Raw genomic sequence first — 129,052 nt, forward strand, 5'->3', positions numbered from 1 at the left:
AAGTATAGTATTTTCCTTAAGGAAAACTTACAACATATTAGAGCAATTGACAGAGGGAAGTCAAAAGTAAACGGAAAAGTAAAAAATGAAAAGTAAAAGTAATAGAAAAAAAATATGAAAAAGTAAAAAAAAAAAAAAAAAAAAGGAACGTGCATACCTAAACATAAGGAAAAATTTGGCCAATTGAAATTTTAGATTTTACCACTTTATTACAATCTATTTATCACTCATATACATTTCAAATTTTTTTTATTTTTATTTCATTTTTTTAAGTATTTTTTAACATCCTTAATCATTAAGAAAAAATTAAAAAAAAATTAAATACAAAAAGAGTTGTAGATAAGTTGTAGTTAATTAGTAATAATATCATTTTCCTTATTTCCTTCTTTTGTCAGCTATCACACGTGTGGAGTTTTAACTGTACATTTTTAATACATTTTCTTTAAGTGCAAAAAGCATTTCTTTAAAAAAATAATGAGAGCTTCATTACTCACTATTATTTTATTATTATTATTATTATTATTATTTTATTATTTATTTATTTATTTAATAGTTAAAGAAATGATTATTAATAGGGATGTAAAAATAAACTGAAAAATTAAAAATCCGGCCTAGATTGGATCGGACCAATTGGTTCGGTTCAGAATTGATTCCTTCACTTTAAAAACCGGTCAAACTCAATCGGAATCGATTTTACATTTTTCAACATTGGACCGGACTGGTTCACATTATATATATTATTAATTTTAATATTATATATAATATATATAATTTTGTATAAAATAATATATTATAATTTATAACATAACATTTTAATTTTAAACATAAATATTTATTTGATCATATGTTTTAAATATAAAATATATATATTAAATACATTTTCTTACTTAATAAATTATCAACATATTTCTATTGATAAATACATTAATAATACTAATATATTTAATATATTAAAATCAAAAAATTAGACCAAACCGGACCAGAATGGGTAAAACTGGAAGTACCTATTTAAAGAGATAGTCAGTACGTAATCAGTTTTAAAAAATACAAAACCGGTATTATCAGTTCTATCTTAGATTTTGTCTAAAACCGGATCAAACCAAACCCGTTACACCCGTAATTATTAATGAAATTGTATATATATATTTTATTTTTTTAGTGATTAAGAGTGTTTAAAAAATACTTAAAAGAAAATAATTAAAAAAATAAAAATTTTAAATACACTAAAATAATAAAAATGTAGTAAGAAGGTAGTAAGTATATTATCATCTCCATAATAAAAGAGGGCAAGGAAAGATTTAAGATTGTATTTGGTAAGCAACTTCATTATTAATTATAAATTTTTTAGTTTTATTTATTTATTTTATTACTATTCACATTTTAAATTATTTCCATACCTAATCTAAAATTTCATATTATTTGCATCGTAATAATATTTTTTATTTTTTAAAAAATCATATTCTGTGCATCATAGAAGCATTTTTTTTTTTAAAAAAAAAGAGAAACGATAGTTACAGTCGTGAGTGTATAAATATTGTACAATTAATTTAAAAAAAAAGAATAAATAATAGATTCACATAAAAAAATTAATTTTTTAATAATAGATCTCACTCATTTACAAAACGATTACACAATATTTACGCATTTTATAACTGTATATAACATTATTTTTGTTATTTTGTAATTGGGAATTAGATCGATAATGTTGAATAGACCAAAACCAGAAAATAAAAAAATAAAAAAAAAATCCAAACAACAAATTCGAAAACATCTAAAAACATGAGAAACAACGTAAAGTTCACATCTTACATACTCAACAATGTCGTCCCCATGAATTTGTGGGTTAAAAAAAAATAATCTTAATGCTTGAGGAAACTATAATATTGGCATGAGACAAATAGACAATATAGTTTTGGAGTGTTTCTAAAGACAAGATAACGCCAAGTATTCCTGTTTTTATGCATGCAGCGAAATCCTTTTACTTTCACATCTTTTATCAAAATAATTTCAAGTTTTCTAATGCTCTCAACTCTAGTTTCTTTTATGGTTTCTGGGTATGCCTAAAATAAACTATCTTTGCAGGGGAAAGATTAGACTTTCCGGGGCTAGGTGAAGTGGATCCTGAAGAGCTTGAGTTAGAAATTGAGAAAAAAAGGGGACAATACAAAATTAATCTCCAGCCATATTACAGAGAGTGCCTAAAGAACGAGGTTGGTGCTTTCCTACATTATCAATAATAGGAAGAGGCAAAAATCTTGAGGAAGATGAACATCTTCCTGTAGATATACACGATTACGGGATTTTCCTCCTTGAGCTCATAACTGGAAAGAGTGCCCGTTGTTTCCAAGCCCGAGGCAATGGCCAGAAGTTCGGGGACTGGGTAAGACTTCTAGGCAACCTTCATGTGGTGGTTTCATCAAAGCACTTGAAACAAAACTCTTCAAATTGAAAATACATAATATTTTAGTTTTTCATGTAGGCTATTTTATAGGAGAAGTGCTACAGATAAAAAGAGATTATATAAAATTAAATCTACAAAATAACATGGCCTCATGTGATCTATTAGATCTACTTTATGATAAAAATAACTCTATAATTTAGCATACCATATAAAGTTACATCATTTTGTGGGTTACTTTTGTGTAATCTCTTTATAGATAAAGCAAAACATTTATCTTTTAGAGAAATCACCAATAAGGAATTGAATCACTTTGAAAAAACTTTCTAAATAAGTATTTTTTTTCTTTACACTACTCTGCCTGCTAGGATTCCAAATAAACACACTGGTTTTTCTCTTTAAAAAACAGGCAATTCCACTTCTCCAAAAGGGTTCGATTAGCTAAGTGATGGATCACAGACTAACAGATACTAGTGATAAAAAAGTGGTTCAGCATATGGCCAATGCTGCACTCTGCTGTCTGAAAAATGCTAAGAATTGGAGACATTCTATGAGTGAGGTAAGAATCAGATAGAATATTTATGAAGGTTCCTGATAATCCCATCATCCCTTTCCTGTTTTTATCCATGACTTTCTTCTCTATATACAGTAGTCCAATATTGCTTAGTAGGTGGGGGGGTAACTTTTGCAGGTCCTAGCTGTGGTTCGAGGTGATGAGTTTGCAGAATCCAAGTATGGAGTTTTACTAAATTAGTCTGTAGATGATTCTGTTGGGAATTTAGACCTCCCAAATTCACCCTTTAAGATCTACTATTTGTAAGAATAACAAGAAAAATAAAGAAATAATAACAATACAATAAATTTACATGAAAACTCTAAAACAGGAGAAAAACTACCAGATCTAGAAAAGAAAATTCACTATGTGAAAAATTATTACAACTACACAATTTCTCTCCTTATCCCAAACACACCCACAAAGCTATCCCAAACACACCCACAAAGCTTTCCCCACTAGTAAAACTTTAACTAACACCTTTTTCCATTTTACAAAAATAGGCAACAGAAAAATTTAACTAGAGTCAAAAGTTATTAGTTAAGCATTTGACTGGTGCACTTAAACTAAAAGGCTAAACCTCTTATTTATAGCCTTAAGATTTGCCCCTCATTTACTTACCCACTGGTGTGGGACTAAAAAAGAGCACAATTGTCAACAATCTCCACCTTGCGACTTTGACCGGTCCCACAGCCAAGCTCCACCTCAATGAAGATCTTCATAGATTCTGCTATCATGCTTCACTATAAAAGCATACCCATTCAGAATAAACCAATTCCAAACATTTCACTTCGGCCCATGTCGAAAAACAACATTGCTAAAAAATTATGGTGTAATTTCCACATTTGGCTCTCCTAGAAGTTCATTAGCCATCGACATGAATTTCTACTACACATCCTGCATCAATGCCAAACCAATGCCTATGTGCAAACTTGTGGACCCGCTAACATTAACACATCCTCTATCATGGTAACTTTAGGAATTAACGACATGCCATGAGGATGTACATGTCTCTTTTTTCATGGAGAAAGACACAACATTAACATCAATACCAATATCTCCATTTACTAACTTGGAGCCACTTACCGAATCTGCTCATTGTACTAGCCGTTTCACCAGTCGCTAGTTTCACTTCTGACTTCAGGTGTTGGTTTGCCCTTTAAAGCCTTGTGCAATCTTGATTGAATCAAGACATTCTTGACTTATACTTGCCACAAGCTAAAATTGATTCTCCCATCAAATTTCTCCACCTCAAATCTGACAAGATTTGAAACCTTACTTCCTGACATTGCTTTGATGAATTTATTGTAAAAATGAATAGTATATCACTAAGTCAATTCCCAAGAAAGATTAGAGGGTCACAATGGATACACTTAAAATTTTTAATCTCCTAAACAGAACCTCCTTAGACTGTACATATCCACACTACTACACCAAAACTCCATCCCACAAAAAGAACCTAGTGGCTCTGATACCAATTGTTAGAAATTTAGACCTCTCAAATTCACCCCCTAGGATCTACCATTTACAGGAATAACAAGAAAAATAGAGAAATAATACAATACAAGAAATTTACGTGGAAATTCTAAAACAGGAGAAAAATTACCAGACTCAGAGAAGAAAATTCACTATGTGAAAAATTGTTACAATCACACAATTTCTCTCCTCACCCCAAATACACCTACAAAGCTTTCCCCATTAGCAAAACTTTAACTCACATTTTTTTCCATTTTATAAAAATAGATAATAGAGAAATTTAACTAAAATCAAAAGTTATTAACTAAGTATTTGACTGATACACTTAAACTAAGAGGCTAAACCTTTTATTTATAACCTTAAGATTTGCCTCTCATTTACATATCTACCGGTGTGAGACTAAAAAGGAGCACAATTGTTAACATATTCTTGTTACGTGAATGTAAGATATCCATAAAGTGATCAGTATAGTTTGTCATTGTTGCACATCAAGAAAACCATGAGCGGAGGAAGTAAAGAAATCCTTTTAATCTGCAGCAAATATTGGAGTTCAGTAATATTTGTACTGAAAAATTCATCCCCAAGGGGATTGTTTTTTTATTTTTATTTTTATTTTTTAATTTTATTTTTTTAAGGAACCTAAGGTGTCCAATTGTGATCCATCTCAATTTTATTAAAAAGTCATCATTTTTAATAGAAAAAAACCGTAATTATAACCAGAGACCTGAAATTACAATTATTAAAATAAGACCAAAACCGGACATAAAAAAAACCAAAGAAACTCAGCAACGAGACAAAAACCGTAAAGAAAACCAAGACCGAAACACAGCAGCAACCTGCAAGAAAAAGACCGTCACAAACATATAGTGAATACCAACTTAAAAAAAGGGCTAGGAGTACGAACCTGGAGAGAAGCCCCCTAGCGGCCTCGACGAATTTTCTGAATATAAGGAAAACCCCCTGTGTCAAGCATAATGTTACCTCTAATGAAAGTAGGTAACTCAGATAACGAAGAGATTTGCTTTTTAAACTTGTATTTGTCATTATTAAGAGATTCATTGAATTCAATTATAAAAACAACCCTCTGGAAAGCATTCATGCATGCCAAAAACCTTTAGAGCATTTTCGTTCATGAAATCAAAACGCCATCATGGCTTAAAAAAAAGCAGATGCATTTTTGAAAGAGTTCTTCTATATGCAAGCAGGCTGCGGACGAAAATGCGGACTATTAATGACGTGGTAAGTTAAAAAAAAAAAAAAGCAAAACAGTAAAGAGAGGGAAAGCACGAAACATGCTTCAAAAGAGAGCCTGGTCCTGCCATTTTTGTTTTGAGATTTCTCTTCCATCCGTGGCAACCACCTCCTTTGCGACCACTTCCACAGATCTCTTTCGCCATTTTCATCTCTGCTTGCCCATTCATCTCTCACCTTCTCTATCTGCAGCTACTTGTTCGGATTGATCTCTTCCTAGAACACTACAGAGCTCTCTCTGATCAGCTTCAAAATTTACATTTGCCATTCACAGTAGTCTCAGCAGGAAAATCGCACCCACTTCCATGGAAAGTCACAGTATTTTCTTCATTTTCATCTTCACTGCAAATTGGCGGATCTCCTTCGCGACCACCTCCACGGATCTCCTCCGTCATTTTCGTCTCTACTTGCCAACTCCTCTATCACTTTCTCTATCTCACTTTCTCGCACCCAACATATATGTAAAAGGAAAAGTCTTGCCGAAAAGGTATGTGCTTCCACTTTTTTAGTCTATTGGCTCAATGTTGCTTATTTTAAAGATTTTATTACAACAAAAGTGAATTTTACCCTCCCTAATCCTCTTGTAACATGATGTTTAAGCCGTCGCCTTTGAGTATTTTCTCATTGTTTAAAAAAAATTGAGGCTTTTACTTATATTTCGTCCATTAAAAACCTGGAAAATAAATTATAACTTGCATCTCAAATTATACGACAAATTGACAATTTTTGGTTGTGAACTTGCAAGCTGTTGGGAATGTGAAGTGAAGTGTATTTTGTTTTGTTTTCTTTCATTTACCTGCGTGATTATGTGCTTGGTTTTCTTTTCAACTCTGCCAATAGAACACTTGAGCTATTGGAGATGATTTTGTCGATACAAAAGGGAAAATACAAACACCTTTACCATAATTTGTTTTTTTTTTTGTTTGATAAATAAACCCCTTTACCAGAACTAATAAATGAAAATCTCATTATTATAGCAAATATGCCTCTTATAGAAAAGATTGATCACGATACAAGTGCCAGATCAGTAATTTTTGTTTGTGGATTAACAGGAGAATGATGGGCATATAACTATTTTTACAATAATTTATAACAATTATGTTATAGTTTTTACAATAATTTATTGTTATGCTGCCTTTGCTCTAGAAATTTCTGTAACTTCTTTTATGCATTTGATTTTGTTGGACTTGTTTCTTTTCATCTATTAAACTTCTTTTACGTGAACTCCAAATTATAGTTTCACTTAATCTTCTTGCCCAGGTGGATTTGTGTTAGAATTAAAGAAGTACTTTTAAGGGGGTCTTAAGTGAACTTCCAAGTACGTTGAAGTTGGTTCTGGAATTTGGTTATGGGTTATGGTTGCATATGTGTCATTTGTTGACATTGTGAATATCTGACAAATCTATAACTGAATGAACTAATGTGCTTGTCTTGAATGAATGTGCTTGTATAATATCTTGCTTTTTCACAGTTCATTCAATATGCTTATCTTGAATGAATGCTTAAAAGTAGGTGAATGAACAGATTTTGCTTGTCTTAAATGAATGTGCTTGTCTAATGTATCAAATATTCACATTTTTCATTCAATATGTTTGTCCTAATGATGCTTGAAAGTAGGTGAATGCTTACATTGTGCTTGTCTTGAATGAATGTGCTTGTCTAATCTCTTAAATATTCACCCTTGAGGGTAGATCAACAATGCTTATGTAATCTGTAGCACGAGAAGCATTCATTCATCCTTAGACAAGCATATTGAATGAAAAGTAGTGAATGAACAGATTAGACAAACATATTCAAAGAAACAGTAAGTTATTTGTCTGCTACCCTTCACTTGCCTGCTACCTTGTCTTAAAACATGGCTAAGGTAATTAAAAATATACTAGATAGGCACTATTATAGATAGTTTCCACGTGCAAATGTTCAGTGAGATCCTCCAGCTACTAGTTTCAGTGTAATGATATTAGAAAGAACTATTTTTTGTTGTGCAAAATGTTGCAGAAATAGCAAACACTATATCTAGATATAACCTACACTACTAATGGCCCATCACAGAGTGGATAGCTACGTATTCACGAGTGCACTTGCATACTCATTTGTCAAATCTTCTTGCTAATTGCCCAAAATGCGAAGCAAAAATATCCCATAATCCTCCGCCTATGCAAGTTAGGAAACACTAGTTTTTCTTTATAAGTCCAATGTTCTGCTTGTGAGTTTTGATTTGATTCTACTCTGTAATAAAATATATCGGTTAAAAGTGCTAGTTCCTTGGTGTTTTTTATTTCTGGAAAGTAAAAAGCGAAGTTTAATGATTTATATTTTGGGCATGCAATGCCGTTCTTGCTTCGATTCATTGAAACATCATTTGTGTGCATCATATTTCGTTATATTGACTATAGCTGTAGTAAAGTATATGATTACAAAGCTACATGATTACGTTTGAGTAATTGGTGTGCTCTGATTTCAGTTCAACAATGGATAGATTCATGCACGTTTGTACAAAAATAGGAAGAGTAAGGGGAAGAACGATGGAGAGTCAAGCAGCTCGGCATCTAGTGGAATTGGGTGATGATGTATTGGCCAGATTAGTGGAGCGAGATGAGCAAAATCTAATTTTAGATGTTGTAATTACTTTTTGATGGGTAACATAAGCTGTTGTAGTTGTAATTATTTTTTGATGAAAAACTTGAACTGTTGTATGTTCTCAAGTATTACAGAGATGAACTAGAAGTTGTAAAGGATACATAAACTAGCGCATTTAATTATCGCCAATGATATTTCTATTCCTTGTTTTTCTTTTTAATTTATACTACTTCTTCTTTAACCTGAATGTTGGTGCTTTTGTATTTAGCTTTCATTTTTCTAGGCGTGGGTAGATTTGATAGATTAAGCTGTCATTTTTCTTGGCTCCAGGAAAATTTAATTGATTCCAAAAGCATGAAAACTCAAGCCAAATGATACATTCTTTAGAAGTTCTTGCTACTGCATGAGCGATGCTTGACTGCCAGAATTGGGTGATAGTCACATTAACATCGTTGAGTATTTTAATGTTAATAATGGATGATTTGGGTCTTGTTAATTTATAATTTGTTTATTTTATTATGCTTATATTCATCTTTTATTTGCTCAAAGTTGCCAATGAGTACATGAGTGCACTAAAGTGCGAATAATGGTTTCATATTACATTTCTTTACCCATTTTGGTGGTTAACTAGTACACATGATCATGCTTATTTACTCATTCGTTTAGTCATGCTTGATAATTGGTGGTTAACTAGTACCACATAACTAGCACACGTGATCATGGGATTGAAAAGAAATTAAATATCTGATTGTGCTTTACTTGTTCCACATAAGTGGATAAAAAGAGATCTCTGCACATAGATGTAATGAAATTGCCACAAAGGTGATAATAGACTATCTTCACAAGCACAACTCTCATAGCTTCCCAAACACTTTGAATTAGCTAACTGCCGCATTCAGCTATACAGATTGCCTACTTTTTCAAAAGTAGCGTACCATGTGATCCAAAATACTCAACATATATTTCTAACAATATTGTAGGCATTTCCAGAACTACTAGTCTAAAGTGCAAATTTGCAAGTGTTAAGATTTATACACTAAGTTTGCAATCACAGTGGGTATTAACTGTGATCGTATCAAGTACAAAGGAATTAATATAAAAATTGCCCAATAGATACGAAGATGTGTGCGTTCACGCCGGATGCCTGCTTGTTGCTTTTGAATATCGAGTTGGTCGTTGTGGACTCTCAACTCTCTCTTGAGATGTTCAGCAAACATGTTTCCAATCTACGATGAAGTATAATGTTTAATATGAGAATCCAGCTGATCAACTTATATTATAATATGAGTGGTGGAAGTTTAAGGTTGGAAGCCAAACAGGACATAAAAACCAAAACTCTTACGGGTCTCAAGATTAAAAACTAGCCATAACTCAATTAATTAATTTTCTCACAGAAAGGGAAAAAAAAGAAAAAAAAGAAAAAAAAAAAGGGAAGTAAATGGGTCAACTTGCTTTCAACTATTCAACTCCATAAGCCATATGTGCCACAGTACGTAAGTATTTGAAGTGGGTTCCTAGAAGCTATGGTGCTGATCATTATATGTTTTGGCAGCAAAAATTATTAGTGCCCACCCCTCCACACATTCAACATGGCTCGAAATTGATTTTTTAATCCTACAATATTTTTCCTCATCTGCAAAGATGCACGACAAATCAGATCGCAAACAACCAGGTAAAAAAAAAATGCAAGGTTCTTTATCGTCTGAGAAAATTTTGATCAAGTGTTGACTGATCTAGTAAAACAGGAGAAATAGTCAAGAAGTGGTGGGGTGGGGGGCTCCTTGGGTTTTGAAAACTATAATCAGCACTACTCGCAAACAATGAAATCACTAAGAGAGTGTTGTGTTTACTGTTTAGTTACACCATTACTAGAACTTATGATTCAAAGCACTACTCCTTTGTGCAAAAAAACTTGCTACGAATGGGTCTTACATCATATGAAGGCTCGCAACTTAACTTACCGAAGGAAAAAAGATGGAGTAATCAACTAGAAATCGAAACCTCATTGTTCGATGAAATACTAAATGGTGATTTCTTTATCTCTAGAGAGCAGAAAAAATCAGACATTATATAGTTTCAACTACTGAAAAAACCAATATTGCCAAACGAAAACCCACAACAAACGCAAAATGGAACCACATTGCAGAAAAGGTGAAGTCGGAAAGAGCAAATGCAATATATACTACCAGATCTCAGAAATGACGAAGAGCAACCCAGAAATTACGGGTACCCACAAATGAGGGGTGGAAACTAATTGCAAATCTTATCTGAACTTTGGGAGATAAATTTGGAACGAATAGACAAGAATATAGGTGGTGGGTAGAGTAGAAGTGAAACATACCATCTTCTATTACGATTGCAGTAGCCAAACGAGCAAAGAGAAGCATGAAAAGCGAGACCCATTTGCTTTTTGAGGAGCTCGAAGGATTTAGGGTTTTCAAAACTCTTCGGATCTACGCCGAAGAGTCGAGGAAGAGGAACAACAACGAACAAAAAACTTTGGGCGAGGAGTCTTCGAACATCTCAATCTTCAGCAAGAGTGAGTGTGTGGGGAGATTGATGGGGGAGGAGTTATCGTTCAGATGGGGAGGAGCCTTCGTTCAGATGGAGGAAAAACTTTCAAAAATGCACCGTAGAGAGATGAACCCAGAAAACGAAATCTCCATTTCATGAAACGCTGCGTTTCATTTTTTCCATGTCAGCATTGGTGCGCGAAACGGTCCGCTCGTGCTTGCAAGAAGACTTTTCCTTTTTGAAAAGACACAGCTACATACACACAGGATTTCTACCGAAATTCTCTACACATAAGTTCCAAAGGAAAAAAAAAGTTTTTTTTCACTATTTTTTAAAACTACTTAGAATTTTTTTATTTAAAAAAAAAATACACATTCATTAAAAAACAACAACTTAATCATTAAGTAGAAAAAATTTTTAAAAAAAAATTAAAAACAACTTTCGGCAGAGGATTTTGGTAAAACTCCTCCGTAAAAATAGTATTTTTCTTTTTGAAATCAGTCTATTATCAATGGTTTGCAGAGAGACCCTTTCAATAAACAATAATAAAAAAAGGTCGGCCCGTTCCGATCGATCTGACACGCACCACCAACAACCCAACAGCCAAAAACAAGACAAAACAAAGCAGTAGGAAATAGGAATAGATGGCACATCAAAAGCCGTTGACCAAGTCTGTTTCTTGCCTTTTTAGTCTTTTATTTTGATTAAAAAAAGGTTGTAGCACCCAGACCCAACCAAACTTTAAATTATATAAAAAGAAAAAGAATACAAAAAAAACTCCACCAGAAGATTGAAAAACCGTTGAGCGCTGATCACCAGAGCCTTTCTGCTTGATCATTGTTTCAACTCTTGGGATGGCGTCGTCGTGGTCTTGAAAAAATTCATACAAGAGGCGGCTGTTTTAAACACTCTCAATCTACCTTATCTCATAATTATAATATTTTTAAATTTTTATACCAAATATAATAAATAATTTAATTTTTTAAAATCTTTATTCAATAATAATATTTTATTTTAAATTTCAACTTTTTATCTTTAACTCATCTCATATCAATTCTTTATCTAAAAAACACTTAAAGATTAGTTGGTTTTTCGTTGAAACCTACACAATTATGGTCTATAGATTAGTTAAGACTTTGTTACTGATACCCGAATCCCACATTATGAGGAGAAGTTTAGTTTCAAATCGTATTCTACTAAAAAACATACATCATGTTAATGTCATGTCTCGGATGATACACATTTCAGGATGAATGAGCACACTTTAGGCTTGCTGGAGTGGCTTCCTACGTTTGCTACAATGCTGTCTTTTTTGCAACGTCTGCGTCAAATTCAATTTACAGCTTCCAACCTATGACTATACGAAATTTACTTTACTTTGTGGTATGGAATTAGACATGAGTTGGGTTATGAGAAACTCATTATCAAATAACTTTTGTTACCAATAACCGTTACCAATATTAACTAAAATGAAGAAAGAAGAAAAGGACTGTTCCTAAACCTTGAAAATCAAAGCCAACAGGCAGACTTTTAAAGACTTTTAAGACGGGTAGGTTTGATAATCTAAAAATTTTAACTCAAACTCAAAATTCTCATATTATTATTACAATTTTTTCAAATTCTCACACACAATATAATAAATAATTCAATTTTTTCAAATCTCAATACAAATTTTTCAAATTTTAAAATAATAATAATACTAAAAACTAATCTTTTAAACTTTCATCTCAACTTAAAATTCTATCTCTACTCCCAAACCTCCCCACATTTAAGTATTTGGTTGATCTGAAATGATATGTTTATGTGTAAATAATAATGAATTAACATGTTTATGTGAGTTTTGTAAGTCTAGGATGTATTTACATGTATAAAATGAGTTAACTATTTTTATAAAGAAATTAAAAAAATAATATATTCGATCGTTAATCAGTTCCATCCTAAAGGCTGCACAAGAAAACGAACCAACTTTAAACATGAGAATTTCTATGCATGTTCATGTTTCGTGAAGCTCAACATTACCAAAAATTTCTCGGTGTGGTTTTGGTAGGAGAGAAGCGACAAGTTTTACCGACGCCAGCAGAACAAAAAAATATATATATATATATCTTTTTTCATGAACGGCATCCCCTTCCTTTACCCCCCTGCGGGGTGGCCGGGGAGATTGAAATATTGGGTACACGAGAGTAGAGACACTACAGAGAGCCCAGAGCCCGGCTATGGGTCCCATAAGCCACAGCTTCCATCTTTCTCTCTCTTTAATCTAATGCCAAGTGTCATTCCATTCAAATATCTTTTGTAATGGTTTGCCCGGTGGCACTGCCCAGTACACCTTTATACCTTTCGTGGCGGATGGTTCAGATCCCACCTAAATCGGGTACAGCTCGAGTACGTCAGTTTTGTTTGCTCCGCCACGTGGGTCCCAAATATCCCTCCTTGCTCGGATACTGTTTGACGCCTGCCCAGGTTCCCCCACTGTACATTTATGTGCTGTATTGGACTTTTTTCTTCCCCTCATACGTATGTAAATGCCACAACCAAAGAATCCTCAACAGGCACGAGCATCATCTAGACATTACGCAACAGTTTAAACTACGTAACTGTAGACAGAGAGATAGGGAGGAGAAGTGTCCGTTCAAGCAGAGAGGATCTGACGCGACATGGTCGGCCTTGATTCCTTTTTTAATTTGTTTCTTGGTTAAAAACAAAAAACTGAGGAGTGGGCCAGTGGTGGGCTTGAGGTTTTGGAAAAGACAATAGATTTTTAAGGATTTGGTGGCTCTTTCAGTATGAGTTTGTACGTGGGTTGTTCTTTTCATTTTGCTTAGAGTCTACTTCACCAGAGATTCCTTTCTCTCGTTTGGACTGATGTTCTAAGCTAACTCAGGCGAGTTTATGTTCTCTCATCTAAAATCCTTTTATGCGTTCTTGAATTGAAAATTCATTTTTTTATTCGTTTACTCTTTTGTGAACTTGATTATCATCATCAAGTACAACCTTGAATCCATTATTCTATTTGGTATCACTTTTTTCATTCGGTATAATATTGTTTATTTATTTGAAGCGAAGAAATGAGAACGAACATTAAGATTTATTCTAATTAGATCCCCGTGATGTTATTTTGATTTGAAGAGCTTGATTATTATTCTTTTATATATTGCGAGGCTTGGGTGTTAATTTGAGCTTAAACATATGTTTGTTTGTGATTTTGAGAGTTTGAGATTGTGGATATTTTTTTGGGGGGTGGTGGCTTTTGATATGGCCTGTGCGAGAAGTAGGCAGTAGAATGAATTGAGTATAAAACTTGGTTGAATCAATAAATTAAATTATGGCTCCAATTGGATGGAGTGTTGTGTTCCATCTTCACCCGTTTTCAACCAGAAATGTTTGTTCGTAACTATTTCAAAAACTTGGCCTGAAATAATTTGAAGCTGCGTGTATGGACGAATGATGTTAATCATAGGAGTTTCCTTGCCAAAAGAAATATTAATAGAGATATGGTCACAGGGAAAAATTGGAATTGTGAATCATTCATGTCAATACAGTGGCAGCTTTGTCTTTTTTGTGTATGCTTTGGAAATTGACCTGTTGAAGGAATAGCACAGTTGAGGGAAAAAGAACTATTTGTAGCTACTCTTCTTTTTTGTGGTGATGCATGTACCTGGCAATCAATATTATAATGATGAAAAGATTCGAACATGATTGCCAGCTATTATGACAAAATGTATAACTGGATCGAGCAATTTAGATTTGGATGCCTTTGAAGCACCCTGGCTTTTGAAATAAAAAGAAATTGAAAATAATAGATTTGCAAAGCAGTGGATTTTTCTGTTTGGCAACACATATAAAAGATGGATGCTTTAACGTTTTAAATGCCATGTTGTTCTCCGATGTGCCTCTCTTTACTAATACTACACCAGATCAGTCTTGTTTGTTCAGCGTCCCCGACTGGACATGATGATGTTAAATTGGTAGTGAAGCTGAAAGAAGAATTTCCTTACCAGTGTTCAAACGACTTGTTCAGAGTCGATCAGAAAGGTATCTGAGACAAGACTTTTAAAAGGCACGTAGATCAGCTAGATCACTTATCGCATACTGGTAATGGCTGACACTCAAAGGTAAAGATAACTTGGTAAATCTCGTTCTCTCCTTCTACATATATCTACCATTACCAAAGTCAGAGTATCTTGCTGTTCATACATGAATCATTCTTCTTATCCAAACTCTTTATTAGGGGTGACAGAATTTTGGTTGATATATTTGTATTTTTTTCAGACTTGGTGACAAGGTCTTTCCGAATGGAGATATCTATACTGGTAATTTTGAGGGAGTACAGCCCAATGGCAAAGGTAAATATACATGGTCAGACGGAACGATTTATGAAGGGGATTGGGATGGAGGAAAAATATCAGGAAAGGGGAAAATCATTTGGTCATCGGGGGCAAAATATGAGGGTGATTTCTCTGGGGGCTATCTTCATGGTATTGGCACCTTTACTAGAACTGATGGGTCTGTTTACCATGGGGCCTGGAGGATGAACGTTCAGCATGGGATTGGCAGAAAGCAGTATTCTACTTCTGATACATATGAAGGTTCATGGAAGGAAGGAGTACATGAAGGCTGTGGCAGCTATTGTTGGAAAGATGGAAACACATATATCGGGAATTGGAAAGGTGGGAAAATGTGTGGTAGAGGGGTTATGAAATGGGTAAATGGTGATGTTTTTGATGGCTCTTGGTTAAATGGGTTTAGACATGGGTCTGGAATATACAGGTTTGCCAATGGGGGATATTACTTTGGAAAGTGGAATAGGGACCTAAAAGATGGAAATGGTACTTTCTATCCTACTGGATGCAAACATCCATCTTTGAAGAAGTGTCATTACTCTCTCGAATGTGATGACAGAAATTTTCTTCCGTCTCACAGTTCATCATTGAACTCAGAGGAAGACAGTGTTAAGCGCAGTCTTTCTGAGAAGATTTTTAGTGATAGAGCTTTACAAAGTACAGGTCAAATATCACAAAGGAGTTCATTGTTTAATGAAAATTCGAGACTCTTTTGTCCTGCTAGGGACCTAAGATGTCATGAATCTTCAGGCACGTCTTCCCATACCTCTTATGAAGGTCAGGATGAGGCACAAGATAACAGTACTTCATTTTATGAAAGGGAATATGTGCAAGGAGTTTTAATCAAAGAGAGAATTAGGACATATGCCGAGTTATCAGACAAAACAAAACAGCATAAAAAATTTAATGTGAAAGAAGCAACAAGGATCTCTTGTTTGGATGTTGTCAATGGCAATTGGAGCTATTATTTAATGCTTAATTTGCAACTTGGTATAAGGTAAATCAATTCAATTTTCTCACGTAGAAAGCCAAGTTCTATGGTGTACTTGTAGTGATTTCACTTCAAATTCTTTTCTTTTTTTGAAGTGTCCCTATTGTGAAATGTGTACATTACAACAGTTCATTTGAATTATAATCTTTAAATTAGATTTATTGTCAATGATTCTTAAATCTCAAGGTTTATGGCTGATTATGCCATATTATGCTTCCTTCTTACCAAGCCTTTTCTTTTCTTTTCATTCTTTTTTTCTTTTTTCTTTTTTCTTTTTTTGGGGGGGGGGGGGGGGTGGGGGTTCTGAGTGGGCTGATGTAGATCTATCTTGGTTTTTCCTTCGTAGATTCTTGCTGTCATATGCTGGATTTTTGTTTTGGTACAAATTGATTATTGTGTTCTTCGCCCTTGACAATTGTTAACTATTTAAAGTTAACAGGTACACCGTTGGCAAGATTACACCAGTCCCTATGCGTGAAGTGCGGTCATCTGATTTCAGTGATCAAGCTAGAATATGGATGTATTTTCCAAGAAAAGGTTCCCAATCTACTCCTCCACATTATTCTATTGATTTCTATTGGAAAGACTATTGCCCAATGGTCTTCAGGTACCTACCAATCTTTTGTGTAATTGTTGTTTTACTTGTGAAAGAGTAAACTAATGAGAGCCATGCAATTTAATACTCTGTTTGAGGGCTACATGATTAAAGGTCTGTTTGTTTAGATTTTAAAGAGGGTGCAATCTATTCGAATTATGATCTCTTTTTTTTTTGAATAGTGTGTTGACGACCTACTAACTCAACATCTACAAGTACTAATCATGCGTCTATAGTTACTTTTTCTTTTTCTTTTTGGTAAGCAAGACAATTTTATCAAAGAGTGAAAAGGTGCCATGCAAGTTCACTGGGAGTATACAGAAGATACACATATCAAGAAAAGAAAAAAGAAAATTTCAAAAAAATCGTGAGAACTAAAACTGGAAATACATAATTGTGCCACCATTTAATGATAAAGGGATCTAAAGAGTAAATCCGTAAGCTCTTCCCTATTCTTTTCACGAATCTTGAAACTTTGATCATTCTGCCCCTCCAAACATGCCACTTAAGGCAGTTTGGGATAATTTTCAATAAATTTGCACGATGTTGGCAGCCAAACCAACCTTTCCATGGGAAGGGGTGACTTTGGAGGGTATTGTTGAGAATTCCATCTATTGGCGCGACTTGGAATTTATATGATAGAATGCCATTCAAATGAGCTGACAAAACACCATTGATCACCTTTGGGTAGATGACTGGAACGCTAATCACAAGTTGGTGAAATGTACAGAAAGAAAGAGATAAGGGAGGAAGAGTTCTCTACTGTCTTCAAATGTGACTTTCCACTTCCATATACCTTTATTGTCTACTTTCATTCCTTTTTATTTTATGATCACTTAGAATACTCCTGACCACTACTCATCCAATATTAAAAAACAAAAATAGAGAATGCTTCTGAACACCGATGAATAATTTGTTATAGGAAGTGATCTCGTGAATAATTTAGTTAATATGAGTTCGTAGATAGCATGAGGATTTCATCATTAAGATTGAAAACAAAAATATTCATGACTTTTCTCAAAGCACCAAGTAGTTTCTCTATGGTCTGTCGCTTTTCAGATCATAACTGGATTACGCTTTAAGGCATTATTCTTTTTTGAATGATTTCTCAAACAGTATCGTCAGTTGCAAGTGCATTAAAAATGGCCAAACACCCTGTTTGAAGAATAAAACTACGTTTACAGGAATTTGAGGGCAATGTTCAAGTTAGATGCGGCTGAGTACATGATGTCCATGTGTGGTGATGATGGTCTGAGGGAGCTTGCTTCTGCGGGTAAAAGTGGCAGTCTCTTCTATCTTTCTCACGATGACAGATTTGTGATCAAGACATTAAAAATATCAGAACTGAAGGTTTGAACACTGAAAAACTTCCAAATTATTTTTTATGTTATCTGTTCTTGGTGTTTCAAATCCCTAGCATGTCAACCAATCAACTTACCTGTTTGCCGATTTCTGTGAAGATCTTCCATTTCACTGCACAACCTTAGAGGCAGAACCCATTGTATTTTCTTCTGATTATGGAGGATCTGGTTTCAGTTTACTCATGCTTCTTTATATTTTCCCCTCTCAAAGAATTGAAATATTTTTATCGCTTCCTAGTTGAGGTTTTAGTTTAAATTTATAAGTTCAGACCAATGGGAAATGGAGCTGTTAAAGAGAGTTTCTTTGATTCTGTATAGCCTTTCTGGTACAAATGCATGATCATACTCCACTGTAATTAGGGTTACCTTCTTGTATACATCTTGTGTGTACTTGGGCATTTGCCTAGTTCTATCAAGAAAATTTTTACTTCCATAAAAATAAAAATAAAAAGAAGAAGAAGAAAAATTAGTGGTACCTGTACTGCTTTCAATTGGAGAACCTTGACCCAGCAGCTGTAGCATACAAGAAAATTACTCCATAGGGTTAGAATTCGGGAATATGGCATGAAAAAGTATAAGTATTTGGATTTTATTTCTTGTTCTCTCTGTCAAGAAATGATTTTCGAATCATATGGTCATGATAAAAATTTTGTTGGTGAGGAATACTAGCTGCTCATACCCTGCTAATGCTAGTGCCTAACGCCTGTCTTTCTCATAACTTTGTTGTGAATACCATTAAGTATTTCAAAATTTTAGATGCCTTTGATGCGTATTGGTGGGGGGATAAGCCATTGGGTTAATAGGAAACGTGATCTGAGTTATTGACATTGGTGGTGTTGCATACATTAAGTGAGTTTTTCCCTTTTATCTCCTGTTGTTGTCGATGGTTATAATAATGACATTGTTTGAATTGCTATAGAGTTTATGTGATGTGTCTATTTCATAATTTAGTTTTGTTCTCTGTGTAGTACATGTTTTTGAATAGAAATGTAACTTAACAAATTATTCAACTTTATTTGATTGTGGCTCTTGTTCAGCAATGACGTTAACCATGACTATAATGTTTTCTCTCTTTTTTGTAGGCTCTACTCAAGATGCTTCGTTCCTATTATTATCATGTAGGAGAATATGAGAACACTCTGATAACAAAATATTTTGGGCTCTACAGGATAACATTAAGAGGTGGAAAAAAGGTATCTCTTATCATGTCATATGGCTCGTGTTTCCTTTTGGTTATGTAGGTCACTTATTTTTAATATGGATATTTGATCATTTTGCTGTTAGGTACGCTTTGTGGTCATGGGGAATATGTTTTGCACAGAACTACAAATTCACCGTCGTTATGATTTGAAAGGATCATATGAAGGAAGAATTACAGATAAAGATAAAATTGGTGAGACTACCACATTGAAAGATCGTGATTTGTCATATGAATTTCATATGGACAAATTATTGCGGGAATCCCTTTTTAAGTAAGTTCCTTTGTTTTGAAATTGTGATGTAAACTTTGATTTTATAACCTACTAGTGATCCAATTGGTTACAAGTAATAAATATGATAGCAAGACTTAGGAGAACATTGAAAGGTATATACTCTGCGCTCTGGTTTGCTGATGTTGCCTGTTGTTTCTAGGTCAGTACTTTAGCGTTAGCTCAAATCTTTTACTCTCTCCCTCTCTCTCTCTCTGGTTTTCCAAGGCTTATTGAATGGCTTAAAATGGCCTTATAGTAGCCAATTAGCTTTATAAAAAAAACTTTCTTACTGAAAATGCCTAAGAAAACCACTGGAGTAATAAGCTTGATCTTTGAGCAAACAAACTTGCTCAGAGTTCCGATATAATCATGTTTTAAAAATGGTCTTGCTTCTATAAAACTCCAAGGCTGTTTGTTATGGTTAATTCAGTTGAAGCCCACATTGCTCTGGCTCAAAACCGTAAGACTTGTACAGATTAGACATTCAACTTTATTATATGAGAATGGGAATCATCTTCCCTCAGCCCCCTATGTTTGTTTCTCTTTTCAAGATTTTTTTTCATAGTACCTCTGCTTTTCAGTATAATTATCTTTTCCTTTTCTGCAGACAAATTTCTATGGACTGTAAGTTCTTAGAATCACAGCAGATTATTGATTATAGCCTTCTGTTGGGATTACACTTCAGAGCTCCTGATCACCTGAAGCCTCTCACAGAAAATACCAGTGCAATTCCCCATCATGAGAGTTTCCCTCCTGGTGATGGTAGATATTTCTTTCTCATGAACATTTTTTCGTCTAAACTTGGATTTGTTTAACTTGTGCCCTTGATTGCATTTTTGTTAACATCCTTTGGCTTTCTCAATTTCATTTAAATCTCTAGTTGTCCTGCAGAGATATTCATTGCAGTTATATGGCAGAAAATGTTTAAAAAGTTATTTGCTCGTTTTTGGTATAGTATATGGGGGTGATGGGTGAGATCACGGCTTGAAGCCCCAAGGGGTACTTCAAGTTACTTCTTTTTCATTCCGAGAAATAAGGACATTATGTAAGTCATCTCACTTATGGGAGAGGAATATTGTGGTTACGAGTGCGGGTTACTTGCCAGTCTAAAATTGCCATGAAAACTGCATCATTAATTGCCTATGTTCTTATATTTAAATTATGAAATTTGATCCCCCGAGAGGATTTTACAATTGGGAACAACTGCTAGAAAATTGTACTTGTGTATGTTTTGCACACATCATACATTGGTTTTATTCTCCTGCAGTGCACTCAAACAACTTTGGGTTTCAGGACTCAATTTGTTAATTTAAAGAACGAATTGGTTTATGATTTGGAGTAATCCAGTACTGAAAATCCAAGGAAGGGATTAAGAGAAGAAAACATAATGCACGGTAGACAGGACTAGTTCCTTTAGTACTCTTGCAAATAATGAGAGGTGTGTGTGGACTTGAGTGCATGTCTGAAAGACGCTACATTTTTTTAATTTTCTTTGGTATTATCTGGCTTCAGTTTCTGCTTTAGAACTTTTAGGTATTATTAATTAGCTCTTGACTTTCAAGCTTATGTTGCATGTCCAACAGGAGAAACTTCACGAGGAGAACCCCCGATTCATTCAAAGAGTCTGCAACTAGTAAACCATGAACCCAGCTCTGTCAGCACAGCACCAGGTCCTCACATCAGAGGAAGTACGTTGAAAGCATATTCTTTAGGTGACAAGGAAGTTGATCTTTTACTGCCCGGTACCGGGAGGTAACTCCCATCATTCTCAATACTTGCTACTACACACTGCAACTTTCTCTTTCAGTAACAAGACACGCTGCTAAACAGTTGCAGCTTTGGCTCATCATATCCATGCAGCCATACATGTATTTGTTTCTCATATCTTGCTGCGCGTATCCATGCAACCTAGAGCGCACGCAGCAGTCTATATTATATATATAATTAACAGATATAATTACATTTTTACTCAGGTTACGTGTGCAGTTAGGAGTTAACATGCCAGCAGAGGCTCATCGCAAGCTTCGGCAGGATGAGGTCGATTCCGAAGCTGAACTTTTTGAGGTTTATGATGTTGTTCTCTATTTGGGCATAATCGATCTACTGCAGGAATACAATGTGAAAAAGAAGGTGGAGCATAGATATAAATCGTTGAAATTTGACCCCCTCAAAATCTCAGCTGTTGAACCCAAACTGTATGCTGCCCGTTTTATCAATTTCTTGAACTCGGTTTTCCCAGACGTGCCTGCATGATCGAGAAAGGATGATCTTCATGACCTCTTTTTTCTTGCCTGCTCACCATAATCTCATAGGAAATTAATATAAAGCTGTGTCCCCTTGCATGCTAACATACAATTCTTTCCCATCCATTCATTGTAGAAGTGTAACAAATTGCTCATGATCATGTAATATCATATATCCACCTAGGTAGATTATTATATACATACAGCCGATCAATCGAGTAGTACTTTTAACTCGATAATTTTTATTCTATTCAGTAGTTCTATATACTTACTGATATGGATATTCTTTTAGATGTGGGCTTACTAAGGTACTGTTTGTTCACATGAAATTCTTATCTCAAACATAAAATTCGCATCTCATCATTATAATTTTTTTAAATATCTATACAAAATATAATAAACAATTTAACTTTTTTAAATTTTAATATAATAATAATATTAAAATATAATATTTGAATATTTAATAATAAAACTTAAAATTTTCATATAAAAAATCTCAATAATCAAGCAAAGTCAAGTAACACATCTCTATTTGACCGTTAGTTGCTTTTCGTTCATCCATTTTTTAATTTTTTTTGTTATATTTTTTTAATATATTTAAATATATAAAAAAATAAATACATTAATATATTTAAAATCATTTTTTTTAATTATTAAGTAAAAAATTTTGCAGAACGGTCAAATGGAACAATCAATGTGGGGGTGGTATGGCAGGCATTTTTTTGTTTTTTTTAATGTAAGATTGCTGAATAAAACTTTTATTTTTATTTTAACAGAACTTTTGTTTGAAATCATACCAAGATCATTAATATATCGTAGGTAGGTAGCTATGTGATAATAAAAACGTGATTTATGTGAGACAATGAGACAGATTATAATAAAGTAGTCATGTAATGCAATTAAATAGGGTAGTGTCATTGTTTCGGCGGGTAATTATTTGAGTCACCATGTGAAATTGAGCTGGTGGATATAGCACGTACGGACGTACTACTTAGGTCATGCTGTCAGCGTTTATCGGCTTGGCGTATTTATCGTTAATTGAATTTTTTTTTAATATATATATATATATATTTTACATTTTTTATTTTTTAAATAGCCATTAAAATAAATACACATTGTTATTAATAATTACTTTTTAATTATTAGATAAAAAAATAAAAATAAAAATACATAAACAGTGAGATTGAGGCAACAATCTCATGGATTCATTTAGCATTTTCCTTATAAATAAAAATAAAAAAAATGCTAGTTACCCCATTTCTAATTGGTTACTACTGAAAATCTAAAGGTTTTGACTTTTTTAAACAATTTTTATAAAAGAATAATTTTACTTATCATTCTCATAAACCACATATTACATTTATTTTATTTTATTTTTTAATTTTTTTATAATAAATACGTTATATATGGATGATAAGTAAAACAATTCAATTAGTTTAACAAGATTATAATTAATAAAAAAAATATTAAAATATATAAAATGTGTAGTATGGGATGATGAGTACATAACATTCTTCTTTATAAAAATATATTTATTAGTTTTTACTTATCTACGAATCATTTTATTTGATAAGTAACAAATTAAGTTTAGATATGATGAAACAATGATACTCATCACTTTGCATGATGATCATAATAGTGTGATAATTGGCAAGACATGATTTGTAAGATATTTAAATTTTAAATTAACTTCTCTTGCAAATAAAATATTGTCATGTCAACGATATAGAATGTGTGTTTTACGCACCAACTTACATAATGAATCAAGATTTTGTAGATGAGGATCATTATTATTATTATTATATTTTTGTTGTTGTTATTCTTATTTTGAGTAAAGGCTTGTGGTCATGTATGTAATTATGCAGAATGCTATTTGTGCTTACAGTTTTTACTTATACGTATTGATGTGTCAGTTATTATTATGCTAAAAATTCTAAATTAAAATTTAAAAATAAAACTGATAAAATGAGTATAATACATAAAATTGTAAGCGAAATTATAAGCACATAAGTTACTACCCTTTAATTATTTATATACAAATAAGAAAGGCTTTATCTTATCTGATAGTCTGATGACCTATGATCCGATTTTTCAAATAAAAAATCTGGATCTAAAAACTCCCATCCTCTTTATAATTTTTTATTTTTTAAAAAAATTGAGTTTCAATTTAATGTTTACCAAACCCATCAATAATTATACAGATCATACTATTTAAGTCATTCAGAAAATATAAAGCCAAAAAGATCACATGCGCCGTCCTTTTCTGGCCGCTCGGGCATGCAGAATTGCAAAAGTTGAAGTGCAGCTTGGTGCTAATTATTCTTATCTCATGGAATGCCTTTAACTTTTCACCGTGCTTTCTACTCAATTCATTCATTACCGGCCAGTAGAAACTTCCTTCATAATGGAATTAATTAATTATTTCATTTTAATTAATAATATTCCTTTTTTTCATATATTTATAATGATCAGAAATCTCGAAAACCATGCAAATTAATAAAACGCGTTTTCAATCTAGTAATTTAAATCATCATGCACGTAAATCATCTGATCTCTCCCAAAGAAAAAACAAAAGTGGATAAAAAAAAATATAAATAAGAACCAAAAAAAAAAAAAAAAACAATTGTATCTTTTCCATCTTTTCCAAATATTCCCTCCACAAGTCTGATCATCGTGATGATCTTCATGAGTGCCTTCATGGATGCTACCATGATCTTCCCTTTCATGATCTTTGATCTGTTTATCAAGTACTCAGCTAGCCTTCATAATATATACAAAGAATTCTATATACGGCCTGCATGAGGAAGAGAGAACTAAGACAGAGAGAGACAGTACTACAATCTGTCTACCTGGATGGAGTCGAACTTTAAATAATTATTGGATTAATTACCGGCTGCAACTGCAAAAAAAAAAAAATAATAAATAAATAAATAAAGACAGACAAAAAACAGTAGCTAGCTGGGACGTAGCTAGGTTAAAAACCAAAAGATGACTGAAAACCCGATCGAATGATCATACACAGAATTTAAGTTTATTGGGTTCCACAATATCTGCCTCTGTACCCTTCTATCTTAATCATTAATAACCATTTTGCGGCCTTTTAGACAAAGCAATCCTTTCCTCTGATCATTTGGAACTAGATCGAACATTAAGCTATCCGGCCACTTTTTTTCGTTTTGGATAGCAAAAATCATTTCACCAAATCTCCTGTTTCTTTTGTGTTTATTAGAGAGAGAGAGAGAGAGTTAGGCGTAGCCGTGGTCAACACAAAATAAGGTGAAACGATTACGAAGTCAGGAAAAGGTGAAACAATTACGAAGTCAAATGGCATCGTCTGAACTTATTTGTAAGGATTTTTGACAAGTGGTTGAAATATATTCCATGCAAAGTCCAAGTTCAGAGAGAGAGAGAGAGAGAGAGATTTCCACAGTACCCTTGATTACCTTCATGATCATCAGCTGCATCATCACGTTGAAAGATGGAGAGAAAGAGATCTGAGGATAGTAATCGGTTCACGGGAATGAAGCCTGGTCCGAGATCACATAGGCTTATAAATCTTGAAGATATTTAATTTTTGTTTTTCCGGAGACTCGAAAGTCCCAAAAAACTTCAAAGACTTAACATCACCAACATGCCCTCGAGCCAAACAACATTCCCATAAACCTTGACCCCTCGATGTTCACCGTACATATATTTTAGACAATACCGATCCATCGGCAAATTATATATATGGTCGGGAACGACGCCTAGCTAACTCGCTAGTCCAACAAACACACACACACACACACATATATATACACTGCTTCCCACCCTAGATTCAATCTCTGTGAACCTTTCCCTTTGACATAACTCAGAAAAAACCTAACCTCAGAGAGAGAGAGAGAGAGAGAGTTTGAAAATAAGCAATAACTCCAATATTGCTTATCACCAAGACCATATTCTCATCGATCTTAAAAAAAAACCCTAGACCACATGGCCTTTTATAGGAAAAGAGAGAAACAAAGAGACACCTCATTCAATGACCCTTTACCTAAGCAGGTATATATATATATTTATGTGTATATATATATATATATTTATGTATATTTATAAGGCAAAGCTCACTTTAATGTTCTGCGTCTGTTACTTAAGGAGTGCGTAGCACTATTGTTTAATTTCCCAAACCTTCTTAATTTATTATAAGGCTTTTTTTTCTTTTTCATTTTTCATTATTAATGATCTAATAAACAATATTATAATAAAAGTAATACTACATACAGTCATAAAATATATAAGTGTCTTGCAGTCATTTTGAAAAAGAATACGATCTATTATTAAAAAATTAATTTCTTTTTATTTCGATCCCTTATTTATTTTTTTTTTAAAATGATTATACGAGACTTATACACTCACAACTGCAAGTATGATTTATCATATAATAAACTAGGGATTGAATTATAATTGAATAATCTCCTTCTTAAGTGGAAAAGTATCACCGTATATATGTATGATATAAAAAATATAATTAATGACGTCACTAGTTTTGAAAACCTATATATTCTTAACTTAAAAAATATTTTGACGATTCCGTAAAAATAAACCCATAGATGATTTATAGATAGTTAGAAAACGAACAATATACCATTTTGAATATTAATTTGAGCCATAAATGAATGAGATAAAAATTGATCATGATTAGAAAGAAAACTAAAGAAAAATGTGTACAAATATATATATAATATACATATACACATATATACATATATGATTGTAGAGAGAGAGAGAGAGTATTAAATGTGGTGGTTCAAAATATTAATTTCCTGAGTACTTTTAAAGTCAGAATAAATAAAGGAAAATCTTATATACCATACTATCATCCTATTTGCATCTCACTAAATAAGATATTGTACATTTATTATCATTAAATAATTATTTATTGCATGTTTCTTTATTATCAAATTATGATAAATGCGCCACGTCATATATAGTAAGATGCAAGTGAGATGGTAGTGTGGTATATAATAATACTCATAAATATATATACACACAGGGAACTTAGTGATCATATATATATTTGAATATTCGATTCTCCAATAATCTAAAGTAAGGGACTCTCAACTCATATTATCTAATCACTATAATTTTTCTAAATTCTAATACAAAATATAATAAAATAATTCAATTTTTTAAATATTAAAATAATAAGAATATTAAAAAATAATATTATAATAATATTTTATTTAACTTTTAATTTTTATTTTAACTCAACACAACCCAACTCAACGTTCGACTTAGAATCAAACTGCAGCAGATCAAAGGTTGTGAAAATAGATATATATATATATATATTTCCATCCATGGAATTATATATATAATCCTATTCATGCTTTTGCTTGCAATCTAATAGAACCCATACATTTTTAAAAAAAAAAGAGAGAACCGATACATGAATGCAATATAATCCTTCACTAATAAGGAGGAAACCGGGTTAGCTAGATCGCCGATGTTGACGGTTCCAAGTCCCTCTTCATTTTCGCTGGCCGGGTTAATTTTTCGATCCACGGTCATGGGTACGTCGAACTTCACGTTATAAATGTCATCTCTCTCTGCAACCGGAGATCGGTGAGGTTCATTCATTCCCGCGCAAAGAGCGTGGATTCGATTTCCAACCTGATGATCTGTTCATTTCATTCATTGTATTTGATATTTGTCTCACGTTATAAATGGCGTCTGTCTATCTAACGATATTTGACAGCCACCACACACACAGAGCAAACCCAACCCAGACCTGAAACACGAGTCGAAACACACCCCGGTCATTTAATGGCATCGAGATTCACGGGAAAGAGATCATCGGACGGCTGTGTATACCCCCAGATCCTACATTTTTCCGTCCACCACGTGGTCCAATTAAATACGAACAGTACGTGCTCCATAAAAGGAAGAAAGAAAAAATAATTAAAAACAATAATATGGAGGGTTGTACGCCAGTAGTAGGGCTGAGCTCAGATTTGGAGGGGACAAGACCACGTCGGTGGCTGAGGTGTTGGTAACAGTGGAACAGTGCGGTTGGTGAAGCAACCCAGAAGAGCCCTGCAGAGGAGGCTAATTATGCGTTAATGATGAAAGGTGTGGGACAGGGAGACTGGCGGGTTCCCCGGGACGGCGAAAGCGTCTTCTCACTCTGTCCACCTGCATGCATGTTCTCATGAGTTGACCGAAGAAGGCAAGTGTTGTGACAGTGTTTCACAGGTCAGTGACTCACTTAGGTCAGGTGAGGGTTTGCTTTGGTGGTAGGTATTATCTTCTTGTATTTAAATCAGTTAATACAGTTTGGATTTAAATTATTATTATTATTATTTTTAAATCTTAAAATACCAACAAATCTTGTGAATCTGATTTCTGTTTTATATACTGTATTAATTATAGTAATTTTTTTTTTTAATGTGTCTTCTTTAAAAAATATAAATATTTGTTCAAAATGGAGACCCAATAGATCTTGCATCTTATATGTATTTCCCTTATTTTTACTTCAGATCCAAATTTTTCATAATTTATCAAAATATATGGGGATATGAAATTTTATTGGCAGTTAAGAGGAAATATTTGAAATGAATAGAAAATTTTAATATTATTTAAATAATATAAAAAAATAGTTAAGTTAATATATGGCAGTATGTAAAAATCATTAGGTAAAGAAAATATGAGTTTTGGTGATATATTATAAAAAATTAAAATAAATACAAATTCATTGAGAGTGCTCCTAGTGCCATTTTTATAGAATATATCCCCTCAATGGTATTCTTGGATATTATTCTTTCTTCAATGAAGCTGAATTAACCACAAAAAAAAAAAGACTGATTGGATCTACACATATATTGAAACGCATCCCTTCATGATTTTTTTTTTTTTTGTCTTTATTATAAGAAAAAGGCATGGAACTATATCGTCTCGGACCTAAGCAACAAGATCTTGATCGAGAGAGAAACAGACTCAACCTTCTCGCAGGCCTGTTTTGGAATAGATTGGAGCCCAACTCGACCCAAAAAATGCTCAAAAAGTCAGCCGGGACGTGTATGTGAGAGGCCAGATCAGAGATAAGAGGAGTAGGAGCATTAGTAGTTATCTTAATAAATTTTAGTTAAAATTTAACTAAAAAATTTATTTTTATCAATTTTAGTTAGTTATTTTTTATAACACCAAATAATAAAGTCAAAAATTTTTTTATTATTTTATTAAAATATTGATTTTGAACATTTTTTTATTTGTAAAAACGTAAGAATCGCAGCTCAACATTTCATGAATCGCCGCTCAAAAAAATAATATATTCCAAAAACTTAGAAACTGCGAGATTTTCTTTCATTTCCTACGCTTTCTTACCAAGAAACCAAACAAAGAAGAGGTAAAAGAACATCACAGCCCATGAATCAAGTAAATTACAGCCCACGGAATCAAGAAAATCACAGCCCACAAAATCAAGAAAATTGCACCGAAATAGAGCTAGAAAATCGCATCCAGAAATCAAAAAATGAAGAACCTAGAAAATCGCTTCACCCAAGCAAAGAAGAATCAAACAGAAAAGAAAATCGCATCAAGAAAAAAAACTAGAAGAATCCACAAATCAAAAAACAATCCAGCTAAAGCCTATAATCTCCGCCCCCCAAAAAAAAAGAAAAAAAAAAAAAGAAAAAAAGAAGAAGAAGAAGAAGAGAGAAAAATAGAGTTCAGCGTGGCTTACGGTGGCAACTATGGGAGTCGATGGCATTGGCATTCGGTGCAATGGTGGGAGTTGATGGCGTTGGCATTCGGTGCGTGGGTTTTGTTCAAGTAAGGGGTAGGAAAGGCAGGCAGCTTTTTGTGAGTTTTTCTTTGGTTATTTCTTCTTGCGCAGAAGAGAAGTAGATAGTGAGAAGATCATTTTTTAATCCAAACAATAATACTTGACCAAACCCTTCTACTCAACAAATTTGACCAGCCATATAATCTGAAGTTAAAATTACTGTTAATTTGTTTAGCCTATTATTGCACTTTATTTTGTACTTTAGTTATTCTTCGACTAAAATTTAATTTTATTGAACCTACTACTGATGCGATAAATGCATCATATGTTATATCATGAGAGGACAGCGTGGTATATAAAATTTTTCAAAACACAAGACAAGTCAACAAAGCAAATGAAAAAAAGCCCGGAAAACACACATTAATCACACGAAAGACTTCATTAAAAAGCACGAATATATCACGAATTACAAATGTGAACATGCTATTTAAGTCCAGCACGTATGCTTGGAAACCCATTAATATACCAATTCCTAGTGTTCACTTTGAGCCAAGCGCAAACGACACTTTCGGGCGGGATTTGTTCTTGCCCAGCAATTTCACCTGGTTTAACCGTTCTTCGTCTTCTTGCAGTTTCTTTCTCCGCATAGCCTCTTCTTTTTGTCTTTGCATCTCTTCTAACTCCTGGTACCGCTCCTCCTCTCGCTGCTGCTGCTCTAGAGCTTCCCTTCTCTGAGCTTCTTGTACCCTCCTCCGGTTCTCCTCCAACATCCTTTCCAGCTCTTCTCTCTCTTTTTGAGCCTTTTCCTGTCAACCAAATAAATCAAGCGGCTATTATGTTTGTCAATTCAATTGAGGGGGGGGGGGGGGGGGGGGGGGGGGGGGGGGGGGGGGTGGGGTGTGGAATTGGGACGTAGAAACTATGCATCGGTTAAACTAAACCTGAGCTTTTTTATACAAGTAAGCCAACAAAAAATGTTTTTCAAGAAAAGAGCAAGGTTCACTAGTACAATGTCAGAAAACAAGAGGCCAATCAAAACCAAGTACAGTAATTTTACCCATATTTTCTTCCAAGTTTTTGAAAATCCCAATCCCAAATGTCATGCTACTGGATTTCAAGACTGATATTTCTTCTTATTATATATATATATATATTTTTTTTTTAATATCGGGAAACCTCTCCAAGGCAGGGCCCTTTAGACCCACCCCTGCAGAATAAACCCCAGTCCCGTGCACCGCACCCTCGGAAGTTTCCCCACACGGAACTAGTTAAATCGCTGGCTTTTCACCAGGGGGTGTGGCCCCAAAGGATTGTTTGCACCCATGAGGTGTTGAACCTTGGACCTTGAAGGGAATGAGACCCCAAGACCAAGGCCTTCACCACTTAGGCCAACCCCTTGGGGTTAAACAGAACATTGTACCATATCTGACTGATGACTCTGCTTCAGTCGGCCTTTCTTTTCAAAAAAAAAAAAAACCAACGTTGAAAAGGATTGCCAATGCTGGCAATAGCGCGCTTTTTCTACCAGTGAGAGAGGGAAGAAAAGGGTGCATGATTTAAAGAAGATACCTCTCTTTGTCCAGCCTCAACTACAGCAGCTTCCTTTTCTTTCTCAAGTTGAGCTGCTACTTCATTGTAAACTTTCTTCCGCCCCTCCTCCAACCGCCTCTGTATTTCCAGTTTAATTTCCACAGAGTTTACGCTCTCTTCCACTTTCCTCTGAATTTCTTCTTCCACTCTTCTTTTAGTCTCTTCTTCTATTAGTTTCAACTCTGCTTCCTGCTGTCGCCTGAGAATAAAGAGAAGTTAGGAGGAAATGACCACTCACGCAAGGGGGAATGCCTCACTTAATGATTCCAAACGCTGCATCTATGATTCCAAATGTTTTTAAATCGAGACAACCATAAAACTAAAAGATCAATTATGACATATCTGCTTCTTTCCTTTTCTTTTCTTTTCTTTTTTCTCCTCCTCTCTACTCAGTACTTAACTATAACATACGGCAGACTAACCTTCATGACAGCAAAGGCACTAAATATATGCTTATGCTTTTAAGGCATACCTCTAACCGAATCCTGATCCAAACAAATGAGTTTCAAAACTGGTGAACAGTAGATAAACGAAGCACCCAATTTGATCATCAAATATAACAAGTTGAACTATAGCAGTATCTTCCTTCAGAAACGCCTGTGGAGAAGAAAATCAAGTAATCCGCTGCAGCTTTAAAACTAATCACTGACAAGATTCAATTCTTGCATTGAACATTTTTTCTAAGATAAATATTTATATTTTTTAAATCATATCTATCTAAGGGTTTGTAATAATTTAGTGCCAAAAGCACCAAAGAATGTCACAAGCTAAAAATGGGGCTATTCAGAAAGCAATCAAGGAACAAGAATTAGAGCTCAACACAGTGTCTCAAGGCTGCAATACAAGCAATTTGGTTTAAGTCCAACTGAAGTGCAGTTGTTGGGGGACGGGTAATCTGCCTAAAGGTAAACCCAAATAGCTAAGAAAATGACCCTAACTTGATAAACCTGTATGCGAGTTTTAGCTGAGAAAATTCAAGTTTGCAGCTTAGGCCCAATTATATGATAATTAGTTATATGAGATACAAATCTCCTCTGTCAATCAAATCTCACAACATGATGTAAACCAGACTTAGAACCAGTTGTAATGAGTACGATGGGAAAAAACAGAACAAGTAATCAAGATTATGTTTCAACCAGATGATGTGGGGGCAATTTGAATAGTTAAAACATGAGAAGTTTCTCAAGTTCACAAATCCAAGAGATACAAGGAAGAAAGCATGTCTCAATCTCTTAGGTATGTGTCCACCGAAAACCTAGCTCAACAAATTAAAACCTCAAACCAGCATGAAGAAACAAGAAATTGCAGAAGGGCAACCATTCTGAAGGAAAGTGTTAATGTCATGCTCTAGAAAGACATTTTTCAATTTATACAAGTTGCATTAAAAGGTATGCTTTTTTTTTTGGCATATCCTAAAAGAATTTTGTTACGTAAAAGCAAAATCGCGAACTAATCTGCATACCAATACTAATTATTTCATATTCAAAATTTAAATTAGCACTTTTTAATAAAATATACTTTTTGACCAGTCACATTAAATTGGTGCACATATTAGTGTGCAGTTGTGCTTGCAACTAGGTTTTTCCATCCTAAAATGCAGCATCTACCCAAAAGCAATGTGTTCCAAAAGCTCAGTACTTTTGCACCGGCCCTTTTTTTTATAAGCACTTACGCACAGGCCCTTAATACCCTTACCATGCATCAATACATACTCAAGAAATTTCTGATTACGGGCAGGTTTGGAAGACACATCTCAACTCAAAATTCTCATCTCATCATTACAACTTTCCCAAATTCTCATACAAAATATAATAAACAATTTAAATTTTTCAAATTCCAATATAACTTTTTCAAATCCCAAAACAATAATAATACTCAAAAATAATATTTTAAACTTGCATCTCAACTCAAAATTCTCATCTTACTTACCAAACCTTTCAGATTTTTGGGATATGATGACATAATAGAATTCTAGATTTAATTTTTGAGTAAAAAAGAAAAATTATTAAAGGTAGATTTATGCTTGTAGCAAACTAGAGGTGAGAAATAGTAATAGCACTCCCAAATATTAGATGTTGGTACACAACTTATTCATCAAATGAAAACGAGCTTTTTTTTTTTGGCAATTGAACAAGGCAACTATCATCCAGCTGGACGGAACATTTTAGTATCACAAAAGGTATACCCCAAATAGAAGCATACATCCAAACTTCATTCATGTATCTCCCAAGATCATAAAGAGTTATTCCAGAGAGTTCACAAATCTAAGAAGTGCTCCAAGAAACAATATTGAACAACTTCGCTACACTAAAATCCCCTCAATTAGATTGTGAACTCTTTTTATCCATAATTGTTTGATAAGTGTAATCTGAGTGAGAATTAGCAGGTTATAGTGATTATGGCCAGGGTAGCTTTGCTGGATTTTCCTATAATTGGCAAAGCAAACAGTATGAACATAATTGTTTTTACTAGCTGCTATTTAGAAAAGTTCTAGTGGCCTTTGCCCTTTGTGTCGATTATTCCAATACTGCTGATATTGGCTAAACATTCAATACTACAATTGCACAAGGAAACTCTGTCTCACTCTACATGAATGCTAAGAAACACATTACTTAATTTGAGCCATTTTTTTTTATAGCTAATCAAGAATTTTATTCCTAAGAAAAGGAGGCATAGCCCAAGTACACAAGAAGTATAGTACCTAACTGGGGTTTACAACCAAAAGTAGAAAATCATAATTTGAACCACTTTTGACATGTGAGAATAGATGGATGCGGGTCTACAACTATGATTTTTCTGCATTCTTTTGAAAATGCGGTGAAAATCCTTCGCAGGATATTACATTCCTGAGGTTAATAAGAAGCAAAAATGATCAAAATGATCATCTTTGACCTGTGGGGAACCAGAGTCCAGACTACGCATAATGATGAATTTTTCATTTTTCAACATTATAATCAGACAAACACCATATGGGACTAATGTAAAACACCAGACAGGAATTCCCACCCATAATCCAATTTACCATAATACATGGGTAGCAATAAGACAAGCACCGAGTACACAAAGTAGGGGAAGAAAAGAAACACAATTGATTCAAAAATAATATGAGATTTATTTGATATACCTTTTCTTCTCTTCTTCTAATCTCAATTTTTCACTTGCATTTTTCCGCTCAATGGACCCAAGACTTGAACTTGAAGATTTATGAATAGGAGACAAGGAGGAACTTCTACTCCTTTTCCTCTTAGAATGTCTCGGAGTTGGTGAACGACTTTTATGACGTCTAGAATGTGAATGATTTCTGCGGTGTTTTGGGGAAATAGAACGACTTTTTCTTCTGTATAACAACATTAAATATATTGAGGAACTAACAAAAACAAACAAACAAGGAATTTGAATACCTTTAGACATATAAAAATAAGAATGAAGTCAGTCCAACATTAAGTACAGTAAATACAGAAGCGTGTACAGTTACCTCATACACTGTTAAGAATAACCTCTGTGAGCTGCATCTTTCATCACATGAAGAAGGAAATGTCACAATCGAGCAACAAAAGGACAACCAATTGCACCCATCACCTGCTCACTTCCCAAACAGTGGGAAGAAAGTTCTTTTCTTTTAATTTTACCATGAAGAGCATGCATTTTATTCAATCCTCAAACCACTCTTAATATTTTGCTCCAATTATTTATTTCACTTCTTTTGTAGGATGTTCACACACAAGGTAACTTCCCAAAAGGTAATGCTCTCAACAAGTGCTTACAAACCCAGCAACATAATAACAAGTTGTTTAACCATAATCGAGCAACATGCTTCAAAAATAGCATGGCCATCATCGATATATGTGTACAGATCATGAAGGGCTCATGAAAACAGAATATTCTCCAAACAGCAAGAAGTTATGAAATACCAAGATAGACAATATCAATATCCATATGCTTCTACTACCACATGTAAATAAAAACAAAAGAAGGAATTACAGAATAAAAATCTGGCGGGCAAAACTAGAAAATACTCATGTTCCATTAGTAGCCCACATAAAGTCGCGGACTCCAATTTTTTAATCCTTTTGTCACAAATTTTGATAGATTTCCACATTCTCTGACAGAAACAATCAGATTCCAACATTTCTATTAGTCCAAACAAAGTCAAAACAAGGGGAGGGAATGCTTTCTTTTTTTTATGAGAAGTGTTACAACCACAAAGAAATCCCACAAAAATAAATCAACATTCTGACATAACTTCATATGATACGTTAGATCTACCCTACAATAAAAATAGTTTTACAATCTATCATATTACATCAAGCTACGCCAATTTGTAGAATTACTTTTGTGGGATCTCTTTATGGCTAAAGCATTTCTATTTTTTTTATATACATTTCCATATTTCGGTATTTTGGGTTGTTTTTCACGGGCTTTTTTGGGTCATTAGGGGCTCATTAATATGGGTTAGGTGTTTTCTTGTATACGTTCAATGTACTTGGTTACTCTTTTTGATATATATAATATTTTTACTAAAAAAATATATATTCCATATTTCTCTCACTAGGTGACCCTGAACAACACAAATTCATTGCATTCACGTTCATATTATGGCACGTTTGTCTAAAGTATTATAGCTCAACTAGCAATTCAACTCTTCTTTGTATAGTCGGTCACATTTGACTAATTAAAAAATTCGACTCTTTCAACTATTCTTTATTTCCCTATTTGTGAATGCACAAGCACCTCAAATTACGCGTGTACGAAATCAAACCACCATTTTTAAGTTTTTTTCTGATAAAAAAAATATATTCAAAAAATAAGGATTTTCCTTTCTATCCAAACGAAATAGGCTTGATATTATAGAGATAAAGAAACACTCAAAATTCAACATGGAAGGAAAAAATGGGTACAGATCAACACATTTTGTAAATCCAAAGTGCATTGACGATAAGACTCCCCAAAATTCTTACAAAGTTCTTGCAAACAATCTAAAAATCACTACAAGAAAGTGGGACTATAAGCGGGATCACCTGCTATGAGAATAGGATGAATATGGAGACCGGCTTCTATCTCTTCGACTTCTCCTGTTATACCTCTGTGTCGCATAAGATGGTGAATACCTTCGCTTATATGAAGGAGATCTTGACCGTGACAAATCACGAGGCATCTCCTATGACCTCAGCTTTAGGCTAATGATATCAATATGGAACACCAGAAACAATGATTTTCCTATAGAAACATCATCGGTCATACAAAATTCAATCAACAAAGTTTCGATTCAAAACACTGAACTCTTAGATATCTGAATATAATAAAATTTAAGTTAACAAAAAAAAAAAAAAAAGGAAAATCAGTTGATAAAGATGATTATGGATCACCCTGAAGATTTTTCCAATCTCGCGAGTCACCAATAACATCGAACACTGGAAACAATCTTTTCCCAATAAAAAATAAATAAATTAAATCAGTCATCATAGGTCTTATTCACCGCTAAAAATAGACAAAATAAAGATAATCAGTCGGCATAGATATGAAACACTGCAAAAAAGTAAACACGGCAAAGGTATATTTCACATAAGTAACACGATAAAGCTAATCGAAATCTTTCAAACTTCGATTTTCCAATTATCCACTAACTTAGTGGAATAATGGCAATAACGCAGCTTGACGATGTACCCATAACTAACTTCGACCGTGGTTGTTGAGGAAATAGCACAAACAACAATTACTTGACATTTTCTTCTTTCATTCAAATCAACCAGTTGAGCAGCAATAACATCAACAACGTGTTTCACTTCGGGGAAACAATAATCGCAGAAATTGGCAATCGTACCTTCTTTACCCCTTTTTCCTTTCTTTTCAAAGGATTAAATGAATATTCCGTTCGGAAGCTAAGAAAATGGAGCAGACCTACAATCGTCCCAAAACTGGAGCAGTTTTCATTAAGCTTCATATGACTAATGCTTTCGGCAGAGCTGAGAGTAAATAATCGTTTTGTTTGAAACCCTAGACAACCAAAAATGTATTGTTCGCAATTCCAGTTTCCCTCGATTTTCGCGGGAACCAAACGGGGGGGCATACAAAATCAGAGAAAACTTAATTTATCAGTGATCGAAAAGGAAAAACGCTAGGCACCAGATTTACGGATTTACCTGTCGAACCAATCTGAAAGATCTTGAAGTTCGGAAATTTGCATCGATTCCTAGATAAACCCTAACAGACAGCGTGTCTGTGTCTTACAGATTTCCTTTAGAAAGAGAATACATGGCCTTAATTTAAGGATGCTGGATACAGTCCACTCCTAGTCCCGGTGTTCAAGCTCGTTGCGTTGCCTTCTTCTCCTCCTTTGTTTTTTTTCATTTTAAAGTGAGATTTAGATTGGGTTTGGTCTTAAGAAGTGTGTGGGAGGATATTATGAATGGTAATAAAATGAATAAACGAAAAGTAATAATAAAATATTAAATAATAGTAAAAAATAATAAATAATAATAATAAATAATAAAATAATAAATAGTAATTGAGTATGTTGATAAGTATTAAGATACTAACATCTAAACACACATTTGGAGTGAGAAGTGATCTCATTTTATTATTATAATTTTTTAAAATTTTCATACAAAATAGAATAAATAATTCAATTTTTTAAAATTCTAAAATAATAATAATAAATATTTTATTTAACTTTTATCTTTTATCTAAAATCATCACATCTTATCTCTAATCAAACAAGGCCTTATTATTATTAAAAGTAAACTTTTTGTTTATATTTTAAATTTATTTAATTCTTTAAAAAAATTACACAAAATTAAAATTTGTATACATTATTTATAAGTATTGAAAAAGGCAATAATGATGCCACTTCAAGCTCAAAGCTAAGGGATTGTTCGAATAATAAAATTATATGAGATGGTTCGATATAAAAGTTAAAAATTAAAAAAAAATTTATTAATATATTATTTTTTTAATATTATTATTGTTTTAAAATTTTAAAAAATTAAATTATTTATTATATTTTGTGTATAAATTTTTAAAAGTAATAATGATGATATAAGATGAAACGTTATTTAAATCCAAATAAAACCTAAATTAGATTGTTCCACCTCCCTCCCTTCGTAAAAAAAAAAAAAATTAGTTAAAATTATATTCAAACAATTAAAATTGGTACTTGATTTTTAACTTAAAATATTTATTTATAAATTATATATTCTTTTAAATTTTAACTCAACCTACATCATTTATTAGAAAATGTTAAAAAGTGAATAATTAAATAATAATCTTAATAGTTTTTATTGACACCGGATGTCTAGGAACAACATCCCAATTAATCTCGGGAGTGCATAGGCCCTCGCAATAAGTTTTTCGCAAGTACATATCAAATAAGTCAGGAAAAAATTTCATCAATTCGATAACCTGTAGAAATTATTTACACCTAATGAAATTTTAATTTTAGACCTGGGATGAGCATACTCACAAAGCCTCAAGTTCAATGTCTTTACCACTTGAACCAACTCAAAGGGAATAAATAATAATTTTAATAGTTTTGCTCTCAAATTACAAAATGAGCTAAAATGTGGATTTATCTAGAAGTTCAAACTCCAATTAAGAAATAATAAGATCTATGAAATAATCTTGCTTTGGAACTATTTTCTTCTCATACCCGAATATTTTATTTTATTTTATAGTTTATTGGATGATAAAATACTTTAATATTATAAAACAAAAGATGATCTCTCATTGTAATTGTGCACACAAAGGTTGAGTTCTCTCCACTCGGCTCATGACTGCCAAGCGGTTGCAAGGGAAAGACTAGGGATGACGTAAGTAAAAGACACAGACAAGTAACGATACACAACAACCTTTAGACTGCATTCCCTTAGTTTTTTTTTTCCGAGAAATGATATTTGCAGTTGTGGTTGTGCAAGTGGCGTGCAGTTATTTAAAAAAAAAAATTAATATGGGACCCACATAAAAAAAAACTAACTTTTTAATTGTGGACTCCACTCTTTTTCAAAACGATTACACGGCGTTTATAATTCCACGACTATATGTAACATTGCTATTTTTTTCCCAAGACCCCATCCACGTCTATCTCTCCTTGAAATCTGATATCCACTATCCACACTCTGCATCTCTTCCTCTCTCTTTCTCTCCTTCCTTTAGCTCTCTCTTTCACCGAACGATCTCTCTCTCTCACATCCCTTTCTCTCCAAGTTTTGGGTTGGCTTGATCTTCACTTTGTTTTTTTATCAAATATTCTACAAGCAAAGGCACAAAAACATGTGAATCAAGAGAGAATCTGTGGACGTTTTGAGTGTTTTTAGCTTTAATTCATGAACCCAGTTTCCACGTCAGGTGTATGGTGTAGGATATGGGTTGACAAAAATTAATATTTATAGTTATAAAATATGCAAGCATTACACATTTTTTTAAAAAGAATATGTAAATATAAATACAATTATAAATTATTGAAACGCTGCGTATTCTTTTTAAAGAATAGTGAGATTTATTATTAAAAATTTATTTTTTATATAAATATTATATTTACTCATTTTTAAAAACGATTGTATATTTAATAATTGTAAATATAATTTATTTTTATAAAATAACAAATAAAAAAGACATGCTGTAATAAAAAGTATATTTTTTACCATAAACACTACTTTCAAAGAATCTTATTGGCCCATAAAAGCGGGGAGTTAGTTACTAGTTTTTCGCCATTCTAGAGCTCGAGGCCGATGGCGTATTCCCGGATCCATGAATGGAAAGGGCCTGGTCTGAGTTAGACCCATGAAAGAGAGATGGGCCAAGGCCACCGCATCTGGCTAGGTTAGGGTATGCATTTTATTTTTCCTCTTGCCCTCTTAAAATATGTTGGTACGTCTTAAAAATCTCGCATCATTTTATTTCTATTTTCATAAATCCGATGCATGCCTTTTAATGTTAACAATTAGATTGAAAACATATCAAATGCTATCGTGAATATGTTTGAATGATGATAATTTTACGGACGATATCAACACCCATGCCATCGTCGTGTGCGATTTAAGAGTATTGTTGAACTTCGGCCATCCAGTAAATTATATCAAACTAATTAATGAATATGATTATATGGGGAGGAATTAAATTAGTTGTATAGTTTGTATAGAAACCATAAACAGACTTCAAATAATTTGTCAACTTTTAAAAAAGTTTTTCCCGTTAAAATTGGCTCGTTTAGATTCAGAAAATATTATATCTTATCTCTTCTCATTATTATAATTTTTTTAAATTCTTACATAAAGTATAATAAATAATTCAAATTTTTCAATCTCAATTCAAACTTTTCAAATCTAAAAATAATAATAATATTAAAAAATAATATTTTATATAACTTTTAACTTTTATCTAACTCTTCTCTTATCTTTAGAATCCAAACAGTTGTAATTGAGGGAACATTGTCAGAGGAATAGGAAAATCTTGAAATAAATACTTAACTCCACTGTACTCCCCGTTTATCAGAAAAACTCGTTGATAAAGCATATAGATGGATGCAAAAAGGAGTAGATGAACTGTAATTATCAGTACTCATTTATCATAGGTTATACTTGATGCAAATACATCTTTCCCCCCTGCTTAAGACATGGATAGCCAAATTATTGTCACACCCTAGCCAGATTCCAAGAAGAGAGGAGTGAAAGGTAAGCCCAGGAATATATACCTTTCTTTTCTTTATATGTATATCAATGTTGTAATGTAAAAGATAAGATTCTGATGGATACTGTTTTCAAATTGCAATTCTCAGTCAAATTACACTTATCAAAGGGTTACTATTCAGTGAGACTTTTTGTGGGTATAGTTTCTGAAAATGGAGACTGCATCTGTATCAGCATGTGTTGCTTTTCATTGTTTTCCTCTAGATTCCTGGATATATGGGTCCTTAGGGTGTTAAGCATCTCACAATTTCGATGAAATTTGAATCATATAAGGTTGTGCCCTTTTTTCACAAATTATGTTCATTTCTCCTACTTCGGATTACTGATTTGGTTGCTTGCCTGTTTACCGCAGAAGAGAAGGGAAAAAAAAATGATGACAACAAAAAACAAAAACCATCAGACAGATATTGAAAGAGAGAAAGGAAGCTGTTTGGATTCATCTCCTCGTCACAACTTTTTTAAACTTTTACATTAATTCAATTTTTTTAAATATAATAATATTTTATTAACTCCTTTCTTTATCTTTAACCCTCTCATCTATCAATCCAAACAGAACATAATGGCGAAACTTAATTTGTTTGGCAGAAATTTCGAAACTTGCATTCAACATGGTATGATTTTTGAAGTAGCCTTAATTGTCAGTATCCCAAATTTTCAGAATCCATGTTCATGGCATTAGTTTTTCCCATGTCACTAAATATTATAGCTCAAAACAGAACAAGGAAATAGAAAGACAAATATCCCATTTTGATCTTATCTTTATGATGACGAGGTTGAAGACAAATTTTTCCCTTTTTAAGAAGGATGAACCTTTTTGGATGAAAGTCCCTTCCAAGCTGATTTCATGGAAGCAGTTGCAGAATTCAGTGCGGCCTCCATATACCTTTTGGAAGCAACAGTTGCAGACTTTTCCATCAAGTTCCCCATCTTTCTCGCCTTCTCGCCAGTTTCCACCAAGCTTTTCAGCTCAGCCTTTGACCTGCTTTCGAGTTCCGCCTCGAAGCGTCTAAACTCGTCCATGGCGCTCTCCAAAACCGAGTCAAGGTAGTCCTCGGCTTGTTGCAACTCGGTCTCGGCCTCTTCAACTTCCTTCTGCTGTTCTTGTTCCATGGCTGCCCATGACTTGTATGCTTCGATCTCGAAGAGTTTCATGAGATCTTCAATGGTGGATGGATCAAAGGTCTTGTCTTGCAAGGCTTGATCTGAGAGGAGGGTGAAATGGTAGATGAGAGCTTCCATCTTTCTTGTGGGTGTGAATTGTGCAGATCTAGCTTCAGTGATGAGAAAGGCTAAAAGCTGGATGGTAGGCGAATCATATAAAGCATGGGTATTTTTGGTCCTTTAAAAAGTATGCCAGCCACACTAAGAAAAAAAAAAAAAAAACTTTTAGAAAAATATATAAATCACCTGAAATTAAAATGAAAAATAGTATGCTTTATATTAAGTATATAAATATTATATATTTTTTAAAAAAATAAATCAATTTTTAATAATAAATTCTGTTATTTTATTTTAAAAACTACATTGACATTACTCGATCTATAACTGTATCCATGTGGAGGACAGCTTATTTTCCTTAAGTTATCATCACGTTCAATGTGGGGTCCATTGTCAACTGTTGTCCTTTTGAAATTTGAAGAGAGAGAGAGAGAAACCTTTTGAGAGAGGTCATACCATTTTTCCTCTTCATAAACAGTGGGCACCCACAAAAAGACGTGTCAAATCGTATTAACATAAATATGTATAACATATTATATAGATTAATTTTAATTTAATTCGTTAATTTTATTATATTAAAATTTTAAATCTTAACATGACTTATTAATATAATAGATTATATCATGTCAATTTGTTCTTACTTATTAGTAAATATTACGAAATAAATTAATACGACACAATTCAACCTGTTTCAAATTATTTATATAAATGGATTGAATAGATTCGAAATTAATCAGTTTGACATGATTAAATTTAAGATAATTTTATATAAATATTAAAATCGTAATATCTATAAAAAATGATAAAACTAATTACAAGTCTAAAATTACAATCCAAATAAAAAAAATATCGAAATTAAAATTCTAACAATTTTACTTTTAAGTATAAGGGTATAATTGTAATTTTAACTTTCTTAACATATCATAACAGGTCAAAACAATTTGACCTGTTATCAACCCGTTAAGCAATTATGTCTTGACAGGTCAACTCATTTTTATCTGAACCCTTTAAGAGTAAACTATAACCCGTTATTATCGTGTCGTGTTTGTGTTAGATTAACAGATCGTATAACATATTGCACCTTTACCCATAATTTGGATTCATATACCAAAATGTGATTTTCCATAATGAGCTCCTTTTTATAGCTATTTTTTTATTTAAAATCTTTTTATAAAATTGTAATTATATATAACATATAACATTACTAAAAATGGAGTGGCTAGAGACACAAAATATCTCATAAATGAATCTTGCATATTAATGTGACACATTATCAGTGTATCACGTGTCTGTTTTCCCTAGCTCCCCGCAACAGTGTGCCCCCTCCCCTCACCCGACTCTCTCTCCTAGCCACAATAGCATTGCCGCAAGTCATAGCCAACCACCACCAGAAATTGTTTCCCATCATCGGTGACCTCTGATCGGACTTAGCACCCCCACAATGCAACCCCTCTCCTTCCTCTCAGCCACATTGTGCCACCGCACCGAGCTTTGGTGGTTGGACGACAACGTCAATCACAATGACTTCCTCTGCGTGATGAAGTTTTGCTGGATGGAGTGGCATTGTGGGTCCCACTTGCAATTCACTCACCTAGGCATGCTTTCGAACTTGTGCTCCACGTGCAATGGTCTCACTTGGATTGCCGATGTCTTCTGCCCACCATGGCCAGCACAGAGAGAGTGCACAGGTGGTAGCACTGGGGAGGAGAAAAAAAAAAAAAAAAAAAAGACATCGAGGAGAAGAGAGAAGAAGAGAAAAGAAAAAAAATACTTGACACATACTATATTAGTATGTGAGATCTCTTTATATCTATTGTGTTTTCCTACTAAAAATGATAAATAATTCATATATAAGGATATCATGTTTTTAATCTTATCGAGGTAATTACGAAGAGTTAAAGACCATGCCCATTTGTCCTTTTGACTTTTTATCATATACATATATATATAAAACGAGAAGAGCTACAGAAATAAATATATTTCATAAAAGAAATATAAATTAATGAATAAATATATTTCATAAAAAAATTTATAAATTAATGTACATTTATGTGATAGAGTATATTTATTTTATAATAAAAATAATTTTATAATATAACATATTATATGAATTTACGTCAATTTATAAATTTATTTTTATAAAATTAGTTTAAAACATATATTGATTAAATAAAATACATTTTGATTACTTTAGGTTATTTTTATCAAGATTTATCTGTCAATACTGTAGATCCAAAGAAAACACATTCTTTATTTTTTTATTTTTATTTTTATTTTTTAATTAAGATAAATTTACATTTATGACAAACATATTTTGAATAAGGAAAAAGCTGCTGTACTGCCAAATTTGTACCGCTGGTATTTTTTTTACTTAATAATTAAAGAAATAATTTTAAATATATTGATCTATCTTTTTACTTAATAATTAAAAAAATATTAAAAAATAATAATAATAAGAGAAGGATGGTACGCCGTTATATTTCACCCGGCATGGTAGCCGCTTCATTTGAATAATAAGTACGATGCAAGGGAAGTGCAACCCAAGAGTTGTTCATTTCTTTCTCCTGAGCCCAAACTTACCAGATCAAAAAAGATACAAGCCCAAAAATTTGAAATACGGGGAAAAATATTTCTTCCAGAAAACACTGCGACCTGAGAAAAACGAAATTCTGAAATTTCCATACGTCAGAGAGAATTTTAGGAAAAGGGAAGCATTTTAGAAAGGGAGAGTTTGCGAAGATGCGCGGGGAGGTGGTGTTGTCGTTTTTAGTCCTATGTTTCCTCGCAAGCGACGTCGTACGGAAGGGCCAGGCGATTTGGCTGACCGTACCGACCGCCACTACCAAGTGCGTTTCCGAGGAAATCCAGAACAATGTCGTCGTTTTGGGCGACTACGTTGTCATCTCCAACGATCCCTCCCATCCCATCCCCACCATCTCCGCCAAGGTCAGATTTCACTCCTGCCTTCATTTTTCCTCGGTTCAATCATGATCGAGTACGGATCAATTAGGGTTACGGTTAGTTCGTTTCGTGCATGCCATTCCTTCGTTTGGCTGCAAATAAAAGTGAGGAAAACAATTTTAGAATCTCCAAAGTCTGATATCTTATAGTTATTTTGATCCTAAGAAAGGAAATTTTTTAATTTTGTGTATGTAAATTTAACGGAAACATATTGGAGTCTTGACTCTTATATTTTGGTTAATTTTCCGCTAATTTTTCAGCAATCAGTTAGACCTTGGTTGTAGTTTGTTTAATTATCGTTTCACATCAGCATGTAATTTAGGCATGTCGATTTTTTCTTCATTAAAATGTTTCGTTTCGTGAACGATCACGTCTCCGGAGTGGTCACCTAAATTCTTCCGCGTCTCTAATTTAACTTGTTAGGACTTATCCATCAAAGAATAGGACTTGCATATGATAAATTCGATCAATGTTATGCTACTACCTGCGATTTTTAGCATTCTATGATGGCTTTCCATAAAATGATGGCTTTATACAATGATGGCGCAAGATTCACAATCATGGAAACTTCTTCTTCTTCTTCTTCTTCTTCCATAAAATGATGGCTTTCTATACAATGATGGAGGCGCAAGATTCACAATCATGGAAACTTCTTCTTCATTGGCGCAAGATTCACAATCTTGGAAACTTCTTCTTCTTCAGGAAATCAGTTTACAGTGTCACATATTGTTTATAACACGACTTAGTATAGGTTTAATGACATCAAATGTAAAATTTATTTTTGCTCAAAAGTTATTATGATTAGTTACATTTTCAATTAAGTTCACAATATAAGTTCATTTTCGAGGATTGCCAATGGACAATAAATGACTTGAAGTACCTATCTTTTTTAAAACCTCATTCTTATTGGTGGGGGTGGGGGGTCTTTGATTTTAATTTCTACTTTCAGTTTAAACTCGAGTTAGGTACTTTTCATGTATACATTCTATGTACTGGGGCTATACATAGGTAAAAGTTAAAACTCATCTAGACATAACTTGTCCGAGAATCATTTTCAAGTGTCTCTCTTGGTTGCTCTTATGCCAAGGTCAGTATTTGTACACCTTCCTTCTAAAACTAGAAGAATTTGAGAATTGGTTATCTGGTCAGAAAACTTAAATGTAAGGATACATGCAAGAGTTGGGATTCTGTCTCTTTTCCAACTTACAACCCAACGCATGTTGGAATTCAGTTAGTTCTATTGCTACTTGAGCCTGCATGCCTGGTGATCTGAGATTAGAATAGGTGATCTGAGATTGGAATGGCCTTAGGAGGATGTTGAGCACCTTTAATTCGCAAGTGGCAGAATAGGCAGAATTGATCGATGAGACAATCTGCCCTCTCTTTGGGGGACTTATGATACAAAAAGCTCTCTGAGACAGATTGTCTCTTGGAACCTTCTGACTGTTTATGGTCTTGTTGATACTTTTCCTCGGATGAGTGAAATATTCTTTGGCAAAAGGGGCATCACTAAAATAATCTGGGAATTAGCTAGCATTATTACATGGAGTTTTGAGGAGGGATTTATTGAGCAAACTTCTGTTGTATCTGAGCTATAAATTTCTCTCTTATGGGATTCTCTTTTTTAATCTAGACAAAAAAGGTATTGCAACTAAGTCTTGTTCTTATTTTTGTCAATTGGTTGCAACTTAATGATATTTAATGGCACCTTAGGTGACATCTCCATATGGAAATAATCTTCATCATAAGGAGAATGCGACACATGGACAGTTTGCTTTCACAACTCATGAGGCTGGCAACTATCTGGTGTGTTTTTGGGCAGATGTTTCTAAACCAGGAGGTGAAGACGTTAGCGTAAACCTTGACTGGAGAACTGGAATAGCGGCAAAAGATTGGGAATCAGTTGCAAAAAAGGAGAAGATTGAGGTGAGCACTTTCTTAGTAGTTTCTTTCAGGTTCTCATTTTACTTAACAAAAAAAAAAAAGAAGAAAAGGTTTCTTTAAGGTTGTCTTTGCTGACCTCAAATAGTGGTTTAAGTGCCTTTTTTTTTTTTTTTTTTCCTGAAGTTTATTGTAACTCTGTGTCTGAAACCGTAGTCATAATTGAAAGTGCCTTAAAAGCTGCAGAAGATAGTTGATTACCTGTGAGTTTGAATGCAACCTTTTTTGTACTTAGTTTTAATAGTATTTGCTGAGGGCCGAATCTAATGGAAATAAATTGGACTTTGATTTATAAGCTTATAGAATCTCTACTTTCAACTACTCAAGACTTTCAACACGTTAGAAAAAGAATGAGAGAATTTATTATAATATTAATCTTTTCTTTTCAAACCACAATAATTTTTTTAAGAGTAACTTTATTGAAGAGGATGAAATAGGGCACAAGTACATTGGGAGTATACAAAAGAAAATACATAATTACAGACCCAATGCTTCAACATTACTTTGTGTGTTTTGGGAACTTCTGAAATGTGCTAAAGATTTTCCTATATGAGATTGGAATATGTAACTTCTTATTTGATATACAGACAAGATGGGAATGTAGTAATAACAATTACAATGAGTGAATTTACTTATAAAAAAAAAAATTACAATGAGTGAATGGGAAAAAAATATTTGGGCCTATGGAGGAGGTGATATTTGCATAGGTTTGAGGTTCAACTCTTTCCCGATCAAAAAAGAAAAAGGAAAAAATAAAGAAATAGTGAAAAGCAGAGAGGTTGTAACGTTTAGTATGAAAAGAAGGATATAAACTTGGAAGAGGATCTTATCTTAGAATCCAAAAAGTTTCTCATACTTTCCTGCGTATAATGTTCTTTTTCACTTGTCCTGATTCCTGTTTTTTATCTCCCTGCATTGCTCATTTATAGGGTGTTGAGCTTGAGCTGAGGAAACTCGAGGGAGCAGTGGAGGCAATTCATGAAAATTTAATCTATCTCAAGGGCAGGTAATTTTTACATTCATAGTTTGGGATGCCTTGAAATTTTAAGCGTGTCAAAAGTTATTCTAATTTGCATATCTCTTCTTTTCCGGGATCAACTTCATAGAGAGGCGGAGATGAGGACTGTGAGTGAAAAAACAAATGCCAGGGTGGCGTGGTTTAGTACCATGTCGTTGGGTGTCTGCATTGCAGTTTCGGCTCTGCAGTTATGGCACTTGAAGCGGTTCTTTCATAAGAAGAAGCTCATCTAGATTTTGTTAATTTAATTCTGTTTCTGGATGAAAGGAGAATTTTGATATCATCACACAACTGCAGTCCAGCTTTTGATATCCATGAGAGTTGTATCCTTCATCCTCTAATTTGTTAACAAAGCCCTCAAACTCCATGAAGAGCTCGCAGTTAATATTTACCCGATCTAAGCAGTGACGGTTCTTGCTGATTGCCAAATTGGAACCCGCCGCACTTAAGAAATTATATGGATAATAAAATGAAATGAAATGAAATAATTTTAAATAAAAGTTAAATAAAATATTTTTAAATAATTTCATTTGGATTAAAAAACTATCTTATCTTATTTTATTATTACAATTTTTTTAAATTTTTATATAAAATATTATAAACAATTTAATTTTTTCAGATTTTAAAATAATAATAATATTAAAAAAATAATATTTTATTTAATTTTTATTTATAACTAGCTCATTTCATCTTACTATCTAAACAACTCCTAAATCTTAGAATTCATGAGGGGAGCATTATGGCTCATTTTATGAAGTGCCAGCAGGAACATGCCCATAAAAATGAAATTGGGGAAAGAGAGATGATTCATAAAAAGAATCCAGTCTTCGTTGAATGCATTGCCCAAAATTAAGCCAAAAGTTGGTGCTGTTCTAATTCAGAAGATGAGAAATAGCAAAGCCATAACCCAAAAGCAGGAAGCTAAGTAAACAACCAACGCTATGAATTAAATTGTTAAAGAATGATCAAAGTTCTAATTAGATCAGAAGTCAAGAAGTAATCAGAGAGCAAGTTCTTGTCATCTGAGTTAAAATGCGGAAATTAGAGAAGAATGGACCCCAACAAATTTTATTGTATTCGAACTATCTTGCGGTTCATGTATGTAAACCTGCAGATCTCATCAAAGAAATCATCTGCACTGCTATGACTGCTCTTCATCTGCAGAATTTTTAGTACCAGCGTCTTCAAATTCTTCCCATACTTCAAGAAGGATTCAAGAGTACTCATTTTCTGCTCAGCATTTAGTGGTGATCGCACCGTGACCACCACCTCCTCCAGACATGGAATTACAAATCCTGAATCAGCCTGTAAAATGTAAATACCAATTAAATTATGAAGTCTTGAAACCTCAACCTGACCATAAAAATAACAGCTGTTTGATATTATCAACTCACATATTTCAGGCTGTTCTTCTGGCAAAGAGCAGCAAACATGGCACCGTGGACGTCAAACTTCTGCAGTTTGGGGTGACCGTTAAAAAATTCGACGAAGTCAATCTCTGGAAAGGGCTGAAGGGCCTCAAAATCCCCAGTGAATTCGATCTTCATGTAGAGATGCTTCACCTCGCTTGCCCATTTAAGCATATTGACTATGGCATCCCAACACCACTGGACTCCCCTGATGGACAAGAACTCAAGAGCCTCAAGTTTTCCGAAGTCCACCATGTAGACTCTCCCTATAGGTATTTTCCAGAACAAAAAGGTCAGTAACAGTCATGACCCAACTCACCAAGCTTTAATTCTGGGCTAAAATTTAAATGAAAAAACTCAGTAGTCCGTATTAGAGATGTCTGCAAAATAGTTACCCGCATTATTTGCAATTGAAAGATTCTTCAAGTGGTTTGTCTCACGAACCCTGATCCAACTACAACCTTGAACCTCAAGAACTTCAATTTTGGGGGATGTGAGAGAAAGCGAGCAGTTACCCACGCCATAAAAATCCAGCTTACACTGCCGCAAATGTGGCAGGTCAATCGAGACTGACCTAACCCCTTCGCAGCCAAGCAGCAACAAGTTGGTCAGATTGGGACATGCATGAATTGCATCAGTTAATGCAGGATCCTCCATTCTTGCACCAACAATTTCAAGGTTCCAAAGGTTTTGGTAGACATCCCACTTGGGAGAATGGGTCATTAACACTCCCCAAAGTTTTAGTGATTCCAAATTCTTTGCAGCGCCAATGCAACTCAGTTTTGAGGGGCTCTCATTACAGGTAGGATTTTCAACAAGGTTATCCATTCGAAGCTCAAGATGCCGGAGGGATGGACCTACAAGTGAAAGCCACGAAGCAAGGCCAGCACCAGAAAATGGGCTATACACGACAAGCTCCTCTAGTTGAACAATTGATGATATCATCTTCCACACAATGTTGTCAGGCTTGTCCGTGCCAGTATGATTGTCAAACGAGTTCCGCGGGAAGTAAAGGCTGCGAATATAAGGCATTGAGTCTTTCCACCGCTTAGATACAGAGTTGCAAGCTACCACATCCCTGGCATTGTTGATGTGCGATAAGATTTGTTGAACAATGGCATCCGGGAGAGAATCCATTCACTGAGAATTCAAATCAAACAGGTTAGTGTCAATTACCTAAATCGTTGAAAAGAACGAGCTAATATAGACATGGCCACAAAGACAATGATTGAAATCAAATCCAAACTAAACTTGGATTTGAGGGCAGTTTCTAATTGGGTTGTTTGTTCTGGGAATCCTGAGATAAGAGGAAAGGAAAACTAAAATGTATTCTCTAGACTTCTCAACGTTGGGGACCAATGTAACTAAAACTTCACTTGAACGATCCCTATATGCGCTAGTTTAGATAGAAATTCAATCCTGCGAAGGCCAGATTTTTTTAGACAATTTAAGGCTCCAAGCCACATTTTCATTTCATTTTTTCTTCAAGATTCTAGGCGAGGAAACGGATTTTCTTTGACAAAATGTAACAAACATGTTTTAAACTAATAGAACAAATCAAATGTTATACATATCTTATAAATATAATGAAAAAGGAAAACCAGGAAATTAGCTGAACTAAATTTGAGAAACCCAGATGAGAAAGATGAGCATTTTAGCAAAAACCCATAGAGGAAATTAGTTTTGCTCGAATCCTTTCAGCCTGAACCTAGATGGAATATACCGTACGTAACCAAATTGAAATGTTAAAAAGAAAGATGCACTAAATTTAAGAAGATGACACACAACACACAAGAAAAAACGAAAATTGAAACTCTGGTGCCATAAGAAGAGGAAAAAATATCGAAAAGAGGGACAAAATGGCTTACAGTTGCAAAATTGAATGTGGGCTTGGAGGAATAACCTGGCTTTGAAAGAACAGAGGCTGGAGAGAGAGAGAGAGAGAGAGAGAGTATTTAAAGATCTGAGCTTAAGCGCGCTTATGGAGGGTTTGGGGGTTTATTTCAAAATTTAAAAGAAGTGGGAAGAAGGCTCAGGGTGACTGACTTCTATATGGCTGGCTGGCCAGTGGCCAAACAACCCTCCCATGCAAAACTGGCCCGCTTCATTTTTCAAAACTTTTTGAAATTTCTGACCGTTCAAACAGATCCCCCCCTCCCTCACGCCCTAAAATATTTATATCGGTAAAAATAAAATTATTAGATGTATCATTGTATTCCCTTAATAGATTACATGGATTAAGGTTTGGTTTAATCATTAAAAATTCTCATATTAAATTTAAAATTTTTATTTTATCATTATAACTTTTTCAAATCTCCATATAAAATATAATAAATAATTTAACTTTTTTAAATTTTAAAATAATAACTTAATATTTAATTTAACTTAAAATTTAAAATTCTAATCTCAAAATTCTCAGTTGCCAAACTAAACCTTATTTTTAGTTTTTTAGGACACATCCAATTATTTCTTATCTTCAAATTTTATGCTCCAATCTAGAAAAAATAACTTAATATTTAATTTTTAAAAAGAATGAGACTCGTGATAAAAATGAAATTATATTTACTCGTATTTATCTTCATAGTAGTTCTCCTTGTAGATTCTAGTAATGTGTAATTTCAATACAATAAAGCTATAAATTGGATTATTTATTGTTTGTGAAGTTAAATAATAAAAATTCAAATTCAAGTATTTAGAATGGTAGACAATTACTAGGATTTCTCTTACTTCTTTTTTTTTTTTTTGAATTATGAATAGGAATTTATAGGTGATTTAGGCTTTGTTTGATTGTTGGACTGCATTGAGATCAACTCAGTTTAGTTTAATTTTAAACTAAGTAGTCTAATATCCAAATGCATAATTTCCAAATCACTAAACTTATCTTAATTTAAAACATCTTTACATATGAGACTTACAATCTTTTTTTAACTCAATACCTATTTACATCAGGTACTCACAATTTTTTTCAATTTCTTATAAATATATATAAACTCATCTTAAGATCTAAACTTATCTTATGTGAGCTCTACAAAACTTACTCCATCATCTCAACTCAATACTATTCATAAAAACTTTAACCCATCTCAATATCCAAACGTGACCTTATTCGATGTAGTAAGGATCATTGGTATCTTGCATCTTGAAGGAAAATGATAAAAGATGCAACAACCTTTTATAATTATTTTACACCTTTATTTAAGTAGAGGTCATTTTAGTAAAACGAAGATGTAAATGTATCATTCCTTTAATAAGAAAAATCATTTGTAAAAACAAATGTGTTTCAATCGCTATTTGTCTTTAAATAGCACATTTGTGATTTTGAAAGTACAACCATATTTTTGTGTGGTCCTCTATCTATCCCACAAGTCTGGAACTTCAAGCATCTTACATCGCACGCCAAATTGTTATGATTGCATCTTTATATAATTTAAGAGGCTATTAAAATCTCTTAAAATAATTATACACTTTAAAATCAATAATTTAAGATAATTGATTTAAGAAAAAAAAAATCTAGTTATAAGTACACTTGTGCATTAATATATATATTAAATTATTGTGATTGGTCAAAAAGTAGATTTTATTGAAAACAATATTAATTAAATTTTTTAATATGAAAGAATCAGTATTGATACGTAAATTAATACGTAACTTTATTTGTATATAACAAAATTTTTTAATAAATTGTTAAGAGGGAATAGTGATATTTTTTGTACGTTCGCTATTTTTCACAACAAATAGCATGGAAGTTAGTTAGAAGCCTCCAATTCCATGATTGTTTTATTGATTATTACCAATAAGGCCATGTTTGAAACTTTCAAGGTCAGGGAAACCAAAGTCCACCTTGTGACTTGGCGCGACCCACTTGCCAATTAAGTTGAAATTGCTACAAACTTGTCTCAACAATGAATGGAATTTGTTGTAGCCGTAACAAGTCTTTATCAATGAAATTCTAAGTTATTGCAAGGAAGGAAACATTGAACAAAAGAAAAATAAATACAGAAGGGAGGTTTGTCCCATAAGATGTCACCCACGTTTAGACCCCCTTGTAGACGTTACTTCCCCCCATTTCTTTAATGTTTCCTATTTGGTCAACTTCATTGCTTTCTCGACAGCCTCGCCTATGATCTTTCTTTAATAAACGAGCATATAGTTTTTCAAATTCATCGATCTCTGTACAAAGTTATCTCAATATTAGTTTAAATCAAAATTTTATGTGTAGTTATTTTTGTGCATTCTTGTGATACTATTGGTTGGATATTAAAAAAAAATTAATCCAACCAATCATATCAGTGGAGTGCGCAGAGAGTACGCAAAAGTGACTGTATGTAGCATTATTCTTAGTTAAATAGTACTACATGTATTTACACTTTCAGTTATATTCTTGCTTACAAAATTCGTTTTGTTAATTTTATTTTGAAATTTAAATTACATAAATTTCAACATATTAATAATTGATATATTGAGAAGAAGTTCTTCTTAAGTCTGTATAGAATTTTTCATATTAATTTATTTGTCATTCCCTTCTATCATTATCACCATATGCTGTATATGCTAAGATAAAAAATAAATGATAAAATATATTTATTTATATCACATAATATACTGAATTTAAATCATAACTCTACTCTTTATCACATGTAATTAAATATTTCACATATCACAATATAAAATAATTAGAAAATAAGTCAAAAATAATAAATAAATTTTCAATAATTTTAATAGTACATTAGTGAATAATGTGAGAATATAGTTAAGAGGAATTATACATATAGTCTTAAAATATGTAAGTTTGACATATTCATTTAAAAAAAAAAATAGGATTCATTATTAAAAAATAATTTTTTTATATAAATTTTAATTTTTTTTTAAAAATATACGAAACTTAAATACTTTAAAATTATATCTATCATTTTTCTTTATCATTTTTTTTTATCAAATTAAAGTGGAGTGTTGCCAGCTAGATCAATTAACAATCTGATGACGTGGAGGGTTTACGTGGCTTCGCCACGTCGCGTGGGTGGATTGCCAGTGGGAGAGTGCATCACATGGTAGCACAGCTTTGCGAAGCACTGTTTTATAGCTGTGAGTGGCAACGCAGAAATGCTCACCATTCACACTTGTCTCTCACCTTCTTCGTCTCCAACCTGCGAAGCAGACGAAAGAGGGGGTTCCAGATGCCCTGCAGATGGGGAAAAGCGAACTGCAAAACCTGCATCGGCAGCAGAATCATGAGGCTGACAGTAATCAAGTTTCTTCGGGCTTTTTCCGTGACGGATGTTCGGTGGCTCTCAATAGAGTTGGAAGGGAGTTTAGTTTCAAGTGCCTCTTCGTTTTGATTCTGACCCTATCGGTTTTGGTTTCTGGGATCTTCTGGGTCCTTCCTTTTCATTCAACCAAGTGCGGGTTCGATGCAAAAGATGCAATTAAACTCGGCGGTATCTCTCTTATCCTTTTTTCTTCATCTGTTGTTTATGTTTTCGAGCGAGTGCTTGCATGTTGCTGGTTTTCTTGTGTGTAATTAGGGTTTTGGGATGCTTTAAGAAAATAGAGATTGGCTATTTTTAGATTATTGTTCGGTGCTTAGGGTTATCTTTTGATTAGAGCAAATGGGTATTTGGTATTTACGAAGTCGTTTTATACTTTCCTCTTATCCGATTTTTGAAAATTTGGTAGTTGCTTGTATTGTTTATAATTTATTAATTTTGTTTGTCTTTTCCAGCTACAGTTCAGGCATACTTCAGACTAGACAAGCCAGTTACAAAGCTTGTTCTCCACGTTGGAAGATTAGAATATGATATCTACGGGGAAATTGATGTTCCTGGTATAAAGGTATAGCTTCAATCTTCAGATATCAGTTCACCACTCGTAATGAAACTCGAAAAATTAACTTGATCTAATTCCTCTCAACAGGTGGCTATCACATCCATGCACCAATCTGGTGCATCTAACTGGACTGATGTGGTGTTTGGTGTTCTTTCTGATCCAATAAATGTTCCTATAAGTCCAGTGTCCCTAAGTTTGCTGAGATCATCTTTAATTGAACTGTTCCTTCAGCAATCCAATCTGACCTTGACATCATCTATTTTTGGGAAGACAACTAAGTTTCAGATTCTGAAGTTTCCACCGGGGTTGACTGTAATCCCAGTGCAATTTTCTTCAATTTGGCAGATCCCCCAGATTCTATTTAATTTTACTCTAAATAATTCGATATCTGAAATACTGGAAGATTTCATCGAGTTCAAGGATCAGTTGAAGATAGGATTGTATCTGAGGTCTTACGAGGTATAACACTCACTCAAGTATCTTTTTGCACATTAAACTCTGGGCATTGATGATGGGCGCTTTGGATAGGCTCCACCAATTTCAACGTCAAACCCTCAATATAGTTGTTTCACGTTTTCTTAGAAAATTTGTGCTTCCTAACTGAGGTCCTTTTACAATTCAGTAAAACTAATGGCAGAACCCTTAAAACTTGATTAAGCAAACAGCCTCTGGGTAGTTGTCATTGAGAAAAAAAATGCGAGTAACTCTTAATTCTTGGAAATAAGGAAGTATTTAACAGTTTATATGCTTTTAGGTACATCATTATAGTGGTCCTAAATCCCTCCATTGTTCCAGGTGTGGACTGACTACTAAAAAAATCATATACACTCAAATCCATCACTGCACGCATAGGGCAACGGACATTAAAATTTGGTTTCAATTTGGCTGGGTAATCTGGCATGCCAGGAACCCTTATTCAAGATTCAGTTATGATAATGGATATTTGGCTTTATTGTTTCTTTCCGTGCAGAGTGTGTATGTCCAGATAACAAATGATGTTGGCTCCACAATAGCTCCGCCGGTTACAGTTCAGGCTTCTGTCATGTCTGGTCTTGGGAGTCTTCTGCCGCAGAGATTGAAGCAATTGGCTGAAACTATCACAGGCTCTCCTGCACAAAATCTTGGCCTTGATAACACAGTTTTTGGTAAGGTTAAAAGCATCAGTTTATCTTCCTATCTAAGGGGTACTATTAATGCTACCCCTCCTAGTCCTTCTCCATCTCCATCCTCAGAACCAAGTAATTATCCATCAATTTCGTCATATCCTGCTCTTTCTCCGCCTACCTCTCCAATGTCCTCGCCTAACATTAAGCACCGCTCACCTGCACCTTCTATGGTAATTGCGCATCCTCCTTGCCCTTTCCCATATCAGGGTTTCAGAAATTCTCCAAGCCTCTCACCTTCTCACTATAACCCAACAGTTCCTTCTGCCTTTTCACCTTTGGTGTCAACTCCTAATGCCCCTCCTACGGGTCCCACTTCCCAGTTGTCTCCAGATCTGTCACCTATACCTGAAGTATCATATGCTTCCAGTCCACACCAGGACAAGGGAAGTGCCGAAGGCTTGTTGTCTACATCCCTTGCACCATCACCATCATGTAAGTCATGAGATAGTTTTTTTTCCTATTTTCACCCAGGATGGTTCTTGAATTAATATGTGCATATTGCTACCTTATTTACATCTTTTTTTTTTTTTTTAACTGACCCCAAGTTTAGATATTAGAAATTTTATGAGACAGTAGGCTTAGAGCTGAATTAATAGAAAGTCGTCTTTGTTATCTATAAAACTGCTTTCAGTATCTCTTCTCTCAATATAGCTAATACAAAACGGTGCATCACTTGTTCAAGTACTTCATGTTGTCAGTTATTGAGATGCTGTATGGAATAATATGCTCCAGGGAAAGATCTCCTTACTCACAAATCTTGAACTTGAAGCCATGTTATTTGTAGCAGTGTTTCTGTTGATTATGCTACTAATAGTATAGTCATATTGTTGGTGCAGAAGAGAAAGTGGGAAAGGAAAAGGAGGGGCTGGGGCTGGGGACTCTTACTTAAAAGCAATTTACCAGAAACCCATAGCTAGATTACTGCTGACCCTCTCCTGATCTACAATCAACCAGACTCTTGGATAAAGTAATTGCTACAAGCTGAGTTAGTAAAAGTTAACTTATGTGGTTAACCCATTTTAGGTTATGTACATGGATAATTTTATTTATTTTTGATAAGTAAGAGATAAATTATATTAATGAGAATGAAATAGGCAAAGCCTATGTACACGGGAAGCATACAGAAGAAAGCCTAAATACATTCTATAGGCGCTAAATTAAAGAAAAGAAGTCATGGACATTTGTTCCATTAAGCACAATAGCTGAAAACCATAGCAATAACGTGTATAAAAAGAAATTCTGAAACTTCATTGTAGTGCACTCCCTATTTGTTAAGAGACTTGGAGCTGGATTACGATTTGTGTAAACAAACAGGAGGGAATTAAAATAGGTACATATAAAAAGATCAAACTCACACGGACACGGTATTTACTGTCAATATAATGGAACTTACATGCAGGTACCATATCTACCGTATGTAAATAGAGGTGTAACCTGAATTTGCACTATTAATGATTGCTACATCTATTTGATAATCTGGGCAAGTTAGATACATGCGTTCTTTATGTGGTGTTGTTGTGGTGATATAGGATTTCAATTACAGTTATAGTGTTGCCTTTGTTGATCTAATTTTTTGAAAAATTATTATTGTACCCCGTGCGTTTTCTTATTTTTAAAGGGTCATGTATTGGAAGTTATATTCACATGATTTGTATTCATGCAGCCTTGGTAGCAGTTACTTCATACCAGCAGATCTGGTTATTGGGGTTTTCTGGACTCTGGATCTTTTCTCTCTTTTGTTGGTTGGCTTGATATTTAATTTTCTTGACACAACCTAAAGATAGTTTCCACGGCATACAGACGCAACAGCTAATAGTGACGTCCTTACACCCAGTTTTGTTCTCGCAAGGGGAGTAGATGCTCCTCTGAAAAGTTTGACAGATTTCCATCCAAGAAACATAAATGTAAAAAGAAGATACATTGCAGGTCAAAGCCAGCAAAGGTGGCAGGCCTTTCATTTATTTTCTAGGTTTCCGATGTTGCAAGAAACAATGGTAATGTTCTTCACAGGAAAAAGCTCCCAACGATAGCATGGCTAGTCGAGAAGAAAAAAAGGTTTGCAGATTTCAAAAAGAACCATCTCCACTCTTTATCCGTTCTAAGTGTTAAAAAAAAAAATGCTGGTTCCTTTTGTGCATCTGCAGCAAAGCAGTGTTATCCATAAATGTGATAAAGCAGGGTTATATACTCTTGAAAAAGTAGGTTTAACTTTTATAAAATACAGAATATGATTTTTGGATGTTTGGTTGCCTGATTCTTCTTCTTTTCTTGTTTTTTTCCCAGTTGCTAAAGGAAGTATTAAATCAAGAAAGACAATGCAAAGTAGAAAGAGGAAAATAATGTGAAAAGTGGGTTCCTTGGGAGGGTGTGGCAAGTCTTTTAGCAGTAAGAATTTTCATCCCAGGGAAACTGGAAAACAAGTTGGTTTTAGATTTCTGATCACCTGGCCATTTTGAAGATGCCATGTTTCACTATGATACGGATGTGCAAAGATGTCATTATCGCGCACAACTTCAAGGAGACGTGATTTCCTCTTGTGGGGGCGAGTGGCTTTTGTTGGGCAAAAATTTAAGGTGTCCGAAAATCGTTTTCAAGTCCATCCATAAGCCAAATCTCTTGTACATCTCTCACAAAAATTAACTCCCAATTTCTACTTTTAGACCATGAAATTCGAGCAAAAAAATCAGAAAAGATCCCATTCTGAGAATATTATCCGCCTGCGACAGGTCGTGCCGTGTAAATCAGATCTCACATACGGCAAAGCTGAGCTCCATGCCATTCATACAACTATATAAAGAATACCATGGCTCCCCAACTCTTCCCTTTTACGATTCCCTTATAAGAGAACATCTAACTCCAGAGATCTGTATTCCTGACCTTTGCCTAGGTTTCAACCTTTAAAGAAAAGAATCACCACAAAATTTCTCCCAAAATAGTCGAAGGAAAAAACATGATATATAAGCTAATATGAATATATATCCAGCTAGAAGTACAATAATAGCGATCTCAGTGTAAATAAAGAAGAAACAACCAGCAATGCACCTTTTAACCGAATAATAATATTCCATACGAGTATCTCATTTCAAGAAATTAGAGAAAGCTCAGTCTAGAAACCAGTAGTTTCAGTAAAATCGCCTACGTTTCTCATTTTCTCTGGATGAGGTAGAATATTGGTGCCCTGTCCGCAAAAACTCTCCGTCCATCCTTCGAAACAGACTCATACTTCCATGCAGGTCCAAGAAGCCAAGATGTGGCAGCCCCACCAAGAAAGCCTCCTAACTGAAGTTGTGAACGATGCATCAAAAGGTGGTACCGGTGTTAAAGGCAAAATAAATAGGGTGTGGGACATCCCTACTCAATAATCAACCAAAACGTGAGGAAAGAATCATATGCAGCTTCCCATTCTGAGACTCATTAACTATGAAATTCCAAATGTTCCCAGATAAAACAAGACTGTTGTCTACTTAGGATTTAGAAGGATTAAATGGCAAGAATTTCAATGGAAGTCGCCGACTTTGTAGTTGAAATATACCATGGAAGTTGAACTTTTGTTGTCAGTTTTTTCCATAACTTCTTCAAAATCAACACAGCCAAATTAGTGCACAAGCTTACTTTTAAATATCACACAAACTTAAATTTGAATAATAGATACCACAAGAACCACATGAGAGTGCATCAAATCATGAATGAAGCTAAAATCAAAAAATTAGGAGACTAGAATTGAAAAAAGAAAGATGCAAGGGACGATCCGATCTTTTCTTTAAGTTTGATTGCACAGCATACCTCTCTCTCTTTCTCTCTCTCTCTCTCTCTCTCTCTCTCTCATGCCCGGACGGTACATTATAGTAGGTTTCTACAAATTCTCACAACACATAACCTTTTTTATAGCCCACAAATTAGTTGTACTTTAACTCTCTTAGACGTCTAATAAACAAAATTTAAGACAAAAAGGATAATGAGTAGCAAGAAAAACAGCAATACCAAACTTACATGTCCCCAGTTATCAATGCCTTTGGACAGTAGTCCGATAGTCTGCACCACACAAGCTTCTTTGTCACTTATCAAAAAAGAAAAAAAATAAACTTCTTGTTATCAATTCAACCAATATAAAAATACCATAATTTTTTGCTACATGCATTTCTAGGCAGAGCAGTGATTCATTTTTTACAATCTAACAGACTTGACTAAACAGGCTTAGAAAAAATATAAATGGCAATCAACTATGATGTTAAGGGAGGTAGCTCAAGTAGAGGGAAGTCTAAAGGAAGGGCAATGTGAAGACGGGAAACATAAGGGATTGTGGCTGGGGTTGGGGTTGGGTATTTGTTCAACGGGAAACAAGGGGTTGAGTCTCAAAGTAATTTTTAGGGTATTTCGGGATGTTTTGGGATTAGTGTATTTTGGATTGTTTTTTACGGGCTTTCTGGGTCATTAGGGGCTCTTCAATATGGGCAAGGTGTTTTCTTGCATACGTTAAGTGTATTTGGTTATTCCTTTTGATATATATAATATTTTTACATATAAAAAAAAAAAATATATATATATATATATATAAACGTTTCAATTGAATCACTGCTTGATTGCCCCTGCAAAACCTGGAGCAACTTGTGATTGGTAAGGGAAATGAGAGACATGCCATATTCAGAACAACAACTCGTGCTATGTGTTGCAGATCTTCTTTGCCACCTCCAACCAGTTGTCTATGCCTCATTACAAACACAGCAACTGCTCCAACCTAAATCAAACACCGGGAGTTTGACGAAGGAAGAAAATGAGCAAACCTTTTTTGAGTATAGCTTACTTCTATTGTCTCAGAAACTATTCCACCTTCTTTAGGGAAGCAAATTCTAAATCTTTTTTTTTTTTTTTTTTTTTTTTTTTTTTTTTTCCGTCTTTTGACTCTTGACCGTTGGGAATAGAGAGAGAAAGAGGGGGTGGGGGGGGGGGGGGTTGGGGGGCTGACAAAAGTATCAGAACCCTTGGATGAATCAGAGTTCAAAAAGACTTACTAGTCCAAAGATTGCTCCCGAAGCACCCACCGCAGGTGCTTTGCAAAACCAATAACTCATTGCTGAACCTGATTTCTTGCAAATACAAAATCAGATTACAAGTGGGTAAACAATTTCATGATTTTCATCAGCTACTGAAGAGAGGTTAGAAGCTGTTACTTGCAATCGCAGAGGCAAAGTAAACTGCAAGAAATCTCCTAGGACCACTGATTTTCTCAGCATTAGGACCAATTGAATTCAAAGAATAACAGTTGACCTGGAAAAAAAAAATCCTTTTTTCATACCCAGTCATAGAACATAAGCCATTAAAAGAGAAATATCAAGCAGGAAGATTCAAATCAGACCATTAGATGCCCAACGTTGGCATGCAAAAAGGAAGATGTTGCTAGCCTCCACAGTTGGCCTGCGTCAATGAGACTATTTATCTGTAAACAACTTGAATAAATCATGAAGGTAAGGAGCCCAAAAGATAGATGGTTTGATATTAAAGAGGAAATGTTTCTAGATTTTCATTTGCACCGTTACCTTAGCTCCCCATAATAGTAGTTTCCCTTGTGTTGCGGTTTGTGCAATAAAAACTCTGCACACATGATTTAACCAGTAATGAGCTGTTAACTTGGGTGCATACGGCATGTCTTTTCATGACTTTCTTGTATCGCTAAACTAGCAGGCATAGGCGACCCTCTTGTATATGTCCCGTATACTTGGGCTTTTATCTATTTCATGATCAATAAAAATTTTGTTTATTGATTAAAAAAAAAAAAAAAAAAAAAAAAACACTTGGGTGCATTTACAAACTTTTTAAAAACTTAAAGAGTAAATAAAGGTGCCTAACAAATTTAGGGACAGCAGTAAAGGAGAAAAATGAAAGTGGAAATGATGTAGCATTGAATGATTATTTTTGTTGGAAAAATTATTGAATGCTATCTATGACGAATGCACCTTAATATCCTTTTTTGAACAGATCAGATACTGGTACTCACAATACATTAGCAGCAAGTAGAATATTGGTCCATCTTCTTCCATCGAATGCATTCTTGCCTGATATCTTTGAGTGCGGCACCCCATCATTTCTAAATCCCTTTCTTTTTTCTCCCCCATCAAAGAAAGATAGACCAGTTGAATATGTGGATGTCACAGCATCTTTTGATAACTGAAAAAAATTAATTTCCCTGAATTGGAAGGCTTTTTCGCGCCATACATCCTTCAATCTAGGCACGTGATCCAGACAGGATAGTTTCTGTTTAATAAGAAATCAGTGGCAATCAAGAGTTTTGAAACTAAAATACATAAGAGAATCGTGTCCCATGCATTAATGTGGCACTGGAAACAAAAAAAATTCCCTTATGTCATCTATTTAAATTATAATCGGAGACAAAATCAAAATAAGGACATTTCAAAGTTAAAAGCAACACAACCTCGAAAATTATGTCATCTGTAATGGTCTAATAAACAGACACATTCATAAAAATCTACTACAGACATTTGAAAAAGGGCGTAGCCCAAGTATACGGGAAGTATACAAGAGCAGTACCCAAAATAGGGCTGGGCTCCGACTCCAACTCCGAATCAGAGTAGATTCCGACTCCGATTGGAGTTGTCGGAGTCGGAGTAGAGGATCGGAGCTCTAATCGGAGTTGAAAAAAAAAAAAAAAAACAGAACAGATGAAAATCCCAACAAAAACATTCCACAATCCCAACAAAGAACAGATGTAACAAGTCCACCATGGAAGCGCCTTAATGCGGTGGAGAAGAGGGAGCTACTGATGGTGAGAAGCGGCGAGAAGAGGTTAGGGATGAAACCCTAACCCACGTATAGTGGAACTCGAGCATATTCAAAATGAAGTGAAGATTTTAGTTGACTAAGGGAACTTGTGAGAAAACGAATAAGGAAGTGAGAAACAATGGCAAGAGAGAAAAGAGAGGCTTTCGGTTCTGAGAAGATGATGGAAGAGGTGAGAAACGGCGTACAGGGCGTAGGGTTTTTGATCTGATTCCTGAAGGCTGAAGAGATAAATATATAAAGCCCCCCACGACGTCGTTTTGAACTTCTGAGGGTTTTTTAAAAAAAATTGGCAAAATACACCATCTCGTCCATGGGGAGGCTCGAATGCGGGTCAGTTCGTTCAATTAACACTGCATCGCACCATTAGACCACTCAACTACTTGTTCATGTCACAACATTAAATATATTAAGTCTAAGTGTCGGAATTCGGAGTCGGAGGTCGGAGCCAATATAGACTCCGGACTCTGACCTCGACTCCGACTAAGGAGTCGGAGTAACTCCGATTCCGACTCTGACTTCCGAAAATTCGGACTCCGTCGGAGTCGGAGCCTTGTCGGAATTCGGCCGGAATTCGGAAATTTTGCCCACCCCTAGACCTAAAATGCATAAGGTGTAGCCCAAGTTGATTGGAGATTATTATTCACATATCGCTGTAGATTATGATTTTATCACACTTTTACACCCCATCGTTTCATTGTGAATTCAGGGACGCACGGAAGCTACTCTCAGAGTCTTTAAAGAAAAAAGGGAAAATGCAAACTTTTGTTTATGACTCACCCACAAAATGAAAATGGACGAATTGAAAGAGTTCAACCCAGCTATACCGATAGAATTGAAGTTTTAACATTACCCGAGAAAATAAGCAGAAAATTAGCAAATGGGAAAGAAAGACATAGAGAGAGTGGGGGAGACAGGAGTACCTGGAAGCGGGAATGAAGAAGCAACCCTAATTCAAGGCGCTGGCTGACATGGAGGCGGAGAAGGTGGCCGATGTGGAAAGAAGTTGCGGTGGTGGCGAGACTAAGCGGTCTTGATGTGGGTGTGGGTGTGGAGGCCACCTCCCATATGTGGAACCAGGCTGGCTGAGGCAGAGCTGAACCCACCATTTCCCTTTCTCTCCTCCTCCAAACTCCGAAACTACTGTCTGCGTGTCAGTTTGGAGTCCAACGTTTTTTTTTTATTTTTTTTTTTAAATCGCTTTATCACACTTACACTTATGTCATTGAAAATAAGAAAAGGATTTGTTAGATGCAATCGGTAAACGTAGTTATAACGTAGTCAGTTATACGGAATGAATAAAAAAAATATATAAATCTTATATTAATTTATTTTTTTTAAAACGACTGCATGCTGACTGTATTTATTGACGGCACAAATCATTTCTCATAAGAAAATTTAAGATGAAATTCATTACTGTAGCCCTCGTGTAAGTGTACGAAAGAAAATAATTTTTAATAATAAATTAATTTTAAACTAATTAGACGCTTCAACATTCTATAACTATAGCTGTACGTAATATTAATTTTTTATAATATCATTATGTGTTATTTGAAATGATGTCAAATTTTTTTAATTATTTTCTTAAAATTATTTTTATTTAACTAATTTTGTTTATTTAAATTTACTATAAGAATTATTGCTAGTACGTAAGTCATCTCGTCCATATTATTTAAATAATAATATTTAATGTATGAGATTTAAATTTTAAAATTTATTTTTTAAATCAGATTATACCATTTAATTACTTTACTCAATATGCTTTACGCACTGGTTTGAAAAATTTAATTTTTTTATTATATAAATTAGGATCCCTATAAGATAATTTACCCTATATTTTCTGTTCCATTACATAACAACTCCATGCATGGCTATTTCACTCCACTTGAGATATAGGCTGTGATTACGTACCTGAAAAGCTTCAACGTGTTTTCATCACAGCTGTATATCTTCATCTTGATCATTCTTACCTTAACTAATTATTATTTTTTTTTTCTTTTACCTGCCTTGGAAGGGGAAGCAACATGATTATGAATTGTAGAGTTCAGAGAAACTGTTTTTAGCACCCGCCAGTGACATGAACACAAAGCTATAGAATGGGCCAAGAATGCCACCAGGAAAAACCTGCAAAAAAGTTCACAGCTTTATTACTCAATCGCCATGGTTCTGTAGAGAAAATACTGCCCAATTCCTAGTCTCATAGACCCAATTTCACTACAAAAGCAACATATATATATATTTACTCAAGAACAGAAAGGCTTGATTCGAATCTTACCCCCAGAGGAACTAGTGTGGCGTAGAATCTTCAAAATTAAGGTAGCGTTGTGCCCATCTCGACAGTGCACGGAAAGGCCAGAAAAAGAACAGTCGATTCCATAACCAGTTGATCAGCCCGTTTGTTAGATCTTCAAAGTGAAAACCTTCATCATCTCTGAAGTCTTCTAGAACGTAGTTGTCGTAAGTGAATTGCAGCTCATAGCGGCAAACAGGGCAAGTGTTGTGGATGGAGAGCCAAGGGACAATGCAATCGAAATGATAGAAATGTTTGCATGGCATCTCTCTCACTTCCCCACCAACCTCAAAATCTTCCTTGCACACCGGGCAACCGGGGTCGTTATCTAAATGCTTCTGCGTGAGTTTCACCCTTAGCAGTAAGGCTTCGATGGCTGAAACTGCAGCAACCGGAGCCGGAGGCGGCCCTGGCTGCAGGTCATTCTGCTGGGCCATCCCTCCGACCAACTCGTTCAGCACCTCCTCAAATGGTGGAGAAATAGGTCTTGGTGGACGAGGCGGTTCGACAAGAGTACTAATCCAAGCTTGTTCAAATGATCCTCCATTTCCAACTTCAGGGACCCCTAATTCCAATCTCCTGCCAAAACCAGCATTTTGACGAGGCATTGGAGATGGGTCGAGCAGGCGAGCCAAGTCGTCTAGGCTCCTAAGTCCAGTGATCACGGGGGTAGGCCTTGACATGTCCAGGTCAAGATGCAACTCATGGAAGCAATGGGGACATGTTTCGAATATGTTTGTGGAGATCACAATACTAACACTACGATGGCAGTTTTGACACCAGAAATAACGGAAAGTTCTTGCTCTTCGGATTCCTCTAATTGTGAGACGAGGCCGACCGATGACCAGAGACATTGGTTGGTTTTTAGGTATGTTTTCTCTCGGGAGAAATAAGTGCATTGAAATTTATACGAGGGGCAAGACTCATGAAGAGAGAAAAAGGATGGCTTTTTGGGGAGGCTACAGTACGATCCAAGACTTCTTTTGCGTCTATCTTCAATGATGAATCTTTAGATTGCTTTTCTTCTTCTGCATGATGTCCGTCTCCTCTTAACAAAGCATAAGTATGGTTGGGATTTAAGTGCTTCCAAGTAACATACAGCTTTTGTTTTCCTCCGAAAATGAATATGATGATTAAATTGAGGGGATCAGCTTAAATGATAAGTCCAAAACGGATCAAACTCTAGCACAACTCGAGCAGGCGTGCAAGAGAGTCCGAGCAAGTGAATAACTCGATGTCTCGACCACTTCACTTGCTCAAAGGTTATGAAACCCACGACTCCGGCCTGTCGCGCGCACCCTTGACCCTTGTAATCCTAGCTGAGATAAACTGCAAAAAATCTCTTATAGAATAATTTTTCTTGAATCATCCTTTGGTTCAATATCATAATCAAGCAATTATCCTTTGTGTGCGAGATGAGATGATAACTACACGTAATTAATGGATTTTTTGGAATAAATAACCTAACGAGTACTACCATGCCATTCTAATTGTTAAGGACGTGTCTCACTTCCAATCTTCCATTATGAAATGTGAGGGAGGCTCCTCCTGCAAAACACTTCGATACTTAAGTTAGTTAAGATGTGATTATATTCGAGTCCTCCTTAATTATCAAATATTACCTATATATATAGACTCGTTTGCTGTACTTATCTTATTCAGTATTTATTGGAATGGATCAAGACTTAGGACTTTGAATAATCGTATCCTTCATTGTTGTTTTTATCCTTCCGTTAAAGGTGGTGTCATGTATATCTCTTTTCAAACTCTTATTGACTGTTCCTCTATAACCCATGGACCCATCATCTAGGCTTCTTGATTTTTATTGTACTATAAGCCTTTTTATACCTTCCAGGACCATTCGGTTCTGATGGTCCCTCCACTAAGTTTCTTATGGCTTCTATGCCATACACGATTTGTTTGGTATAATTTAAATTGAAAGAAAATTTTTTTTATAAATTAATCTTACAATTTAAGTTATATGAATTATGTGTTCTACATAATAACTCAATAATAGAATAAGGATAATGATATCTTTACAACTCCTTTACTACTATTTTACTATTCAACTATTTTTTTCCTTTTGCTATTTAAATCTAACTTGAAAATCTTAGAATATGACATTCTTATATAATTCAGAAGAAAATAAATTCAATCAACTAGCATAATTTATAATTTAATTAAATTACATGATTGCGTTAATTAGTTGATTGAATTTATTTTCTTTTAAATTATGCAAGAAGATCATGTTTTGATATTTTTAATCCAAATTTAATAAAAAAAGCAAAAAAAAGCTGAATAATAAAACAGTAATAAATAAAGTGTAAGTGTATCAGTACTCATAGATTCAGCTAAAATATTATTGTTGTAAAAAAAATTCGATATGTTTTCCTAAACACATGGACATAATTGTAAGGATAGTTCTAGAAGTACCGATGCATCTGACTCATAGAACATGCCACGTAGAGAAATTCTATAAAGCACAACAATCATTAAGTGCGAATTGCACAGTACCCTTCATGTCTTCATATATGAAATGTCTATTTTACTCTCAGTTAGATTGAATTATTTACTTTCTTTCGTTATTTCACTAGAGACCACCCTCATTTTTTATTCTTCCTTTCTTTTTCTTTGATAGAGCGCATGCAATAGATATATTTTTTTTCAGTACTATAAGAAAAACAGATAATTGCGACCAACATTATTCCTTAGTTGATGAAAATTCTAGGGCTTCTGTAAAAAATTTGTCTGAGAGATTTGATTGCAGGCTCTAAGAAAACTTCTCAAGGCCAACTTTAGGGACTTCTTAACACCTTTTATTAATAAAAACCAACATAAACTGATGCTTTAAAGCTCATCTTAGACCTCTATTAGTTTTGCAAAAATACCAAAAGCAATATGATAAACACTATCCTAAAAAATAGCACAGTCATATTTTTCAAGTTTTAATCTGTCAATTTTGTCAAAGCCTGCCAATTCAATAACTTTAAGTGTCTCTAAAAAAAGAAAAAAAAAAGAAAAGGAAAACAGTTTAGGTGTATTTAATCATTATTTCACTACTTGAAGAACACATTGCATGTTCAATCAATTCTAAAATCAAGTTACAGTTTAATACAAATTAAAATCAATGAGTAGTGCTGGCAAATTTCTGAATGTTCCCATCATTTACCTTCATTTTGGCGATGGGCTTGAGCTCAGTACTATGGGAGAAAGGCAGCACGAATGAAAAGGGATTCTCGAATCTCAAGTGCTGGAGGGAAGACAAATGATTATGAAATTTTTTGTTTTTGTTTTGTTTTACAGTTTTTTTTCTCTCAAACTTGACTCATTTTCGAGCATTTCGTGAACTACAGGGGCTTCCTGTAGCACAACTCATGCCACATAATACATATGCATATCAGCATCTGCATTTCCGTCGTTGGAATGTCACGTTCTTTCTAAGAAGAAAAGACCGACGGTTGATGGCAAGTTAGTTAAATGACCTTTCGGTAACCATATAGTATGGTGGTTGGCCCCAGCCCGGTCCATGGAAAACAGCAAACCAAATCGGCCCCGAGTGTAGAGTCTACTCACCCGAACGACCCCCGAGTCAACTCACCTGCTTTTGAGCAAAACAAATCCCACCTCTCTCTCTCTCCGTTTCTCTCTCTTAACACTCATCCCCTTCCTCCCTAGTGAGAGAAAGAGAGCCGCTAACAGTATTTCTTGTGAGAAAATTTTATTTTTTAATTTTCTCTTTATCCAAGCAGCAAATTTCAATCCTAAAGAAATAGAAAGCAAAGAAAGAAAGAACAAGAAAATGTCTCATGTGTTTCAAACGGCCCAAATTATGCCCACAGAGAAAATGTCTCCCTTTTCGCCGGTTGCGCATCCGGTGGCCGGTAAGTTATCACGGAGGGGACTGGTGGTCAAGGGCTCTGCTTCGTCTTCTTTGGCCTTCTTGGAAGGGGACTCCTTCGGTCTGTTGGAACGGTGCTTTGCGGCGCCTCTGGCATTTTCGAAGGTGATGGCTAGTCCGGTTATGAAGGGACAGTACGGTTCGTTGGGTTCGGTTACGTTGGAGAAGGGCAAGCTAGATTTGTCTAAGAAGCAATCCCAGTCTAGTCCCGAGGTATGCTTTTTCCGTCCCTTTTTGTTGTACTTTATTGGCTCGAGAATTATAATTTGGAGTTCTTTCATACGTTGGTTGGTGAGAAACTGTGTAAAACTTGAAGATGGTGAGTAATTTGAGAACCTTAGCGGAGACTTGATAGAACCGTATGCAATTTTTGGGAGTTCGGGGTGAACAAAAATCACTGAAGAAATGTTATAATTTACGGCCTATTGAAGGCATTTCGCTCTTGAGTATTTGTTTCGCTTCAGTTAAGCTCTTAATTTTGAAGAAAGCAAATATAGTTTTTGTAAAACTCCTAGTTTTCTTGGCATTGGAATGAAAGGATTTTTTTTTATGGGAGTTGAGGGCTTATTATCTAACTAAAATATCCCCTATGCCGTCCCTAGCATTATAACCTGCTCTGTTTTGTGCACATATACTGCCTTTTGAGATTTTAAGACTTTAGGCTTATTGGATTGCCAAGTTACCTTTCTTTGGAGATGTTATCGTTATCCTATCGGGTATAACATGAAACAAAATGATTTTCCATACATCTAAAATTGACAGCAATCCAACTATCGTAGATGAATTATGGAACTGGCCGAATTCAGTTTTTGAAACCTTTATTTCAGTTCTCAAACACTATACCATATCATCAGGAACTGGTTTACTGGTCCAGGACTACATAATATGAATTCGCATTTGTTTTAAGAATGCAAATTTCATTTCAGGTGACATTGGACTTTTTGTTGTGCCTAAAACTAGCGAAATTGGGATGTTTGGCATCATCTAATTTGTAAAACTTCTTTTTCATGTAGACATTTTAGGGGAACTTTTTGAAGGATGTTATATGTGTTATATGTGTAAGAAGGATGGTGAATCTTGAATCTGTTAACCATCTCTTTCTTCATTGCGAAGTGGTGATGAAGATGTGGAATGAGATTTTTGCAAGGGTAGGCATTGCTTGGGTGATGCCTATGGATGTGGTGGACTTCTTGGCTTGCTGGCAAGGTATTGAGGGGAGTAGAGTCAGTGCAGCAGTGTGGAGGATGATCCCCTTGTGTTTATTTTGGTGCCTATGGTTGGAGAGGAATGGAAGGTGTTTTGAAGATAGTGAACGCTCTATGGGGGAACTTAGGGAGTTTTTCTATAGCACTTTTAAGTTTTTGGGTGAAGAATCTTGTAAGGGATGGGAACTTTTTTAATGTTCTGTTTTAGCTTGTATTTAGGTGTATTCTCTTGTATACATCTTGTGTACTTGGGCTATGCCTATTTACTTGGAATAAAATTCTCTTATTAACTATAAAAAAATAATAATTAGGGGAACCATTGTGTTTATAGATGTGATTATTTATTGCACATTGAGTGTGATATAGGTCTGAGAACGCAGGCTTAAGGTTCTTCATTCATATAACCAATTAACTGAATATTTCTACATTGAGTTGGTTTAATTATATTATGATTCATTTATTCTGTGTTTGGTGCAAGAACCAAGATGGCTGATGCTTTTGAAATTGCAGACTGCAATTGGTGGAGGCGGTGGAGATATTGGGAAAAAAATAAATCATGGTGGTGGTGATGGTGGTGATGATGATGGTGATGATGACGACTACTTTGATGACTTTGATGATGGCGATGAAGGAGATGAAGGAGGTCTATTTAGGAGACGAAGACTTCTTGAGGAGGTTAAAATTCTGTTACATGCAAACACAAAATCATGTTCCTTGAGTAGATTAGATTTTTTGTCCTCTAATGCTGTTAATGTTGATATCTTCTGATGCGGTTCTAACTTCTTGCCTTTGACCAGCTTTTTGATCGTAAATTTGTAGATGCTGTATTGAATGAGTGGCAGAAGACAATGATGGATTTGCCTTCTGGATTTCGCCAAGCTTATGAAATGGTATATTATTTTTCTAAGCATGCTATTGGCGAAGAATTCTATCTCTGGATACCAATTGAATTTTGCCTCCAGGGTTTGGTTAGCTCTGCTCAAATGGTAAAATTCCTAGCAATCAATGCCAGGCCAACTACAACCAGGTTTATTTCTCGAGCACTTCCTGAAGGAATATCAAGGGCATTTATTGGCAGGTGATTTTGTTAACTGTTCTTTGATCTCACACATAATCGATTGCCACATTTACAAATTAATCTTGTTTAATCTAGAACATTTATAATAGTGAACTCCAATTCTTAGACAAAGAACATGTATTAAGACAGACTAACAAATGGAACTTTATAATATGAGCTCCAATTCTTTAACAAACACCAACTGCGCCACCAGCCAGAATGACAATGAGATATGAATATCTTGTACTTCCTCTATCACCTTAGAGATTGATTGATTGTTGTTTTACTGGGAAGTTTGGAAGGTGGTAAATAGAGGGCTGTAAAGTGGCTTCAGAGGTACATAATTGAAGAAAACGAAGCATTTAAAATGGATTTTTCATTCTGGATGACTAATTCTTACCACAAATGTAAACACAATAGCATAGTAGATAAAATGTCTTTATATCATCCTCTCAATAATGTTTCTAACAACTGAATAGTGGATTTTCTTTTTCCATTTTTAATGTTGATTGCTGGTGTATTAGCAGTAAGTGATTTGAGTCTGCCCTCGAATTAATTATCTAAACTTACATTATTCTGTTGCACAGGATGATTGCAGACCCCGCCTTCTTATATAAGCTTCTTTTGGAGCAGGCTGCTACACTTGGTTGCTCAGTGTGGTGGGAGTTTAAGAATCGTAAAGATAGGTGTGTGCTTTGTTTAATGGAAAGGGAAGTGAAAATATACATATGCTCATTGAATGTGCTTAAATGATGAGTTTCTACGATGGTTGTAGGATAAAACAAGAATGGGATCTGGCACTCCTTAATGTGCTCACCGTAGCAACCTGCAATGCCATTGTTGTTTGGTCACTTGCTCCTTGTCGTTCATATGGTAACACATTCCAATTTGATTTGCAAAATACATTACAGAAGCTGCCAAACAACATATTTGAAAGGAGTTACCCATTTCGGGAATTTGATTTGCAAGAGAGAATTCACTCGTTTTTCTACAAGGCTGCAGAGTTATCTATAGTTGGATTAACTGCTGGAGCAGTACAAGGTGCACTATCAAACCTTTTGGTCAGTAAAAAGGAGGGAAGGTAAGCATGTCTAAAAGCACATGTTCCATTTAACTATTTTCATTTCACACTAGCAGAAGGAAGAAAATAACTCCGCCTGTGACTGGATGAACTAGTCCAAGTAATTTAGTTTGGGTGAATTGTTTGGCAGGTTATCTGTTACAATTCCAACCGTGAGTACTAGTGCACTTGGTTATGGTGCATTTCTTGGTCTTTATGCAAATCTCAGATATCAGCTGTTATGTGGATTTGATAGAGCAATAAGCAACCATTTTGATGTCATTGGAGTGGCACTGTTTTTTGGCACAGCTTTGAGGTGTGTTACTTTCACTAGTATAATAGTCCATCATGAATAAAACTGATTGTTTTTTTTTATTTTTTATTTATCGGTAAATAAAACTGACGTCATGCTGGTACACGGACAGGGATTTTTGCATTTTCCAAGGCTTAAGGAGTTTTCCTCTTCCTCTTCCTCTTCCTTTCATTTTTATAATTCATTTAATTGATACTATATTCTCAGGACTTTCGCTACATTATCAATACAATATAGTCAATATTTTCACTTATATGATATTCTAACTGTAGCTGCCTCTCTTGTACTGTCGTTTTAGCTGTTACACCAATTTAATCATGTTTTTAGAATGGTATCTTATTCTTAATTTTTTCTTCTTCTTTTACAAAGTATATATGATATCTGATTTATTTTTCTTATCAATCTCATAAATATACTACTCAATTTGACGTATTTTCCTAATTTTTTATGAAAATTTTGTCTAGTGCGGTAAGGTACCTATATGCATATGTTGTACACTTTTTGTAGGCTTCCTTTTAGTACTAAATTCCTGCTTCAAGTGGTGGACTGGTGCCATTAGGTTCCAATCTTTGACATATCCTCTTAATATTCACCTACTCTATGCTATAGATGATGGAAGTCTTGGGTGTAGAGCATGTACAATCTCTTAACTCTTGCTAGTGATTGTATGCAGGATTTTGAACCTTCAATTAGGAGAGAGATCAAGGCTGGCTTGGCTGGGAGTAGAGGCAGATCCACTGGTTCATTCAGATAGTCTCTTGAAGGTTTACAACAGGCCTTCTGAGGATGCTGATAGGCCATCTTCAAAATGGTTTATATCAAAGAATGCCATTGTTTCTGGACTTGGGCTCCTCGGCATCAAACAAGGGAATGCCAACACTTTTGCTGGTGGCGAGCCACCGGTTCCTAAAGCTTGGAGAAAAAGGATAGTCCGGAAGAAGGTGACAAGAAGTTGAGCATACTTTTCCTATGTAAAATCACCATCATTGTCGAATTTTGCCATTTGACAAAGACGTGGCTAGCTTGCTTGCTCATCAAATTTGAGAAAGTTAAGAGCTACTTGGAGTTAGTGTTCCCCAAGCTCATTCTTGACCGATAGAGCGTTGGGCAGCTGGGAATTAAAGATTGAACTCGATGAGTACTATAACGAGAATAAATTTTTTCAGGGATGATTTCTTTAATATATATAGTTTTTGGTTTCCCTTGAATGAACCATTGTACTTCGTTAAATGAGCATATTGTATAACAGCGCTCTGTGAAGATTTGAAAAGGTTCAATATCTTGAATTTTTCTAATAGCTAGGTTCTGATCAGGTGCATGTAGTTCTGAGATTTCATTGTTTATGAACAAAAGGTTCAATAAACATTTCCTATGCATGGCATTTAACCCACGAACTTGAAGGATTTAGAGACCAAGTACTGCATGCATGCCTTTCATGAAATGTTTTAAAGTAGCTCTATCAACCACAAGAGCTATAAATTCATTAGTTTGGGAGAATACTGCAAAATAAGGTGAGAGTTGCAGCCGTGAAAATAATAATAAAAAGGTAAGAGCAATCGTATTCCTTATAAATGTACAAAATTATATTGAAAAAAGTTGGAAAATTTCACCCTCTTGCATTAAAAAAAATGAAAAAAGCTATACATTTCTACTTGGTCAAACCATACTTTATATAGATGAATTCAAGCCTCATTTGGTTACATAATTTAGATGAGATGAGATGTTTTGTTAAAAATTAAATAAAATATTATTATAATATAATTTTTTAATATTAATTTTATTTTGCGATTTGAAAAAATTGAATTGTTTATTTTATTTTGTATAAAAATTAAAAAAAATTAGAATGATTATATGAGATTAGATAAGATGAAATAGTTTGATTTTGTATAACCAAACCAGACTGACAGATAACAATCCACTATGTTATGAGAGAAACTCACCCTGTCCGTTTATTTATTTTTAATACTTTTCTCTTCAACTCTACAAATCATACATGAAGACATGGGTTTTTTTTATTATTATTAATTGCTCTAAGAAGTTTCAACTTTTTAAGAAAAATGCCAAACGAAAAATAAAGGAAGAAGGAAACCGATCGATTACATTAGCTAGCCATTAGGTTATTATAAGATTAAAAAACATAGAATTAACATTAATATCGTTGAGTAAAAATTAAAATATTAATTGATGATTAGATAAACAGTACTTACATATAATATATATAGAGAATATCATATCTTGAAAATTAATTAGGATATAATTATTACCTCAATCAACATCATATAATATATAGTACTCGTCACGAAATTCCGAAAAGATCACCTCCTTAAATGCCAAACTCTCCAGAAATAATTAAGACAAATATATATATATATATATGTATATTTCTGACTAATATTTATTTGCAAATATTTATACATGACCAAAATTTTTATTTGCAACAAAATTATTTGACTGGAAATATTTTTATGTACACTAAAAAAATATGATATAGAAAATACGTAAAAATAATTGTAATTAAAGTTCTTAATCGACGAGTATTGAGAACAACAAATATGAATTTTACAAACGAAAGGAACCCTTTATTCATGCCTGGAAATATGAGGAAAAAGACAAATTAAAATAATGAAAGGGAACTAGTTGTAAACTTTCATACTTTTGCACAATTTCCAGGTATATTCGACTGATCAAATGATGTTCACACCTTCAACTTGTTCTCTATCTTTGTAGTCAAGTAGAACAAGCATGAATTTTACAATTAACGAAAGGAACCCTTTCTTCATATATGACACGACGTCTGGAAACATGTGAAAAAAGGCAAAATAATGAAAGAGATCGAGTTTGAAACTTTCATACTTTTGCTCTTAATTTCTAGGTCTATTCAACTCAAAGAATATTCGAACTTTCATAGTCCTTTTTCTCTGAGTACCTTTAATTTGTAGTAAATTAGAATTAACAATCCCTAAAAATTTGTATAAACACGAGATCATTAGAGATCATGTAAATAATTACACGAACAGTTCTTAAATTGATATTATAATAAATTGAAATGAAGTACCTGGCCAATGGGTCTGGCTACCAGCTCAAAAATAGGTAATTTATGTTCATGTCTTGTTTCAATTCTATTTATAAATATATGGCTTTAATTGTTTTGTTAAATAAATGGGTAAGGATATCTACAAAAAGATCATCGATCGGATGGGAAGCGGATGAAATCACAAACTCATCATGTCCTGATCAAAATTAATGTACACTTCCAAATTAACAATATCCATAAATGACGTACATGGCATCATGCGCACTTGAAATATTGACAAACTTACTCATGATATTCATCATCATGATCATGTTTGTCTTCCCCGTTCGTGTAATTCATATTATAAATTTTGATGAGTAGAAGCTGCCTTGAGACTCCATGTATGGAAGTGGTGAAGGATTAGGTGGCACTGGAATAAATGAAACTAATTAATGTATCAGACCAAAACCTGAAAAGAGACTGAAGCAGCTGCATGACAGCTGTAGTACGTGAGACCAACATCATGAGATGGCAGCAGCGCCTCTTGAAGAGTCGAAGAACCTAATTAATTAAACCTATTCCACGAATGATCTGAAATCCCCCACCTTCTAGTTTCCTGTCTGGCCAGATCCTAAATCCAAAACCTTCTATTTTCCATGGCTCCAAATTAATTCATCTTTCCCTCAATCTCCCGGCCCGGCTGGCCTGGTTGTCCTCTGCTCTCCACGGCCATACCACCACCAACCATTACGCCGGGGGTGTGAGAAAGATCAGCCACGTACATGATCATCATGAGCCACTTTTCCTCAGCCCTTCAATACTGGCTCGTTAAACACCCAATCATCTTCCACTTCTCATGGACCCAGGGTCAAACCCTTGGCTCCTCTCCTCTCTTCCTCACTCTCACCGTCCTCTCTTACCTCTTCCTCACCTTCCTTCTATCCCGCCTCCCTCTCCCACCCATCAGGCCGAGCCTCTTCAAATCAATCACTGCAGTCCATAACCTCGTCCTCCTGGTCTTCTCCCTCATCATGGCCCTTGGTTGCAGCGTCTCCACCCTCTCCTACGCACCTCACTTGCTCTGGGTCATTTGCCTACCCCCTAAAACCCCACCGAACGGGCCCATTTTTTTCTGGGCGTACATGTTCTACCTCTCCAAGATATTAGAATTCATAGACACCCTTTTGATCATCGTGAGCAACTCGACCAGGAGACTCACTTTTCTCCACGTTTACCACCACGCAGCTGTCGTGATCATGTGCTACATATGGCTACAAACGTCGCAGTCCATGTTTCCGCTGGTGCTCGTGACCAACGCGTCGGTGCATGTGCTGATGTACGCCTACTACTTGTGTTGTGTACTCGGGGTGCGCCCCAGATGGAAGCGGCTGCTCACGGAGTGTCAAATTGCGCAGTTTTTGTCTAGCTTTGTGGTTCTGGGTATGATGCTGTATTACCATTTCACAGGGTCAGGCTGCAGCGGAGTCTGGGGCTGGTGCTTCAATACTGTCTTCTACTCTTCGCTTTTGGCTCTCTTCCTAGACTTCCATGCAAAGAATTATGCCAACTCGAAGAACGAATAAAACGCACTTGTGGTCGTAATTAATAGCATCATGAAGATCATGGTCTTATAAAATTCTCTTGGGTACGTATAATATTTTATAGAGTAATGCTACGTACAGTTATTTTTACGCACTCTCTGCACACTCCACTGATATGATTGGCTGGATTAATTTTTTTTAATACATAACCAATCATATCACTGGAGTGTACAAAAGAGTTCGCAAAAATGACTGCACATAAAATTTTCCTATTCTATATCATTCATATATAGAAGATAGCGACGGCCAAGATTGATTAATTATTAATTTATGTAAGACTAGTTTGAGAGCATATAATATTCATAAACCTACCTACGTAATTGCAGTCATCCTGCCGTACTATTTAATTCAGTTGATCTAATATGATTATTTTGTACTGTACTTTGCACTACTTATCAAGCATTTATTCCGTCTATTATGCAATTTTGTAATTGGGATGAAAGAAAGTGTTTTATTGAAAATTAAATAAAATATTATTATAATATAATTTTTTAATATTATTTTTATTTTAAAATTTAAAAAAATTGAATTGTAATTTATTATATTTTATGTAATAATTTAAAAATTTTGTAATGATTATATATATATAAGAAGAAATGATTTGAAATAATTTAATTTTATATAACGAAACAAACCTTAAAAATTTCTTTTATATATATTATAATATACTGAAAAGAATATTGTCATGTTAAATATATATCACTGCAGTACTAGTAAAATGCATGGCATGCTTATTTGTCATCAGTTTATATTATTATGAAAATAATAATTTAATATTAAAATAAATATATTTTCATCGTAAATAGCTTATACCTAGTGATTTACTACAAATAAATCGTTATAAATATTTATTTATTTTTAGTCATATATAATTAACTAGCCACATGATGCATGCATGTACGTGTACGTGTACGTGCGTGTCTAGCTTATAAGTACTGTAACCAATTGTCATGTTTTTCCTTCAACTTCTGTGCGTGCCAATATTCATCCTGCAATTAATTTGATCGATCTGTTAATCCATGCAAGTCCCAGCTAGCTGATGATCTGAATCGATCTCTATAGGGCGGTTCCTTTTAGCGAGTGGTATATACTATACTACTTCTGCAATTAACTTGATCGATCTGTTAATATATGCAAATTAACCAAGCAGCTAGCCCACGCTGATGATCTGAATCGATCTCTCTCGCGCGGTTCCTTTTAGCGAGTGTTAGTACGTGTAAGGCCTTGCCCTAGCTAGCAAGCAAGCTACCGATCCAACGTCCCAGCTATGCAATATTATTTTACGCAGATCCAAACTAACATTCCAAATAAAAAACAATGTGTGTGGTCATCATCATCATGAGTAGCTGCATGTTATTGGGTGGCCCTATGTGTATATAACTGCACTTTGTCCCGTTACTGTCCCCAACATTTGCCGACCCGAATTGTCTACTCGAATGTCGCTCCTATATATCCTTAATATATAATGTTGCATGTAGGCATAGATATATAATACGTACCTTGATTAGTATTAAATACAGGAGATTCTTTATATATATATATATATATATTGTATCTCATCATGTATTTGTAAAATATTATAGAAAATATTTAGATAAAAAGATTCATGCATGAGTAGGAAATTATCATCGATCCCATGCATCTGAATATATGATAGTACTGTATATATGCAGCTTCTAATTATTTTTACTGTGAGCTAACGATGGAAAATGTTTTTAACACATGATGATGATCAGATCATAATTTCAAGACTCAACCAAACAACAAAAAATAATAATTTTTTTTTCTCAACAATTTGCTTACGCGAATCATAATTCATGAGGGATAGTGTGTGTATATATAAATATATATATTTATATTAAAATTTATATATATGTTTTGATGATGATGATCGATCAGGATTCAGCCATACAACAAAAACTCTTAAAAATTTACTGAATAAATATTTATGTTGAAAGTAATTAAGTTCTTCAATATTAGAAAACTTTTTCATTTTATGGACCATGATTCTTCGTGCATATCCTAATATTTAAGACATTTAAGAAAAGGGATCGATCTGTCGGTCATAAGATCATGTAGTACTCTGTGTCTCTCAGATCTCTCTCTCCCACATAAATTGTGGCCGTACTAATTCCAACTACCAACCGTCACCCACTTTACTCAACTCTGATCTCCTCTGTATCCCTGAGATCTTTTCAATTTGTTTCTCTTCTTTCTCACCGGCCCCTTCATGGATGATATTCAAGGAAACCATTGAAAACTGGCGCGCGCCGATGTACGTCTAATTATTCATGCCCAGAGGGCAGTTCTTCAATTTCCTGGAAATTAATTTTCATAAGGACCTTTCAGATATATATGCATTTGTTACAAGAGTCAGTGCTCCTAGCTATCTAGCATGCAAGCCAAGCTTCTATTTCCAAATGGACAAGACGCTAAGATGCTACATATATAACTGAATAAATGCATTTAATTTGCTCCCTGTCATGCAAAAATATGTAACATGCACATATTTACATATTTTTGCATTGACACAGGTAAATGCATGCATGAACATGATCAACAGCAGTAAATAACTTTTGCCTTTGTGTCCGTAAGTTGTAGTTGCATATTTTTATAGCATTATGAATGATGCTACAGGCCAGTACAGGCCGCAGTTTCACAGGTATACCAACAAAAGAAAACTCACAATATTCATGCACTTAAAGTTCATACTGCACTGTGAAACCTTGTGAGTATTCCTTATCATTATTTATAGAACACTATATATGATATATATATATATATATATGCTGTACTACTGCATGCTTTTATCAAGTTTTCGTACTCCTAAGATGGGTCAGGCATGAGTAAATGGCCTGCTGCTGTACGTGGGACCTCAATGTGGAGTGCAAGCTACGAATATTAACTTTTGCAGACTTACAATATTTATATATATATATATATAATACTGTGATCAGTGCTTATAATTTGTGTGGTACAATGCTGGATACATTCATTTGTGCAATATTAATTGATAGGTCATGGTATAGTGCTTGCGGTCCCTTCTTGGTCCTCATATATGGATAACGTACGTACTAGCTCTCATGCATTAACGATGATCTGGCCGATCCAATTAATCTGTATATATAATATTGGTCTGTCTGGAGCATTTGTTAAGCTATTTAATGTGTTCCTGTACGAAAAATGTTTATATATATATACACACACACACAAGCTATATACATATTTCATTATTGCTGCATGTGGTTGCAGGTTGATATATGTATGTGTGTGTATATAAATATATACATATAATATATATAAGTTTCAACATATATATATATATATATATATAAGTATACTACGTACGTACATGAGTGATATCATCCAAGATTGATCAGAATTTTGCATGCTAATAATTAGGATAAAACAATAAAAAATACTTGTCCTCGTACGATTTTTTGTCTTTTTCTTCACCGATGCTAATAAAACATGTGTGGTAATATAAATATATTTTTTACAAATAATAAAGAAAGAAAGAAAATAAATGTGGTTAAAACAAGTTGGCGTGAAACTTAAATATTGCCAGAAGAAACCGTTGGCCGTAATAAATTACTGTAAGGATACCTTATGGCCTGAGATTATACGCGGTGAGAATTTCAGTGGCTGTAGTTTGGAACTAAAACAGTCAAACCAAGACAAGGTCTGCCGCCTATGCCGCTTTACTCGGGTTGGGGGCTGACCCCTTGCACGTGTTTCTTCCCGTGGGTTTGGCAGTTTTCAGGCCGGCTCAATGTAAGGCCATTGTCTAATGTCCCAAAATTAAAAATAATATAATTTTTTAAATATTTTAAAAATAAAAACCATTTCATTAAATAAAATTTTAAATAAATTTATACTTTTCAAAGTGTAAAAAGTCCCATAATACTAAATTTAATATTTAATACAATAAATTATTTATATTTTAAATAATTCTTTAAGATCTTACTAAATTATTGAAGTACAAAATTTTCATTAAGCCCTCATTTTAAATTGTTGTAATAAATATAAATTCATTAAAATTTTATTTAAATATTTTAAATAAAATCTCATTTTATTGAAAATTTTAAAAATATTCTATATAATAACTTATATTTTATTGAATTATAATTACAAATGATTAATTTAAATTTTTCCTTAGATCTCAGTTTGTATTGAGCCACCCCTAGCCGTTTTAGGACCAAAAGAGTTATAATATCAATCAACTAAACTATATAATCAAATAATACATTATAAAGGAACAAAATTAACATAATGTACTCCAATTCCTGTACAAAGAACCTCAAAACAGAAAACTGAAATGTGAAAAGGGATTATATTTTCTTTTCTCTAGAACTAGTAACTAGATCCTTTAATGAAAAGACTACCCTTTATATGCAGGTCTCCCAATCCATCTAGACCTTGTCATTTTTCAGACTTCTTTCTGGTTTTTCTTGGTCCTTGGGTTCCTTTGTTTTAGTTTTTGATCTGGATTCTTCACCGTCAAATGGTAATACAACTACAGGGGCTGCAGGCACGGTGTCCCAACGCTCCTTCAAAAGACTCATGAATCTCTTAACCATGTCCCTCCTGAACTCGAGCTCCCGTGTAAAAATATCAAAGAGAAGGAAGGCAATGATATGCTTGAAGGGGACAAGAAGTAGAATGGTTGCAGAAGATAACAGCACCAGTGCAACCTCCGTGGTTATCTGACACAGTCGAGTTCAATACATTCGTTATTCATCATAGATCACAGCCAGATCAGTAGAGACTGAAACTTACAAAAGTTACATTTTTTACAAGTTTAGAAATAAAAATGCAACAAATTTAAAACAATCACTATATGCATCACTTTAAAAAATCATTAGCATGAATTCCAATCTTCATGTAGTCATTCCTTCTAAGGGAGACTGGACCAAAGCAACCACCGAACCAGTCCAGTATGGCTCAAACGTCTAAAAGCTCACTTTCAAAGATGTGACCAAATCTTTTGATCCAAATGCACTACCAAATATTCTTTTGTTTTCTCTTTTCGTCAATTTTCCAAGTTTTTGAATCATTTCAAGAAGTTTTTGTCTTTTTCCAACACCAGAGCATTTTTAACAACCATGGATTCACATCTGCTAAATCTCCTGTTGTGGTTACTTTGTGTGAATCCAGTAATGCAGAATCAACCGCAGAGCCATTTTACCAATAGAATATCACATGCTTCACACTTTGGTAAAAAGATCTTGAGAAGTTGAACCAAAGCCACCAGGCCACAAGGAGATCGTGTATTTGGGCTCAAATAATTAAATTAGGGTCATTGGTTTTATTGATGAAAACTCAAAACTCCACTCCACCCCATCCAATGCCGTAGTCTCTATTACATTATTGAAGACTATGTCTGCTACTTCTACCTATTTTACTTTTGGCCCCCCATTTAGCTCCTTTCATCATGCTAATTGTGGATAATTATCCAATTGTGGATAATTATTTGCTTTAAAGTGATATTAATTGTCTTGCTTTCAATTATTTGTTCAGAACAAATATATCTTTGCACATGTAAATGAAAATATATTTGAATTGAAGATGAAACCAAACAGCATTAGATGCAAAAGGTTTGGAAAGTCGAGAAGAAGAAAAAATAAAACGTTTCAAGTGATAATAAAATAACTTGTATGTTAGATTCATCATTTTAACAAGTCCTCTAATGTGTGGTGGTGATGTACCTGAGGCTGACCTGAGAGGAGAATTGTACGTAGCTTTAGTAATGTGACATTAAGATTCTGCAGATGGCTCTCCACTTCCCGCATTGCATCTTTTACAGCCATAATTTTTTGAATAGTATTTGATGGAGGCTGATCACGGATGGTAACTTTCCCAAAAGATCTTCCTAGGCGACCTTGCTTCTTCAGTCCCTTCAATATTAGCATTCCAGCTGCCATTACAATCAAGGCTATGGGAAAAATATATGACAGCAAGCCCCTAAAAACAAAATCAAAGTGGAATTTAAGTGACAATCAAAGGGTGGAAAAATTAAGGGTTTCTAGAATCATATAAGAAGAATAGTTAAGGCAAGAATCATAGTACTCCCTACATCCAAAATGAACAGCTGAATTGACATGCACAAACTTTTAGAAAAGCAGTGAATACTTTTTTTTATAGGTAGAAAAACATTCAATACTAAAATTTCGATCTTTTAAGATTTTAGAAAAACTTTTTTTTTGATAAGTAATCAAAAGTGTATTAATCAAAAACAGGCCTAGCCCAGTATGTACATGAAACTGCCCCTTTAAGAGGGAACAAGAGAGAGAAGAAAATCATGAAGGACCATCCCATTGAAATCAACAGCAATGGCCCATTTACAAAGCGTACTAAAGAAAAAAGCCAGCAGCTCCTCTCGTGTTCGCTCCATGTCTTCAAAAGTCCTAGCGTTCCTCTCCTGCCATAAAGACCACATGATGCAAATAGGTATCATCCTCCAGACTGCTGAAATCTAAGGCTGGCCTCCTATATTGGGCCAGCAAGCCAAAGTTGCCGCCACTGTCCCCGGCATAGCCCAGCCCATCTCAACTCTGTTTAGCACCTCATCCCACAAAACCCTTGCAATCTTGCAATGAAGTAAAAGATGATCTACAGACTCACCCCCTTCCTTGCACATACAGCACCAATCTACCACAATAACCCTTCTTTTTCTCAAATTATCAGTTGTGAGGATCTTACCCAATGCCGCCGTCCATACAAAGAAGGCCGCCTTAAGAGGCGCCTTGTGTTTCCATATCCTCCTCCAAGGGATCTGACATTGGGTATTCTGCTCAAGAGCTACATAGAAGAAGCGAACTGAGAACTTGCCTTTCCTGTGCGGGACCCACCACAACCGATCCTCATGGTGATTACTCGGCTTCACGGAGTAAAGGAGACTATAAAAAGCCACAAAGTGATTCACCTCCCAATCTTGTGCCGCCCTGATAAAGTTTATGTTCCAATGAAGATGTCCTCCCGCTACATCCATTACCTCCGCCACTGAAGCCTCTTTAAGGCTGGAAATTTGGTAAAGAGAGGGAAACAACTCCTGTAACGACACATCACCACACCAAGTATCTTCCCAGAATTTGATCCGGGTACCATTCCCCATCTGAATGCGGGAATGCCGAAGGAAGACCATCCAGCCTTTCCTGATATGTTTCCACAGCCCCACTCCATCAACTTCTCTAACTTCCTTCGTACACCATCCACCCCATATATCTCCATATTTGCACCCAATCACCCCTCGCCACAAGGCATCCGGTTCCCAACTATATCTCCACAACCATTTACCCAAAAGTGTCTGATTGAAAACCTTCACATTTTTTATACCCAGACCACCCTTGGAGAAAGGGCGACACACTGTTCCCCACTTGACCAAATGGTATTTGAACTCCTCCCCCAAACCGCCCCACAGAAAGTCTCGCTGTAATTTCTCAATACGGCTTGCTACTCTTGCTGGAATAGGAAAAAGAGATAGGAAGTAGGTAGGCAAATTAGAGAGAGTACTCTTAATCAGAGTGAGCCTTCCCCCTTTCGATAAATACATTCTCTTCCAGCTCGCCAACCGTCTCTCTATTTTCTCAACCACTGGTTCCCACAAGAGGGGCGATCTTGCCCCTATCCCCAATGGCAGACCCAAATATGTCATCGGGAACGAGGCTAATTTACACCTTAGCGATCGAGCCAGTTGTCTTAAATTTGGCACCACTCCAATTGGTACTATCTCGAACTTATCAAAATTCACTTTTAATCCAGACACTGCTTCAAAGCACAGAAGCATCGCCTTCAAAGTCCGCACCTGACTCTGATCTGCATCACAAAGAATAAGGGTATCATCTGCAAAGGGTATATGAGATATATTAGTAATGCCTCTCGCCTGGGTTCCAACCGAAAAACCGCCCACCAAGCCATTTCGACTTAAAGCCGACATCATCCTGCCCAGCCCTTCCATCACAACAACAAACAAAAGTGGCGACAACGGATCACCCTGTCTCAGGCCTCGTGAACTGTGGAAAAAACCAGCTGGACTACCATTTAACAACACAGAGAATTTTGCCGTTGACACACACCAGCGGATCCATGCTCTCCATTTCTCGCCAAAACCACATCTCCCAAGGATATATAGTAGAAAATCCCAATTTACGTGATCATAGGCCTTCTCCATATCCAGCTTGCAAATGATTCCATTACCACCATTCTTCATTCTACTATCCACACACTCATTTGCAATAAGAGCCGCATCGAGGATTTGTCTACCTTTAACAAAGGCATTTTGAGGCTTAGAGATAATCTTCCCTACCACCTCACTAAGCCTGTTTGCCAACACTTTGGAAATAATCTTGTAAACACCACTAACCAAGCTGATGGGACGAACTATCTTAGAAAAACTTCCTAACTATGTGTTTTTCCTTGTATATGTCCTCCCGTGTACCTTTGCCTAGTCTTTTTTTGATTGGTAGAAAAGCATTCAATGCTAAAATTTCGATCTTTTAAGATTTTAGAAAAACTTCCTAACTGTGTTTTTCCCTGTATATGTCCTGTGTACCTTTGCCTAGCCTTCTATTGATGTCAATAAAAACTTATAAAAGAAAAAAGAACTTCAGGAAAAGAAAAAGAAAATTAATAGTTTGACTTTTGGGATGGATACCAATCACGAGATAATAAAACATACAAATTGAGCCACTCATTATAAAGGAATAATATCTGCAGTCAGTATCATCAAAGACAACTTGATGATACTGACTCATTAGGAATGTCATGTAGGCAAGAACCTCTCAGCAAACATTGCCTTATAAATAGGAAACACAAATCTATATGCAAAGACATCTGCTATTTAAGATTGGAACGAAAAGGGTCTTTCATTGTGAACTCTCAGAGAGGAAAGTTTAGAATAAACATTATTGCGTCACTTGCATTTAGAAAAGCTTCACTTGAACCATATTTAGAAAGAGAAATGAATAGCCGCAGAATGCCAAAAATAAGAACCATCTTTAGATGGGGATATTTAATTTAGAAACTTCAGAAGAAATAAAATGTAACGGCCAAGGGAAATCGCTACCCACTTTTGTGCTATAACCCTAAAAAGAATAGTCAATTCGAAGCTTGATTAGAATCACTTATAAAACCCAGTTTCACCTAGTAAGTACCTAGTGAGGGATTTAGTCCCTACAACTATCTTTATAATCAATCCATTGTATGTGGGTTATTAGTATTCCAAATGTAGGACAGAGGAGTTAAAAACCCCCTCTTAAATTTCTGACGTCTTCGTTAAGGTCATGTCATACAGGCTCCAGTATCACATGGCTGACTTACTTTGTGGCAGTGATAGCATATGTAATGACCCAAGGCAAGCACTGGTCACGTTTACTCTATAACCCCCAAAAAACTAGTCAATTGGAAGTTTACTCAGAATCACTTACAAAGCCAGTTTCATGTAGTATGTAATCAATATGGAACTTAGCACCCATGACTACCTTTATAACCTACCTACTCCATGTGAGTTATTCATATTTTTATAGTGGGATTGGAGTGTTAACATAAAAGGCTTGAATTGAAGAAGGAAGTTACAAATCCACAATAATAATAAGAAATCTATAGTTCGTTATCATGTAACAGTTAAAAACATGTAGCAACTATACCATTTCTTAAATTTGACTCACTTATGGTAAAATTGTGTACACAAGGTATAAAGCAAGGATTGGTATCATAATGATCCTTCCATGCAATGGATCTACCTGAAAATCATCGTATACGCAAATGCAAGAAAAGAAACAGTCATGTGTGGCTCTTCCCAGCGCCTAAGTTTTTCAAAATTCTTGGCAATTATTGTTAGAGGAAGCATAAGTTCCTGCATAAGAAAAATACAATACCGTACATCAAATTATGATGCCATGATTCAATTTACAGAGCTCAAGATCTGGAATTTACTGCATTATCACATCGTCAAAATCACATTATGCACATGAAATTTTGATATGCGATCTAATACGAATTAAAATGATGATTTATTCAATATAGGATGGGTAATAATACCTCATATCTCTATTAAAAAAAAAAACCCTTCATATTCACTCATGTAAGAACCTTAATCCAATTAAGCTCAAAGGATAAAATCAAGAACTTTAACATGATTGTTGTGACAGGGAACATTTAGGACAATTTGTATAATATCTCTAAATTTTGGATTTAATCTTTGGCAACTGATTCATCATCCCTTTCTACAACCAACAAAGTTTATGAGTGGCTACTCATGTATTTATAAAGAGATGATACAATGGTTATTACGACATAGAATATGAGAAGCAAAAATTTACAAAACTTAACCTTTGATATATGGGGTTTTATATATCAATTATGGACTGACATTTGGCCGCTGTGAAAATGTAAGATCCCTTTTTGGTTAAAATGTTGATCACAGTAATAAGGGTTGAATCCCAAGCAGAAACTTCATACCAGAAGACGTTTCAAACAATATCAAAGAAATTTTGTCCATCTAGAGGAGGATGCAGTTTTATTAGATTGAAATAATGCTTAACAAAAACATGTCAGACTAAATGCAGGTAGCTTTAGCGTAATCAAAGAGATGGCTAAATTAGGTGTGGCAGAATCTGTCCTGATCCCATGAATTAGAAACTACTTGCAAGAAAGGAAGAATTAAAGGAGAAATATAGAGGTATAGGACTATCAAGATACAAGTCAATCATCCAACCTTGAAAAGATCAATGTTACTTGGTATCCCCTGAAGCATTGCAGCATCAATGGTGGCTTGGGTTTTCTCAACATCATGGTATTTTTGTTTGCATGTTTCCGATGCCCTTTCTACAAGAGTCATATCAGCCACAACTAGGTTTTTACTCAGTACCACTCCTTGTCTTACTGAAGAGCTTTTCCAGAAAGCAGTTGAAGCACTAGAAACCCATGATGGAGATCTCATCCACTTCTGCAAGTAAACACTTCCATCTATGTCAAACACATGGTTACTACACTCCAATACCTCCTCAGAAGGCCTTACCCCCTGAGTTGGTCGATTGCCTCCCTCTATAGGTTTTGTAACTAGTGGTCCACCCCAATATTTTACAGCTAGAGTCTGGAAAACAACATGACCATAAGGTGCATATTCTAAATATGAGAACTGAACAAGTTTAGTGGGATCTTCTAATAACTTCCGCATAAATTGAAGGGCTTGTAGTCTGGCAATACTATTAATGGCACCAGTGGTAGCTTGTCCCTTCCCTTTTTGAGCACCATACACATGAAACAATGATTCATCATCATCTTCAGGTCCATAATCATGTATGAACTTATGTAAAGCAATAACTTCACTTATAAAAGCATGCCATACATCTCGCCTCATTTCACCACCCAAGTCAACAAATTCCAGGACCCATAATTTCGACCTGAATAGAAGCAATAGAAAGACATTATACTATAGTAAAAAAGAGAGACATTTTATAATAGAACAATTTAGACTGAGATAAACACTTACAAAGAATTAATATGAGCCGTAAATGTTAATATAATAAATATCTAAACCTAAAACCTAGAAGTCAAATGAAATCAGAATCTTGATAAATCCTTATTTTCATACCAGAACCCTAAGCAAGAAATTTGAGATGGGATGCACCGAACATAATTCAATCTATTCAACTTGCATTATGAGAGCATTCCTTATCATAATTTCCAATATTGGCCCTCATAAACAAGGGATTCAAAATAAAACTCTTTGTAAGAATTATTATAATCAAATATATCTAATATTGTTTCTAGATGTCACATCATTGTTCAGAATTGGCTACATTTTTATATATGCAAAAGTCAGTCCACCGAGCGAGGTTGAAGTGGCCTACTCACTCGGTATCAGAGGTAATGGAGACAGCAGAGTCAAAGAGAACAGCTCCAAAAGGTCCAACTTTTGCTTTCTCTACACGTAGCCCATGCCTGGTAAGATCCAGTCTAATGGGATCTCTGTGCCCCGATAATCCAATTGCCTGCAACACATCATCGCAAGTTTATAGTTGGAGATAACGATTGCTCCAACCAAACATGTAATCTGGATAAAGAGAACATGTTGTCTAGAACCACATACATCATGAGGAAATATATAATTTCAGAATTTGATCTTTGATCATATCCCAAATTATCTTGCTAACTTGGACAATACCACAGGGGCTTGAACCAACTTTTTTTTCTTACAAGTAAACACGCATTAGGAAGCACTAGAAGGAGGGGGCTTGAACCAACAAATTCAATAAAAGAACAAATGAATAGGCAAATTTAATTTCTAAAGCTTTAAAGGACCGAACACAGTACAATAATTCAGCATAAATGAAATGAGGAACATGTAATACTCTTTGTATTAGGACATCATCATGGCATATTCGTGCCTTCTGCTAATGGAATTGAAGAACTTTTGCACAATTTTAGTGAAAATAAAAACATATGGTTAATAAAAAAGTCGAAAGCATCCAACCCCAAAACCTTTAGCTATTGGGACAAAGACTATTTGTTTGTTCCTGGACTCTCATGTGCTGGCCCAACACAGCCAGAGCAAAACCAACACAGAAAAAGTTGGATACTTTAACATGGCACCTCATATGGTTCATTGTTAGAATTCATGCAACTGGCCTATTTGTTTGCTTTTATTATATCCTGCTTAGGCTGTACAAATCGGTTAACCTGGTCAAGCCTGTTTGGTTATGGTTATATTTTGTTGAGCTAGTTGAGATCCTTTGTCTTTGTCGGATCTGTTCTGTTACTATTGTGTTGGATCTGTTCTGTTACCATTGTGTCGGATCTGTTCTGTTACTATTGGGCCAGTATGTGATAATTTGACCTCGCTAATCGCTTAAGCTCTTGGGAAAAATGTATCCAAGCTTCATGAATCAGTTTACCACCACCATTAGAAACTGGAATAATTCCATGGAATCACAATGAAACTAAGCAACTATAAAACAATGATCATCAGGAAACTTTTGGCAAAAAACTCAAAAGAGCAAGATATCTACTTTAAGAAAAAAAAACTATACCACTTCCGAATAATAAACTAATGCTGCTTCCATCCCTAAGCAGGCAACCACCGATCGATATGTACTTGATAATTACTGCCTTAGTATTATAGTCAGGCATCTCTAAAAATTCCAAGCTTCTACATGTTACGATCAAGTATACTACTGCTTACTTAGTCGTTATATTTTTTTACATGTGTAAAAAATAAATAAATAAATAAAAGTGCTGACTAGTCAATACATAATGTTTAAATGACAAAAAAGTTGTCAGGTGCATATGGCTTCATGCCTGGCTAATGAAATGATAAGACTCGTGTAATTTAAAAGTCTCTTATATTTAATAATATTTTATTAAAGAATTTTTAAACGATATCATAGCAATATATACTATCAATGATAAAAAAAGGAATTCATATGGAGGACCCCAGTTTTTCCATAAATGCCTGTTCAGCGAGTTAATGCTTTGTGAAACCTCTGTACCTCAAAATAGATTGCTTTATCAGTTAGGGTAAGTTTTCCTGGCCATGCCATATTATTCTCCCATTTAAGAACAGGTCGCTTGTTGCTGGGAGCAATGCATAAGATTCTCTCCTCATACAGCTGGGGATATTCTCGAATTTGGTAGGATCTCCGTCCTTCATGCACTCTACACCAGAAACAGCACAAGTTTGAACACATTTACAGATGAATAAAGCAAAATCATGCATTTCTTGTGGATGAGTAAAGGAAATCTACAATAAATGAAACATCAGAGAAATTACAATTCATAAACGGTAAACAACATTACTTTTTAACAGTAATGGCGACAGGAAATGGAGGGACTTTTCAAGTACTTTTCTTTCCTAACCCAAAAGGCTTAAGCTTTTTAAGAAGTATGCCTTAAACATACTACCAAACTTTTTGCATTGATTGCTTGTCATTTAATAATGCACAAGATTAAGAGAAAATCATGAAGCTCACTTGAGAAGTTCACTAATATAAGTCAGCCACACTCTCAAAGAGATGCCCTCTTCATCACCAGCAAGTGCCTTGTATAGATTGTGCACTGTCGGCTGATCAGCTACACCAGAAATAGCAGGAGCTATACGAACAAAAGCTGCTTCTCTGACAAGTTTCCCCTACATTTCCAACAAAAAATAAAATAAAATTGATCTGTTTCAACTTATCACTTCCCCTACATCCTGATGAAGAATCCTGATCACAATGGTCCTTGTCCTTAACCACAGTTCCATTTATATAATAAACAGCAAGTGAAGGCAATTTCAAAATTTTAGTTTAATCCCACTTTCCAGAATAAAACACCCCATCCATCAAGATCTCACATCCCATGCTTGAGAATAACCGAAGGATGTAGGAAATGAAGTGGAGAAATTGAGACCTCGCCTTTCATTTTTAATAAAAGAGTGACATGGTCAGTAGTACTATGTAAGATTAGCTGCAAAAGACAAGAACAGCTAAGGATGCGGTCCTCTCCTAGCTAAGTTGGAATGTAGCAGTCAAACATAAACTACTATCTATGGGTCAAATAACTTAGAAAGCAAGCTGCTTTGGACCTATCAAATGGGAGCTGATCAAAATGTGATGTTCCTCTCCAATCCTTCAATCTAATATAGAAGGATATCAGTTATTTCCTCAATGATCTCAAAATAGGATGGTGTTTATTATCTGCAAAGACATCAGCAATGTAAATAAAGGCCCATGCCATTCGGGATCTTACCTTGCTCCTTTAGTGATTCTAAGCAGATATAATTATCCAATTAGACACCAAAAGCTAAAACCACAAATGCCACTATGAGTTGGGAAGAAATTCTCAAAGCTTTAGATGGGTGGTTTAGCAAATAGATGATGACAGACATGAACCTGGAAAGAAGCTTTCTCTGAAGCATTTACAAGCTCCTCAAGGTAAGGATTCTCCCATGCAACCATTGTAATGAATATCAGTCTTTGGAATGCCGGTTCCTGCAAATATTCAAGATTTGTCCAAATAAGAAGTAGATTTCTCAAGTCTAGTTGATCCAGAACTTACATTTACAGATAAATGAACAAAAACAACTCTCAGATTTCTGATAAACAAATATTACAGATCAACAAGATTTTGATTGCAGAAGTTATAACTTATAACATCATTCAATAAAGCCTCAATCCGAACTTTCACAAATTTCTTGCTTTACAAAGTGTTATTCTAAGGACTGAACTAGGGTAGCTAAGCCTCCATTCTTTCCATTGATAGGACTTCAATAGAACAAATGGAAACATTCTAGAAAATTGTATTCTAATAGTTTTAACACCAACACTACAGGCTTGATCTTAGATAGCAGGAATACTGATCATGTTTATATAAAACAACAATCACTTGGACAAAAAACAACACCGACACTATCATTCTAGCAATTAATGGAAAGGTTGTCTGGTCACACCGATCTAGCAATTAATGTAAGGATTTGTGATCAGTTTGTGTTTATAACTAACCAAAACAAATTCAGAAAAATATAGATAGGCATTTGCTACTGCATGATCATGGCACACAAGCCTATCTGAGCCAATCGATGGGTATAGAATAATAGGTAAGATGTGAAGAATCAATTTGGAATTACTTTCACAAACCTTGAGAGAAGGATGAAGATCAGAATTATCCCTTGACAGGAACCTGAAGCAGCAATACTCGACCAAATTACGGGCATCATTATACAGAGATTCGGGAACAAGCGCTCTAAATATTTTCTGCATTTTTTCCCCTGTCAATCCATTCATCCTGCATATCTTAACTTCAGAGTCTCAAATCACAATTCCTTTATCAGTCCAATATGGAAAGCAAAACCAAGCAAGCTCTTGATAGAACAAAAGTAAATTACAAAACAAAATGGGGATGTATTTTTATGTTCTTTTCTTTCATTAACATACATTCTTTATGATTATTTTTAAAGTTCGCAGTTGCATTGTAGTTTGAGGAAAATAACCCTTCTTACATTTTATCTTATTTTTCCTCTATCAATATAAGTTCTAAATCTCTACTTATCAAACTATTTAATTTCCAAATCTCATAAAAATTAAAAGTAAAAACATTTATAATAGTTCTAAAATGTTAATTTGAAAAAGAATCACACAAGAGATGTTAATCTAAGAAATTTAAAATTGAAATATTCACCTGCTAAATTGCTCAATAGATACAACAGCAGCAAAAGAGAGCATCCCATTTGGTGTTCTGCTTTGAAGAGTCTGTTCGGCCATAAATATGTCCTCCATATCGTGAGCATCAAAAGTATTTCCATGATCAAGCTTTCTACTTTGACCAGTTTTTGTAAGTGGAGAAGTCATTTCATTCAAAAAGTTTTGGGTCTTCAATAGCCACAAGTTCAATCTTTCTTGCACTGTATCTAACAAAAAATAAAGAGTTGTGTAAATTCCAGAACTGAATGCAGTCTGAAATGTAATACCATTGTTAGATATATAATAAAACTTTCCTTATATAATGACTACCAAAAAAAAAATATAAAGCACATTGATATTTCTACTTTAACACATATCTAACTTATCTCAGATGAGCAGATTGTGGTGCATTTCCATATCTCAAATCCAATTAGTTGCTCCATTACATGTTATATACACATTCTCTACTACTTCTTCCACCCATGTATAATGGATGGACGGATGGGCGCCAGATTGAAAGAAGAAAGACGGCCCATGAGACCAATAACTCCAAGCTCAGCAGCGGATGGATACACAGTTTTCAAATGTGTTTGTGTGTGTGTGTGTGTGTGTGAGAGAGAGAGAGAGAGAGAGAGAGAGAGAGAGAGAGAGAGAGAGAGAGAGAGAGAGAGAGAGAGAGAGAGAGAGGAACAAAAGAAAAAACAAAACCAAATAATTTAAACCGGAAGCTATAAAAAAAAAAGAAAGTGTTCCTCAAGAATTTCTCAGTTTAGAAAGCTTGTGAATGGAGGTGACGACACTTGTTGTGTGGAAACTTTATAACATAACAATGAAAAAAAAATCAAGTTGATGTACAAAGTGAACATCCCAAGAACAACCAGCAGTGGGAGAAATAAGATTCATACAAATTAGACTTAAATCTCTGGTCGGCATGGAAAAGTAATCACTTAGCATTAGAATGTTAATTGTCCATATATGCTAAAATTGAGAACCGCCGTTACCTAATGTAATCACGTTTTCCCTTCTTTAATTACAGACGAAAAGTTGTATAAGAAAGGATTGAGTATACAGCGATAAAAAGTAAGATCTCTTCCAGAGTAAGTCGGGCAACAAGAACAGAAGAGAACGGGACCATAGTCCCTCTAATATCCAAGAATCCAAGATAAGTAGATGTTATAAAGGGAAAAATTCTCATTGGACCCAAAACGAGAGCTGCTCTTTAAAACTTCATTTCAAAGGAGGAGCTTAAAGGTCCTCGGAGACTCCCGTCTTACAATAACTACTTTTTACCTTCACATAAACAATCTTATTAATGTTGTTATCTCCAGCGAGCAAATTAAGAAGCAGGCAACTAGATAATAAGTCGATTGTCACCCTCCCAAACATGGTTGGACATCTCCATTGGTTCCTTGAAGGCCAGGACATTCATTAGCCCCAAAGTGATACTTCATGCTACATCTCCCCACAAATCCAGAAGCAAATACAGTCTTAACCCTCCACTACAGTCCTATCAGATATCTTATACGCTCCATGCAAAATACATAATACAAATAGATACATATTTCCTAAAAGTTGATGCATATAAATATGCACCGCGCTTAAGCCACAATTTGAACGGAAAAAAGACTTACTAGCATTTATGTCATTCAGCTTCCATTTATCTCCCAAAGACTGCCCCACAAGCTTGAACCGATGGTGATGCTCTGAAAAATTCTTTGTAGAATACCCAAACTTGTAAAAGTCCCTGTTATGACGAAGTAACAAAGAATTGGGCGCAACAGGAGGTTGTTGTAGCCGGGTTACTGGGGATTTTGACAGCATTTTTTGGTTTTTTTTTTGTCTCTAATCTAATTTGTCAAGAACTAAACTTGGTGCACATAATCTAGTTGCCTTGGCGTAAGAAGGAAAATTCGAATAAGAAGAAGGTGGACGGGAAAAGAGAGAGAAAAGCAAAAAGAAAACGAATAGGTGTTTGTGATGGAAAGGACTTCCTTTTTTCTAAGACTCTGCGAAGAGACAAATCGGTGGTGTGTTAGGCTGTGTTGCTGGTTTTCCCATGGCATACTTATCGACATGGTCGCTTTGTACGATTGCTCCTAGTTGATAATGGATGTCATGATTGAAAAATAATAAATATTTTTTATTATTTAATATCTAATAATAATAATAATAATAATAATTTTTTATAATTTTTGTGTGTGTACAATTATAACTTCTTATTAATTTTTTGTATAAGAAAATATTATTTATATTTATAATTTCAATTATACAACTACTATTAATTATTAAAATAATAAAAACTTTAAAGTTTATTATAATATTACAAATAAAATTATGTTCGAGATAACTTCTCGTTTATAAAAAAAAAATATTACTTATAGTCATTTTTACATATTTTTTATATATTTTATTAATATAATTAATTAAATTAATATTTTTAATATATAATTAATTATATCATTAAAATGTATAAAAAAATTCGTAAAAATCACTGCAAATAAAATTTTTGATGTAAAAATATCTACTCGACCGTCTGGTAGCTGCTCGATCAAGCGCTTCCCTTCAAATGACATAAAACTGAAAGGCCAACACATACAAAAATCTACCTTTATCTTCCATGGCTCTTGCTCCTTCATTTTCTGCTACTCTGCCAAATAAACTGCGACCCGGCAAACATTCACTTGCTTCTCACCCTGCACCCGTTATTTTTCATGAAAAATCCCCACTCTCATTTCCAATACCAAATACCGCCAGCACCCACGTCACGGTAAGCCCCAGCAAGCTCCTTGACACTGCTGATTCTGGCATATGGAGGACTAGAGTTTCTTTCTTTCCTGGCTTTTTGACAAAGGGTAGGGATGCTAAGAGCCTCAAGGAGGAGCTTTACGCAACAATAGGGCCTCTTGGTAGAGGGGCTGAGGCTACTCCCGAAGACCAACAGCGTGTAGAACAGGTGAGACGGTGCAACCCTTGATGAGTTTTGCTTTACTTCAACAATTTGATTTCAAATTTTTTTTCTTTGTTTTTATTCCTGCACTTATATGGTACGAGAAATGGAAATTCTATTCCTCTGGGTACCTGTTTATTGTGGTAGTGCACAGCCCATTTGTTTCTCAAGGAAATCACTGAAAATGGAACATTTTCTAATTGAAAATGGAGAAATACATAATCTTATAAGTTATATCTACTGTCAATTTACATTTGATGTAATATTTAAAGATTTTCTTGTGTCATATTTGTGGGTTTTTTTTTCCTTGATCAGATTGCTCGTAAACTGGAGGACGTGAATGAAATAAAGGAGCCTCTCAAGTCCAATCTGCTCAATGGAAAATGGGAACTCATATATACAACCTCCCAGTCCGTTTTGCAAACTCAGGTGATATTTTGTCAATGGTCCTTCCAATTGTTTCAAACTTGTCCTTTGTATGGAAAGCTTAACCTTTATAATTCAACTTTGTGCATACTTGCAATTTGCAACACAAAGATGGGTCAGAGACCAGACTGAGTTTTGTGTATTTCTTTAGTCGCACAAAGAACTGGTTTAATCGGCTGATTCTGACTAATTTTAGCCAATTTAAAACGACTTCAGCCAATTCACAATTGTATTTCTCTATAGTTGGGTTTCGGAGATGAGTTTTTTTGTTGCTTTTTTTTTTTTTCGTATGAAAATATGTCGCTAAACATGTGTTAACTTTTTTATCCATGTGTTTGGTGAGAATGTAGAGAAGTTAAAAATAAAATTAGAATTCTTTACTTCATTTGGTTGAAAAGAAATGAGTATTTGATATTAAATTTGTGATTTTGAAAAAAAAATACTACCTTTACCCCGACTTTATAACTTAGGTATTTATCTTCCTTGTAAACGTGCATATTTGAGAGAAAAAATTGAGAACATTTGAGTAGATACATGTGTTGCAGTCTTATTGAAGCTATACAGATTCACATCATATGCTTATTAAAGTTGGTCAGTGAACTTATAATTTAAATTCATTTATACACAATTTGAAATGCTTGAATTTCATGGTACATGTTTTTAATTATTTTAATTAACACTAAGATACCTTTTTTTTTTTTTTGATAAATAAATTAACACTAAGATACCTAATACAAATTTGTCATGAATTGTTCAATTCAATGAATCAGTCCCAACCCAATTCTAAATTCCATTCTGATTTTTCAAGCCTTGGTTTTAATCCTCCTGTTCTCTGTAGTAGAACAAATGTATGTGTATACATGCATTCCCATGCAAGTGTAGTGGAGCAAATGCTATTTTTTTCTTGTTCTATACTTGCATTTCGTTTTCTTTTTTTCTTTTTTTTTAATTCTATTCTTATATATCATTAATTTTTATAGGACTATAACTGATTTATAACTGATTGCTCACATTGCAGAGACCAAAATTTTTACGGCCAAATGGAAAAATCTACCAGGCAATCAACGTGGATACTCTTAGGGCTCAAAATATGGAAACTTGGCCATTCTTTAATCAGGTGTTTCTTCTTATTTAACATATTCTTTACATGGATTGAATATAAAAATATTGCTATTTCTTTCAGTTTTCGACCATTACTTGAGCAATGCTTGTGAATACTCAACTGCTTCTGAAAGTTATGGTGGATACATATGATAAGGACTGTAGTTCATGGCCTCTCAATGGGCTTCCATTTGCTTAAGTTTTTGATTGAAGATACAAAGAACAAAAATGTAACAAGACATGAACCCCAAACTACCATGGGGCCCTGGAAACAAGGCTAGAAACTGAATCAGAAAAAGGGCCAAAGCTGGAAGGTGCCTTGCTTTGCTTTTGAGACAACTATATGAGCTTGCCTAACTGCGGACAAGCTTCCTTACGACGCAGTGTAGAACAAACTGGGCTGCGGTAGCTCTGGTTTCCTGAAGGAGAGAATAGATTTCCGATGAAGTAGACATCTGGGTTTGAAAACTTTTGGGTTGATCTCAGATTGTTCAGCATATGATTGTGAGCTGTAAAAGCATGCGTTCAAAATCTGTCAAGGACTACTTCGACACTCAAACTTTTGTAGAAGCTATGAAACAATGCTTGAAACCTTAATGACAATTCTATTTGGAAGGAACTTGCTTTTGGAATAATGTATGTCCATGGGGACAAAGCTACAAATGCTCAGTTGTTTCTGGCTCTCTAACAAACACTTTGCTGATTGGATCTGCATGCCCTGCTTTCGTTGTGTGTCTCTGTATCAAACTTTTAGAAGGAAAGCCTCAAGTAATGTCACCATCTCAATATTCCAGATAGCATCCAGGCATTTTGAGGTTAGAAAAAAAAGGAAGGGATACCTTTTAAGGGCTGCATTGTAGTTTTAATTGGGGTGGCTCAAGACTAAAGGGATTGATAATCACTCATGACCATATAGCTCCCATTTCTGTTGCATGTCCAAACAATTTTCTATTTGACATTGCTCAAATTAAGAAGGGTTGACAGGATGTCCTTTCTCATTCCACACAATTTACTGATGAATTCTATTGTCCAAAACTATTTTTAGACTTTTTAACATTGTAGAGTTTCATGGAGGGTTTAGAGTGTTGAGAAGCAGAGTAGATCTGGTGCCCTAAGTTCTTGAATCCCACTTTATATTGTTTATCTTAGAGGTGTACCATACAGTTTTGAGTTTTGGGAAATTCTCTTGCTGCTCTTTGGTCTCTAGCTTGACCTTTTATTGCCACTTATACTCGTGTGTATAATGAATTCTATCATGCTGTAAAGCTACATAATGTCAATCAATTGATATTTGTGCAGGTCACAGCTAATTTAGTCCCTTTAAACTCGAGAAGAGTGGCGGTTAAATTTGACTTCTTCAGAATTGCTGGTCTGGTGTGTAATATCTTTCAGTATACAAGGATTCACTTTCTTTTCCTCTAACTAATGACTTATAATGCTACCCAGATACCTATTAAGTCACCAGGGAGTGGTCGTGGTCAGTTAGAAATAACTTACTTGGATGAAGAGTTACGGTAAGAGATGTGAAACCGTTGTTTCCACAGTTCAATGCCACACCATTTCTTTTTTTTTCCCCGATGAATGTTGGTATAAATACTTGCATACTAGACATTGTGATAAAGATATCATATTATTGGCTCTTTGGATTTGGCTCAAGTTTTAATGCTGTCCTTTCCTTCAGATCTACCAACTAGAATTACTGATAAAAGAATATTAATAATCAAAGAAGAGCTTCATTTCAAGTGGTTACAAACAAACCATATGCATATGAGTAAATTAGATTAATTAAAGTTGTGTCAGTCTTAATCGGAAGCAATGCCTTCTGATTGAGACCCTAGGGTCTGTGCATTGATTACAGAGTAGTAGAGTACACAAGCCTTGAAAACAACCTAATGTCCTACAGTCCCACAACCTAGATGCATACCTTAACAAGAATGGAGGCTTTGATACTAATATATTGAAGTTTGGGATTAGTGAAGTACACGATGCAAGCAACAAAATAGAAACATCTTTATAAGACAACAAGATTTAATGTATTCCGTGCTTGAATTCATAGGCAACATAATTCAACTATTAGTGATACGGATTACACACACTTGACTAACTTGCACAAATATCCATCACGGACCTCACAACTTTGAATCAACAAAAATCTCATTACACCCAAATCTTACATCTAGCACTCCCAAGCATGCATCTTTCAGCTTTTAATAATTTTTTTTTGATAAGTTTTCAGCTTTTAATAATTAACCTAGTAAAGGTAGGAATTTGAGGCAATTCACAACAAATGTTCACCTCGACTAAAATTCCATCAAGAAAATCTTTTCTTTATCATGATAGATCCAAACAAGATAAATATTGTTTCCAAAACTAAAGCCAAACTTGCTTGCAACCTTGTTGAACCCATTGCAAACATGTAACAAACATCTTCTTCTCTCAAACTACAGAATGATCAAACCATATGCTTCGATACCAATTTGTTAAAATAGTGGAAGCTGATACTGATGTGTTGGAGTTTTGAACTAGCAAAGTATGCCACTTAAACAATAGAGGAAAAACACACACATAACGCAATAAGATTGAACATGGTTCAACTATTGCCACACTTACGTTGGGGGCAATGCCAACATAATCCCATAATCAAGCTTTTAATAATTAATCTACTGGATTCTTAATGGTTTTACTATTAACGAATTTCAGCCTTTTTGCTCAGTCCTGTACTTCTGCTGAATTATAATTTCCTCTTTGCAGCATATCAAGAGGAGATAAAGGCAACTTATTCATTTTAAAAATGGTGGATGCATCCTATAGAGTTCCTGTTTGATGTTGCTTTTTCTAAAGAATGATTGTTGAGCTTCCTCTCTAGAGGGTAAAGTGGAGACTGACTAGTGTCGTGTGTTCATTTATGTATAAATGTAGCTGATTGGGTAAAGTTGATCATTTTATTCGCTCTGTATGAAAAGTAGCCAAGGGAAATTCAATTCACTGATTGATAACCTGGCTCCATGTGCGAGTTTTTAGTGTAAGTTGTACATTATTTCCGTTCATGATTTTCTGGTGTCGCTTTCTGTTTTCTAGAATGTATTTATATGTTTTCTGTTGTATACTTCTTCTGTACATAAGCTTCACCTATACATTTGTTTTTAATAAAATTACTTATTACTTATCAAAAAAGAAAAGAAAAGGTTGTACGTTACTGTTACAAAAAGTGAGATAACTTCACATAAAAAAGGGAGCAATCAAACTGTTTTTAATGGGCAAGCACAAACAATCGAACTCACTACATACGCAAATAGTTGACACCCTTAAAACTGTTTCATTGTCCCTCTTGAGGAAAATAATTCATATATATACTTATTTCTTGGGTTGGAGGGGGTGTTTGGGAATGTGATGCCTTTACAGTGTCTGTTTGGTGTTAGATTTGCAAAGGTGTTTCATAAGCAGTTAAACTGTCATTACAGCTAAATCTCTATCAGGTCGGCCTTAAGTGACTTACTGATGTTGGAGATTCGGATCAAGTACAAAGAAGAAATTCAGCTTGTGTTAAATGGTTAGTGTAAGAGAACCAAACCTTTTTCACTTGTCAACTAATCTTACACCACTGTTGCTTAACCTTCAAGCTCCCAGACCATAATCTGCCACCAGCCACTACCCAATTCTCTCCATTTACTCCAATTCATGGGAAGTGGAAGTCGATGAAGGTTTTTCATATTTGGGATGGAATTTGAGTTTATCTTAATTTCAATCATGTGTACAGAGAAAGGGTATGGTGAAAAAAGGACATATACTGCTAGAAAGTTTCCTACTTGGCATTGCCTATGAAATCAGGATTGTCAACTTGTTTCTGTTATCATCAGAATTGCTAAATGCATGCATAAATTCTGATTGAACTATTTGAATTATTAGAATGGAAATCCAAATGGGTATTTAGTACAGGAAAATATAAATAGAGCTAAATTAGCGAGCTGTGACTGGACTTATAATATGAATTACTTCGTCTCCTTCTACCCCTGAAGTCCGTGATCTTTCTGAAGTTTCAGAAGACGATTGGGTAAGAACAGACAGGTTGAAAACGATTTCTCCCATGCTTGGCCTTTCCATGGATTCATCCAGTGTGCACGCCCTCGCCAAAGTTGCCAAGCTGATGGCACCATCGATCGGATAGAAGCTCCCCAGGTTTGGATCTATCCAACTTCTTAACCTCTCCACTCTATTGTCTTCCACTTCAAAGATCCACCTTATGTCCTTCAACAACAGAGCAACCTCCCCATTTTCCTTTGTTTCCATGGCTCTCTTTCCTGAAAGCAACTCTAGTAGAACAACTCCAAAACCAAAGACATCCACTTTTGGCATCGCTGAGTTCGTTGCAGATATAGCCAGTGAGAGTTTTGCAATCATTGCCTTAAACCCGGAGTTCAAAAGTATATTAGTTGCTCGGATATCTCTGTGAACAATGGTGGGCTGAGTGTGTTCGTGCATGTACTCCAGGCCGTTGGCTACATCTAGTGCAATGTTTAGCCTTTGACTCCATGTGAGGATGACCGAAGAGCTTGAAGACTTCGAGTGCAGCCACTTATCAAGCGATCCATTTTCAGCATATTCATAGACCAAGAAGCGATTCCCATCAGTGTCAAAGGAGATTCCCATTAACCTCACAAGATTCGCATGATTTACTTTCTGCAGAATTTTTAGTTCCTCCGTGACATCTTCCTTGGTTTTCTTTACTGCTAAGACCTGGCCATTGATAGTCGCCCTGTGCACTGATCCCCCAATCCTACAGTGTTCATCAAAGTTTGCCGTTGCCTCGATAATTGCTTTAGTCTCATACATGATTGGCTTACTGAGATAGCTAGAAACTCCAGGAAGTAGCTTACCTTGCGTGATCTTTGGCTCAAAGTTTTCACTTCTTGATTGTTCCTTCATTTTAATCAGAACACTGGTTTCCAGCGAGGAACCAAGACGTTTCATTTCCTCCTTCCTCTGACGTGAACAATGAGAATGGACCAACAAAGCAGTCAAAAGAAAGATCAACATAGCACCTTGTTGGAGACTGGTTGGAGACAGAGATGATTCTAAATAGAAGGAGAGACGAAATTTAACGTGGTTTGGCAATTGCCTATGTCCACAGATGCTGTAACTTCACTATGAAATAATTTTTACAGAAAATCTCTTTGTAAACTCTCTCTGCTCACCCACTCTCTTTCTCTCTTCTTTCTCCCCCACACACTGCCACTTTTTGCACATTTAAGCTCTCCTATTTATAGGAGAGCAAGTCACTTACGGTATAGCAATCTGCTGCAGAAACTAAGGGGTGGGTGCCTAATAAAACAAAGTACCAAACGGTGCCTAATTAACCAAGAGAGAAACGGTGCTGGGGTGCCTAATATGCCAAAGGAGCAAACGGTGCATTTTGCCTCCATTCATAACAATCACCTCCCAAGCTTACAATAAGGATGATGATCCAAGGATGTTTGGAATGCCTTCCTTCACGAGACTGCTCAGTCGGGTAAATTTGAGAGAGAGCTGGCAACTGTGAAACGGGGATCATTACCGGAAGACTCGCTGCAGTGCTGAAGTTCCGGTAGCCATTTTCAGTTGCAATGTTCTCCAATGAGGCATTAAACTTAGCACTTACTCGCAAGACATCATCGGTGGGTTGCCATATGTAGGTAATGATGTATGAAATACCATTTTTCAAATGGGTTTCTGAGGGGCACTTACAAAACAAAGGAAAGATAACGTTCACACCTATCTGCAAGAGGTTTGGGTTCAGAGTCGGGTTCAGCCCTTGAACATCAGTCCAGTTGCTGAGATTTCCGAATGAATTGACTGAGACTTAAGTAGTAGCTATCATCTTTCTTGATCTGGTATGTGATATTGGCAAAATAACGTTTTGCAGTGCAGCCACAGGTAACAGGTACCAGTAAGAGTTGGCCAGGAAATAACTTTGTCTCGTTGACTCCAAACACCAGGTTACTAGCTTTAGCAATGAATGAGCTGCTGGCCTCAAATAGATCAGATACGTTTCCCAGATTCAGATAATTGGGAGGCTGCGCAAAGCATGCCACGTAAGTTTCACAGGAGGAGGGTGAATCCACAGAGCATGAAAAGTTTGATTGAGCTGTGATATCAGAGATGGAAAAGAACAAAGTTAGAAGAAAGAGAACTTGGGAGGTGAGTAAAGAGATATCCATTATGTTGAGCATGGCTGCTTAAGCTCTGAAGTAGTGATGTCAAATGCACTCACGGGCAGAAGAAGTTTACGAAGTAGTACTGTTAAAATGAAGCTTTAAATGACTCTGTCTTAGTTTTCTTCTCCTTTCTAGAGACATATATCTTATTGTGCATAAATTACTTACTGTATCATCCCGTGAGATATATTCAATCAGAAAAATAAAACAGCCAAGACAAAACCTTATGAAGTTTCTCAGTTTCAGGATTATAGTTCTCCTTCTGCTAAGAATTTAATAAGAATCAGGTTAGTTTAATCCATTTGGGCGGCAAGAAGTTGTCTGTTCTACCCTTTGTATATACAAATTAAGACACCATGCCTACGTATGACAGCGACAGCTTGGATGGTATCATGTTCCATTCCTATAGGCCAATAGAATGTCTCAGAACTGTTTGCAGGTAGGACCCAATAAACAGTTGCAGGAACAAGGATGTGGAAAGTATTTTAGCCTAAATTGAAAATTCTTCAACTTGTATTCTATGGGACCCCAACTGCCGACAGGTTGTCTTGATGGAACATTCTGATTGGTCTTCATCATTGATTCAATCAGCCTAATAACAATTGAAAATAGGTAATCAATCCTTTGTGTCGAGACAAACCTCGATGGAACAAATGGAGTTACTGATAGTCCAAATGAATGGGATCCAAAATCAGAGCATCTCCACCATATCAATCAAGGGATCATATACCTGCCCATTAGTGGGTGGAAGTGGAAGAGATATACAGAGGGAGGAGAAGAGACAAGTTCACACTGACCTACAAGAAGTAGAGGAAAATCACAATTTAAGATAAGAATATTCAGTTCACTGAGTGAAGGATAAGCACAGAAGCAGCAAGGAGTAAAATATTGGTTGATTTCACCCTTTGTATTGTATTCATATCTCCCTGCTGTGGCCAAAAACCAAATCTCCTTTTCAGACCAAGGTGTTTTATTAAGGCATAAAACATTTGGATATCCGGGAATATCCAACAAAAACAATTCAACTCTTCTAGTTCTAGCATATCCGGGGAAAAAAAGGAATGAAAAAGCATCAGAGACTCAAGAGTATCTATTGTTATTATTATTGTTGTTTCTAATATGAGAGGATTGACTTTGAGGGTTATATATCATCATCAATGACATTAGTGCATCGTCAGCATTCTCTGAAACTTAAAAGTCAAAACGATCAAGCTAATATTGCTGAGAAGGGCAATCTCATTGCTCTTGGCCTGCTAAGAGGGCACAAAATCGTAGTTGAAAACTAAGCAACACTAGAGAGAGAAAGAGGGTGAAGATGGTGAGTAAATAAAGGAAATTGATGAGAAATCTAGAATTTCAACCAGAAGTGAAACAAGTTCTAAAAGAAAATTGCATGCACTACTAGTTGTTCTTGAACCTCCATGTGATCGTTGTCCTCTTGATACTCTTTCTATGGGCGTAGATATTCTTCCATGTTAAACAGTTAACAAGGATTTAGATACCTGTGTTATGTCGCTAGCTGTTCCAATAGGATCTGAACAAGTTATATGCAGGTCAGTTTTTCAGAATTGAAACGTAGGAAAAAAACATAAGACTAGATATTGAGGCATAATTCAAATTCAAGGTGATAGAAAATTCTGTTTGGGGGCATCTAGTGTTAGGAATACGAAACAGAGAGAACGCAATTAGGATTACGATTTTCAATAATGATTTCACCCAACACTTTCTACAGTTCTGTAACACACTCTAGATGTTTGATAAGATGCACAAATAAATTAGCAGTACTATTCGGTTTGTGTTTTGGTGAACTGAACCTAAGACGCGCATTAAGTCCCGGTTGTTGGAGTATTTTGAAATTAACTTAATTCAGTTTAATTTTAAGATTAGTCAAGTATCCAAATACATAACTCTTAAATCATTAAACTCATCTCAATTCAAAATCTTTTTACACGTGGGACATATAACATTTTTCAACTCAATACATTTTTACATGCGGAACCTACAACCTTTTTTAATTTCTTATAAATAAATTTAAACTTATTTTAATATCTAAATTTATCTTAAGTGAGTTATAAAAATCACTTTACCATCTTAATTTACTATTATTTATAAAGAACTTAATTTATAGTTCCTCTTAACATCCCAACGCAGTTTAAGTTGAATTCAAGCATTGTGAATGTGTGATTTTGGGCCTCAAAGGAAAATCTATCCATAGGAATGGATCTTTTTAGTTTGGGCTCCGTAGCGAGTAAGCCTGTTTTGAACACATTTCGACAACATGGGCTGAAAGCCTGAAATCATAAAAATCACCTGGCAGCCGCTCTCCCGGCAACAAAACCATACACGAAAAACCAAGAAATTAGAAAAAAAAAAAAAAAAAAAAAAAAAAAAAAAAAAAGGCAACTCGCCAACACAAACAAATGCAGAAACAAACGTTAGAAATGCTGTTCACCAAGACAGCAAGCAGGAGCCTTTCTTCTACGTTCATGGCTCCTTCATTCTCCTCTCTTTTACTCTCCCACTCTCATCCTTTCTTCCTTTCTAACCCTAACCCCAATTTCACCCGCCGGTACATGCTCCCTCAGCGCACCCAAATTCTTTCCTGCACCGCCAAGGATTCCTCCCCAAAACCGAACGTCGTCTCGGAGAAGAAATCCTTTGCCGTGGCCACCGGGGAGCTCTTCCTAGGACTGGCCTCGCGGATCCTCATCAGGAGACCCAAGAAAGGCCCGAATGGTGAGACGGCCTCGGTGACGATGTTCAATGACACCGTGTCTTCCGAGGAGAGGATTGGGGCAGTGATGGAGGACGAGATTGAGCCACAAGTGATATGGGAGCAGCGCGTGAAGGACGTGGAAGCCGAGCGTGAACGCCGTGTCGTTACGAGTCCTGGGTTCAGCTTCTCGGCTGCTGGGCTCTTGTTTCCGTACCATCTTGGCGTCGCTCAGTTTCTCATTGAGAAGGGCTATATCAAGGTTCTCGATTTCTTATACTTACTATTTATTATTTCTATTTGTAATAGTTGGGGAATTTCAGAATGCGACTCTGAATTCTATGGTTTCTTTCACTATCTAATACGTTCCTAACTTTCAATTTTCTCTTTTGAACGGAGAACCCTTTCAGAAATACCTGACAAAACATGCCCTTATTAATATTCCTTTCTATTAATTTAAAATATCTTCCCTTTCTTGATGGAACACGCAAGTCCAAAGAGATTGTTTTAGTTAATTGTGGAGAAGTGGGAATATACTAGGGACTTTGCGAGGTCAGAATATGCTTGTGTTGTGCTTTTCGTCCTTTTAATATTATGAGTTTAGCTCAAGGGTTGATACTCTTAACTAAAATGTATATTCTGACACAGGAAACCACACCATTAGCTGGTTCTTCAGCAGGTGCGATAGTCTGTGCAGTAATTGCCTCTGGAGCCACCATGCAAGAGGCCTTGAAAGCTACCAAAATCCTGGCCGAAGATTGCCGGAATAGAGGGACTGCATTTCGACTTGGGGTATGCCTTCTCTCCTGTGCTGTAATGGATATATGGGTCCATATGGATATTTCTCAATCTGTAAAATCTTTTAGATTCTTTATGTTTGAAGAAGAGCATGCTTTTTTTATTTGCGTCGTAATGTCATATAATATATGATAGTCCACCCCCCCCCCCCCCCCCCCCCCCCCCCAAAAAAAATTAAAATAAAAATAAAAATCTGTCTGGATCAACAATTAACATCTAATTCGTAAAAACTCTCAGTGTCTGCGGTTAACATCTGTCTCTCTGCGGTAAAATTCAAATCTGTTTGTGTCTGATTGACATTGTGCTCTTGATCAAAATTGACTTTAACCTTTAAGACCTCCAACCCCTGAATTGGAGTAGAACTTTTATATACCAAGGAAGAAACGTACTTTTGACCATCTGTCCAGGTTAGACATCTGTACAGGATCAAGATAAAGGGGGAATGAGTTGATCATATTATATATGAGTAAGGGAGTACATCTATTCAGAGATGTCAGTTTAAAATATAGGTCTATATATGGACTATCATAGTACATGTATGCTAATGGTTTTTTTTATCATTTTTGCATGCTACGCAGTTGAATATTGTCCTTTAGATCATCTTCATTTTGATGTAAGTGATGGTCCTTGCACAAGCTAAAAAACTTAGGGTTGGCTGGAATGGTAATAGAAATCTGAAATGCTAAAATTGAGACCTGCCTCATTTTGTAATTTATCAAATATTTTGTTGGTTAAATATAGAATTAAGAAAGTAAATGTACAAAAAATTTTGTGCATTCTAAAGCTCCATGTACTAGCAGCACCATGGAAATGAGAGGCCAGCTTAATTTTTTCAATTTTTTCTTTGCATAGGCTGTTCTACGGGATGTTCTTTACAACTTTCTGCCAGACGATGCTCATATTAGGTCCAGCGGAAGGGTTCGTGGTAAGAACTGTCTTGGGCTATGCCTATCCTTTCTTATCAATAAAATTGTCGATACTTATAGAAAAATATGACTCTTTTGCTCCCTTGAATTATAATATGGTATGTGATTAGAATTGTTTACCTTTAGAGATTTTGCACTTAAAAAACGCAATAAAATGTACAAATATTCCAAAATGTTTTGTCAAGGTCTTTTTGAGAAATCTTGGAGAGCATGTTAGATGGTCAGGAATTTCAAAGTTAGCCTATTGAATTATGTATATGCAAGTTCTTTTGAAGTATTTGGATTACTCCTTTTCTTGCCAAGTTCTTTTTGGTATTAATTTTTTTTTTTTTTTGATAGGTAAAAGAAGTTTATTGATCCACGTAAATAGGCAAAACCCCGAGTACACAAGAAATGTACGAGAAAGAGCCTAATTACAAAAACTACGCGCTACTGATAGTAGCATACACATCTTTTAGACTTATTCCATTCCATACAATAGAAGAGGCCCACAACAACAAAGTATGAAAGAAAAAGTCCCTAAAACTGTCCGAGGAGCATTCCCTATTCTCGAAGCAGCGGCCATTTCTTTCATTCTATGTGCACCACATTAAGCATAGAGGTACCATCTCCCATACTGCAGCAATCTAGCAATTGCCCCAAATCCCTCGCCAACAAAATAATAGATCTATCACCCTATTTGGCATGACCCAAGCAATACCAAGTCTCGAAAAGATTGCATCCCCCACTACCTTAACTACTTTGCAGTGAAGAAGAAGGTGGTCCGTTGATTCGCCATTACATTTGCACATGTAGCACCAATCCGTTATGTAGAGTCCTCGCTTCCTTAGCTTGTCGATTGTTAAGATTTTACCATGGGAGGCCACCCACCCAAAGAAAGCTACTTTGAGAAGAGGAACATTGCTCCTCCATATGGTCTTCCAAGGGAGTCAATGGAGGAGTGGGTCGACAAGGCTTTGTGATATGAACGCACTGAAAATTTCTTGTTCCCTGTGTAGGTCCAGAGTAATCTGTCCTCCCTTTCTACCCTAGCTTCAGCGCATATAACATCCTGTAAAAACTAGTAGTGTCTCCCATCTTCCAATTCTGTACAACTCCAGTGAATCTTACAGGCCAAGTAATGGAATCATAATTGTTGCACATATTATCCGCCACGGAAGAGCCTTGATCCAGCTCAATCCTATAAAGAGAGGGGAAAGCGTTTTTCAAGGCCATGTCCCCACACCAAATATCATGCCAAAATTTGATCCGCGTGCCCCTTCCCACCTCAAACCTGCAGTTGCTGAGCAAATCATCCCATCCCTTCCGGATAAGTTTCCAAACTCCCATGCCATGAGCCCCTCTGACTTCATTAGAACACCAACCTCCTCATAGACTCCCATATTTGACCTCTAGAATATTTCTCCAAAGAGAGTCCTCCTCAAGGTGAAAGCGCCATAACCATTTACCGAGAAGTGCCTTGTTGAAGGTTCTCAGGTTTCTTAAGCTCAACCCGTCGCAAGACAACAGGGTGCATACTTTGTCCTATTTGATCAAATGAAATTTATTTGTATCCTCTCGCCCTCCCCGAAATCATGGAAAATCTTTTCCAGTCTATTCGACACCCCTGCAAGCATTAGAAATAATGAAAGAAAATACGTTGGAAGATTGGATAACGTACTCTTAATAAGGGTGATTCTCCCACCCTTCGATAAGTAAATTCTCTTCCATCCCGCCAATTTGCCTTCAATTTTCTCAACGATCCCTTCCCACATTACCTTAGACTTGGGGCTCCCAAATGGAGTCCAAGGTACTTCATTGGCAAGGATGTGACCTTGCATTCCATGATGGTAGTCACCTCCCCTAAGTTGTTGACCAAGCCGACAGGTACTACTTCTGACTTAGATAAGTTCACTTTCAGGTCAGTTATCGCTTCAAAGCAAAGTATGAGTGCTTTGAGAGAGCGAATCTAATCCAAATCTGGGTCACAAAGAATCAGTGTATCATCGGCGAAAAGGAGATGGGAAACCGCCAAGCTTCCCTAATTAGAGCCACCCATTGAGTAAACCGAGATGAAACCCATATCCATCGCCATTTCCAACATTCTACTTAACACTTCCATGACGAGAATAAATAAGAGTAGGGATAATGGATCCCCTTGCCTCAAACCCCGAGAGCTGTTAAAAAAGCCTTTGGGAGTGCCATTGACCAACACAGAGAATCTGACAGTTGTAATACAGTGCTTGATCCACTGACACCATCTTGCCCCAAAACCATACCTGCCAAGAATATACAACAAAAAGTCTCAGTTCACATGATCAAATACCTTTTCCATATCCAGTTTATATAAGATACTTGGAATACCAGATCTGACTCTGCTCTCTAGACATTCGTTAGCAATGAGGACTGAGTCTAAAATTTGCTTACCTTTCACAAAGGCATTTTGTGACTTCGAGATGATCTTCCCCATTACCATGCTTAACCGCTTCGCTAAAACTTTAGAGATTATCTTGTAAACCCCATTTATCAAACTTATTGGCCGGAAATCATTCACTTCCACCGACCTTGTCCTCTTGGGGATAAGTGCAATGAAAGAGACATTAAGGCTCTTATCAAATTTCATAAAGGAATGAAATTCTGAGAAAACCTTCATTATGTCCTCTTTTACAATGTCCCAACAAGCGTGAAAAAAAGCCATTGGAAAACCGTCTAGTCTTAGGGCTTTATCTTTGTTCATACCTTTTAACACACCAAACACCTCTTCTTCTTCAAAAGGCCTCTCCAACCAAGCTGCACTTGTGTGTTTGATGGAGTCGAAAACTAGTCCGTCCATCTTGGGCCTCCAAGAGTACTGTTCTGTCAAAAGCTTATCGTAGAAATGAACAATGCGGTCCTTAATAGCATCTCGGCTCGATAAAACTCTGTCTTCCTCATAAAGGACCTCTATGGCGTTGTTCCTTCTATGAGAGTTTGCAACCCTATGAAAAAATTTTGTGCTCTTGTCCCCTTCCTTCAACCAAAGAGACCGTGATTTTTGCCTCCACGAGATTTCCTCCATCAAGGTGAATTTTTCCAGCTCAGCAACTAAAGTCAGTCTTCTTGTCCTATCCTCGGTTGATACAACCCTTTCCGTTTCTCTCTCATCAATTTGTTTCAACTCAGCAAAAAGCTTGTCCCGCTGGTCATTGATGTTTCCAAAGACTTCTAAATTCCATTTTCTGAGATCATTCTTCAACGCTTTTAGCTTCCCTGATAGAATAAAACTAGGGGTGCCTATGTGCCGATAGGAGGCTCACCACGAGCGAACTTTTTTGACAAACCCATCCACCTTTAGCCACATGTTCTCAAACTTAAAGTACCTCCGCCCCTTCTGAAGACCGCCACAAACATATAGGAGGCCTCAGGGTTTAAAGTAATCAAAGCTGTAAATTAAGAATGTGTCCTAATCGGGAGGCTTGGCCTCTAGTTGGAAATTCTGTCTCAGGAAATTTTTAACACATCCACAAACAGATTATCGAACCACAACTTGGAGATTATTTAACAAGTTTTTGGGACAATTGCCTTTTCCATTCCCTTCTACATGCTGCTTCTAATTATGGTCTCTTTTGTTACAGTTGCTGTGACTCAGATTCTCTGGAGGCCTCGGGGTTTACTGGTTGATCAGTATGATTCCAAGGAAGATCTCATCAATGCAGTTTTCACTTCCTCCTTTATTCCAGGGTGATTAGTTAATATACCATTTTGCTTTGCAAATGATTGTTGCCATATTAGTTCATATGATCCGGTTAAAGTAAAATATACTTCAGTGCAGGTATCTTGCACCAAGGCCAGCTACATTGTTTCGGAATAGACTCTGTATTGATGGGGGTTTGACGTTATTTATGCCACCAACATCTGCTGCACAGACGGTATTTGTTTGACTTGTGTTGGAAAAGCAGATATTTAATAGGCAAATAACTTCCATTGGTTGTTTATTATTGCAATAATCCATGCCTTTGCACAAACTAATTTTGTAGTATCTGGGTTAATATGTTCTCAACTAGAGGGTGATGTTTGGGGAAAATGAGTGGTGATTTCTTTTTGGTACTCTTTTGGAAGGTCCTGAATTCAGAATGAAATGTTGGAAGTCGTTTTGAATTTAGAAGGCAATGTTGTATGGTTTCGTTTTGGCATCCTAGATTGTGTTTATTACTAGTAGTATTAAATGGCCTAATATTTTTGTAAAGTAAGCATGTACACACTTCTGTATAGTTTAGACTGCATACATTAGGTTTAATGACATCATATCCTATATTATGGGAACAAAGCAAGATACAATATCTGTGCAAAAAAAAATATTGAGGTTACTTGTGAAGGTGGTATATAACCAAGCCGTGCTGCTTTGCAGGTTCGTGTTTGTGCTTTTCCAGCCAGTAGATTGGGATTGCAAGGGATTGGGATCAGTCCAGACTGCAATCCTGAGAATAGGGCTAGTCCACGAGAGGTTATACTATAGCTCTTTGATTAAATGCTTCCATTTGTTTTAGTATAGGTCACAATTATTGATCTTATCCCATTACATTTCAGCTTTTCAATTGGGCACTTGAGCCTGCAGAAGATTATGTTCTTGATCGGCTCTTTGAGCTTGGATATCAAGATGCAGCTGTTTGGGCAGAGGAGAATCCAGTGGAAGAAGTAGTTGAGGATGACAAATCCTTGGTTGGAAATGGCTCTGCCTCTTCATGATGATGATTGATCCCAGTTCAACATCCATGATGTACATATCATGGCGTAATCATTCAAATTTTTGAATCCCGCTATATCATTACCGGATGGACGGGCTTACTATTTAACCTGCTGTAGCACAGGCTTGCCTACAAAGGGCAGAATTAATGTGCATTCCCGTGATATATTAGATATTGTATGTAAGATTGGTGCAAGTTCATTAATGATTGTAAGATCGACTAAGAGGAAGAGAGGGATAATATAAATAGAAAGAAAAGGAAAATATTGAATAGTTTGATATGAGATTATAAAGTTCAGTTCAATTCCAAGTACTTGAGTTTCATCTCAATCGAATTAGTCAATGATCTTCATTCAGAAGCTCATGAGTTCATGAATTCTCGTAGATGAACTATTCAGACGATGTGTAATTCGTGTACAAGCCAATTCTTATATATATATATATACCGAAGCATTCCATTATTCAGACGATGTATTTAAGCTTGGGCTGGAAAATCCTTATGTACGTACGTATGAATATCTAGAGATCAATTTGTTGCGTTTAGCCAATAATTAATCTCAATATTGTATATTTCTTCATCTCATTTTCAAGAAAACAATCATGCCTAACGTCCTTTTCTCTGCTCACGTTTGAATTAATTTCGACTTTTTTTAAGCTGAAGAGCGAGAAAAGTTTTGTGGATGCATGCCTAACGTTTGGTACGTACTGTTGGTGATAATGCTACTCGTCCGAACCGATCATACGCTTAACCGCTAAACTTGCTAGGAAAAGAACACCGAAATCCCGAGATATGGGTGATAATGTGAACGGATGGCTTAATTAGAATAATTCGGAGAAAGAGCATGCATGGCCACGATTAACATGCCCGATACTGTCGACATCTTGACAATTTCTTAAAATCAAATCATGATTAGAGCTATTCACGATCATTGCTTGTAATGATATGTATGCATGCATGGTTTGTCGTTGGAGATGAACACTGATTCCCCTTTTTCAAGCTTTAATATCCAAAGATTCCCTTGAAAAATCGATGTGAGTAGTACTTAAAAATGATTCTAATCACACAAGCTTTGAGGTTTGAACCCAAAAACCGAGTTGACGAACTAATACAATCTGAGTGGAAAGGATATATCAGCCCATTTTGAATCGAATCATGCTTTGCGCCAGCAAGTCAAAAGGATGTAGCTAGAAGACTAGAAAACGTATGTAAGGGAAGAATAATATAGGTGGGAAATTCCGCTTTTCAGAATTGAACTGGAGTAGTTGCTCTAGAGCCCTCACCGAGGGGATGAACGGTCAATCTTGTCACAAAGAGGTCAGCAGCAATAATTAAAATTAAACATGCATGCATCATGTGAAAAGATTAGTGGAGATAAAAATTGGGTTAAAGAAGAAAAAGAACGGCCGCCATATCCCCACTGGTCGTACAAAACATGCATGCATCGATCCCCTTAATTACTATAAAAAGCCAGTACCTAATTCAAAAGCCGCTGCAAAAAATCTGATCCGTTCTTCATTCTTTAACTCAGCCTTCTCTTTAGGGTTTCTCAGGGGGCTTGTTGCAGAGTTACTTTGGCATTCTGTCCACCTCCAGGGCATGCATCATGTTCTTGTTAGCAAGTTTGTTTCCCTGATATTGGAGGTGGCCAGGATGTCGAATTGCCTCTGTAAATTTCTCTCTGAGAAAACCATAAAAGAACCAAAACCCTTGATGGCAATCTGTTTTCTGATCAAGCACAATTAATTGATGCTGTCATATTTTCTTTTTGGCCAGAAAGTTTTACTTTTGGCTCCTGCAGCATTTTTTCAAATTGTTATTTGTAATTTTCTACGCAGGATTACTTTTAATATATATGAAGCTGATCTCATACTCGATCCACAGGTTGACTTTTCTTAGTTGATTAATTTATTCTCATCGATCTTTTGCTTTGTTCCGCTTTGCAGGTAACATGCCGTACGTTAATGGCAGCTTATCAATATTCTCTTTAATTAACTGCATGCGGTCTTAAACGATGTATCGATCCGACCGTTAAGTACTGTAGGAGGTTTCATGAAACTGGTACGTATTACCTATCAGGATGAGATTATTTCAGTACGCGTACAACGTATCGGCCGACAAAAAACTCGATCCATGCATGCAACTTTGTTGTATTTAGCTAATTAATACAGATAGTCGATCGATCGGCAGACCCTAGCTGTTTGATAATATACGTTTCATTCACAGCAAGCTGAAGATGATCAAGTAGTACTAGTACTGCATGCATGCATTTAATTGGCACAGCTAGCCGCCTGGATTTTTTGTGAGCTTTGACCCGGCCATTACTAGTTAAAAATACTGATGTTTTGTCGTAAAATTGATGCAAGCTAGTCAACCATTTACATGAAATGGAATAGTCAGCCGTACATGTTGCATGTGAATTACTTTAATTTCCCAGCAATGTGATTACTCTTTTGAGCTTTTTCTTCAGAAAAGACAGTGAGATGGCAACTTTTACTTGTTTAAAGCAACATTAAGAATGATTTGGGTGAATATGTTATTATTAACGGCTGTCATTAATCGGCAGCTCTGAGCAGACAGTAGTACTTTTGTTAATTTGTGGTATATACAGCTTGGGCATTGGATAGTGAATACCAATTAAGATCAAAAGCACTATACATATGCAGCTTGGAACTGGCCGTGGTATTTGAAAACTGCCATATAATTGCATGCATGAGGCTCCCTGCAGCATATATCTTGGCAATTAGGGTGATGTGATCTCTTCCTGTCTGGATCGATTGGAACTTCCTCGAGCTCGCATGCATCTTTAGGGGCCTTACGCGCGTGAATGTGTCACAACCTCATTAATTTATCCATCTATATATGACTTAGAATTCAAACATCAATAATTCTAGAATTGAAGTTAATTAATTGGTCGGTGTGAAGTCAATTTAAAATTGGTAAACTCAACCAAACCTTATCTTTAATTGCATGCATTTCCCTGATTAATCATCATCTTCTTTCAATATATATCCATGCAGTACTTAAAGGTATTTCCTTTAATTTATAAGGACAATCCTTGATGTTGAAGGTCCAACATGCTCGACCATGATCTCCACCAGTGTACGTAGTTGGCTGCACGAGCATTCTAGCTAATTGCAATGAGGAAGCTGCAAACACAGCATGCAGCAGCATTGCGGCAACAATATCAATACCTCTTGCCTTAGCACTAGTATTGGTTTCTCTATATGTATATTCAAAATCACATTTTTGAATATTGATTTTATACATCAAGAAAAACTCTTACATTAGATTATGCATCTTTGAACCAAATAATAATAAAATATTTTTATTTTTATTTTTTTCTTAAAATTATTATAATTTTTATATATTTTACAATTAGCACAATATGCTAAAAAAACCAATTCCATATATCTAAATATTACCAATTTCATATATCAAAATGATCAATTTTATCAATAAATATTAATATGTATTGAAAAACATTTTGTATCGTCAACCTAATACAAATTTCATATATCAAAATCATCTTAATACAAATTCCTCGAAGTTGATTTTAATGGGTATATAGGAGAGAGAAAAAGCAGTTAAATAATGTTTGGAGAGTGAATAATATTTCTTCAAATTTGAAAAAATACTATTCATAACTATGCAAAATTTTGAAGATGCATAATCTAATATAGACTAATTTAGAGAGCTATTATGTAAATATGAAGATGCATAAGTCATTGCCAATGCTCCCATCTCATACATGTAACAGAATTTCTTTAACATGGAGGAAAATGAGGAGGAGAAATCAAAGCTGAGGAGCAAATAATAATAATAATAATACATTGTTTTTTTTTTTAAATGGATTTTGTTACTCAGTATTCACACACCACACAACACACTTATTTTAATTTTTTTAAGTTTTTTTATTTTTTCTAAATTAATTAAATTATTTTACTCATTATTTATATACTATATATTTAATAAGAGAACAAAATTAAATATTAAAATTATATATAATATATGATATGTAGAACGATGAGTATAACTTTTGCAAATAAACTGGGCTGGCCTGAAGATTGAAATTGGTTTATAACTCGATCGCAAAGTACTGGGCCCGGCCTAATTGGAATTGGTTTAAGCACGTACGGCACGAATATAGAAAATGGGGCCAAAATTTATATATTTAAATTAAAACCATGAAATATGAGTTCTACTTGTTTAGAAAACTTTAATAAATTTTATTATTTTATTTACATTTTATTTACTTGTTGGAATATATATCATCGAATTTTAATAAATTTAATTATTTTATTTACATTCCAGTCGTTTTAGACTAAGTAAGAAGAAGCAAAACAATACAATTTTTATAAGATTTTAGATAAGCAAGAAAGAAATTCATAAAACAAAATCTATAAACTATAACTTCATATTATACGCTAAATTTATTTTTATAAATATAATTTAAATTATATAAATTTATAAATTTTATTTAGGGATGTAATCAGTCCGGTTCGGTCTAGTTTTAAACAAAATTTAAGACCGAACCGGTAGACACCGGCTTTACATTTTTCAAAACCGATTTTATACTGGTTATCCTCCTAAACCAGTACTCCGGTTTTATCAGTTTTCGGTCCGATTTTAATAAAATAATATTTATCATAAAAAATCTGTTTAAAAAAAAAACTGCTATGTCAAAAAATTATGCTATAAAAAAAATTGTTATATAAAAAAACTGCTATGTAAAAAAAAAATCTACTATATAAAAAAATAATGCTATTCGTATAGCTTTAGTATAGCTTTATATAAATTATATGCTAATATATATACTTTATATTTATCTACTAATGTCTTATGTACTTATCAGAAAAAATATAAAGAGTTTTAAGTAGGGGTATGCAAAATTTTGAAACTTCTGATTCTGGCCAATTCCGCTCCGATTTCGACTCAGGCGGAGTCGAAAGTTTTAGAAATCAGAATCGGAGTAATTCCGATTCCGAGTCGGAAGTCGGAATCAGAATCGGTACCCCCTTTGGTTCCGATTTCTGACCTCCAACTTTTTTTTTTTTTTAAAAAAAAAAGTATCCAGTTGCAAAACGACGTCGTTTTGCAGCTGGATTATTTTTTCTTATTGACTGGAACGGCGTCGTTCCATTTAAATGGAAACGACGCTGTTTTGAATCACGGCTAACTTGCATCCCGACTGCAAACCGCGAGGGTCCATCACTCCCTCACTGATTTGAGTGATTTCACATAATCACATTAGCCTCTCACGGACCCACGGTCTCACCTCCGCAGCAGCGCAGCTCGTTCCTTCACAGTATCATCGTGACTCCGTGAGACATCTCACGCCGCACGCCGCACGAAGTCGCAGTCCCCCACTGACCTATGTCTGCCATAGACTGCCAGAGGTAGCCGTCGCCAAAGTGCCAAATCCGATAAATTTTTCCCAATCGGTAAATATAGGTGAGTCCGACCAATTTAAGACCCACGGTAAATGTATTCCGATTCCAAATTGTATTTATTATTTATTTGATAATTGAAATTGTTCTGTGAATTGTGAATGACGTTGTGAAATGTGAATGTATTGAGGAACCGTTTTTTATTTTCAGCACTTTATTTGTTTGTGATTTTGAACTTTGAAGGCAACCTGTTTGTATAAATGTCACAAAGAAAACAGGTTTCTCAATAGAATTATATAAAATCAGGCATATATAATCACAACTTCACAATGACTTGAGGAGGAGATAATAAGGTGTGTAAGATTTGTGTGTGAAGCAATCTTTGGTGTTGGGGTAGCTATGTATATAAAAATAACATTTGAGTTGAGGAGACGTTTGAGGTACAATACATATGGTTAAACATGAAGGGGATTAGAGAATTTGGCTTGGGAAGTAAGCAATTCAGGAATTATCCCAATGCTTTGTGTGAAGCATTCTTTTGAATAAAATGTGGTGCAAAAGAAAATGTAGATAAAAGCTGAGTTGGTAATGGGCTATTTTCAGCCGTGGTTTGGTTTGTACATAATTGAGGGGAAATAATACAACCCAAAATATTGCTTTTCTAATGAGGGAGACAGAGCAAGAAATAATGGAAAAAAATAAATTGAGGGGAAATATTACAACCCAAAATATTGCTTTTCTAACCTTTTTCTCCTCAAGTCTGTTGTATCCCCAAATAAATCCAGTCATTCTTTGAGCCAAGTGATTCTAGATTTTTGCTTGTAAAAAATTTCTTCTTAAAGCAAAATTTGATCGTACTCAAATTCCAACTTCTCCAAATGACTTAAATTAGCCTTTGAGTTTATTGATTGTAATGCTGATTCAGGCAGTTGTATACCATCTCTTAACCCAAATAGCTTCTAAAAAATATCAGAAAAAATGAAGCATTCCAATTCTTCAATTGTCTTCAGCCTGATCTTCAATTTAAATGTCATCCTATTTATACCTGCCTTGTGACAAACTCTAGAAATTTAAGTTATCCACATCTTTTGAAATTTAAAATTAGAAGGGCCTAGCTTTTCAACCCCTTATTTTCAATCATCACATGGCAATTATATGAATGTAATCATTCCCGGCGTGATACAACAACATGTGGAAAAGAACTAGCTAAGATTGACTAACTAAAGCTCTATCCAATCTTTCCCAAATCAAATGTTCATCTCTTCTGTAATGCCATGTAAATCTAGAGCCAGAGTAAGAAAGATTGTACAAGGAGCTTACCTCAATGAAATTAATAAATTCTTCTTTGCCTTTAGTCGACACAGGAACATCCCTAACCTGCTCTGGATCATTGTTAATGATATTGAAATCTCCCACAACCATCTAAGATTTATCAACAGTTCCCAACCTTGAAAGAGATTCCCACAACTCTTTTCTAAGAATAGAGCTGCAGTTAGCTTATACAAATAAAAAACCGATTCGACAAAAAAATACTATTAAAAAATGTTTAAGAAACCCATTTTAAATAAAAGAATAAAATGGAAAAAATTAATGTAACATGTGAAATATGGAGAACACACTCTTTATACTATTGACATGACATGATTTAATTTATATGATATTTGAATTTTATATTTCTCTTATAAATCAAGTTTTATATTTTATATTTTACATATATATATATAGACCCCAAAATCAGAAATCATTACATTTAATAGCCAATGTAACAGCCCGCTAGAAATTCAATTGTGAAATTTCTATTAACTTAGGAACCTCGTGAAAACCCCATAAGTTTTTACAAATCCATTAATCGTATAGGTTTTTGTCTAATTACATAGTTAGTGTTATTATTTACTATGGTATCAGAAGTGTGTTTTTGATTATTGGAGATAGTTAAAAGTGTCAAAATGTATTATGGTTTGTGCCATTAGACTCGGAGGGTTATTTAAAGTCTTATGGCGCAATAACATTTTTTCATATTTTCGGACAAAATGTCTGTTCAAAACTGTAGATATTATTGGATAAAAAGAAATATCTTGAGGTAATCTTCATGAATATTATTGGGTAAAAATATTTTGAGCTGATTTTATAGATATTATTAGATAAAAATATGTTAAGTTGATTTTTTGTAGATACTATTGGATAGAATATTATGAGATAATCTTTTTTAGATATTTTGGGTAGGAGAAAACTACACTCAACTCTCAACTCCAGCCACATCTCTTCCATATCTCATCCATAAGCATCTCCAGCCACCTCTCCCCACGAAATTATCTTCATTTACACTTTCCATTGAAAGAATATCCAACACTCTCTCTCGGACAGCTTTTAGGAGGTCTTTTGCACACCCATTTCAAAACTTTTGTAAGTGTTTTATCATAAAATCTCTTTCATATAAGTTGTTCCTTTTTTAGTCTAGTTTACATGGATATCTTATTTGCCCCATTTGAAGATCATTTGGTCAGTCAAATATTGTGTAAACTATAGAAAGGTCATTCTGGGAGATAAATTGGAGAATATGTTATAGTTTGGAGTTTTTGACCAAGCTAATGGATAGATATTGGTCCGAAATTTTTATGGAGTATTGTTAACATGTATATGTGACTATTGGTTGAGGATTTTTGCATGATTAAAGGTTTTGATGAAAGATTTTCTTAGATTTAGAAACTTAGAAACTGGAAGAAGAAAAACAGTTTCTGTTTTGAAAAAGTTTAACTCTTTGGTGGTCTAAACCTATTCTAATGACTTTAATAATTTTATTGGAGGATCCTAAGTATCTTATATACATGTTATATTATTATTTTGAAGATATTTGATGTTAGTTTCAAAGATATGAAATTTTATGCAAAGAGATATTCAAATAAGCCAAAGTGTGGATATTCTTGGCTAAAATTTATGTTTTGGTTAATTTCTAACCATTTGATCTTGAATTAGAAGCTTATATATGTTTTAGGACATCTTTTTAAACCATGTGATGGTTTGGTTTGAAGATCATATATTTATAAGTCATAGATCAAGAGATTTATCAAAACTAGTTGAGGAAAAAGTTTATGTTTTTGGACTAAGTGTAAAACCAAAAACTCCAAATATTATTTTGTGATTTTGGTGACTTTAGTTTGATGATTTAAAGCATGGTTGATGTTAGGATGATATTATGAATATGTTAGAAGTAAGATTTGATTTTTGAAATTTTTGGAGATGTTTTGATTTAAGGTCAAAACTTGTGATTCAAGTGTTTAGATCTTTTTATAAAAAAGTTTGGTGTTAATTATTAGCTTTTTCTAAATGGATGTTTTAAGTATGGTTTTGAACTTAGGATTGGAAGATGTTTGTTGCAAAATTTTGGTTTAAGCATGAGTTTTGAAATTGGAAGGAATTGCAACAAAAATCAAGGGAAATGGCCTATGGATGTTTTGGCCATAGTGTGTTCTTCATAATTGTGTTTTGTTTTAAATTTTTCTGAGTTGATATTTAAGTTTAGGACAAAATTTACATGAGGAATGTAAATTTTGGAAACTTTTGGAGTTAGTATGCAAAATCCTTAAGTTATAGGTAAAACGGTCATTTTCCCACATGTAGAGAGTAAAATGAAAATTTTACTCTTTAAGTTACTATTTTCCATATTTCAAATTATTAGTGATTTAGTTCTAACTTTTAGAATCACTAATTACAGTTCCTCGTGGTCGCACTTGAAGTTTTATAAGAAACGCGGAGATTGAGGTAAGTTAGCTTTTAACTTACTAGCAGTCTACTGTATATGTGTGCTAAGTAAAGGAACTACAGTGTATGTATGTATGTTATCATATATGTCATGCCATGCCAAGTTATCACGTAATTGTCTATTATACAGAATTTATTCTGTCATCAATTTTTATCTGTTACATAATATATTCTGTCATGTATTACTGTACATTACAAGTATGTCATGTTAAATATGTTGTCTATTATATGTTATGCCATGTTACGAAATGTTTCTATCTTAAGTTGGTCATGTATTTCAAGTTATGTTCAAATCACGTTATGTTACGTCAGGGTTTCAGTCATTTCGTATTCCAATCACGTTTCATCTTGATTACTTATGTATGGGTCACAACAATTGTGACGCATACACTACATGAGACACAACAATTGTGACACGTAGAATACATGGGGCCACAACAACTGTGGAGTATGTATTTAAGCAGTTAAAGAATAAATTTTCGTAGAATACATGGGGTCACAACAACTGTGGAATATGTATTTACACGTAGAATACATGGGGCCACAACAACTGTGGAGTATGTATTTTTCATGTTAAGTCAAGTTTGTATAGAATAAATGGGGCCACAACAATTGTGGAGTATGTATTTACACGTAGAATACATGAGGCCACAACAACTGTGGAGTATGTATTTACACGTAGAATATATAGGGCCACAACAACTGTGGAGTATGTATTTTTCATGTTAATTCAAGTTTCAAAGCAAGTTCATACTAAGTCAAGTTTCAGATCAAGTTCATGTCAAGTCAAGTTCAGTTCATGTTTCAATTTAAGTTATGTCAATTATGCTATGTTGTACTCCAAGTTATGCTTTAATTACTTATGAATTTGATTATGCATTTATGCTTTTACTATCATCCATGCATCATTAGTTTGTGTGGAAGTTTTTTTGTTAACTTACTGGGATTTGTAATCAAATCTCACTTTGGTAGTCCCAACTACCATTTCCCCCGAATGGTAGATCTTGTTACAGGACCTGAAAGAGAATTAAGAGCTGATCAACTAGACACAGTTGACTAAGTGACGGTGCGACATAAATGTTGATATAGTAATTAACGTAAATTACTACTTGTACGATTGAGTTGCATCTCTACTACTTTTTGGATCATAACCATTTTGGACTAGTGTTGTGATCTTAGTTGTTCAATGGATTTTTATGTATGAAGTATGTTTTAAGCATTTGGGATATTTTCAATTTGGTGCATAGTATTGCTAAAGAAAAAAAAAATTTATCCGCTGCGAATATTGCATGTTGTTAGATTCATGTTAGGAATATTGCATCTTATATGTCATGAACGGGGGCAGGTAACCTTGTGTTGCATGTCTCGACGCTTCAAATGTCCGTCCGATCCCAAACGGAATTTGGGGGCGTCACAGCCAAAGACTCCTATTAACTTTAAATCACCCTCTGATCCCGCCGGCCATTAACTTTAAATCAAAATCTAATTTAATAAAAGATTGTTTTGCATAAAAGAAATTAAGAAACTTAAGAAATGATCTTTACGGATTAAGTACTACTCATGAGCCACTTTTTCAGATTTTTTTTCACTATAAATTAATATCTCTCGTACATATATATATATAATTTATGATGATGTAATTTATGGAGATGTGTATATTTTTTCTTTTGGAGACTTGACTCTTAATGCCGTCTTTATTTTAGATATTGATCCATTTACTCCCATGATCTTATAAGAACTCTATATTTAACCATTTACTCTTTCAAAGATGTAGTCTTGCATGATTGCATCACCTATTATGTGTCAGATTTTTTTTATTATTTTTTTAATAAACTTCCTAATTTGGTCTTCTATATATGTGTCACATTTCAAGTTATGGAGGAAGAACCATATGGGACCCCAGAACAGAATCAAGATGCCACAATTCCGTCCCCACCACCGAGATCGAGACCAACTTCCAGAACACAAACTTCATGTGTAAGTAGTCGATTCCCACTATCGGTAAATATAGAAGATGAGGATACATTTAATGAGGAGGATGATATGGATATTGGGGATGAGCCGGATGTACCACCTCCATCCACGAGGGCCAAGCCACCATATCCACGATCAAATAAAAAAAGGTCGTGGACGTGGGAACATTTCACCAAGGTTGACGGTGATCTCTCGGAACCGCACGCGGCTTGCAACCATTGTGGCCAAAAAGTTGCATGTCATTCAAAGAAACAATGCACTACTTGTTTGATATAACATCTAAATAGTTGCTAAAGGTATAAGATAGCGAAGGGATTTGCAGCCAAAGATCAGACAACGCTGAGTTATGAAACTTCTACTGCGACTAATGGTACGCAACTTAAGAAAATGGTCATCCCTCAATACAGTGAGAAGATGTTGAGAGATGCGCTTGCCGAGATGATCATTGAAGATGAGATGCCTTTTACTACAGTTGAGAAAAGAGGGTTCCGAAAGTTTATCAAGCTCATTGAGCTAGGGCTGAGCAACCGGGTACCGGACCGGGTATCCGGGTATACCCGGCCCGGAACCCGGATTCCAAATCCGGGCCGGACTCCGGCCCGAATACACCCGGGTTATGACCCGGGCTGGAACCCAGATTGATTCGGGTTTTTACAACCCGGAAATCCGGGTTCCGGCCTATATCCGGGTTTTTTTTTTAAAAAAAAAAACAAAGCCTGATTAGTAAATTTTTTTCAGCAAAAAAATATTGTAACACTCTTTTTTCTTTTTCAAATCTTGCACATAACATTCCTTCAAAATATTGTAGCACATATGTTTCTTTTTCTTTTTCAGATCTTGCACATAATCAGTGCGTGTGCTAGCAGGATATCAAAAAATGTCAAGGGTCTCGTGTACTCTACCATTGTTAGTCAAACCCAAAATCATGGTGTTCCAGGATATCAAATCCCGTACACCCAAATCAGCAAACATCTTCATGGCATAATTAACTGACCCAAATTTAGCATACATTTTCATGAGTGAATTAGTAACAACTGGATCTGACTCAAAACCCGATTTAACAACCAAAGCATGAATTTGACCACCCTGCTTTGCTGGGGGGAGTGTACAAATAGAATTTAGAACAATACTGAGTGTGAACTCAGTTGGCCTGAAATTCTTCCTCAAGCTCCACACAAAGAGTTGCAAAGCATCCTCCACACAAACATATGCTGCATAGCCTGAAATCATGGATCTGATTCAAAACCCGATTTAACAACCAAAACAGATCAATAACAGCACTTGCTACAATGCTATTAGAATTAAATGGTTAAATATATAAACAACAGCACATAATTATATTCTGTGCATGCAAAAGCATTACCAAATGTATAATGCATGCATGGTTTAGGCATATAATTATATTCTTTCCAGTCAAAGATGAATGAGAATGGTCCTTCTAAACTAAATTATTGACCCATATCTTGCATAAATAAGCACCCCATATCTATTTAAACACCCCATATCTTGCATAAATAAACACCACATATCTCTTTAAACACCCCATATCTTGCATAAATAAACACTATCTATTTATTTTAACTGAAACAGAAAGATCACTATCCGCTTGAAAAGAAAAAACAGATGTCCCTAATGTTCCATTCTCTCCAGAAAAAAGCAAACACAAGCCAGAATGAAAAATAATGTGTCCCTCCTGGACCACACTCAAATCATTCAACACTAATTAATATGTCCATCCTGGACCACACTCAAATCATTCAACACTTCTTTTTCCCAATAAACTAGAATGAAAAATAAACATATTTGTAATGGGGAAAAGGGAGAGACCAGAAAAGAATCCAAATAGTGAATTCTCAAATGTCAAAGCTTCTCAACAACAACGTTCAGAGTTGACAGGCAAGCAGCATTGCTAATGTTCAAGAGACAGAACCGAAATAAAAGAAGATTTTCTTAGGGCATTATGCGGTAAAATCATATTTAGATGCAATACCATAACAATTAAAATCAAAGCCATTCTAAACCATTGTGGAATGAAAAATTAACAACCAAAAAAATGGAGAACGGGATTAGAAGCTTAAAAGAAACTAGCCATAAGCTTAAAAGAAAAACAGAAACAAACCACCACTTTATACATGTTTAACAAAATAACAAAAAAAACCCAGATCTACCAAAGGTTCTTCCCCTTTTCATTTTCTACACAAATGTTACGAATAAATTTTTTTTCCTGGTTCAAAGAGTTCGATTCATACCTTTTTCTTATCGTAATAAAACAGACCCAAATCTAAAACATACCCAAATCACAGAGAACAAACCTTGAGGTCGAGGATAATAGTGAGTTGGCGACGATGATGATGGGTCACAGGATGACGGGGTTTCTTCGATCGGCACTGAGGGAGGAAAGGAGGGCTATCTTTTCTTCGATCGGCCGACGGCAGTGAGAGAGGGAGGCTAGGGTTTCTTCGGATTGAGAGAGAGAGAGAGAGAGAGAGAGAGAGAGAGAGAGAGAGAGAGAGAGAGAGAGAGAGAGAGAGAGAGAGAGAGAGAGAGAGAGAGAGAGAGAGAGAGAGTCAGATTGGGGAGGGAATTGGGATGCAGAGGCATATAACCCAGTGCTAAAACGGCGTCGTTTTGGCATTGGGTTTGAGTTTTAAAAGAATCCGGGTACCGGATTTAAAACCCGGGTACCGAGTTTTAAATCCGGTACCGGCCCGGGTGTTTTCCGGGTCGGTGCCCGTAACCGGAACCCGGTTATCCGGGTTCCGGACCGGGCCGGGAAAAAATCCGGCCCGGTTGCCTAGCCTTACATTGAGCCATGATTCTCATTGCCATCACGGTATACAGTGATGCGAGATTATATGAAAAGATATTTAAAAGAGAAAGTTGAGATGAGACAAATGTTTGTGAGGACTGGCCAGAGAGTCTCATTTACGACTGACACATGAATGTCTATACAGAATGTTTCCTATATGTATATTACAGCACACTACATTGACAGTTCATGGACTTAAAAAAAATGGATTATTGGATTCAAAGAAATCAGTGATCATAAGGGTGCATCAATTGAGGCAGCGATGGATGATTTCTTGAAAGATTGGGGAATTCAGAAAGTTTTATACATTACAGTTGACAATGCCAATGCCAATGATACTGCAATTGAATGGTTCAAGCGGAATACGAGAGTGAGAGATGATGTCATCTGGGACCATGATTTTATCCATATTCATTGTTGTACTCACATAATCAACCTGATTGTGACTGAGGGGTTAAAAGAGGTTGACGATTCCATTACAAAAGTCCGCAACATTGTGCGGTATGTGAGGGCTTCCCCCCAAAGGCTGAAAAAATTCAGGGCAATAGAAGAACAACTTGGGATAAAACATTCACGGACACTGTGCTTGGACGTTCCCACTTGATGGAACTCTACATATATGATGTTGGATGTGACACAGAGGTACCAAAAAGTTTTTGAGCGGATGGAGGTGGAAGATAGGGGTCTTAAATATGCTTTGTTGGAGCCTGTCGGAAAGGGGTTCGGTCCGCCGGACACACATGATTGGACGAGTGTAGGATTTTTTGTCATTTTTTTGTAGATTTTTTATGATATTATAATGAAAATATCTGGATCCGCAAACACGACTGCAAACTTGTGGTTCAGTCAGATCTCGACACTACACCACCACTTGGAAGATGGTTGTGATGACCCTAGCGGACTTCTATCTGGTATGGCTCAGAGGATGCTTTCCAAATATAATAAATATTGGGGGCAAGTTGAGAAGATAAATAGATTACTTTTTGTGGCTGTGATCCTTGACCCCCGAATCAAGTTGGCCGTGATAAAATATTGAGCAAATTCCGTCCTCGAGGCAATGAAGGCTGCATCGTTTATTACAGCGCTTAAAACTGATCTCGATGACTTGTACAACCACTACAAAAATAGTGGACAACCTTCATCTTTAGCGGGTACCTCACACGTGACTCCAACACCTCCCTCTGATGACTTTAGCCCAGTAGGTGCATTGCCTTGATGCCGTACGAATTACGACATCATGAATAAGTATCATCAGCTCATTGCATTGAAGAATATTATAGGGTGTATTTCAGAGGTTGAACAGTATTTTATGAAAGAGGTCGAGGCACCTAGTCCTGCATTTGAGATATGCATTTGGTGGAAGGCTAATTCCATCAAATATCCAATTCTTTCCCGTATTGCCCGAGATGTGCTAACCATTCCTATTACGACGGTTGCATCTGAGTCGGCGTTTAGCACTGGAGGTCAAGTGTTGGATACTTTTCGGAGTTCTTTGTCACCGTCAACCATGGAGGCCCTCGTTTGCACACAGAACTGGATCAGTGATACACCCCTTGGACTAGATAGGATTGGCATTGATGATGAGAGCTA

At 35.2% G+C, this 129,052-nt stretch overlaps 14 protein-coding genes across 31 annotated transcripts; 7 read left to right on the top strand and 7 right to left on the bottom strand.

Annotated features, from left to right (window-relative positions):
• The first annotated feature begins 14,689 nt into the window (after nt 1–14,689).
• On the top strand, nt 14,690–22,052 carry LOC122313589 (phosphatidylinositol 4-phosphate 5-kinase 8-like). The gene is made up of 9 exons (XM_043128728.1): nt 14,690–14,887; nt 15,045–16,112; nt 16,546–16,713; nt 17,886–18,051; nt 19,145–19,255; nt 19,347–19,534; nt 20,142–20,296; nt 21,118–21,286; nt 21,508–22,052. Exons 1-9 carry the CDS (start codon nt 14,871–14,873, stop codon nt 21,785–21,787), a joined length of 2,322 nt encoding a protein of 773 aa, XP_042984662.1. The 5' UTR covers nt 14,690–14,870; the 3' UTR covers nt 21,788–22,052.
• A 7,904-nt stretch (nt 22,053–29,956) lies between these two features.
• Nucleotides 29,957–37,484, bottom strand: LOC122312508 (uncharacterized protein At1g10890-like). 8 transcript variants are annotated; one of them, XM_043127136.1, is made up of 5 exons: nt 37,267–37,484; nt 36,145–36,343; nt 34,251–34,463; nt 31,106–31,325; nt 29,957–30,342 (listed from the first exon to the last, which is right to left on the bottom strand). In XM_043127136.1, the coding sequence occupies exons 2-5, from the start codon at nt 36,279–36,281 to the stop codon at nt 30,076–30,078; spliced, it is 837 nt and encodes a 278-aa protein (XP_042983070.1). In that variant the 5' UTR covers nt 36,282–36,343; nt 37,267–37,484; the 3' UTR covers nt 29,957–30,075. The 8 variants fall into 8 exon arrangements, with proteins under 8 accessions (XP_042983070.1, XP_042983072.1, XP_042983073.1 ...); XM_043127138.1 differs by having other exon boundaries at nt 36,948–37,484; XM_043127139.1 differs by lacking the exon at nt 37,267–37,484 and adding an exon at nt 36,493–36,516.
• Nucleotides 37,485–41,457: 3,973 nt separating this feature from the next.
• Nucleotides 41,458–42,145, bottom strand: LOC122313580. Its single transcript, XM_043128695.1, has one exon. It carries the CDS (start codon nt 42,043–42,045, stop codon nt 41,602–41,604), a length of 444 nt encoding a protein of 147 aa, XP_042984629.1. The 5' UTR covers nt 42,046–42,145; the 3' UTR covers nt 41,458–41,601.
• Nucleotides 42,146–44,560: 2,415 nt separating this feature from the next.
• On the top strand, nt 44,561–48,373 carry LOC122313579 (transmembrane emp24 domain-containing protein p24delta3-like). Its single transcript, XM_043128694.1, has 4 exons — nt 44,561–44,970; nt 46,699–46,911; nt 47,856–47,932; nt 48,033–48,373. The coding sequence occupies exons 1-4, from the start codon at nt 44,764–44,766 to the stop codon at nt 48,175–48,177; spliced, it is 642 nt and encodes a 213-aa protein (XP_042984628.1). The 5' UTR covers nt 44,561–44,763; the 3' UTR covers nt 48,178–48,373.
• Nucleotides 48,374–48,866: 493 nt separating this feature from the next.
• On the bottom strand, nt 48,867–51,400 carry LOC122313581 (F-box protein At1g10780-like). Its single transcript, XM_043128697.1, has 4 exons — nt 51,222–51,400; nt 49,749–50,493; nt 49,339–49,619; nt 48,867–49,249 (listed from the first exon to the last, which is right to left on the bottom strand). The coding sequence occupies exons 2-4, from the start codon at nt 50,488–50,490 to the stop codon at nt 49,013–49,015; spliced, it is 1,260 nt and encodes a 419-aa protein (XP_042984631.1). The 5' UTR covers nt 50,491–50,493; nt 51,222–51,400; the 3' UTR covers nt 48,867–49,012.
• Nucleotides 51,401–54,435: 3,035 nt separating this feature from the next.
• LOC122313222 (leucine-rich repeat extensin-like protein 1) lies at nt 54,436–58,581 on the top strand. 3 transcript variants are annotated; one of them, XR_006243319.1, is made up of 6 exons: nt 54,436–54,788; nt 55,073–55,182; nt 55,264–55,635; nt 56,147–56,774; nt 57,179–57,309; nt 58,006–58,581. XR_006243319.1 is itself a non-coding variant. In XM_043128019.1 (5 exons), exons 1-5 carry the CDS (start codon nt 54,539–54,541, stop codon nt 58,092–58,094), a joined length of 1,449 nt encoding a protein of 482 aa, XP_042983953.1. In that variant the 5' UTR covers nt 54,436–54,538; the 3' UTR covers nt 58,095–58,581. The 3 variants fall into 3 exon arrangements, 2 of the variants coding, with proteins under 2 accessions (XP_042983953.1, XP_042983954.1); XM_043128019.1 differs by lacking the exon at nt 57,179–57,309; XM_043128020.1 differs by lacking the exon at nt 57,179–57,309 and having other exon boundaries at nt 55,079–55,182.
• A 694-nt stretch (nt 58,582–59,275) lies between these two features.
• On the bottom strand, nt 59,276–64,333 carry LOC122313223 (RHOMBOID-like protein 10, chloroplastic). 2 transcript variants are annotated; one of them, XM_043128021.1, is made up of 9 exons: nt 64,058–64,331; nt 62,335–62,591; nt 61,877–61,931; nt 61,696–61,776; nt 61,511–61,607; nt 61,352–61,419; nt 60,979–61,077; nt 60,333–60,374; nt 59,276–59,621 (listed from the first exon to the last, which is right to left on the bottom strand). In XM_043128021.1, the coding sequence occupies exons 1-9, from the start codon at nt 64,241–64,243 to the stop codon at nt 59,487–59,489; spliced, it is 1,020 nt and encodes a 339-aa protein (XP_042983955.1). In that variant the 5' UTR covers nt 64,244–64,331; the 3' UTR covers nt 59,276–59,486. The 2 variants fall into 2 exon arrangements, 1 of the variants encoding a protein (XP_042983955.1); XR_006243320.1 differs by having other exon boundaries at nt 59,474–59,621; nt 60,333–60,399; nt 64,058–64,333.
• Nucleotides 64,334–64,443: 110 nt separating this feature from the next.
• LOC122313224 (E3 ubiquitin-protein ligase RNF115-like) lies at nt 64,444–66,408 on the bottom strand. Its single transcript, XM_043128023.1, has 2 exons — nt 65,410–66,408; nt 64,444–65,258 (listed from the first exon to the last, which is right to left on the bottom strand). The coding sequence occupies exon 1, from the start codon at nt 66,321–66,323 to the stop codon at nt 65,421–65,423; it is 903 nt and encodes a 300-aa protein (XP_042983957.1). The 5' UTR covers nt 66,324–66,408; the 3' UTR covers nt 64,444–65,258; nt 65,410–65,420.
• Nucleotides 66,409–68,939: 2,531 nt separating this feature from the next.
• On the top strand, nt 68,940–74,236 carry LOC122314324 (protein RETICULATA-RELATED 1, chloroplastic-like). Its single transcript, XM_043129828.1, has 8 exons — nt 68,940–69,535; nt 71,038–71,202; nt 71,325–71,417; nt 71,490–71,605; nt 72,172–72,270; nt 72,360–72,665; nt 72,796–72,960; nt 73,631–74,236. The coding sequence occupies exons 1-8, from the start codon at nt 69,224–69,226 to the stop codon at nt 73,911–73,913; spliced, it is 1,539 nt and encodes a 512-aa protein (XP_042985762.1). The 5' UTR covers nt 68,940–69,223; the 3' UTR covers nt 73,914–74,236.
• A 2,225-nt stretch (nt 74,237–76,461) lies between these two features.
• LOC122313841 (elongation of fatty acids protein 3-like) lies at nt 76,462–77,900 on the top strand. The gene has a single exon (XM_043129112.1). It carries the CDS (start codon nt 76,753–76,755, stop codon nt 77,551–77,553), a length of 801 nt encoding a protein of 266 aa, XP_042985046.1. The 5' UTR covers nt 76,462–76,752; the 3' UTR covers nt 77,554–77,900.
• Nucleotides 77,901–81,795: 3,895 nt separating this feature from the next.
• LOC122314278 lies at nt 81,796–95,835 on the bottom strand. 7 transcript variants are annotated; one of them, XM_043129768.1, is made up of 11 exons: nt 95,360–95,834; nt 93,727–93,955; nt 93,186–93,333; nt 92,442–92,540; nt 91,542–91,699; nt 91,062–91,227; nt 89,428–89,564; nt 88,286–88,973; nt 87,312–87,424; nt 83,280–83,535; nt 81,796–82,277 (listed from the first exon to the last, which is right to left on the bottom strand). In XM_043129768.1, exons 1-11 carry the CDS (start codon nt 95,547–95,549, stop codon nt 81,984–81,986), a joined length of 2,478 nt encoding a protein of 825 aa, XP_042985702.1. In that variant the 5' UTR covers nt 95,550–95,834; the 3' UTR covers nt 81,796–81,983. The 7 variants fall into 7 exon arrangements, 6 of the variants coding, with proteins under 6 accessions (XP_042985702.1, XP_042985707.1, XP_042985705.1 ...); XM_043129770.1 differs by having other exon boundaries at nt 82,043–82,277; nt 83,291–83,535; nt 95,360–95,835; XR_006243672.1 differs by having other exon boundaries at nt 82,141–82,277; nt 83,291–83,488; nt 95,360–95,835.
• Nucleotides 95,836–96,263: 428 nt separating this feature from the next.
• On the top strand, nt 96,264–101,252 carry LOC122314279 (probable plastid-lipid-associated protein 4, chloroplastic). Of its 2 annotated transcripts, none has more exons than XR_006243673.1 (6): nt 96,264–96,681; nt 96,991–97,104; nt 98,120–98,218; nt 99,502–99,571; nt 99,649–99,716; nt 100,954–101,028. XR_006243673.1 is itself a non-coding variant. In XM_043129775.1 (6 exons), the coding sequence occupies exons 1-6, from the start codon at nt 96,346–96,348 to the stop codon at nt 101,024–101,026; spliced, it is 765 nt and encodes a 254-aa protein (XP_042985709.1). In that variant the 5' UTR covers nt 96,265–96,345; the 3' UTR covers nt 101,027–101,252. The 2 variants fall into 2 exon arrangements, 1 of the variants encoding a protein (XP_042985709.1); XM_043129775.1 differs by having other exon boundaries at nt 96,265–96,681; nt 99,502–99,576; nt 100,954–101,252.
• A 738-nt stretch (nt 101,253–101,990) lies between these two features.
• LOC122314280 (serine/threonine receptor-like kinase NFP) lies at nt 101,991–104,862 on the bottom strand. Its single transcript, XM_043129776.1, is given in 3 exon segments — nt 101,991–103,241; nt 103,636–104,038; nt 104,040–104,862. Coding segments are annotated over 3 exon segments (1,854 nt in total). The 5' UTR covers nt 104,409–104,862; the 3' UTR covers nt 101,991–102,159.
• Nucleotides 104,863–106,777: 1,915 nt separating this feature from the next.
• Nucleotides 106,778–113,993, top strand: LOC122314016 (omega-hydroxyceramide transacylase). The gene is made up of 7 exons (XM_043129390.1): nt 106,778–107,368; nt 107,755–107,898; nt 108,757–108,829; nt 112,424–112,529; nt 112,621–112,717; nt 113,197–113,292; nt 113,376–113,993. The coding sequence occupies exons 1-7, from the start codon at nt 106,814–106,816 to the stop codon at nt 113,532–113,534; spliced, it is 1,230 nt and encodes a 409-aa protein (XP_042985324.1). The 5' UTR covers nt 106,778–106,813; the 3' UTR covers nt 113,535–113,993.
• Nucleotides 113,994–129,052: the final 15,059 nt, after the last annotated feature.

The sequence above is a fragment of the Carya illinoinensis genome, chromosome 6, assembly GCF_018687715.1.
Source record: "Carya illinoinensis cultivar Pawnee chromosome 6, C.illinoinensisPawnee_v1, whole genome shotgun sequence".
Classification (NCBI taxonomy): domain Eukaryota; kingdom Viridiplantae; phylum Streptophyta; class Magnoliopsida; order Fagales; family Juglandaceae; genus Carya; species Carya illinoinensis.

What these genes read in the sequence shown, in the direction of transcription:
- LOC122314279 (XM_043129775.1), top strand. Translation starts at nt 96,346, where the DNA reads ATGGCTCTTGCTCCTTCATTTTCTGCTACTCTGCCAAATAAACTGCGA. An exon ending in AGTCCGTTTTGCAAACTCAG is followed by an intron (nt 97,105 to 98,119) that starts GTGATATTTTGT and finishes CTCACATTGCAG; the next exon opens with AGACCAAAATTTTTACGGCC. An exon ending in TCTTCAGAATTGCTGGTCTG is followed by an intron (nt 99,577 to 99,648) that starts GTGTGTAATATC and finishes AATGCTACCCAG; the next exon opens with ATACCTATTAAGTCACCAGG.
- LOC122312508 (XM_043127136.1), bottom strand. Translation starts at nt 36,281, where the DNA reads ATGCCTCGTGATTTGTCACGGTCAAGATCTCCTTCATATAAGCGAAGG. An exon ending in TCATCCTATTCTCATAGCAG is followed by an intron (nt 34,464 to 36,144) that starts GTGATCCCGCTT and finishes GTTGTTATACAG; the next exon opens with AAGAAAAAGTCGTTCTATTT. An exon ending in TTAGAAGAAGAGAAGAAAAG is followed by an intron (nt 31,326 to 34,250) that starts GTATATCAAATA and finishes CTTTATTCTCAG; the next exon opens with GCGACAGCAGGAAGCAGAGT.
- LOC122313579 (XM_043128694.1), top strand. Translation starts at nt 44,764, where the DNA reads ATGCGCGGGGAGGTGGTGTTGTCGTTTTTAGTCCTATGTTTCCTCGCA. An exon ending in CAAAAAAGGAGAAGATTGAG is followed by an intron (nt 46,912 to 47,855) that starts GTGAGCACTTTC and finishes GCTCATTTATAG; the next exon opens with GGTGTTGAGCTTGAGCTGAG. An exon ending in TTAATCTATCTCAAGGGCAG is followed by an intron (nt 47,933 to 48,032) that starts GTAATTTTTACA and finishes TCAACTTCATAG; the next exon opens with AGAGGCGGAGATGAGGACTG.
- LOC122313222 (XM_043128019.1), top strand. Translation starts at nt 54,539, where the DNA reads ATGGGGAAAAGCGAACTGCAAAACCTGCATCGGCAGCAGAATCATGAG. An exon ending in AGATGCAATTAAACTCGGCG is followed by an intron (nt 54,789 to 55,072) that starts GTATCTCTCTTA and finishes TGTCTTTTCCAG; the next exon opens with CTACAGTTCAGGCATACTTC. An exon ending in TTGATGTTCCTGGTATAAAG is followed by an intron (nt 55,183 to 55,263) that starts GTATAGCTTCAA and finishes TCCTCTCAACAG; the next exon opens with GTGGCTATCACATCCATGCA.
- LOC122313841 (XM_043129112.1), top strand. Translation starts at nt 76,753, where the DNA reads ATGATCATCATGAGCCACTTTTCCTCAGCCCTTCAATACTGGCTCGTT.
- LOC122313580 (XM_043128695.1), bottom strand. Translation starts at nt 42,045, where the DNA reads ATGGAAGCTCTCATCTACCATTTCACCCTCCTCTCAGATCAAGCCTTG.
- LOC122313224 (XM_043128023.1), bottom strand. Translation starts at nt 66,323, where the DNA reads ATGCACTTATTTCTCCCGAGAGAAAACATACCTAAAAACCAACCAATG.
- LOC122313223 (XM_043128021.1), bottom strand. Translation starts at nt 64,243, where the DNA reads ATGGTGGGTTCAGCTCTGCCTCAGCCAGCCTGGTTCCACATATGGGAG. An exon ending in CTTTGCCTCTGCGATTGCAA is followed by an intron (nt 61,420 to 61,510) that starts GTAACAGCTTCT and finishes GCAAGAAATCAG; the next exon opens with GTTCAGCAATGAGTTATTGG. An exon ending in CGGGAGCAATCTTTGGACTA is followed by an intron (nt 61,078 to 61,351) that starts GTAAGTCTTTTT and finishes TGTTTGATTTAG; the next exon opens with GTTGGAGCAGTTGCTGTGTT.
- LOC122314278 (XM_043129768.1), bottom strand. Translation starts at nt 95,549, where the DNA reads ATGCTGTCAAAATCCCCAGTAACCCGGCTACAACAACCTCCTGTTGCG. An exon ending in GTAACATTGATCTTTTCAAG is followed by an intron (nt 87,425 to 88,285) that starts GTTGGATGATTG and finishes TTTCTTATGCAG; the next exon opens with GAACTTATGCTTCCTCTAAC. An exon ending in TCCTCTCAGGTCAGCCTCAG is followed by an intron (nt 82,278 to 83,279) that starts GTACATCACCAC and finishes CGACTGTGTCAG; the next exon opens with ATAACCACGGAGGTTGCACT.
- LOC122314324 (XM_043129828.1), top strand. Translation starts at nt 69,224, where the DNA reads ATGTCTCATGTGTTTCAAACGGCCCAAATTATGCCCACAGAGAAAATG. An exon ending in AATCCCAGTCTAGTCCCGAG is followed by an intron (nt 69,536 to 71,037) that starts GTATGCTTTTTC and finishes TTGAAATTGCAG; the next exon opens with ACTGCAATTGGTGGAGGCGG. An exon ending in TCAAGGGCATTTATTGGCAG is followed by an intron (nt 71,606 to 72,171) that starts GTGATTTTGTTA and finishes TCTGTTGCACAG; the next exon opens with GATGATTGCAGACCCCGCCT.
- LOC122314016 (XM_043129390.1), top strand. Translation starts at nt 106,814, where the DNA reads ATGCAGAAACAAACGTTAGAAATGCTGTTCACCAAGACAGCAAGCAGG. An exon ending in TTGAGAAGGGCTATATCAAG is followed by an intron (nt 107,369 to 107,754) that starts GTTCTCGATTTC and finishes ATTCTGACACAG; the next exon opens with GAAACCACACCATTAGCTGG. An exon ending in ACTTCCTCCTTTATTCCAGG is followed by an intron (nt 112,530 to 112,620) that starts GTGATTAGTTAA and finishes ACTTCAGTGCAG; the next exon opens with GTATCTTGCACCAAGGCCAG.
- LOC122313581 (XM_043128697.1), bottom strand. Translation starts at nt 50,490, where the DNA reads ATGGATTCTCTCCCGGATGCCATTGTTCAACAAATCTTATCGCACATC. An exon ending in TTCAATTGCAAATAATGCGG is followed by an intron (nt 49,620 to 49,748) that starts GTAACTATTTTG and finishes AAATACCTATAG; the next exon opens with GGAGAGTCTACATGGTGGAC. An exon ending in AGAAGAACAGCCTGAAATAT is followed by an intron (nt 49,250 to 49,338) that starts GTGAGTTGATAA and finishes TACATTTTACAG; the next exon opens with GCTGATTCAGGATTTGTAAT.
- LOC122313589 (XM_043128728.1), top strand. An exon ending in TATTGCCCAATGGTCTTCAG is followed by an intron (nt 16,714 to 17,885) that starts GTACCTACCAAT and finishes CTACGTTTACAG; the next exon opens with GAATTTGAGGGCAATGTTCA. An exon ending in CATTAAGAGGTGGAAAAAAG is followed by an intron (nt 19,256 to 19,346) that starts GTATCTCTTATC and finishes TTTTGCTGTTAG; the next exon opens with GTACGCTTTGTGGTCATGGG.